The sequence below is a fragment of the Leptosomus discolor genome, chromosome 7 (genome assembly GCF_034619465.1).
Source record: "Leptosomus discolor isolate bLepDis1 chromosome 7, bLepDis1.hap2, whole genome shotgun sequence".
Classification (NCBI taxonomy): Eukaryota; Metazoa; Chordata; class Aves; order Leptosomiformes; family Leptosomidae; genus Leptosomus; species Leptosomus discolor.
Window position 1 is genome coordinate 52,516,436 of NC_141397.1, and position 144,179 is coordinate 52,660,614.

At 45.1% G+C, this 144,179-nt stretch overlaps 1 protein-coding gene across 1 annotated transcript; it reads left to right on the top strand.

Moving 5' to 3' along the window:
• Nucleotides 1-12,633: 12,633 nt before the first annotated feature.
• On the top strand, nucleotides 12,634-119,673 carry FGF12 (fibroblast growth factor 12). Its single transcript, XM_086467870.1, has 5 exons — nucleotides 12,634-12,832; nucleotides 34,910-35,020; nucleotides 43,560-43,663; nucleotides 110,368-110,566; nucleotides 119,555-119,673. The coding sequence occupies exons 1-5, from the start codon at nucleotides 12,634-12,636 to the stop codon at nucleotides 119,671-119,673; spliced, it is 732 nt and encodes a 243-aa protein (XP_086323996.1).
• Nucleotides 119,674-144,179: the final 24,506 nt, after the last annotated feature.

A 144,179-nucleotide genomic window follows, 5' to 3' on the forward strand; every position in this document is an offset into this window, starting at 1 on the left:
TCATGAATGCTCCTTTTTTTTTCCTACAAAATTGAGAAGCTGGGCCAAATTCAAGCTGACAGAGTCTGTGTGAAATGGTTAAATAAATAGCAATAGAAAGAAGGCTTTGCAGGCCTTACATTGTGCGAGGGGTCAAGAAAGAAAAGTGAGGGGATTGTATTAGTTGCTGGAGCCATCCAAGTGCAAATAATAAGGCTGGGTGTAGCATGTAGCCTTTTCTAGAACAAATGCCTGGTGCCTGCCTCCTTATGTCAACTAATTTTTTTGAAAGGGAACTTTGCAGGAGTCAGTCTGGCATGTTTAATTGGGGTGAGTGCTGGTGCATGCTGCACAGGGATCTCGCACACCCCACCTTCAGCACAGAGCATCGGTAGAGCAAAGGGCTGAGGCTGGAGCTTGCAGGGTGAAACCTGCAGCATCAGTGAGACCTAGAAGTCTAGTTCATTTATGTCCATTTTGATAATTTCAGCCCACGTTTTTTGGCTTATGACAGTTAAGACTTGCTGATGAATAAGCAAGGACCTGAACGTTGTTGAAAGTAATGAAGTGTCTATGAAATATGCTCCTTCACAAGGACATGTTTGTGTTGCATATGCTCCTTTTACTGCTACTGTCTTCAAGCTTCTTTGCCTGCATCTTTAATGAGGAGGTAGACACTGCCTTGGTAGCTACAGATCTTCACACTTAATTTCCTAAGTGCCTGAGTTTGTCATGAGGAAGTTGCTGCAGACTTAAAAGTAGCTCTGTTTCTCGGTCACTTCATTGTTAAATCAGTCTTTTCATGTGAGGACACCTTCATGCACCCCACATTTTACAGCATTTGAGGTGGGCTGGAGTGGGTATTAGAAGCACCAGTGTCTAGAAGTATCTTCTATAATGGACTGAAGAAATAATGTATTTGCCTCGATACTGAGAAGGAAGCATGTATTATTGGCATTCTTTAATAAACAGAAAGATCCCCAAAGCCAAGCAAATGGGAGGCAAATCTTGCATAAGGCTTATGGAAACAAGCCAGGGAAGAGAGAGAGCATCCTTGGAGCCAGGTCACAACTAACCTGCCCATGCCACTGACAGGAGGCATAAGCTACTGCTCCTCCAGGCTGCAACTGCCCAACACATTTTGCTTCACTTCCTTTAGGAGGGGAGATTTTCCAGGAATTCAGGGCCTCTGGGGCTGCTGAAGACAGGAACGCCAGCAGGACCCACCTCTGCTGAGGAACAGGGACCTCGGGAGCTAGGTGGCTTCATAAAAATAATTTTTTGCATCCTTTTCCCTGGTGCAGAGGATCTGAGACTGTGAGAGTATCAGGATTTCAGCCCCTCTGTTGCCCTGGCCCTCTTTCAACTCTGAAGGATGCTCCTTGGGCAGAAAATTCCAACAAGCCTCTGCAGCTAATGGATAGCTGGTCATATCTGTGTGGAGTGCTGATGATCTCTGTTGCCATATTGCCACCTGTACCCAGCACAAAGCCATGTTCTCCTTAATTACTGACAAAAAATGTCTCTTCAGAAGCCTCCCAATAATTACTCAAGTACCCACTTAAGTGGCTTTTAATTTAGGCTCCCCACCCTCACACTCATACATTTTCCAATTGCCAAGCATAGCTAGTGTTATGTATAAGCTTCTGCCAAAAGAAAATGCAAATAACTTGCCCCCTGGTTTATACTACCTTGCATAAACTTTGGTGAACCCATAGCATCTCAGAAGATGGTATTTCCAACAGGCTAGAGCAGGAGCATTCAATCATAATGAAAGATGAAAGCTCTTATTGTGAGTTTCCCTATATCTGACAATGCTTGGCAACTCTACAGCACCTTTTCTTGGAGTGCTGCTGGCTGCCTTGCCAGCTCGTCTCATTACCGGAGGCTGCCCCTTGCCTTGTGCTGGGGTAGGAGTGTCGTGTATCAAACAGCTGCTCCAGGAGTGCCCATGGGCTCCTGTAAATGCCGTGGGGCAGGTGGCAAGGATGAGCCATGGCCATCATGCTGGCTGCCACAGGAGGGGCCCTGGGGAGGTGGGGAGGGAACATTCCCAAGTTTGCAGCCTTCTTTGTGGGTATAGAAAGGGAAACTCAGGGAATCCTGTCCTCTCATCCTGAAGGACCCAGATGCCTTCAAAAGGAAAGGCTTTAGGACATGACTTCGATGGGTGAGCAGGGTCTGTTGCCTGTTTCTCCATGCCTGATAGAAGGCATTGCTCTCTCTGCTTATTTCTACTGTTTCACTGGGGTAGTCTCTGGACACTAGATTCAATCAATGACTTGTTTGTAGCAGGCTCCAACAGCCCTTTAACTGAATAATGTTTTTTGTGTGTTATGTGATGGAATAAGACCAATGAGACACTAAGTCTTTACTTGAAGTGGGAGAAGAAACATGCATATGAAGGGGGAGGACAGGCAACCATGTCCAGAGAGAAGGAAAGAAATCACACCGTACAAGTTCCTTGTCCAAGACAGGAGGACCTCTGTAGAAAGGTCATGAATAAAGGATGCAAGGAAACAGGGTTGCCCATGTCCAAAAGCTATGCTTGGAAGGCACCAGAAGAGCCCTACAAATTGGTTAGAGCAGCTATTGCAGCTTCTGCTTTAAGCACTTCTGCAGTTCAGCAGTCTGAGGGCAGAAAAGGCCAAAACTGTAATTTGTGTCAGAGACACCCGTATGAGTAATACAGGTTGGGAGGCTGTGATGGATGCCTGCAGAAGGAGCAGCCAAACAATTGGTAGTGGTGCTTTTTTCCCTTGAAAAATGCCTCTTTGTCAAAACTATGAGAGAGAGAAAGGAAATAGTCATTTCAGAAGAGCCCGTTGCACAGGGCTCCCAGTTTCATGCCGCTGCTCTGCCTAGTACAAAAGCAGAGACTTGAGTCTTGGTCTTGAAAATGGTGAGACCACCAGTTCTACCATAGCAGTGTGCTTTCTTGCTCCTCTGGCATTTCATAATGAGCTCCAAAAGGTTTCATTTTCATTCCTTGTGGGGAAGAAACATAACTTTGAACCCAAGATTTTTTGCGAAGTGGATTTCTGTTGACATTAGCTCTAGCACTGACTGACACTGAGTCAGTCTCAGAGGTCGGGTGGAAGGGGAGTATTTGTGATTGTGCAGTCTGGTCTCCTGCTTCACTCAAGTCAGGACTGCACAGAGCAAGCCGACTAAGTCCTCTGTGGCAGGCATATCAATAGGGCAAGACACTTCTAGATAAGTGGGATTTGGACTAGATGTTAGGAAGAGCCTTTCTCAGCTGAGGGTGGTTCAGAGCTGCATTCCCAAGGGAGCTGTGGGATTTCCACTGCTGCAGGCCCCTAAAGAGGGATTGGACCAACCCTGTCAGCTATGATGAATGTACTGCTGGCACAGTACAGGGGTGACCTCTCCAGGGTTCTTTGTACCCTGTGCACTATGATATCAGCTTATCTATTTTTGAAAGAGGTTGGCTCTTAGGGTGAAATGATAGAGAATCCATCACAACTCTTGCTATAGCATTCTTTTTGCTATTGACAATAAACATGAGCCTTGCCTTGACTTGTAGCCTCCACATCTCATTCGGACTTTGTTGGTTTGAAAGGGCTCTTCCTTTCAAAAATGTCCTTACTCAGGGGTGAGAGCTTTATCAATCAGGGCCAAGCATTCTCTGTCATTCTCTTGGATAGAGAAGATTTCAACCATTTTTTCTTTTGTGGCCAGATTTTCAGCAACAGCAAACTATCAGTGGTCACAATATTAACAGGCTAAATACAGCTGAGTACCAAGAGCATTTTGAAAGGGTGGCTCCATGTGAATCCCATGCAGATGTGCTTATTACTGCAATGAAGAGACTGAACTGCTTGAGTCTCTCACTATGTACACCTCAGACCCTCTTGGAGCTGTATTCTGATCCCTGCCACTTCTGAAGTGTGGCAACCACTTTTGACTTTCATGGTAGCGATGTTTGCTGCACTGAGTAAAGATGTGACAGAGCTTTTCTGCTTCTGCTCCCTATTGCTCCACGCATGCATCCACGGGCTTGGGCTTGGGCCTTCCTCGCTGTGGTTCTGTGGAGAAAGCTCCTGTTCAGCTGTATCTCTCTCATGGTTCCAAATTCCCAGAGTCACTACTTTATGGGGAAAAAAAAAGTGCCCTGTCTTGAAGTAATACAGATTGCACAATTTATCCCCAGAGGTATGATCTGGCTCCGTTAAAATGAAACTTGTTTCTATGAACTCAGTTTCCACGTCCGTTCAGGGTCTCTTCACCAGACCTTCTGCGATCATTAATTACCACTGCACTAGTCTTTGTATCCTTGGCAAACTTAGGTTTGCTTCCAGGCCACTGATATCTATATTGATGTCTCTGGATTGTAATAACTGTGAGAATCTGGGGAGAGAGGACATGGGATTTCATTTTACTGGAGAGATAGAAAAGTTGATTTATTTCTGGGGAGGAAAATAAATTAAAATGCAAATAGCAAGAGGTGTGTTTGGAGGCCAGGTGTAAGTGGGGGAAGTGATGTATTCACCCAGATCCTTTCTCCCCAGCGCTTCAGGTCAGCAGGGGATGAGGGAGTCTTCAAACCTTGTCCTAGCTGAATGACAGCTGTAATCTCATATTTACATTTAGTGTTGAGTATGCCCTTGCAGTATGCGGGAGAAGTAAGCAGGTTTGGTTAAATAAGATGCAATCTGGATGCATGTAACTTCAGAGGCATCCTGAGGGCAGGATTAATGTTCCAGCACTCCTGTTTTGCAGAGCTTGATGGCAGTGGGAGTACCAGGTTTTGTCAGAGTCACCGCGTTTCCTGCGAGCTCTCCGAACTGCAAGGAGCCTTTGCTGAGTGACAGAGCAATGGGCTGCCCCTTTGAAGCATTGCTCTTCTGACCCAGCAGGATCTGAGATATGACCTGGCTCAGGCTGCAAATGCTGGGCTTCTTATGGATTTTGAGGCTGGATGAAGGGTCAAACGAAATTTGGGGTCAAGGAACTTTCCAAAGCCACTTTAAGTCTGGCAGAATCCATTATGTGCAGATAAAGAGATTTATGGGTCTGTAGGGAGTTTGTTACTTCTCCTTGACAGCTTCTCTCCCCTTCTCCCCTCTTGGCCTATGCCGGTGCAACACACGTGCATTAAGGAGGCTGATGTCTCCAATCTCCAAGCCTTGACTTGTTGTTGAGCCAATGGTCCCGCAACCTGGCTGGGGGAACACAATAGGGGTTTCGTTCTCCCTCCCTTCTTTTTATCATTCTCAATCACATAATTGGGCTGTTTTGCCTCAGCCAAGATCTAATCAGGAAGGATCTATTTGACTTTCAGCAAAGTCAGCTTGATGGAAACTTTAAATTGAAAGGCTTTTCTCGACATGCTTGAAAACGGTTTTGGTTGGAATCAGTGCCTGATTACAATGTGAGGAGGTTTCACAGCTTGAGCAGCTTTCGTTCCTCCCAGGGAGGGGCAAAAAGGATGGGCAGCCCTTCAGACCTCCTGAATACAGGGGTTTGGAGGCCCTGGGCCTGAAACTGCACTGTGGGGTCACACTCCCCTCTCCAGCTAGACCACCTCACCTTCAAGCAGGTGAGATGTAAAGCCAGAAACAACCAGGTTCAATATCCATGGGAACTGGGCACCTCTTGTGTTATTGAAACTGTAGACCAAAATGGGCTACAGGCTGTCATCAAATAGATGATCAAAAAGAATCATGGGGATGGCTGACCTGTCCTAGGGAGGGAAAGGTTGTAGGAGTTGTCTTGTTCATGAAAGTGCTGCTACGCTGAGGTCTGAGGGTTAGGTCGCTGCTTCAGACAGGGAAGGGTATGATGTGTGTGCATTCAATCTCGGGCTTACAACTGGGGTTGTTGTGTGGTGGCTATTTTACCTATTTCAGCCTGCTCAGCCTGCAGAGCTTCTGCTCTGCATTGAAAGCATAAGAGATGTGGTCTTTTTGTCTTTCTTGCTTGCTGTGAATGCAGGCATAAGACCTGGGATGAAAACTCAAGCCCACACTCTCCCTCCTTGTCCAGTTCCTTGTGGTTCTGTGGCTTAGGACTGTTAGGTGGGTAGCCATGGGTGAAAAAGTCCCTAAGGGGGCAGATGGAGGGAGCTGCTGGATGCTGGGAGAAGCCCAGCAAGGAAGAGGAGGCGGAGGAAGGAAGGAAGGGAGGCAGCTGTCTGTCCTGTCTTTCAAATTCAGCAGCTATAGTACAGGCAAGTAGATACATGAGTTTTCTTTCTATATGCTTAGGTGGGTGCTTCTAAGCCTGGAGCAGCTGGTTGGCTGTGTGTCCCTTGCTCAGGAAGAAAGGGCTCTCAGCTCTGCCTTGCACAAGGTCATCTGCAAGTAGAGTACCAATCCTTCCATGCTCCTTGATTGGAGACCCTTCAGTGAGGCCTCCTCCCTGCATTGCCTTAACGACTGAAGTGCCATGTGGGAGCTGTCACTGTGCAGGTGTTTGCAGGCCCTTTCCCTTGGACTCCTGCCACTGATGAAGCCACAGCTGAAGCACATCACTGCAAGGACAGCAGTTTTTCATGTCCTGATCCCATTGGGGAAGGTAATGGGAGAATGGTTGATGAACCATACTGTTGGGAAGGAGTGGTAACAGCAGCTTTGAGATGAGCCCATCTTGAACAAGCCCCAGGTCTTGCTCTGGTTTGTGGGACAGGCACTGACCTGTCTGCATGGAGATCTCTCTTCGTATGTGGGAACAGTTTCAGATGCCCTCTGCTACTCGTCCTTTTCAGGCTTTGTTTCGGGGAGGTGACTTTTGCAGCCAGACGTAGGCAGCAGAATCGACCCTAGGCGGTGTACCTTCCTGCTGTTCCCAGCAGGTTCTCCTAGAACCTAGGAGACAAAGTCTATTCAGCCATACAGGAGGCTTCTTGAAGCATGTTCATTTCTAGACAGCCACAGTTGCCTTCAGTGAAGTGAAGCTTTCTTGTGCTCTCCTGCCTCCACCTGATACAGGCAACAAGTAACTAAGGAGGAATAAAACCTTCTATTATGTAGAAATCCTCTCTTAAAAAAGGAAAAAAAAAAAAAAGAACATACAAAATCTGAGTAGAATTATTTCCTTTTCTGGGCTCCAGTTGGTTTTGTTGTGTTCATGCTGCTTGTGGCCCAGTTTTTGCAGCAGTGGTTTCATTCTGCAATCTGTGTAACTGCTTACCTGCCACTTGCTCTAAGACACAGACAAGCCCAACTTCTCCCCAGGCTAAAGCTGTTTCTAAAGGGACTGGGTAGGCTAATGAATACTCCTTGTGATGAGTTGCAAATTTTGTTTTAACTGAATCTTTGAAGCCAAAAAAAGGGGCGAGGGGCCCGATAAATAAATTGTTTTATATAGCAATCAGATGATGCAGGCTCTTCTGTGTTTATTAAAAGGCTCAGTCAGCTCAGAGCTCAGCTGTGCAAGAAAAACCCAGAAAGCCAGCCAGTTTTCGTACTCTGCTGCTGTTCTAGGGCCAGATCTCTCTCCGCAAACAGCATATTTTTAAGTGGCCATGTGAATTCTTATTAGACATCCAAACATAGATATAAAACTATGCATTGTAAACAGAATTACCCTGCACATAAAATGAGCAAAACACTGTCTGTAAGGTCTTTTCTTTATCAGGTTACCCAGGCTTTTTTTTTTTTTTTTTTTTTGAAAAGTCCACCCACGCAGACTGGGGAGTGCCAAAGCTGCATGAATTTTAATTATGCTAGACATGCAACAAGGGGCTACCTTGTAAAGAATAAAGTTAATAAAACATGGATATGGGCTTAATTCTGCTTAATAAGCATCCCTGGCAATGCACATTCTAGATGTAATTTACACAGCATGGAAATTGGGTACAATTCTTAAGAGGTGTCTGCATGCAGACTTTCAAACTCAACAGTGCCTTCCTATTGGAAGAGATTTGTTGCTATGCTGCTGTAAAATGGTGAATTAGGCCATTCATAATTATTGGCCAGGGATGGGCGTCTTTCTTTTCCCCATTCAACTACAGCAATATGCATATACATTTTAAAGTGGTATTAAATTTAAATCTCTTCCTTAACTTTCCTGCATGCATTTTCAGTAGCTATGCAGATAAACCAGCAAAAAACCTGCATACACTTCTCTCTGTAGTTAGCTCTGTGTGTACAGAATTAGTAAAGCAGAGAGATGCCTAATGACTGAATCTACAGAACATAGCCCATGGCTTTTGAAGGCTGTATGAAAAATAAACAGGATATTCTGTTAGCAACTCTGCGGGAATTATTGCACTTCAGTAAGGAAAGATGCCAATAACCTCCGTTTTGACCTAGATAGATCATTCTGTTTAGGAAGGTGAGGGAATGCAATTCTAGATCTCTTCTCTGTTCAAGCCACCAAAGCCCTGAAATTCAGCCAGGCCTTCATTTTAAACCTCAGCACTGAGGACAGAAAAGTTTATTTATCAAGTGAACAAAGCCTCAGAAATGACAGTGTCTTGAAATGTTTATATTGGCCTCCTTCCATAGCGAGTGCCAAACGCATAGGCTCCTGTACGCTTAGGGTGGGGTGGGGATATTTAATAAGCACTGTGAGTCTGATTCTCCAATAGCCATGGGGAGTCTGACCCGCTGCCTGCTCCTGTGTGCAGGATGGGGACTTTCTCCACAAACAGCAGGAGGAGCATTGGCATATCTCTCCAGGGTGACCAAACACTGTCTTGCTTGTTCGTTTTATGAATCAGTGCTATTCTCTCCTTCCCTCTTCATAGTGTGCACTGTGCAGCTTTCCAGACTGGGACTGGAGGTGAGGAGGGAGCCCAGGGGAGAAGAGGCAGGGGAGAAAATTTGCCTTAATAATTGTATAATATAGAGATTATTATATTATATCATATTATATTATGTTATGTTATATTATGATAAATATGTTTTTTAAAAAATTATTTGCCTTAAGGGGAATTTCTGTATTGGCCCAGTTTGGTCAAACAATTCAGCTTCCATTGGTGGCAACGAGGAACGTAGCCCCTCCATTCAGCAGGGGCTAGTTGGTATGGAACAGCTTAGGCTGCACTGCCCTCAAAGAGGAGTGGCTGATACAGATGAAAATGACAGATGTTTTGAGCCCTTGTTTACCCAAATGGAAGTTGAAGGAGAGAACTTCCACTGGCAGGGACCAAAGCACAGGGAGGCTTTTCTGGTTTACTTGGTAGCCCACCAAAGGTAACGTTTCACCTGCAAGAATGACAGTGCAGGAGCGTGATGAGGTTGGCCTCCAATTCTCCAGCTCAGGACCGCTCTGGGCTTGCTTGGTGTTTGCAAAAGCATGGGCTCTTCAGAAAATTCTGTGAAGTTGGGGCGTGATCCAGAGTGGTGCAGAGCAGATGCGCATGCCAGTAATGTCACCAGGAGTTCATGGCACTGTGCCCACGTTCAGAACAAACCCTGTGGACTCCTTGGCCATCTATAAAGACAGACCTGCCTGTTAGCAAATGCAACATTATATTCAGTTTCACAAGCTCTTCTTTAATTCTATCCCTGCAGAAGCAGAGAGACCTGGGAGAAGCATTTCTTCTTAGAGTTGCAGCAGCTCTCTTTACAGATCCACAAATCACCAGAAAAAAAATAAATACTGTGACCAACTTTATCACTGATTAGGATCATTTTAAAGTGCAGAGCTGCTGCTCCTAGTTTACAGCTACACAGGAAAACAAATTAGTCACATGTCAAAATAACTGAAACTTATCTAATATGGGGTGGTGATAAAACAGTTTTCTTTCACCAGAGATTTGAAGACTACAGGCAAAAAAGTATCTTTATATATAGATGGAAAACCTCTTTCTTGGGAAGATATCAGATTTGCTCACATCCTTTGAAGATGAAGCTTTGGATAATTCACTGGCAGTTCAGACAGTGATTCTCCGATTGCAAACAGCTTTCTTTAGGCCATGCCTGTACCTTGTACTGCAACATTCTTTGATGTCAAGTGAAATAATCCAGCAAAGAAAATCAAAATATGAAGTATTTTAGTTACAGGAAAGGGAAGAAAAATCTTTATTGATTGGGACAGTGAAATCTGTTCAGAAAGGTTGGCAGCAGTTAAAAAGAGATCAACAGCCAAACATTTATATCTCCCAAATGGTTTTGAATATCTTCCTCCCCTGTTCTCTCCTGCAGAACCTGATTCCACCTCATTTTGGTATGCACAGGGATTAAGAGTGAAAATCAGGAAGTATTGTCAGAGTTTAGTTAAGCTTTATGGACATAGTGGGTGGTTGTTTCAGTTGCCTTTTTTCCCAATCCATTGAAACAGTTTAGAGATTAAGTTCTTGCAACGAAGTAGTTACAAAGATTATTTTGCTGAAGTTGATAATTCCCAGGGGGTGTCACCAGCTGGTTTAAAGTGCCCTCTTCGGCTGGCTACATGCTTCACCCCTACACATTCAGGACTGGATTAGTCTCATCCTGCTGCTGGTACTCGCCAAAGTCTGGCTGGGGCAGGTCTCCCTCTTCCCAGCCGAGATCCCCACTCCCTCCACCCTGACCGCTGTACATTCCCCCAAGTATCTTGCTCATCACCTCCTGCACATACACTCATTAGTTGTCACTTGAACCTGAAATCTGGAGAGCACCGTTCTTACAGCAGCAACAGCAGTCACTTCTCTGGATAACCAGAGATGCTCTAGGTGAACCTGTTTTAGCAGGGGGGTTGAACTAGATGATCTCCAGAGGTCCCTTCCAACCCCTGCCATTCTGCGATTCTGTATTTCTGCACCTTAAATTTTGTTCGTTGCGATTTTGTGGCTGGAGACACGAGGGAGCCCGCCCAGCAGAGCACCTGCCGACAAACTGGTGGTCTGCCTTGGGACCGCTATAACCACAGGCAGTCTGGTAGTGCCCACCACTGCAGTCGGCTCACACGCTCCCCAGGAGAGGCACCGACACCCCCCCTTGGGGTGCTGGGAGCTGTCGCCCTATCTCTGCTTGCGCGGAGAAGCAGGGAAAGCCATAGAGGTGCTCGGCTGCTGAGGCTGGGTGCTCGGACACCTGCAGCAATGGCCGGGGAGGTGGCAGGGGGGGCTGCCCAAGTCGCGGGCGGCTCCCTCGGAGGGGACGGGCGGGGCTGCGGCTCCGGGGAAGCCCGGTTCTCCGCGGGGGCGGCGGCGGGCCGGCCCGAGGGCTGCCCGGGCGGAGGGGCAGAGCCGCCGCGGAGCTGCAGTTGCTTCGCTCTGCCTGCGCGGTTTTTCTCATCCAAACCTCGATCACGTAGGATTGCGTAGAGGAAGGCGAGCGGGAGCAGCTGCAATTCTCCCCGAGCTCGGAGCCCAGCTCCCGGCCGGCACCGACCCGCCCCGACCTGCCCCGCCCGGCCGCCGCGGGGCTGCGGGGCTCCCCGCCGCCTTGGCAGCAGCCCCGCGCAGCGTGGGCGTCCGGGGGGGCTTCCCCGGCCCCTCCCTCCACTCTCCTCCCCCCGCCTCGCCTCGCCCTCCCTCCCCCCCCTCGGCTCCCGGGCCGGACCGGAGGATGCGGGCGGGCGGCGGGCGCGGCTCGGCTTCTCCTCGCCCACCCGCCGTCGGGCGGCACCGCGGAGCATCCTGAGCCCCGCACGGAGCAGCAGAAGCAGCAGCGGCAGCCGCACCACCCCCCACTCCCCCGCCCTCCACCTCCTCCTCCTCCTCCTCCCCGCCTCGCATCGCTCCTCCCGCCGCGGCAGCCGGGCCCGGGGCCGCCCCGGTGCCGAGCGCTCCGCGGCCTCCTGCCGGGCCGGACGATGTGGGTTGCTGCCGTCGGGGAGAGCCGCTGCCGGGGCAGAGGCGGCGAGCAGGGCTGGAGGAGCTGCGCCAGCCATGGCGCTGTGAGCCCGGGGCGCCGAGCTGCGGCGATGTGAGCCCGCACCCACAGCCGGGGCGCCTCTTTTTTTTTTTTTTTTTTTTTTTTTTTTTTAATTTAATGTTACTGTATCGCCTCTTTTTTATTTGTTTGCTGGTGCTGGTGCTTTTTCCCGTGGCTGCTTTTTCCTTCCCCTCCCGCCCTCCCTGCGAGCGGAGTGGGGAGGGGGGGAAAAGAGGAAGAGGAGGAGTGCAAACAGAAATGCAGCGCGGCTCGCCCTGAGCCCGGCCGCGGGAGCGGAGCGGAGCCGCGTCCATGTGCGCGCCCTGCCGCGCCGCGCCTCGGAGCGACCGCGCTGGGGCCGGGGCTGGCCGCGGGCCGGGGGGGCTCTGACTCATCCCACGGCCCCTCGCCGGAGGGCGGCCGGCGGGAGGAAGCGCCGCCGCCTGCGCCCGGGCGGAGCGGAGCGGCACCGCGCCGCAGGGACCCGCGGATCCTCCGCGCCTCCCACCCCTCTCTGGACACAGCTGCCGGCGGCGGACCATTGCAAGCGGGGCAGCCGCCTCCCGGATTTACAAGGCGCGGGGGCGCTGCCAGTCCGTCCGGGGGTCTCGCCGACGGCCGCCCGCGCCGGGATTTGCGCTCTCCGGGGACAGACCCATGGGCGGCGGGGTCCAGCGGCCAGCCATGGTTGTTAGCCCGGGCGCCCTGCTCCGCCTGGCCGGCTGAGCCCTCCTCGGCGCCGGGACTCGGGGCTGCAGCGCGTTAAGCGGGGCGTCCCTGTCCCCCGTTCCCGCGGGGCGCGGCGGCGGCTCGGCCCTAGCGCGCCCGGGCGGCGCCCCCCGGAGCGGAGCGGAGCGGCGCGGGGGGCCCATGAGCGGCGATGGCAGCGGCTATCGCCAGCTCGTTGATCCGGCAGAAGCGGCAGGCGAGGGAGTCCAACAGCGACCGGGTGTCCGCCTCCAAGCGCCGCTCCAGCCCCAGCAAGGACGGGCGCTCCCTCTGCGAGAGGCACGTCCTGGGGGTCTTCAGCAAAGTGCGCTTCTGCAGCGGCAGGAAACGGCCGGTGAGGAGGAGACCGGGTGAGTACGGCGGGCAGGGGCCGTGAGGGCCCGCTCCGCGGGGTGGGGCAGCCCCGGCCCCGCCGGGATGGCTGCCCCGGGGGGGGCCGCCCGGCCGCGGGGCTCTCCCGGCACCGCCGGGTGCCGTCTGGGGACAGGCTTGCTCCGCGCTCAGCTCTCGCCTGGGTCCTGACGGGTCCCCTTCCCCGGGCCGGTGGGGTGGGTGGACACCGACCTACCGCCAGCATCTCTCCACCGCTGTCCGAAGTGAGCGAAGAGGGTCCTCTAGCAGGAGAGACCCAGGGGCTTCATCTGTGCTGGCTTTACCCAGAATTGTATTTTTCCACCTCCCTTTAGATACGCTTTTTAAACAGTCTCCTCTTATTTTCTCCATAGTGACAAGGAAATCGATAAACTGAGGATCAATTAGAATTGTGGCCATTTGATAACTAGATCCATCAAGTGCTACTTCACGAGCAGAGTTGCACAGGGAATTTCATTAGCTTGGAAAGCTTTCCAGATGGCAGCTGCACGGCTGTTACACCTACTATTGAGCTTGCAAGGATCTAGAAATGCTTTTTAGGGTAGTCTTTTTCTTCTTTCTTTCCTTTGTCTTTTTGTGCATGTGTGTGCTCAGTCTGGGTTCCTTGTGGAAAACTTCAGCCCTAGTGTACATGTTGCTCCCATTTCCACGATGAAGTCCCACCACTCACAGTTTCAGTTCTGACCCATGCTTTGCACTCTCAGTCGTCTTTGGTAGGCGTGAGAACTCAACACCTGGCAAGAATAGGCCTTCCGTGATTTCTCAGTGGAATTATTATTTACTTCTTCCTTTATTTTTTCACTGCTATGAAACACCACTAAGGTAAGAAAACAGAGATTGGTTTGACAAGCTGCTGTTTCTCAGGTGTCCATTAGTATCATGGTCACAAAAGAGTGATAGTCATTTGCTCAGCTCTTTGGGATCTACTATCAACCTGTGTAATCCTCCCATGTTTTCCATATACATTAGTATATTGTTTGTTGATTAGTCTCTTCATGAAGCTCCTTCTCCGTATCTGAAGTCTGTCAGTCATGACTACAGCAAGGTGTCAGAGCTAGCTGAGGGCTTCTCTTCTGCTCTGTAGATTGAGGTATGTGACTTGTACCCAAGTGAGGAACAAAAAGAAATAGGGGGAAAGCCCCTCACCGCAGAAGGCCACTTACTGTTGTCAACAAAGGCGAAAGAATAATTACTCTGGATTGCTGTCAGCACCCCTGATTCACAGGCTGTGGAGCAGGGACTGTATTTAGCTAGCAAAATGCTTCAAGACTTGCAATGCATGGGTTACGCTGTGAAAACCAGACTCTTTAACAGTCTGTTTTAAAGCAGTTGCCAAAAGAGGATGCAAAATATCTGAAAATACAGCATGACTTGAAATATTTGAAGGGAAAAAGTTGCCTTTTTTTTTTTTCTTCTCAAGTTTTGGTGAGTGGTGGCTTGCTGGACCGTCCTATGGATTAGTTAACCTGTGAGCCCAGACTAAAAGATGGCTCTTGTCCAAAAAGTATGGTCATTTTGTCTCAGGAACCACTCTTTGTAGGCTCAAGAGTGGGACCTGGGAGTCTCACTGATGAAATCTTTTCCCATTCTTCTTTCCTCCTCATCTCCATCTGCTATTGAATGACATCCCTCAAGGACTAAAAGGGCTGAGAAGTCTAGACTTGTTACCTAGATTTCAAGATGCTTCATCTGAATGACTTTCACGGCAGGGTGTGGTTGATGAGGCTTTTCGTCGGTCCTACCACAGCACTCCCAGCTGCACAGGTCCAATTCTGTTTCCTTTGGACTCACTAAATGCTTGTGAAGAATTGATGAATTCTAAGAATTCCCTCAACTTGCACGGACTTTCATGCTGAGGAAGGTGTTCAATAACTTACAGACCAGAGCAATTTAAGGAAGACTTTTTATTGATTTAGAAGAAGGATCAATGCTACTCAGTGCTGTAAAAATAGAGCTGTTCAGTCTTTAGAGCTGTCAGTCAATCACGCGTAACCAGTACTGTATTCATTTAATAAAATTAAAGAAGTAGAGGAATTAAGTTGCTTTAAAAATAATCAAATGTCCTTTCCTAGGTTATGGACTGTGTCTGCTTTAGTTCCCTGTAGTCGTCTTTTAAACAGATATTTTACTTCACTGGTACATCCTATGCCTGGACTCAGGTGTGCTGCTCAGACAGCAGCATGCCTCTGGGTTTGCTGCTACTCGGATTGTTTATTCAGGGAGTGTATTGTGCCCAGATAACTTATTCATTGCAGAGTTGCTCTTCTGCATAGAAAATGACATGGGAATAATTGAAACTGGTGTAAAGACATGTGCATGCATTGTGCAGTGACCCACAACCCTAGTGATTATGTGTACTTAATGATACGCTGGCTCAGTAGTTTGCAAGTCAGTGAAAGGAACGTGAGAAACATGAATGTTCAAAAAGGGTACAGTCCCATTTGGAAATGGAACAACACAAGGGAGCTATCTTTTTTAAATGTGACCTTGTTTTATGGCTATGGGGACTAACTGTCAAAATACTTCACGTTTACAGAGTGATTTTCATGTGTAGTACTCAACAAGCTCTACCAAATGGAGAGGATTCTCCCCATTTTACAGAAGGTGAGACCAAGGCACGGAGCAGTTACTTGACACCGAGACCTAATTCCTGATGCTCGTTCCAGCATGCCGTGCTTTGGGCCCCCCACTGCCAGTGAGCGTACGATGCAGCAGTGGTGGAGCTGTAGCAACTTGCAACATCACAGAAATATAACCGATGGTGGTTCACGTTCCCTTTGCCTTTGTAAAAGTAACCGTGTGAGCTTATGTCAATTAAGGGTTTTTAATATGCGACTCAAACAGTGCTGTAACTAAAATATTCAGTAAAGATGTGTGTGAGTGGAGTTACTTTGCAGTGGTTGGCACCTCGTGCTCCACTTCACAGCCTGTGCGAAGCGAGAGTGAAATACTCCTGCTCTTGTATGGGAAGGGAGAATTCGCACACGGTAGCAGTTCAGGCTCGCTTGGCAGTGGGCTTGAATAGTTGCAGGTTTTGGCAAGCTATGGGGAACCAGGTCCATGCAGGGACATCTTGTATAATCAAAGCTATCAGCTCCTAGGGAAAACAGACTGCAGTCTCATTTGTTGGTTGCAATAAGCACCATGTTGTAAAATGCGCACTTGTTTCGTCTGCCTTTTTGATGGGCAAAGGCATCTCTCTCACATGCATGCTCTGTGTTCTTTTATATCTCTTGCATATACTTAGCTCTAAGATGACTTACCATTTTAAGACAGGCCAAATAAGGATGATGAGTGTTGTGGACTAAGCTGAAAATTTGGATGCATGGGCTTAATCCCATTATTGTGAATTAATACAGGTCATTGGCCGCAGTTGTGCAGGTGCCAAGCAAAATATGTGTATGTTGAACAGCACCTCTATGGTTACATGTATAAGGTACAGCTAGAAAAGATTAAACTATATATTTTGCTCTGACCATAGTAACTTGATAGAGGATTCAAAAGAAATTGCTGTATGGCATGGCTTTTTGGTGCAGGTTCAAGAAATGGATCCTTCATCAGAGAATGACAGATCCAAGAGTTGAATGCAGAAGACAGACAAAGCAGCTCTCTTTACCTGACTTCTCTGCCGACAAATGGTTGAACCAAGTAGTTACACCCCCTTCGTGGCTGAATTAGAGCATCTAGGCACGTCCCTTCTTCAGCTGTTTTGTAACAGGCTGGAAACCCTGGGCTGGTGCGTCCAGCTTATTTGTGAAAGCTTCACCAACATCTGGGGCCTATAAGAAGGCAGGGGAAGAACTGTTCCCAAGGGTTTGTAGCGGTTGGATGAGGGGTAATGGTTTTAAGTTGGAAAAGGGTAGATTTAGGCTGGACATCAGGAAAAAGTTCTTTAATATGAGGGTGGTGGATCACTGGAACAGGTTGCCCAGGGAGGTAGTGGAAGCCCCATCCCTGAAGACATTCAAGGTCAGGCTTGATGGGGCTCTGAGCAACCCAACCTAGTTAGAGATGTCCCTATATTATTGTAGGGAGCTTGAACTAGATGACCTTTAGAGGTCCCTTCCAACCCAATGCATTCTGTGATTCTATGATCTTCTCAGGCAGAGTTCACCCCAGAGAGCTGGGGTGGAGGTGGCCTTTCGTCATGCCATGGCCACTGAATGGCAAAGCTGAGGAGTTTGGGGGCCTTGCATGAAAGGAAACAGGCTGGAGCATCAGGCAAAGTATCTGTGGGGCTGGTGGAAATTTTGTCTGAGTGAAGCCCACTGAATGGGTGTTGTTACTTGGGGATATCATATTTGAATTCAGACAGCTTTGGGTCAAGCAGTGCCAGGCACTGTGTAGCATCGTCCTTCCGTCCCTTCAGACATTGCTTCTGTAGATGAGCTTTCAACTCAGAATGTGGGGCTCAGTCTCAAACAGGTTTTTTTTACTCTGGGAAAAAGAAAAAACTTGTCTTGTTTTTTTTTTTTTCCGTTTTTTTTTTTCTCTGTCTTATATATATTTTGTGCTCCTCCAGGGAAAGGATGCTTTTCCTTAAGGAGATCTAACGGCTTCTTCCAAAGTGAAGGAAATAGCTCACATGTAGAGAAAAAGCAGTTACTTAAAACATATTTTCCCTTTGCAGTATTTCTCATTTTGAATAATAAATGGAAATTTGGAATTTAAAATATCTGTACATACATATTTTTGCAGCAGTATAAGTAAAATGTAAGAGCAACTTTAGTTGAAGGACACAGAAGGACTTTGTTCATTCGGAGATTCATTTAAAACATTTGAGAAGTCTGTCATCTCTGCAAGCTGTTAAATTCCCTGAGTTAAATCCTGAAGTCTTTTCTGATTTCATGCAGGGTGAAAATGATGATTGAAGCTCATGGTAAAAACCAACTTTTTAGCTCCCCTGTTAAATTTGCTGTCGTCCTTGCCTGCTTTTATGGAGTGGTTCTCTTCAGAACAGCTGTAATAGCTGCCTAACCTGTGGAATTTGGCCCCTCCGTTGCTACAGTGTCCTGATGCTGGCTACTTTCTCTCGGCGCATAGCTGCTGTCTGCAGTAGGATTCAGGCTGGATCCCGGCACTTTCGTATAGCATGTGTATGTGCTTCTGGATGTGTGCCCAGCCAAGGGGTGTCCACCACATTCTTCTGCCTGCTTCTCTGCAGAATTTGGTGCTGTGCCCCATCTCTAAGGAGTGGCTCGAGGGAATGGAAATGGCTGGAAATCCTGGCATCACCTGGCCAGCAAAAGCTGTTAGAAGTGCTAGCCAAGATGAGGGCACGTATGCCAAGTGGCCAGCCAAACATGAGCCTCACTAACGTCAAGGGGAAGGGGCGCAGCCTTGAGGGAACGTGTCTTCCTTGTTTGGGGCAGTCTGTCATCGGAGAGGTCTGCCGTTGGTGCTGTAAGCTCTTTCTGCACCTGCCAGTGCTAATGCATGCCAGAATAATCAGGAGAGGGGAAAAAGACTGCCTCCTGCTCATGACAGCTCGGCAGACGGGTTTCATTTTATCAAATTGATCCGTGGGGGTGGTACCGCACACATTCGTGACTTGCAGATGTGGTGACTGTCACGGTGTGTGTCTGTGCTCGGTTACTGGGTGGGGAGGGGGGTCAGATAGCAACCCTGAGCTCTCCGGCTCCAAAATCTGAGAAGAACTGCAGGCTCCTGGCTTACTCCAGAGCATGGAAAACTCAGCTGCCAGCCTGCTTCGCGACAGATTGCGGGTGAGCGTGTCAGTCAGTAAACCACTTTGTACTAGTTCTGGACTGGATATGGTTGATGCCAAGAAAATCCATGGAAGTCATCCAAGCTCCTAGAGGGATGGCTATCTTCTCTCCCCATGGCCTCAGGGGTAGCTGTGCTTGTGGGAGCAGTGAAAATCATTAGCCAGCAGAGGAGGTTCGCCATTAGAGCAATACAAATGATTGATTCCTCCGTCACCAGCCAAATGGAAAAGTCAGGGTGAAAAGACGTTCATGAGTGATTATTTTCCTTCCCCATAAAAAAAAAAAATCCATATAAATCTGTTTATCATTGACTGATATAACTGGTTTTTTTGGGGGAAAAAAAAGTGCAATTTCCTTTGGAGGATTTTTATATATGTATTTTTCTTTAACTTTCAGGTATACTTCTAAATTAAATGTTGCTTTGGCATAAAAAACCCAAAAGCTTAGTTCCAAAAATACCAAAATGAAGACAAGATTTTCTTCCTTCCTTCCTTCCTTGCTTTGCTGAATTCAGCATGAATTTAGAATAATTTCAGTAGACCAGATACTGCATATTTTAACAGATATCTATTAGAAAAAAAAATTCAACAGCTTGACTCGGGCAGTGTGGAGAGCAGAGCTGCCACAGGAGCTGAAGAGATTTTAAGAATCTCACTCCTGTGAGAGACAATCATGATCTCAAGTCTCACTATGTTGAGGAGCAAGTGCAAACTCACTTGAGCTTCGCTTCTTTCTTTCCTTCCCCTCCCCAAATGGGCACTCCATGAACTGCCAGATAGCATGGTGGCCAGGTAGGCGTTTGTTCCATCCCTCTGGCATTCGTTCCATTTGATCCACCCCTCTGAACAGTCATGTGTGCATTATTTCTGGGAGTTTCCTACTCCCACACAGTTGAAGCCAAGCTGTGATTTATTATTATTAAAATCAAAGCAAGAATTTTAACAAGTAAAACATGTAAGAGATTAACATCCTTTTCATATTTGCAAGCTTCATGGCTTGGCAGAAGGTGACCAAGAGTACAGAAGAGAGCAGGTCACGGAAAGCAGCTCCAAAGAGCTAACATTTAAATGCACATACCTTTCCATAAGCTCTGTGTGCTGCCTTAGCATCACTGCTATGGCTGTGTTATTGCTGTGCCTTAATCTTGGAAGTCACTTGGGAAGTGACCTGTACCAAAATCATCTACTCTGTACCTGGGCTGCACATACAGCAGCCTGTCAGGGAATGGTACCTTTGTACTCTGTTCTCCTGTTTAATACGTAGTTCATCTTTACACCCTAGCTAACATAGTATTCTTCATATTAATACATTATCCTTTCTGAGCATGAAGCAAACTACTATATCTATTGTTTTACCTTTGCCCTGTTCTCATGTGTAGCAGAATCCTGAAATAACTCGGCCTTTCCAGGGGCTGGTGTTACTTTGCATCTCTATTAAAGCTGTAGTAGAGCCACGGACACACTTAGTGGCCCTCGCTCAGTGAACACCACTAGCAGGGGCTTCTGGAATAAATTATTTTTCAGTGGGGTTTGTGCTTTAAGGGGAGTTAATGTGAACACTGATTTTTTGCAGGATGGTAGCAGGGCTGTAGGGCTACAGCTTCCTGACAGTACTGTCTCTGAAAATAGCAGCTACAACACATTTTTAAAACGGTAAACCAGAAGGCAGCTTTCTAGAGAGCTGTGGAACACGACTATGGTATTCACTGTTCAGGCAGACCACTCTGGCTTTTCCAGCCCCCACACTGCAGCATAGACAAATAACTGTGTGCTTGTTCCAAACACTGGACTGGGGCTCTCTGAAACCCTGATGGAGCTTACAGGGCTGCTGAAAAAATTCAGCTGGATGTGCTCTGACACCTGTCAGACACTTCTGCTGTCCTGTGCTCATTCCAGGATGTGCTGCCTAAAGCCAGGGATAAAGCCACGGGCAGGGTGGTGGCCTGAGCCCTTCGTGTCCTCAGGGATGAGCTGCTGGCTGGTTCCCGGCATGATGGGGAAGGCTGGCTCCGTGCAGCAGCTCCAGGCATTTCTGCTCTTTCCCCATGGAGTGAGCTGGGCTGTGAGATGGGGGTTAATGCTGGAAACAGCATCCTCACTGAATGGGGCTTTGCAGCTCTGTTCCTGTATTTGCTCTGTGGCTTTGGGTTTGCCCTTTTCCCCCAATATCATGGGGAGGTCACTGCGCCACAGTGCCTGGGGTCCCGCTAAGGAGATGGCATATGGGGTTGTGCTGCTCCTGGCAGAGCTCTAGGTCTGGAGGAGTGTCAAGCTCTTGTGCAGACTCTGGCTCGGGTCAGGGCAAGGGGAGAGGTAGCAATAGCAGCTCCTCTTTTCTTGCCACTATGTACATCTGTTGTGCCTCAAGTTGTATGTGACAGGAAGGGAAGATTTTGTCCAAGGGACGCATCCTTCAGAGTCTGACTTGCATCAGTGTCCCCTTCTCCTTCAGTGTTACTGAGCACAAGGATGAGCTTTATTTTGGATGGTCCTTGGCATGTTCCCAAAGAGAAATGCTGAGCTAGGGACCTGTGGCATTTCTCTGGCCAGAAGATGGGCAGCCGTGGTGAAAGGAGGGGAGCGGTTATTCTGCTGCCTACCTGCGCTCCCCGTCTTTCTTTCTGGGGCCTTTTTCAGTGCCATAGCTCACGTTTGGAGTGCTTGGCTCCATTGATAGATGTCAGAAAAGGGGAGATGTGAAATCACTGTTTGTCTCCAATGGCAGGGGCTGGACTTGAGGATGAAGATCCAGGGATAGATACAGCCGCTACGGTGACGGAGAGCACAGAGCTTCTCCCCCATCCCACAGCAGCATCCATGGAGCTTGCTGTGGAGAGCTTTCTCCCCATGGCACTTCTGTCTCACCTTCCCTCCAGCAGTGTGCTCTGTTAAGGGGATGTGTTACATGCAGTGGATGGCTACATGCTGTGAGCTGGCAAAAATATCCACAGAGAGGCAATATAATTCTGTTACTTTTTCCACTTTCCCAGCTAAAAGCTGATTGTGGTCATGATCTTAAAGGTCTTTTCCAACCTAAATGATTCTGTGATTCTATGATAAAGATTAAAAAAAAAAAAAAACCCAAACGTTCCTTTCTTGAAATATTTAAGCATTTTGAATTGAAATGAAGGAATAAAAGAGCCAGGTCTTTGGGTTAATAGAACATGCTCACTTAATTGATGTTTATCTAGAACAGTGTAGTTTGCAGTCACTTCCCCTTACTGGCTGCACAGCTAGTTTCTTTGCTTAGCAGTTGCCACCTATATTGCCCAAACTGCCAAATAAATACATTTCCTTCATTCCCTGATGCAAAACTGTTTGCAGAAGATCAAGCAGTATGGGACTGCTGCAAGTGAAGCCAGGCTGCAAAAAGCCAGTCCACATCTTCCAGAAAATTGAAAAGCAGTAGAAATTAGCAAAAAGGCACACTGGTTTTGGCCTCCAGGGACTGGCTTGGGGTTGGGAAGCACATGGCGGTTGGTGAAGGATGCTCCCTGGGGACTTGGGAGCCACCAGCTGCAGGAGATGTAAGGATCACACTTTGGCAGGTGAGGGGCTTGGACCATCCACTGCTCCCGAGCCAGTCCTTTACCTGGCACAGCTCCTGTAACCAGATCCGAGTCTGAGTTGCTGGCTGCCTGCACCCTCTGCCTCAGTTATCGATCTGCAGCCGTTTGAGCAGGCATCCTCTGTGACCGATATCATGCTCTTGTGGGGATTTTCTGTGGCAGTGGCTAAAAGGGCTGGCAGAGTGTGCAGTATAACCACCAGTTCTCTGCTGGCTTTTTATAATTGGTTTTATGCTCTTCAGTACAGGGTCTGCCTGCTGGCTAACACACAGCATCGTTATCTAAAATTCATAAACATTTATTTTGGCTTTTATTTAATTTCCTTCTGTGCCACTCCTACATTCTCTACTTCCTTAAACATTTCTTCTACTATTTTCCTGTCTGTTTCTTCACAGCTCTGCTTCCCATTAAATAAATTTTGGGTTTTAGAGCTAGAGCCTAGTAGCAGGTCCATAATGATTAGAAACTACCAGGTGAAATTTGAGAGCTCCTTTGCCCTGAGCCCTCAGGTGAGTGGTTCCTGGGCAGCTGGAGGAGCAGGAGCTCTATTCGGAGACCTGTTGGAGAGGCAGATTTTCTGGTTTTGCTCCACCTGCACTGTGTCATCCTGAGCACGTGCATCCCTGGGGAGGGACCTCACTGTTTACAGCTCTCTCCTGAGACAGCAACGGGCTGGCTGGTGAACCTGCCTGTCTTGCTGGAGTCCTCGGGGCCACCCAACATTGGGAATGAGCTGTTCATAGTGAGATAAGAACCATGAAACACCATCCTTATTTAAAACAGAGCTTTAGATGGAGCGAGGCAGATGATGGCTTTCTCACACTGCGAGTGCTTTCATTAGATTGAAGGAATCTTCTGGCTCAGATGGAAAATTAAAATCATTCTGTAAGTGAAAAAAGGTGTATTTTCACAAAGCAAAAGGAGAGAAGAAAGAACTTTGAGTTACATGATGGGTTTTGGCCATTTTTAGCATGATCTTGCCTTTTGGAGTGTAGTGTTTCAAACCAGAGTGTCACAAGCAGCACATTTCTTTATGCATTTGGGTGTTGTGTAAGATTTGTCGAAATTTAATAACATCATAGTTTTGAGTCAAAAAATGCTTGCAAACTGCTACAGGAATGCTTAAGCTGCGTTACTGCAGTGAGCAAAAAAATTCTTATAATACAACCTGGCTGATTGAAGCTTTAATTTTTCCACATCACAGGCTCATTACCTGTTAAATAAAGAAGTCTCCCACCTCTCAGCCCTTCGTAAAATGCTGCGGAAGTGCATGAGGAGTACTGTAGCAAAAGGGGATGTTATTGCCTGGTGTTACTGAACGCTTGCAGAGTGACACTGGGACCCAAATTTTATGCTAAGCTACCATCCAGTGATTACCTCGGGCTTTTCTGTGGGCTGGTGTTGGTAGGACCAGGTACCCTACCCAAGACCGATGGCATCTTAAGTGATTAATTTCTGCTCAGTGCCTGTTGATAGCATGTTCTGTCCATTTTCTATTTTAATGAATTTACTTTTCTAGGCCTGCAGAGTCAGGTGGAAGATTGATGTAGTTGTTTCCGTAGTGCGTTTTGTTTGTGTGAGGGACTTCTCGGTGTTTCTGCAGTATTTCAGGCCTGTTGGATTGATGGGGGAAGCAGAAAGATATAGAGTCTGAGAATAGCACAAATCACAGCGCCGTGGCAGGCGTGAACAGCAGGGATGGCGTCTGCTCTGCTCGTGTGAGGACTATTAGTGATCTGGTGCCTTTCATGGGGCACTTCAAGGTGAGGGGAGCTGGGGACTCTGTCACGGAGCCCTTCAAAAACTCAGGATGCAGAAGTGCAATACCGTCACGAAGTTGTGGCCAGGCTGAAGGGACTCCCAAGGCTGACTATTCCAACCGCAGCCCTGCACTGACACCAGACATACATTCCCCAGACGCATGTTTTTTAACTGGTTTTTTTTTTTTTTTTTTACATCCTCCCATGGAGCAAATTCTAGGTAGAAAGAATTTCCTAATACTCAAACCAAATCTTTGCAGGAAACCGGGAAGAAATCTGCTTCATTGACAGTGAAGAAGTTTTATGTTGCACATTGGAGTCAATAAAACAAAACACAGCCTTTCCAACTGTACAAATGGCAAAGCACTGCCACAAGACCGCTTGGGATTTCTGACACATCAAACAACTCCTTAGGACGTGTCTGGGTGACCCGTGGCCCTGTAGGAAATCCTCTGTATCCCTGTTTGTAGGGTGAGAGGTTCTGCAAGCATGGGGAGAGAGCAGAGCTGTTTTTCTGTTTCTCCCTCTTGCCAGCTCCAGGCAGCAAAGCCCAGCAAGCTCCAGGCATCACCCTCCAAGCCTGCCTTTCCGCCTCCCTTGGAGATGGCATAGCTGTGGCCCCTTCTTTGCTGGTATGAGCTTTGGGCTCAATCATCCCTCAACTCGAAAGCTTTGCAGGGCGGGGGTACACGTTTGCTGTATCTTAGTGCAGCAGTTGAGCTTCCACTGCTGGCCTGGGGAAGGTCTGGATTTTACTCCCAGTGTTTCCCCTTTGTGGGTGCCTGCTTGGGAGCTGGCACAGCCCATGGGGACTAGGGAGAAGCCCCTGTGAAGGGGCACATGCTTGGTTGGTTCATGGAGTCACGTTTGCACCCAAATGAAATGTGCTCTGTGATTGTGGGTTCACACATAATATTTATGCCATCCTCTGTTTTGCTCTGGGTGAATATGCTGTAATTTTGGCTAATTACACAATATGTCAGGAATAATTGCAGGGTGTTCCTCAAAATAAATAATATATCTTGTGTGCTCTGCTGTCCATACTTATGAGCATGCTTTAACCTTCAGTAGCCAAGGCATTGACTGTGCTGGAAAATGACAGCTTAGCAGCTGCAGCTACAACTTCTTTTTTGCGTTAAACTTCTAATTTTTTTAATTCCCTTACCTGAATAAGCTCACCCTGCATGAATTCTGGAACAGCCTTACATCTCTGCTTTATGTTTTCTGTTCCTGTCAGGCTTTGGTTTTATTCTCATTTGAGCTCAAGTCAATACAAGTATAGAAGATTGCTCTTTAAAGGGAAATGTTTTGAAATTTTGACTGCTGGTAAAACACACTGGATCAACAGACCAACACAAACTGTGTCCTGGGGGAGGGAAAGACAAAGCCAGGAGTGTAGCTGTATGAAGAATTGATTTTTTTTGGTTCTCTGGTCAAATAAAAGAGTTTTCTGGGGAGGAGGGGACTCGGATCCAGTGCAATATTTCGTTCTACTTAAAATGAAACTTTGGCTTTCATCTCCAACTCTTTTTAACAACTTTTTTTTTTTTTTCCCATTAAATTTCCAAACAAAACATAGTCTCAAAACAAGAAATCAAACTTGTGCTCTTTTCAGATCTCCTTTTTCTTCCCTGTTAATATGATGGAGTTTGTGTATAGCTTCAGCTGCTCTTACTCTGAATTTTTTAGCGGAATATTTGATTAGGCGGTTTTCCCCAGAGGTAGTCAGCAATTCTGTGCCAAAATAACTGGTGGCAGTTAGACCATCAGACCTCTTACACTTGCCAACCCATTGTTTTCAGCTGCGATGGTCTTTGACGTTCTCTTTTGGCCGAGCAGTGCTGGAGCTGACTCTCTTGTTCTTAGTTTGTGTGTAGAGTGGGTAGCTTATGTGTCATGTACATTCATTTGGCATTTGCCTTCTAGGAAAACACTTTCAAGACTTTAGACTTCTTTATTCTCAAGCCTTGGACTTTAGGTGGCTGTCACAAGGGATCTGGAGCTTGGAGAGCAAGTGGGCTGCAGGGTGACTTCTCTTAAGTCCTAACATCCGTAGGTTCCCAGGAAAAGTGCGGTCTGGGAGAGACATGTAGCAGTGATCCCATGTTGCACCCTACATTTTCGATACTTTATATGACTCCTTTCTCTGCCCCTTACCTCAGCCTTGTATTAACATCTCTGTAAAGCTGATTCCCTGGATACGGGAGGGCCTGCATAAATGCCAGTGCCATGAAACCATGTTCTTTCCACCTCCTTTACAAGTGAGAAATAAGACTTCCTTGGAGGGACTCATCTTTGTAAGAACAAGGCAGGTGTAGTGCAGAGCTTTGCACATGTCTGCTCCTTGGTAGAGGGATGCAGGCAGGCAGCTGTGCTCAGTGCTGGAGGGCTAATTACTATTCCTCCTTGCAGGCACCAGCACAGGAAAGGAAATCACTTCTCTGGATGCTCTTTTTGCCTTCAAGGTGCCATTCTGCTCTAGTGACTCACTGATGGTGACAGGAGGTGATTGCTTTGATGGGTGCTGTCAAGGCTTGAGCCAATCATCCCTCTGAGTTAGGGAAATGTCATTTTCGGAAGCTTGTCCTTCAAATGCAGAGGCTATCCCTCTCAGCACAGCCTGTTATTTCATGTAATGCATCCTGGAAACACCATTTGTCTCTCTGTAGTTATTAGCCCTGGGTGGAGATTTGTACTTGAGATGAGTAAATACACGAGTGTGCCATGCAGCCCTATTGTCCCAGAGTCATTTTCTTCTCAAAATAAATTCCCTGTAATTGGAGGGTGATGCTAACCCTGTAATCATGTTGAACTGGAGCTGGGCATGGCTTCATTCTGCATCATTGGTAAAGGAGCTGGGATCAACTGTTTGGTGCCCCCAGAGTCACAGACCTCAGGAATAAATCTTAGCATTAGTCAGTCAGTCTGTTTACATCTCTGCATCCTACTCACAGGCTGGGTGTTAAGCCGAATGGCTGTATCTAAACTGAAGGCATTCGTGGCAGCTTTGCAAGGTGGGGCTGGATGCCTGGCTTTAGTACAGAGCCTCTCTTAATGCTTGGGCAGCCGCCGTTGCCCACCGTGACATGACCCCTGCGCAGGCAGCCTGAGGAGGCATCCAAATGCAAATGCCCACTGAGCTGCTTACTCCCTCGTCTCTGCAGTACATTTGCCCTCCCTGTGCCTGTTACTTGGGATGCTACAGGCTGCATGGCCCAGTCCATCCAGGCCACCTGCTTGTAGGCTTCCTTGATGCAGAGCGTGTCCTTCTGCTCTGAACGATTTTGCTGAGTTTAGCCACAGAAGCCATGGAAAAAATTTTGTGTGGCTGGGAAACGTCCTCCTTGCCTCTGCCTATGTGCTTTTCTGCACTCAGTGACTCCCGTGGGAGGAGAAAATGCTCAGCACTTTGCAGCAGGATTTCCTACTGTCGCACCCGAGTGACACAGTTGGAGTGTCCTCCAGAATCCCTGTGTGTGGCTCAAGAGGCTTCAGCCTGCTTCGTGCATGACTCACTGCAGATGCAGGCACAGACATCCATGTGCAGCATTTGCTCACGCTCTGCCATGGTCACAGCTTGGAAAAGTTGGGCAAGGCATTTGGCCAGGGGAAATGCAGCCCTGATTTTCAAGGGCAGCAGCTGCTGGTGCAGCTACAAGTGCTGTTATTCCTGAGCTTCCCAGTTTGCGTGGATTCAGTGAATCATTCTAGTGAGTTGAGCTATTAAACTTAGGCTGACAGTGATGCATTTAATTGGAGACAGCCACTTACTTCATCTTAACTCCAAACACCCTGGAGAACTTAACAGCTCCTCGCTGGGAAAAAACCCCAATATTTTTCTCCCTCAGCTTTTCATCTTCTCTTTCTCCCCAAGTTGTATGCTGATGCCTGTCACCATAGCAATCTGCATGGAGCTCACTGTTGCATTTTCGTGCTGAGTTAATACAAGCCTTCATTAATACTGCACTTCTGAAGGAAGGGTTTCGGTGACCTTCTCTGTCTGCATGGGTTTGCAGTATTTGGCTTATCGAGTATTCTGGAACCCATCCTTTTCAGGGGAGGAGAACTGCAGTTTCTGTGGTAGCACTTTAAACATGGAGTTAATCTAAGTAAATTAGGAGCAGTTTACGCTCTGACTTGAATGCTGGTTTTGGTGCGTTAAGGATTTGAGTGCTGGTTGGGTGAGTCATAAATCAACCTCCCATTATGACAGCTGCAGCCTGAATGGGGGAAAATAAGAATAATGGAATGTGTAAATTCCAGGCTAAAATATTTAATTGCAATAAACAAATGTTTAAAGAACATTTAGATGAAATATGCTCCTGAGATGTATTACGGTTCCCGTGTTTGCAGTCACATCCTCAGCAAAACTGTTGCACAGGCACAGAAGACAGTCAGCAGTATGCCCAGCCGTTGTTCAGATCAGGGCTGGAGATGCTTTCTCCCTTTGCCAGACCAATGTCCGTAGCAGGTACCAGAGGGACTGTTTCGGGAGCCTGCCGCTGGCATGTCAGACAGCCTTGCTGTGCTAAGACCAGGCAGAGGTGTTGAGTCAGAGCGTGCCCTGCTGCAGAAAAAGAGAGCAAACAAATGGGCAAGTCTCCTGTCGAAATCACGCAGTAGGTACCTTCCTTCTGCCTTGTTGCAGGTTGCTGAATATAAAATGGCTGATTGCTCTCGAAGTTAGCAGAGTCCTCTGCTGTTTGACAGTTCGTTATGCAGAGAACAGTAACCCCAAGAGCCTCAGGGTTTATGCCATGACCAACATGGAGTACTGCTGGCACCCAGCACAGTAACTTCTGGAGTGGATTTAAAAGCATTTCTACACCAGCAACCTCAAGTGGAGGCCTGCCTGCCAACCAGAGCATCGCCACAAGTTGCAAGAATCCTTGGAGCCAGTGGCTGAAATCCCTGAAAGGTCACAGACTCACAGAATGTTAGGGGTTGGAAGGGACCTTGAAAGATCATCTAGGCCACACCCCCTGCCAGAGCAGGACCATCTAGAGCAGATCAGACAGGAATGTGTCCAGGAGGGTTTTGAATGTCCCTAGAGAAGGAGACTCCACCACCTCTCTGGGCAGCCTGTTCCAGTGCTCTGTCACTCTCACAGTGAAACAGTTTTTCCTTATGTTAATGTGGAACCTCCTTCATCTTTTCAAGAGGTCATTGAAAAGCAGCCCCTCTGAGATCCCTACCATTAACTCGGAGAGTTCAGATTAAGGTGACTTCTGTGAGTAGGGTCTTGTTGAGTCCCTTTAGATTTCCCAGCCCAAGGCAAAGTGGGGTCTGGCTTGCTGAAGCCTCAGGTCATCATATTGCCATAATAAGAGGTGTTCTGTGAGTTGCAAGAAATGAGGCTGTGGCAGACTGCCTTCCATGATGGAGTCTCAGCTGCAAATCAGTGTTGCGCCCTATTCCTTGGTCCTCCAGAGCTCAGGGTTTGGATTGAATTGAGCTACCCTACAGTGCTTGATAGAGTAGGTTCCTCACCCAGGGGTTTATGCTGCTGCATGTGGCCGGATCGTGTTTGTGCTGCTGCTTTGGTGATGGGAATAACCAAGGTTTAGTGCCCTCAGTGGGACTTCGCTAAATGCAGTATTGTGCATAACCTCATAGCTTCTCTCTGCCTTAAGGGGAGTTATTCTAGCTGTGTGTTCTCCATTTTCCAGTTAATGGGGTGAGTTCCTTATTCACCTTAAATAGCAGAATTAAAAGAAAAGGTCATTAAAGGGACAGTGATATTTCTGACAGGAAGCATTTCTCCCAGCATCCCTGCCAGAGCTCTTGCTCTTTTCCTCATAGCACACAGCAGATACCTTCAGCAATGCCTGTGGTGTGAAGGTGAGGGATGTGATTCTGCAGAGCACCTGATTTGGACATGATCCCCTGGCCTTCTTTCTGTGAGTGTGTCCCTGGAGATCAAAGTACGTGTGAGCACCCTGCAACTATCATGTCCTTGGCAAGTCCCAGGAGAGTGAAAGTCGCAGTACAGCTGTACAATAAGACAGGAAGCCCAGCAGCTGATGGTGAACTGATATGACTTTAAGGCTCAGCAGCAGGACAGCTGAAATGAATAATGGCATCATCACATTACGATTTAAGTAGAGACAAGGAGATTAGCAATCAGATCATGATTTAGTTAGCCTCATCTGTGTCAAAGGGCTTGGAAAGTTAAAAGCAGGGCAGGCAGAGCTGGTGAGCTTGGCCTGTGGAAAGGGGAAACAAGCATGATGCCCTTCAGAGGATGTGCCATGAGTTGGTCACTGGATGACTGCTCTAAGAAGGGCCATCAGCTGAGAACTGTGCCTTCACTCTAGGGAAAACCCCTAGCCTGGCAAATGCTGTACACCAGGAACAGAGTCATAGCTTAGCTCTTGCTCCCTGTTACTCTTGTTGGTCTGTTCTGTGCTGTGACTGTGCCTACTGGGGATGATGCTTTCTGGGCATAATCTTCTGGGATTGCTGCATTCGAAGGATTTGAGCTCACTGCATCTGCATAAGAAGAGGGTCCACAGAGCTTTCTCCAGCACCTCTCAGCCCTGAACAGCTGTGTGTGAGCAATCAGAACAGGGTCTTTAAAGTAAGCGTCCTAAAGTATAACAGTATTGCTTATAAAATAAAGGTAAAAATATCCCTTTGCATATTGCATGGGAATCCTGATAGCATGGGGTCTGCACTGGGAATACATACTGTGTGGAAATCTCTTGCATTTAGTCAGTACTTTGGGATCAAGGCAGTCATAACTTTCTTAAATTCATTCTGAAGTACTTGACTTTGTGTTTAGGGAGATGCTAAGTTGGTCCTGAAGTCTTGGCCATGTTAGTTCAGTTCCATTTCTGCAGGGAAAGTTGCCCCTACAGCAGAATAGAAGAGTGTATGGAGGAGCCTGAGCAGGAGGAATAGGTTTATCCCAAGTGTGTAATGCAGTATTACTCCTTTAAAAGTAAGAGGATCTGCGTCCTCCTTGCTATAAAAGGATGAGTTTAGAGAGTAGGTTTGAGTTTTATTCCTAGTAAATTCTGTGAATTATAGAAGGAAAATTCTCATGGTAGGGTTTGTGCTTATCTGTGCTGCATTTTCTTTGTTGTTTTCTTTTTATGGTTTGCTTCTTTCTCTTATTGATTGTAGCCTGGAGCAGTGTCATTGAGGGAACTTTAGACAAATAAAAGTATCAAGATGTGGGCATTTATTTTAATTTTCCCCAAGGGCTCAAATAAGCACTGGGAATATTGCCTGCTGGGAAGAGTTGTTCTCTTTCTTATTGCAAAACTATGAAAAATTCTCAGTCTATTTCATTGTCTTTCTGCTTTCTATTCTGATTTATCAGGGTGTCCCACCATCCTTAATTGACAAGGAGGCCTACTGGTTTTGAGATTTTTTTTTCCTACAAATTCATGTTCTCAGCATGATTGCTGCAGCATAAGGCATAGCAATGCTGGAAGACTGTGATAAAATTGCTCTGTAGATGGAAAGAAGTGGTGCTAAAATATATGATATGATGAAACTAGGGAGTCTCTTGCGTCATGTGCAGAGTTTTTGCCTCTGGGCTAGCAGGAAAAAGCCTTTCCTGTGATTATACAGTTCCCTCTTCAGGTGATAACTCTCTAGTGAGCTTTGGGGAGAAAGACAGGTAAACCCTTGTTCCTTTTTAAAAGCTGCCTTCACCTAAAATTTTGTCTGTAGGCCTCCCAGACACACTTTTGTGTTGTTTGCTGCATGAATGACAAATCCCAATATCCTGCTTTATGCCCAGACATGAGACAGGAGGTTCCCTGGTGGGAAGCAGCCACTCTGCTGGCTGTTGTCACCAGTATAGCTGTTTGTGTGTGATTGCTCCCTTTGCAATCAGTGGACAGATGCAGGTGGTTTCAGGACCCTATGGATCTGACTTGGCTTGCCTGTTGTTTTTTGGGGTGTAAAGGGAGCCCAGTTCAGGTGTGCCAGGTGAGACAAATCACCCATTGCCCGGACAACTCCCTAATCCTCCTGGGCTATGCTCTGTCTTAGAGGAGAGAACTTGGTGCTGGCTGTGCACATCTCTCTGCTGTTTTTGTATTTAGTTTGGGTAGGTACCCAAAGGTGCAGCTGCTCACCAGTGCTTCTCTCCTGTAGAAAGAGACCCAAGGAAATGCAGAAACCAGGGAAGGAGAGATCTGTATGTCTCCAAAGTGCTTTCTGACCCTTTGGCATCTGGAAAAGGCAATTGTTAGCTGGTGCTACAGGGCATCCTAAATAAGTCTGGAGAGCATGGATGCTCCTGCAGAAGAGGATCTGTGCAGTGAGGAGAGACAGGAACACTGCTGCTGTCAGCCTATGTTAGGGCCAGGAAGAATGTGGTGGTTTTGTGTATGGCTGAGAGCTCTCCATTCCATTTGAGTTTTACTTTGAGTTTGAGAGTCAGCCTCAAACTTCAGCAAAACCAGGTCAGGTCAGAAAAAAAAGCATGTGTAAGATAATATTTCTCCTCCAACCTGTCCCTAGGCAGGCACTGACTCAGAAAAGTCTAGCATTATGAAGAAGGCAGTTGGAAAAGCTTGAATCAGACCTGACTGTGTGTCTATGTCAGACGAGTAACAAAAGCGACCCTGGGGCTTTAGCCTGTGTTTTACTATGGTGACACTTACCCTTCTGGCGCAACAGTGTTTGCATCTGTAGCAAATATGCAGGGGGACTCAGAGGATCTTGGGTGCTGTTCTGATAAACTCTAAAAATTACATGAAGCTCCTAATGATGAGCAGATTTGCTCTCTGTTTTACTTAGTAGGCTGTTTAGTAGAAGTGGGAGAGGTTTTCATGTTCCAAAATTATTTTTGTGGTTGAAGTACAATTTGCACCCCAAAGAAGGAAAGGGCATTCTATCCTGTAGAATATCATCTATCAAAATGATCATGCTGTGTCATCTTCCCAAAAAAGGAGAAAAGGTCATGGTTGTTTTATATTCCACTCTTCTTATTCTTGAGGGGCTTTAAGACAAGATCTCCCCCCTTCCCCACCACACAGAAAGCCTTAGGCTGCAGGAGCATCTTAGTCTCTCCTGCTGGGAGCTCTTCCATTTTGTACAGAGTACTTAAATGTTAAAATTTAACCAAAGAGTAAAATTGAGGCTAAGACTCATTCAGGGACTAAAACATAGGTCTCATATCAGAGTGCCTATTAGTGCCTTTACTATTGTGGTATTAGATAAAAGGGAGGAAAGGGACAGGCTCAAGGAGGGTGATGCAGTCATCTGTGCCTGGGAATACAGCTTTTCATTTCCTCTAGCTTTGAAGTGCTTGTTAGAAAAGAAAGTTAAATCAAGCTTTTGCATTCAACAAAATAGGTAATTCATTTTGGTAAGAAGAAAGCAAAACACTTAGCTCAATCCAAGTCTCAATTTGACATATGTTGGCTTGACTGACGTTAGTTCTTAGTAGTTGGACAGTACAATCGTCCTTATTTACTGTCCCAAAGTTGAGTCTTGCTGGGAGAAAGCCTGCCTGCAGTCTACAACAGTCTTGTTGCTATGAAATCACTTTTTTTAAGGCAATATAGAAACCAGCTGGTACTGATTTATTCAGTGGTTTTTCTTGCTATGAAAACTGGCTCTCCCCCTGGCTGGAGGAGGGGTTGCAGAAGCTGAAATCCTTTGCACCTGCAGCCTGTCTGCATCCAGTGTCCCCACTTGCTGTGGGGGGGTTTGCCTGTGCAGAAGCACAGGCTGAGAGTGCCATTCTCAAATGAAAGTTGTACAGTGTGGTGCAAAATCATTAGAGATGGGAGCTCCTAATGGAAACACTTAACACACAACGTGACCGGAGTTATGTAATGACTATGGCTTATTAAACAGCCTCACTAGAGGCATGAAAGACAGAGGCTGATGAGATTTTTGGTATGCTACATTGGATTTTTTCCTGTCTATTGAGTCAGCAATAACTAGGTCTTTTTTATTTACTTTTGGTGGGTGGTCACGCAAAACTACAAACTCCTGTCACACAAGGAAGATCTCTGCCATCCAGCTAGTGTGTCTGTTCATGTGTAGCCAGCTAGCTTGCGTCCCAGAAGCAACGCCCGTGACAAATTGTAAGACTTGTGTGATTAAAACTGAATTTATTTTTGACCATTTAATTTGTGTTTGATCAGTTGGACGGCAGGGAGACAGGCGGTAATGCTGCATCTCTGTCATGTGAAGTTCAAATTGTTTCTGCTTTTTTTTGTTTTCCTCTTCAGCACAGGTATAAAATGTTACGGAGGCGATAGGGAAGCCCCTAACCAGTCCATAGCTGGCTCATGATGTACAGGCGCTGGGAAAGGACCCTACTAGAGACAAAGAGTGATTCTCATCTACCAGAGTGTATGGCACATGTTTTGGGAGGGAGGAACATGAGGTATTTTAAAACAGAGGCAGTTTAAGGTACCCATAAATGCTTCGGAGGTCATTTTTGGAGGTGTCTTGCATCTGTTCCTTTTAAGGATTTTGCTGTTCGAGTCCCACACAGTTGGACTAATGCAGCCTGATTCAGCAGTTGGTTACTTTGGTTTTACACCACTAATACCAGTGACTTAAATAGATTTTCGTTGGCATAAAACAAACTGTATGATACTAAATCAACCATACAGAAAGCAAGGTAGTTGGCTCCACAGGCAGAATAATAAACAATAAGCAAATTCTTTGCAACGCTGCTAGCAAATATTCTTCTGAACGTCTGGCATATTCAGAATACATAAGCTGTCTAAAGACTTTCATTTGGTAGGCAACTTTCAGTGAAGTGATGTTCCATAAATCTGTTTCTTTCTGCTGCACCAACTATGCATTGCATTTTACCTGCTCATCTGATCTCAGTTTTATTTGCCTGTACATCTATGTACATATAAATATTTTACAACCCCGCTTGAAAGGAATCACAGAAAGCTGTCTTATCTGCCAAGCACTTCGACATTTACTCAGGCCTTAATGGGGGCCAAGCAAATTTGGTCTCTTGCTACTTGGTGTATCTAATAATAATTATTATTTTTTTTGCAGAACCCCAGCTGAAAGGAATTGTGACAAGGTTATTCAGCCAGCAGGAATACTTCCTGCAGATGCACCCAGATGGTACAATTGATGGGACCAAGGACGAAAACAGTGACTACAGTAAGAAAAATTAGCCTGTTTTGCAAGCCAATTACAATCAAATGCATCACCTAGTGGGTCTCGCTTGTGCAGCTTTATTTTTGAAAGGATCAAATTAAGAAGCCAGTTGGTTTTTGCACTTTTTTTCTATCTGTCCTTCCCCTTTAAATATTGCCTGTATAATTTCATATGTTTCCTTTCCGATCTTCTTCCCTCCTGCCCCGATTCTGTAACTGCCATCTGGGTGGGGTGGAGAATAAAACCCATGATTTGAATTGCTGCCAGAAGAGAAAGGAGATTATATTTATACACATGCCACGTGGGTAGAGGATATGGGGAATTCTCTCTCCAAGGAGAAGAGGAGAAAATTGTTTTCACTGTTATCCTGAAAAATTCAGCAAGCATTGGGAATTTCTAGGCTGGAGAAAACCAGCTGTTCACTAAAGTCTAGTGCTTTGAGGCTACTGTAAAGGTTGAGGGTATTGAATGACCTTTCCAAAAATCATCTTCCAAAACCCTATCCAACAAAGGACAGCACAGTGCAGCAAAGCCATGCAGGCTTAAAAGTTATGCTCATGTGCAGGAGCCATATTGGTTTAAACAAGTGCAAAGCAGCAGTCAATCTTCATTTTGCAAAAGAAATAGTTTTGTCAATGCCAAGGTCCTCAAAAGGTTAAAAAAGGTGAAGGATATTTTCTACAGCATATACATTTTATAAGTGTCAAATTGATGCTTCTGAGTGGGCAGTAATAAGCTCAGATCCTTGATAGCACAAACTGCATCAACAGAGTAGGACTCAAGTCTTGATTTGTGTCATCTTATGTTGGTTTGAAGCTTACTGTGCCACTGCTGAAGGGACATCGTATCTAGCCTGTCCAGCATGGAAGGTGTCTTCCCAGTCATTACTAGAGATGAAGAGAAGTTCATCTGCGTGGTAGGATTGACGGAAGCAAGCTTCATGTACTTTGTGAAAGGAGGAACCTACTTAATTTGGGGACAAATCTTCTAACTCAAAGAAGCTCCTAGCTGGATTGAAGGTGCTGTTCCTTCAGGAAGGAGGGCCTGGGCTGCGGGTGAGGGGTATTTGCAGTAGTGCAGCACATGTAGCAGGGCACTGACGTTGTCCCATGAAGCTGCGTTTGGACAAGGGTGCAAGGTGGCTGCAGCGCCAAGTCCATGGTGATTGCCGCATCAGGCTGGCAGAGTGCCATGGCAGGAGCATTGTGTATGGTGGGACCGCTTTGCTGCAGCCAGCTCAGGGATGGGGTCCATGCATGAGAGAGGAGTGTTGGGGAGATGGCAACTGAAATTGTGGGAGGCTGGCAAAGCCCTTGTGAAATTACCCGAGGCTGTATTCACCAGAAACTTGGCCTGTAGCAGGTGCAAGTGTCAGGTTTTAGTCCCCTTTTTCACATGCTGGTGTGAACAAATGAAATGCCACAAATTACAATGACACAGCTTCTAATTTGTTAGAGCAGGAGAATCTGTGAACCTACACACACACGCTTTTACTCAGCAAGAGACTGAGCAGGTCTCTTCCTCCAAGAAGAGTCTGGCCTTGTGTTTTTCTCAGGCAGACACCAACACATGGGATGAGTTCAGTGGGTGAGTAATGACCCAGTGTTGGGTTGTATTAGCTGCTTTTTCTTAAAGAAAGAAGATACAGGGTGTTCTCAATCTGCAGAAAATCCCATTGGAGGCCTATTTGTCAATGACATGGGAAGAGCTGCTAGAGATGTCAGGGATTCATTACTCTCATCTATCAGTGAGGACTGAACAACAAAGTAATGGGCTTAAATAGAAGCAGGGATGAATTTAGGTAAACAGCAAAGGAGAATAAAATGTAAGAGCAATTCTGCAATATTTCAGGCTGGCAGGGGAGATGAGGGAAGCTGCTGCTGGCTGCACCTTGGTGGGTGTGGAGGAACCTCCTGCGTCCCCATGACTGAGGCTGGGCCCCAGTTGCTCACACAGCTTTTGCATATCCCATTAGAAATGTTAGAGATCAGTTTGGAAAGGTGCTGAGTGCTTGAGCCACTTCCACCCAGTTGTCTTAATTGGAACTAGATGGGCTGAAGGACATGTCTAGAGTATAATTTTATCTGGTGAGATGGAAACCTTGGCAGATTGGTGGCACAGGAGGCATCTAGCTGAAGTGTGCCAAGCCACTTGCTCAAAGTCATGGGATATGTTGGAAAGTTGAGTGAAGATTTTGAGAGAAGATTGAAGCCAAAGAATTACCCATCCCCTGATCTCAGAGGATATCAAAAGAGGAAAAAATCCAACCTGGTAATATTTGGCTCCTGAAAATTAAATGAAGACTGTGCGTTATTCAGTTTTGTTTAACTTTTTACCACACGCTCTCCTTTATAAATCTTCAGTTTGAGTCAACATTTTATATTATACAAAGCTTTCAGTTATAGCTTCAAAACAAAATCACATTTTTCGCTTTGGAAGTGCCAAAATAAAGCATATTATTTTTTTTTCTGTTCCTCCAAACATCTCAATTTTTGACCAGAAAAAAATTGTCTAAGTGAACTGCTTACAGATTTACTTCACTGATATTTTCTGTTTTAAAATACTTCTCCATAAGATTCCTGACTAGCCAGCTGGAAGTCTGTGCAGTATTTTTGTGTGAGGGCAAAACTCAAAGACTAGATAAATAATACTTTCCTGTCCCTGGAGAATGATTGGTTAACTCACATCCACTGGCAGAGAAGGGCGATCTTGATGGCCACAGCAGGATCCTTCCCACCCTGGATGACCACCTGTTCTCCATGCAGAAGCTATCTTAGCACAATTAAATACATGGTGAACACCATGTTCCATACATTGCTCTGTGTTCTGTAGCCATACGCTGATTATTCAAATTAGCATTATGAAAGGAAGCTTAATTTTCATGGACTACATTAGGTTGGTTTACTCTGGCAAAATAAATGTTTAAAATGAGACACGACATGTCCCTCAGATATGTCTGATGCAATTAAAAGTTCTAATAAAAATCCAGTTATTTATATAGGAAGAACTGCTAATATTTAAGCAATTTTTAAATTAATTATCTGGTGCCCATTTTATGTGTGTTCTTGAGAGGCTGATGGCATTTATTTTCCACCTCCTCTCACTTAAAGAAAAAGAAAACCCCAGAAGCCAAGTTCTAATGGCATTTGAATGGGCATCCAGCCAGCTTCCCGCGAAATAGCACTTGGGACATCTGTTCCTTATACCATGCAGTTAAAGGAATGCCATCTTAATATAAGCAAGAAGACAGATTCTCTGCCTACTTGCATTGGATATATGAAGAATTTTCTTTTAATCGAAGTGCTGTTTCATGGTGTACAAGGTCCTTATTTGTGTTCTTAGTAATGTTATATATGAACTAGAATTTGGGGCAGTATCTTTTCCTTCTAACTCCAGTGATCTCAAATGGTCTTTCAGGACTTACTGTTGCTGTCAGTGCTTGCATCATTATTGCTCTTTCCTGAGTAATGCCCCTTCTTCATGACAGCGGCTGGACTTCTTTGTTTGCCAGCATAATCCTGTTGCGTGCCTGAAAAGCCTTAGTAAATGGACAATACATGAAGGATAGGTCAACTGTACTGACCAGGTGGAAATAGCCCAGCATATCTAGGATATTGTTTGGGTCTTTTCAGCCAGAAATATAGAGTCATAAAATCATTGGGTTGGAAAAGACCTCTAAGATCATCAAGTCCAACTGTCAATCCAACACCACCATGCCCACTAAACCATGTCCCAAAGTGCTACATCTACATGTTTCTTGAACACTTCCAGGGATGGTGACTCCACCACTTCCCTGGGCAGCCTGTTCCAGTGCTTGACCACTCTTTCAGTAAAGAAATTTTTCGTAATGTCTAATCTAAACCTCCCCTGGTGCAACTTGAGGCCATTTCCTCTTGTCCTATTGCTAGTTACTTGGGAGAAGAGACTGACCCCCACCTTACTGCAACCTCCTTTCCAGCAGTTGCAGAGAGCAGTAAGGTCTCCCCTCAGCCTCTTCTTCTCCAGACTAAACAACCCCAGCTCCCTCAGCCGCTCCTCATAAGACCTGTTCTCCAGACCCTTCACCAGGTTCATTGCCCTTCTCTGGACACGGTCCAGCACCTCAATGTCCTTCTTGCAGTGAGGGCCCCAAAACTGCACACAGTATTTGAGGTGCGGCCTCACCAGTGCCGAGCACAGGGGGACGATCACTTCCCTACTCCTGGTGGCCCCAGTATTTCTAATATAAAAAGATTAAGACTGGAGAAACCTCTGGAGGTCTCCAGGCCCACATCCTAATTGGAGCTGGGTTATCTTCAGCTGCACAGAGCCTTGCCTAGTTATTTCAAGTGTCTCCTGGAATGAGCTATTCCATAGCTTCATAACCTCTTTGGTTCCAGTGCTGCACTATTCTCATTTTAATGAATTTTCTCTATATCCAGTCATGCTTATTTCTGAGGCTTTTGTCTAATGCCTCTTGCCCTTTCATTGTGTTCCTCTGGGAAAAGCCAGTCTCTGGCTTTCCCTTCTTTGAGCTAAGCAAACCCAGTTCCCTCAGTTTCTTTTCTCATACGTGTTGCACCACAGCCTCTTGATCATCTTAGCAGCCTTCCTTATTCCCCTCAGGATCTTAAACCTCCCCATCTCATGGTGCACCAAGGCTGCTGTTACCTATTGCATCCTTCATTAGTTCTTCCTTAGTCATGTGCAGCACAAATGTATTGCTCCAGAACAAATCAACTGGTATAAATTAGTTTAGCTCCTCTGACATAGTACTGCTAAAATCAACTAAGCATATGGACGACATCTTATATGACACATCTTGCCTTATTCTTCATTTCTGTAAGTATATGTTCAGATTTAAAAACATGTTATGGAGCTGATAAACTGCCATAACATTAACAGTGAACAATGTACTGTTTAGGACTGGAGCATGCTAAAAGTAGTATCATCAATAAGCAGGGTCAGGTGTAAATACTGATGGTTGAAAATAGTAAGATGTAGTGAAGGAAAATAGGCAGAAATATTAAATGTCTTAATTTTTTTTTTCTTTTCTGCCCATGAAGTACAAGAGCACGTCTATTCCATGCAGTTGCAGATGGCATAGAAAATGTACCTTTTTGCAGTAGAGTTTTGAAAACGTATGTTAAATTTTCTGTCTTTCACATCAGCACATCCTGTGTCCAGTCCTGCTCTACTGCAACTAGTCCTCTTCCCCATCTAAATGTGTTCTTTCATGTTAACCAGATATTTTTTTTTCCTGACAAAAAATGAGACATACTGGTTTTGAGGCTGGTTGAGGGTTCCCCCGCCGCCCCCCGCACACCCCACACTCCCCCCCATTTTTACATTCTTACAATAAAGCTTATAAGCTTTTAAATCTGATCTAAACCAAGATGAAATATTCATTTGGAAGCATGATAACAAAAGGCTTCAACTTCTTTGAAAGTATTCCTAGATTTGAGTGCGGAAACAGCTCTGAGAATTTACAGAGTCTTGATTGATGCAAACCACTCTATTAAAAGAGGAAGACATTTGCTTGCTAAAACTTCTTTGGCTGCCAGTTACCTATGTGAGATGCATGTCCTCCTGCTTCCCTGCCCACTTGATCCCCTGCTCTGCAGCATGTTGCAGGAGATGCTCTGCCATGCCTCCAAGCCATGATTGCAGGTGTTGCTACCATGGTCTGCAGCAGGGTGCCAGGCAGCTTGGAAACTGGCAGTGGCCTTACTGCTGTAACACAAGAGCACAACAGGATTGCTCCTGTACTCCCTTAGCACGTATAGGTGGAAAGAGAGAAATTTGGAGACATGTGAGTGCTTCCAAGTGGAACTTCTCACCCACTAATTCTGGGTATTAACACCTTGCTGCCTAATGAATGCTTTGAATGGTCTGTCACAAGTTTTCTATGGAAGACAAATTGGCTGTAGCGAGTGAATGATGATGCCCATTTTGTTTCATTATTAGCAGTAAAATGCTCCATTTTTCAGTGGGGGGGAAATTAGGGAAGGGGAATTGCTTATAAATATAGACTTGTTAATTGCAGAGTGGTTTAGACCTTCATGGTAGTGAGAAAGTGATAGAAGTATAAGCTTGCTTTGGTTAGTGAGCTTTTCAATGCTAAACTGCACTATAATGCAGCTCTATAATGCTGAGTAGCTACACTGGGGTGTGTTTGTCTTGTCTGGGGACAGTGTCAGAGTAGCACTGGCCTTGACTCCTGTTGTTCACAGACTAATACCTAGGCTGGACTTCATTTGCCATATGCATCTGTGGCATCCTCCCACAAAATCACAAATACAGGCAACTGTTTTTGGTAAGACTTCAGCACATGCTTTGATATTTTACTGAATATGGTGTTTAAAAGCATGAAAAGGGGCTGAAAAGTAGCTTTCTTTTCACCAGACTAGAGGTGCCTCCATTTTAGGCAGCTCACCAATGGGAGTCATCCAGTCTCCTTTGGGAACTGACTGAGAAAAAAGGGCATTCATGAGGAGCTGGCACTCATTAATCCCTTTTTGGAGACAACCCTGAAACCAGCTCAGCCAAGACACCTGTTAGATATCTTGAGCAAAGTGACTTTCTGTCTCCTGTGCTTTTTTCAGGTTTTACTTCTGAAAAGGTATCCCCCTCTGACATTTAAGCAAATCCATCAAGAGTTCAGGTCAAATGTAACCAGTTACGTTTTGCATACCCTTTGGGCTCTACTTTTTCTCTTAGAAATTGTGCAAATCCTGGGACTTTGGTTCAGACTACAAAGTCTGAACTGCAAGGAAAGAATCAAGCCACAGTTTCAGATTTTGTTTTTTCCCTCCTTTCTCTCCATGTTGGCTATAAATGTTTGGTTTTTTCTTTTGGAAAGGAATCCAAACACACTTCTGTCTCCCCCCCTGTGCAGTAATTCACAGGCTGTACATGAGGGAGTTTTTTAGGAATCATCTTGTGGTTGAGTTAAATCCATGCCTGGCACATGCACATCTAACCAGTCACATGGGGTGTTGATGTTGAGCTGGACTTGATTCCCTCCTGTCATACCAGGGTTAACACTAGCCTGGCCTGAGGAGCTATGGCATTTTGAATAGGCCATTTCAGCAAAAACTGCTTTATCCTTCAGGGCTGATGTTGAATCAGCAGATGTCCATCTCCTAGGGAAGGAGAGGCTGGGAGATGGCACAGTGAGGAGGAGGACTGTTTCTCCTACAACTGTTATGCTCCAACACGCTCCAATGTGATGTGTCAGGCATAACGCTTTGTAAACGATCTATAAAATGAATCAGCTAAAGGATGATGTCCTTAACGGTCAGCTGGAAAATGGGAATGCTTCACTGTGGCTCTGACACTCCATCTTTCCTCTGCACTTTGCCCGTTCACAGGTCTCCCCAGGCTAATTTGAACACCTCAAATGTCTTGAGAAGTTTCAAGCAGGCTTTTGCAAATAAGTGAGTGTGTTAAAAAGCCATGGGAAATGCTTCATGAATGTGGAAGGGGCAGTCTGACTTCATGACTAGGGAACCAGAAAAAATATTCTTGTTTCAGGGCAGTTGTGCGGGAAGAGACCTTGAGTGAAGTATTTCCATTGCATTTGTGCTCATGTTTCTGCCCAACCTAGTGCCCATCTTTGCATATCCTGAGGTCCCTGGGACTCTTTGCAAGCTGAAGCACAAGGGATCCTACAACATCTGGATACTCTTGTCCTATAAATCTCAGTGGAAACAAAGCCATGCTAATGCCTCAGTGCGCAGTCTATCAATGCTGACAGTCCTCTCCTGTTTGAGCCCATTCTGTTAGAAACATAGCAAAAGCCTGACAGTACATTAACGTATAGGCTCATGGGAGACGTCTTTAAATGAGATACAGGGTCTACTTGGAATCAAGCAATAAAGTAAGTAATTGGGAGGAACTGGTTGTAACGCTTTAATCAATAAGATTGCAGTAAAATTGAGTATTGAAAGATCTCGTCCTCTTCCATCCTATCTAGTGCTGCTTCTGAGTGAAGAGCAGTGCTCAGGTCCTGGAGTGCAGCACTATCTCTTCCTGAGTTTCTTCATTCCCTTGACAGCAGGGATCACACAGGCAGACACACAGTCAAGTTAACTTGCATCCTTCTGGCTGCGGTCACTGTATACTCTTTCAGCATATGGCAAATGCAAGAAAGTGTGACTAGGCCTAAATCTGTTTCAGGGTGAACTAAAGTAAGTTGTGTTGTTGCATTTGCCACGGACAAAGATGTACTTGTGCAGTTACCGCAGCTCAGCTGGCCCACAGAAAGCCGTTGAGATGCACAGAATGTACGTATGAGCCCTTGGCATTGCAAAGGCAGTGACCAGACCAATGGGTGTGTTAAGGCTTCTGGGAGGCAGCCACATTCAGTACTTTCTAAAATTTCCTTTCAACATTGGCCTCATGGCTGCAGACCTTTCCTGTTGCTGGAAGCAGGACTTTAGATTCTAGTTCAGTATCTTTCGTTAAGAGTCAGGAGTGGGGTGGGCTGGCCCTGGAGCAAAAGCAGCAGTGGCCACGCAGGGTGATCTCTGTAACCTTTGCTTTTCTTTTCCTTCTGCAGCCCTTTTCAATCTAATTCCTGTGGGTCTTCGTGTGGTGGCAATCCAAGGGGTGAAGGCAGGTTTGTACGTTGCCATGAACGCTGAGGGATATCTCTACAGCTCAGTAAGTACTTTGCACTGTTTGGTTCCTGGAATGGTTTGGTTTTGTAGGCAGGAGGGAAGAGACTGCATTGGGACTTGCAGCTTTTTCTGAAAATGGTCACGTATCAGCAAACTTTTAAAAGCAGGAACAGGGGGAGCTGCTGCAAGGCCATGCAATATTCACTTTAAAGTGTCTCCACAGAGATTTGTGGCAGTATTTCCTGACCTGTGAAGATACACTTTGTGTTCCTTTGAGTGGTTACTTAATGTAGGTCACGTTGTAGAGGAGGCTGTGTGGTTGGCTGGTTATATTCTGGTTTCACATTTGTGAAATGGCATGGACTGAAAGGAGTTGCTTCTGAATTGTGCCCACATAACTGATCATAGGTGGTACCCCAATGGGTCATAGTCTGCTTTTGACTTCAGTGTAAATCCACAGCAATACCCTGACTTCACTAAAATGGATCTGGAATATTCTGTTGGCAGAGTGTTTCAGCGGAGCTGAATTTACCTGTATTTGTGTCGTCTTTTTAATGCACATAAAAGATAAGTGAGGCATTTTTTACTGAGTAATTCCCCTATAACTTTCTTAGATGGCATGAAAGGGCATGAGGTTATTCATAAGATTCTCATTTGAAGCAAGTAATTGATTTTCACAGCAAATAATTGATTCAGTGATTTATTAAATATGGCAGCCCTTTGCCAGAATTTTTTATGCTTCAAATAACTTTGCTCTAGTTCTACATAGTAAAAAGTGATAGTTAATAATACACTTCTCATTTCTGTAGTTATGATACCTTTAAAGTGTATAGCTGAGATTCTAATCTCATCTGCCTTTGTGTAAATTTACAGTGCAGCGATTCTGCTCTTGGCTAGGCATTCACTTTTGCTTTAAAAGTGTATGTGAGAATGGTGATGGTACCACTGAAAGGACAACAGTTTGAGTTGCTCCTATGCAATGTTTCCTAACCCTTACCATCCATCTTCATTCCTGGTCAGTTTTAAACAGCTCATGTGGTTGGGATTTCCCCCTTTCCCTCAGGAGGTAACAAAGCTCTGTCTCCCCAGCGGCTCAGGGTAGAAAACAGCAAGTAGATGTGTTAGTATGCCTGGCGAGATAGGTCTCAAAACTGGCTGCTTGTCAAGAAGAGACAGAGAGATCAATCTGGATCTCTGTGGATGCCAGACGCTTCCTGTTCTTTCATAGCCCAGTAAACATAAATGACTGCTTCTAAATAAATTACATCAGTTTACTAACAATGAAAACTTCCTTTTTTTGTAAAGCTATCAGAGTCCTAAAGGTAATACCAAGCATAGTGTGGTACTGCATTACCATGCATGCTTCCCTCTAGGCACATAGGGGGGTCAGGACTGGTGTTTTGCCCTCTTTTTGTGAAGTGATGGGCGTAAAGGGTCCTGGCCTGGCTCTGAGGCAACCTGTACCACCAGTGCCCTGTAAATGAGGACTGCAGGAAAGCAGTGTGTGTCAGAGAGCCACATTCAGCCTGGATGGGGTCTTTTTGGAGGAATTGAGGGGTCAGCATTTTCTGAACAAATAGTGCAAGGGAGGGAAAGATGTGGAGCTCAGGCAACAGAAGAAATGGAGAGTTGGAAACATGATGTTTGACAGCTGAGAGATTAGAGACGATGCAGAGGAAAAGTATCTCTTGCTAGTGATAGTGAGAAGATACAAACGGTGGTGGGCAGCAGGAGGACCATGTGTCCAGGAAACACATCTGCTAGTCACATGAAGTGTCCTAAAAGGCACCAGATCATACACGTACTCAGACGAGTGTGGTTTAATGGGGCCTGCTTATTCCCAGCAAGTGTGCCTGTTTTAAGGTTAATCAGGGAAGGCTAAGGATGCACTGTGATGGCCAGTGGTTAATGAGGTGGACCTCATCACATGCCACAATTTGATGGCATTCAGCTCTGTCTGAACTAGTAAGAGTTAAACCATTCATTTTATCAACATGGTCCAGGGTTTCTGCTTGCAGTAAATGAATGCTACTGGCCCATCTCTACTCCAGGGAGATGGAACTTGCTGGACATTCTTTTCTTGTATTGAGTGGTAGCTCTGTCTTTGTCTTACAGCAGTAAATCAATGAATTCACTGTGCTTTGGAGCAGACCCCAAGGCAAGAAAAAAAAAATTGGGGACAAAGCCTGTTAGGAGCATGGGGCGTGGGTCAAGCCACTCAATAGCATCAAAGACAACAGATGAGACCAGGGTTCTATAAGAGAACTGGATATGGCTGAGAAGAGCTCAGCCTTCTCAAGCAGTCTTTTGGATGGTGCAGCTTTCCTTGTGGGGCCAGGATCCCACTCCAAGCCAACATTTGGCACGGCTGTGTCAGTCTCAGTCTCGAAGACTGTGCTGGGCAATTGCTTTGGCAGGATTTCACAGTCTGTTCCTTTCTGGGGCAGGCAGGGTCTTTGGCTGTGCCGCCTGGACCTGATTGCTGCCCACGCCAAAGGACACATTGTCCCTGTTCCTATGCTTAGCAGACCCTAAACTACAGCTTTTGCTGTGTCTCAGGCCAGTTTCCTTTGGTATTGTGCATGTACCTATTTTTTTCACTAGCCTTTTCTGAGGGATTTCTGAAAAAATGGGTCAATGTTCCCCATAGATAGTGTTCACTCATGCAGATCCACTGATAAATGAACTTTTTCTGCTGCTTGGCTGCCTCTCCTGCTGTCTTTCCCAGGCCTAGCTCTGCTAGGACTTCTTATAACACCCTCAAGCCCAGGACTGTTTTCGGATAAAATGCAATGGTCCAGGCATATGTGGTTTTTTGGTTTTATTTTTTTTCTCCTCTCGAGCCCAGGATTATGGCTGTAACTGAACACATCATCACTGTGGGTTTGTTTTGGTTTTGTTTGGTGGGGGTTTTTTTGGGTGATATTTAATCTGTGTGCGTCAGCTGAGACCTTGGCTGACATCCGCTGCCCTGGATCAAACCAGAGGCTATAATCAGCCTGGCCTCAGAGATGGCTTGTGCCAGCTTCTTCTGAGTTTGGGCCAACAGGCTCTGGAATGAATGGATTTAGAATAACCAGCCCTTGGAAAAAGTCTTCATCATGCTGATCAGTACAAACGCACGGGTGAGTGGAGTCCTCTAAAGCCAGACTTGTTGAGAAGGCTCTTTGCAGAAACATGCAAGACCCTCTATGTGCGCAACCATGTTGATACCTTTAGCAGTGAGTTTCCTCATCTCTTCTGTTCAGTTAGGGATGATAGGGACAGCGTGGGGCTGAGTTGCTGGGTTGAAGCCAACCATAGATCCCTAGCCAGCTTCAGAGGCCTAAATGCGTTAGATGCCAAAGCCTCTTTGCTTGGGAAGCAGCTGTTTGTGATTTTGTGCATTGTTTACTAACACTAGATACCTGGTGTTTTTTTTTTTCCAAACTAGCTTATTGCTACCTCTGAGGTCTGCTGGGGAATTGAGTGCTTAGTAGGCAATAAAATCAGGTCTTGCTCTGAGGCATCTGGCTTTGCAGACAGTAGCATGCAAGACACTGTCTTCATAGCAAGCTTGCGGAGTCATTGGTGTATTGCCATTTGATTTCTTGTAATGCAGAGCAGATGTAGATTCCCAGATGGTGCATGAAGGTTTTCATCAGCACCTGCTCTGGGGACTGACATGACTCTCCCGAGGATCCACTGTTAGCATTTTATGCTGAAGTGAAAATATACAGAATGAATGAAGGGCATGAATTACTTGTATTGTCTTAGCACTTGGGAAGCTGAGACCAAAGGCTCATTGTTGCAGGGGGGAGGGAAACGCAGAATAAAGAGGTACATCCTGCTCCAGTGAGTTTACAGCCTAATTGTAACAGGAAAAGACACAGAACATGCTCTCCTGTCTCTGTCTGGAGTTAATAGTTCCACCACCAAATTAATTCCTACTGCTGTACAGCCTTTCTCTGTGAAGTTTTTCTCCCTGGTGCCCAGCTTTCTCTCCGTTATTGCTGCTGCAACAACTCACAGGGGCATGGGGAAGGGCATGCCTGTGAATTGTTTTGCCTGAGAGGCAAACCTGCTTCTTCTGGAGCAGATGCTCATCATGGGGCTGTAGAGCTTCCACAGGCCCACCCAATCACTCGAAGTACACTGAACTTGCAGCTCTCAATATGATGATATGTATAATTCAGTGGTGTTACAGCTGGGATTGGTTTTGCCCCAAGTGCATAACACTTCTCGTCTAAAATGTACTGCTCTCAGATATTCCTTGTTGTTTAACTCGGAGTTCTAATTATTTTTGAAATGGCAAATCGTGATACATAATTTATTGGAAAGATTGAGAAAACCCTAGCAGAGATACAGAGGAAAAAAAATGGGTCGCTTACGAGAGCTCAATATGATTTTACAGTATAAACCTGTGAGTTTGAAATGCTGAAATTAGAACTTGAATCACTTCAAAGATTCCTGCTAATAAGGCAATGATTATGCACAATAAAAAAAGAATCTAAATAGCATTGAAAAAACCCAAGTCACTTTAAGATCTCAGTGTGTCTTTGCATTCTCTTTTTCTCTGCTTTTTTTTCCTCCTGCTCCATCATTTTGCATAATAAACATGTCTTGCATAATAATAAACAAGCATCTGGGGAAGTGTGTATATTAACTGTATTTCTTAATCTGCTTGCAATGCTGTAACTATTTTGCTACAACTCCTCTAGGGTTGCTGCACTCTTATTTACATCATTTCAAGGTCAGGGGCTGGAATCAATAATGCTGTATTCTTTCCCCTAATAGGCTTGGGGTGATAAACCTGCTCCTGCCAATGCCATGTCTTTAATTCCTATTTGACCTCCAGTGGTGCTAGTTGATTTTGTCAGAAGTACAGGAATGCCAGGCAGGTATCCTGGACATCTCCCTTTAGCAATCTTTGCAAGCAAGCACACTTGCTGGGGTGATTCCCTAGCTTACATGCCTCATTAGGGAGCCAGGTCAGTGGAGAGAGAGAGAAATGTCTCCAAAGGCAAAGCACAGCAGAAGCCAAATGTAATGTGCTTTTAATTTCCCTCCAGAGTATCTGCTCTTCTTCACTGGCTGTTTAAAGGGGCTCGCTGAATGAAGGCATTAACTGGGAGATGTTAAAACTCCTCCTGTACCCTGGCTTATTCATAAATATGAAGGGAACAAAATGGATGCTCAGGGAAGCAGCTGTGCTGAGGAGAGTCAGCCCCTGGGAGCAGATTCCTGCCTTGCATCAAATGTTCCTAAAATACAGCTCCTGGCGAGCACCCTAGCATGCCACCCTTGTAGCATGGAAACTTGTAAACACGGCTGTCAATAGCGAAGTGGTGCCATTTCCCTCTGTGAGGTGCTGCCACCCATGTTGCTCTGCTTGGCTCTCAGGAGCTTTTCAGTGGTCCAGCTTTCCTTTCACCCCAGCAGAGTGAGCTTCTTCCATCCCATGTGTGACTGGTGCAAGTCAGGCAGTACCAGTGCTGGTCCACACTGTCTCAGGGGTTAGTCAGGATGTTGTAAAAGCTAGAACTGGGTACGACCTCGCTTGGCAGGACTGCCTGGACTGCTCATCGGATGAGGAGATCTGGGACAGTGCAATACTGTGGCATTTGGGGGGCAGGTTTCCCATCTGTCATCCTGTTGAGGGACTTGTATTCCCTGAATTTTCTTAGCACAGCACCACCTTCCACTGGGAGGGTACTGCTCTGCACCTAGTATCAGTGTCTGGAATGAGTTAGGTTAGACTTAGCTTTTGCCTGTTCAAGCAAAAGAGAGGGTTCAGAGGACAAAATCAGTAACAACAGGACCTAATCCTGTTTTACTAGCTAGCTGTTCCTTGTCTTGTATGATAGCAATACAAATTACAAAGAATAGGTATGCTTCGATAAGAAGTGCCTTCTCTTAGCCTTAGTTGTGCAAGGTATTTAGGAATGTGCTATGTTCCACCTAATGCCAGCTGGAGGAGCAGGGGTGGGACATTCGCCTTTGTGAGCAGTCGTCTGACAGTGTTGGGATGCATTATGATCTTTTGCTGAAATTTCAATTTGGAAGAAAATTGGGGAAAAAATGCTCTAGTGGTGCTGATTCATCTCATGTTGACACTACCCCAAAGAAACGTTACAGATTCCTATTTTGAAAGAACTTCAGAGTGGTTTATATTGCTTTACATTCCTAATAAAATCAGAACAAAATGTTTAGATTTTGGTTGAGCATTTCAATCCCACTTGATTTCCTTGAACTGTGGAAGGGGGAGGAGGGAAAAACACTGGTGGGGAGGGCTTGCTCTAAATTGCAAGGAAGGCAAGAGTAGAAATCACAGAGATGAATCAGTTGTAGCTGCCATCTTCTGCACAGCATTCCTTCTGCTGATTTTCTTGAGGCCAAATGTACAGGCCTAACCTTAGATGAGCAGGCACTAAGCAGCAGTAGCATTGCATAGAGCTTGCCCCTTTTTCTTCTGTGCATTGTGTGTGATCGGTTAACTGCTGCAGGGGAAATGATGAGGTTAAAGCAAAACAGTCAATGGCAATACAATGTTTGAGTTGGATCTTTGAAGGAAACTCTAGGCAGTGTCTAGCCTGAGGATGGGACAGTGTACAGGGAAGCCCCTAATTAGCAGAAATGACATGCAAGTGGAGCACTCATCCCAGCAAACAAGAACCAAAAGCTGACTGTCACGAAGTTGCTCTGGAGAGGCAGTCACAGCAGAAGTCCCTTTCATTGCCTCCCATTTGCATCCTGCTGGCAGGGGATGCAGGAGTGACCAGTAACTGATCCTCCTCTCTCCTCTCCCTGGGCTAATATTTTGCTTTTCCTCAAACTCTCTAGCCTGCTTTGTGTGTTTTTAATGCGATTTATCCTGTGTCTGTTTTGTCCATAAATAGTGCCATTATTGTCAGTTTCCCTCAAGTGAAACCTAGACAAAACTCCAGAACATCAAGGGTGACAGTGGGACTAACATTTTAGTTTGTAGTGGAGGGAGGACAAATATTGTCCATCCTGGGTCCAGGACTCTGATATGAAAAGAAATGAGGAAAGTTTTGAGTGAGGACATGTTTGGCTGAGGTCAGGTGTGTGTTAATGAAGTGATTCAGATCTCCTTTCTGACAACACCAAACTCAAATATAGAATAGATAAACCTAGTGAATGGTGTGTCTTTGCCAAACAGTGACTAATGGCTCTGGAGGCAAAAGCAGCAGATACGACAGTCATAGGCTAAGAAACCCAAGAAAAAACCTTACTGACTGTGTGCATGTAATTATAACTGGGAGCCAAGTGATAGAAAACTGTAAAAATGAGGATCATTGTTGAACTGTAATGCCGTTTACCAGAGGAAAGGAAGAGAGATTCAAAACACCTGGGCTATTTCAAGCTAGACTGGCTGAATCAGTGGGGAATGTCGTGTACTGTAGTGGAAAGGCTTGGATGGGAGCCTGAACTGTCCCTGCTTTGCTGTGAAAGAGTATTGTTCTGACTAAGCACTTGCAAAGCAAAAGTAATTTTCTTGAAGTCTCTGAATCCCAGGAACTGAGTTCAGGTCCCATAGCTTTATGTCCCAAGATACAGGGCTGGCTTCTGGCATCTGTAGTTACATGGCATGGTGCCTCACAGGAGCCTCCTGAAATTGGTGGAGTAAACATGCTTGGCGGGAGTTACGAACCTGGCCTGCAATGTGCTTATACAAGATTTAGTTCAGCAAAGTCCTGAAATTGTACCTCGATGAAAGGCTGACAGAGCTGGGTCTCCTGGAGGAGACTTGAGGGGTGACCTCATTAATGTTTATAAATACGTAAATGATGAGTTTCAGGAGGATGGAGCCAGGCTCTTCTCAGTGATGTCCAATGATAGGACAAGGGGCAACGGGTGCAAGCTGGAGCACAGGAGGTTCCACATCAACATAAGGAAAAACTTTTTCACTGTGAGGGTGCCAGAGCACTGGAAGGCTGCCCAGAGAGGTGGTGGAGTCTCCTTTTCTGGAGACATTTAAAACACACCTGGACGTGTTCCTGTGTGATCTGCTCTATGTGGTCCTGCTCTGGCAGGGGGATTGGACTAGATGATCTTTCAAGGTCCTTTCCAACCCCTAACATCCTGTGATTGATTCTGTGTGAATCTGTGCTCCCTGGTCTCCCCTGCCACGTGGACACAGGCCCTGGTGATTACCAGCCATTTTCACTTGCCACTTTTGGCATCTTTTCTGAAAGAGCCACTCGTAACTGTAAGGAAAACTCCAAATCTTCCCAACTTTGCTTGCCTTGAGTTCATCTGTGAAACTGAGAGGGGGGTGGAAGGGATCTTGTTCGTGCTACTGGCAGCCAGTGACTGCTGCGATGTGTTACATGCTGACAGTGTGCTCAGCTCTGCAGAGCGCGTGGGATGGCCGGCATGCTGATGCCAAGGAGCCTGCAATCTGTCCATGAGCAGGGAGGAGCGGAGGGGCACCTTGCCAGCAGCATTGCCCACAGGCATGCTGGCAGTAGAGCGGGCAGGACATGGCTTTGGACCCACTCCAGGGCCTCCTGAACCATGCCTGGTCCTTGCATCTGGCCTCATGGTATACCAGATGCACCAAAGAGGTCCTCTGCAAGGTCTGTCTTCTGTATGTGCTGGCCAAGGCTTAGCCAGTTCTGGCCTTGTGACAGTGGGTTAGAGGGCAGCCGAAAAGCAGCGTGCATCAAAGGCGGAGCCCATCCTTCCCACCCACTGTGTCCGCTGACCCAGGGGCTTTGTTTTAAAAATATGCTTGGCCCTCCTGGAAGGCTTAAAACGTGAGCTTTGAAGGGAAATGGTGGAGTGTTTCAGATCTGCTTGTTGTTTATTACTGGGGTATTTAATTATATCGTCCAACTTGTAAATTTTGAATGAAGATCTGCTGTCAAGACCTTTTTGTTTTTCTTACAAGTGTTTTCCCTGGAACAGTACAAGAGGCTTTAGGACGGGGCCCACAGAGTTCTGAGACACTGCCACCCAACGCCAGGGGGACAGGCAGGTTCTTTAGGGATCCTTGGCAGAACCACTGCATGACGGCATCAGCATTACAACAAAAGCTTTATTTTAACCTGGACCCTCTGCAGAGCGGGTCGTTTTACACCTTAACGTGAGCTCAAACGCACACACCAAGCTCCCTCATAGAGGCTGCCACTGTCCTGGACTCCTGTACCAGAAGTCCCGACCGCTCAGTGTTACAAGCAGGGCACCACGTGTGCTTACGCATCCCTCTTTGCAGCATCGGTGATTCTGATTGGCCCGTGCGCCCGGGACCCCTTTAAAGGAGAATTGAGTACGTGACCAACCCGCCCATGCCTAATGGCCACCTGCCCCCCCCAGGATGGCGCAGCACGGGTGGGTGTAGCGGGCACAGCCACTGATGCGGGATTGTGAGAAAGTGGGGGATTTTGAGAATTCCAGTAGTAGAGTCCCAGGCTCTTCTGTGTCGTGACTAGGAGGAGGATATCCTTGCTTTGCTGGAGGCTGAGCCCAGCCGGGATGGTTCAGAGCAGAGTTTGGACTCACGGCCTGGCTGTTATTTTCCAGGCTTAAATGAAACTATCTCAGCTGCACCAGCAGTTGTCTGTAGACTTTTCGTAGGACTAGAAAACCAAGTACTCATGGCTGGAGTGGTGCCCATTAGTCCTTTTACGGTGTGTCATCGCCTTTCCACCTGCAGTTAGGTTACAATCTTGATCTTTTACTTCTGTGGCTCATTTAACTTGCTTGAGATGTTGGTGTTCTTTAGTTATACCTTCCAGCAGCTTCTGCTACTTGGCTTGTTGTTGTCATCCATTTTCCTTTACCTTAACCTTTTTTTATTAATCTCACATCAGTGTGTTTCTGACAACGTACCCAGACCAAGAGATTCATCTTGGTGGGTGGATGCTACGTAGGCTTATGCCTGTGCCCTCCCTGACAGCTTTTGCTTGCTTAAAAAGGGGACCTTCTTCCCTGCACATGAACTGCAGATTGCATCCTTTGTTATGTGGAGGTGGCTGCTTTTCTGTGGAAAAGTCGGGCAAGCCCTGAAACTTTTAAATGACATTAAATTAGTTGTCCCTCTCTGAAATCAATAAATCCCTTGCACGCGCACACAAGTTACAGGTTAATTTGGTGGTTTGACATCACAGCCATCAAGAAGGCAATGAAAAGACTATGAGGGTGTCCTGCCACCTCTGACATACCAGTGGCATCTGAGGTGCAGAGGAGCTGTGCTTTGGGAGCGATGGTGGCCTTCCATGCAGCTCTTTTCTATAAGTTAGCTGAATCCCAGAAAATTGAAAGTATTTTAATATTCACAATGTGCTCTCGAATCCCTCAAATGCATACCGAGGTACCAGCCCCATGCTAAAAGCTTTCTGAAATGTGGACACTCTCTTGACATAAATAAGACATGGCATGACAATGGTAAGTCTTCCTGTCTCCTCTCCACTTTCCTCCTGAGAAGACCGAAGGATTATGAAGAGGTCTTTATAAGAAGCTTTCTTGGTCATCTCCTCTGAAGGCTATGCATCAAATGCATTATTGATAACAGCACTTGGGAGTTGCATGCACACATGCACATGTTACAAACTTGCAGAGGCTGTCTGAAGCACTGCAGAGGAATTACTGTAGCTGGACGAAGATTGTGTACCTCTCTCTAAAGCCTCTGAGACAGAAATCGACATGAATCTCCTGTGTAGCCTTTTCTCTTTCACCACTAAATCACCGTAAGCATGAAACAGAAGAGAGGAAAATAGAACTTCAGGGATTTTGAACAAGGCTGTAAGGGAGGAGGCACTGAGAAAGATAACGTTAAACTTTCTAGGCACGTGCAAATTGAGATGAGGAGCAAAATTTAGCTGAATTCTGACATTCCCACAAGCACAGTGGCTATGCTCATCTGTTGCTTTGCCCAGCAGGAATCACTCCAAAGCAAGCAGGGGTCGAGAAGGGCTGTTCTTAGAATTCCTGCTGCAGCATTCAAAGCCCATGCACTTGTGCCAGACATCATGTGCCTTTTAAAATGGCTTGTTTCCTGCTCCTGGTGGGTTGAGGAGTCACCACATTGTCCCATCTTGCTCTAAGTTGATTCAAATACATGGCAAAGAGGTTCTCTCCTTCCTGTTCCTCATCCTATCAATACAGAGGGTAGTCCTCAATGGCTCAATGTCCAGATGAAGATCAGTGACAAGTGGCATCCCTCAGGGGTTCGTACTGGGGCCAGTGCTGTTCAGTATCTTCATCAGTGACATAGATGGTGGGCTGAGTGCACCTGCAGCAAGTTTGCAGATGACACCAAGCCGAGTGGTGTGATTGGCACACCTGAGGGATGGGATGCCATCCAGAAGGATCTGGACAAGTTTGAGTTATGCGCCTGTGTGAACCTCATGAGGTTAAACAAGGCCAAGTGCAAGGTCCTGCACATGGGTCTGGGCAATCCTCAATATCAATACAGGCTGGGGGCTGAAGGGATAGAGAGCAGCCCTGCCATGAAGGACTTGGGGGTACTGGTGGATGAAGAGCTGGATATGAGCCAGCAATGTGTGTTTGCAGCCCAGAAGGTCAACCATATCCTGAGCTACATCAAAAGAAGCATGGCCAGCAGGTCAAGGGAGGTGATTTCCCCCCCTCTACTCTGCTTTGGTGAGGCCCGACTTGGAGTACTGTGTCCAGCTCTGGAGTCCTCAGCATAAGGAAGACATAGACCTGTTGGAGTGAGTCCAGAGGAGGGCCACAAAAAATGATCAGAGGACCAGAACACCTCTCTACGAGGACAGGCTGAGAGAGCTGGGGTTATTCAGCCTGGAGAAGAGAAGGTTTGGGGTGGACCTTAGAGTGGCCTTCCAATACTTAAAGGGGGCCTACAGGAAAGATGGGGACAGACTTTTTATCAGGGCCTGTTGTGACAGGACAAGGTGTAATGGTTTTAAACTAAAAGAGGGCAGATTTAGACTAGATGTAAGGAAGAAATTTTTTTTACAATGAGGGTGGTGAGACCCTGGAACAGGTTGCCCAGAAAGGTGGTAGAAGCCCAATCCCTGGAAACATTCAAGGCCAGGTTGGACAGGGCTCTGAGCAACCTGATCTCGCTAAAGATGTCCCTGCCCATGGCAGGGGGGCTGAGCTAGGTGACCTTTAACAGTCCCTTCCAACCCAAACTATTCTATGATGCCGTGTTGGTTGTTGCCTTCCTAGTTCTTAGAGGAAAAAGGCTCACAGCTGTTACACTGGCTTGTCCAAAGCAGCTTCCATCTTCTTGCACCTCTTAGTGCTGCTGTGGGTGTTTGGACTAGGCAAAACCCTTCCTTTTCATCGTTGCCTCTCCTGGCATGCTCTGGGTGCTGTAGCTGAACAGCACTGGCCATGCTGTCTTGAGTGATGCTCTGTCTTGTGTCTTTCTTATCTCCTGCCTGACTATCTGCATGTGCACAGAGGCTTAGCAGGATCTTATCCACAGGAGATGTATATGGATGTCCTGTAGACACCTGGTGTGATAGAAAGGCATCTAAAATGCCACTGCCATCCAATGCTTCTCAACTTGTAGACCTGTGTGGGAACTGACATGTCCTTTTTCTGGCTTAGCATGAAAAAACCTTGGGGACCTTGTGTAAGGTCTTCCCTTCTTTCTCCTTGTCCCATTCCTCGAGTGCAATGCAGTGCTCTGCCCTAGAAAGTGGTCTGGAGGCATTGAACCCAAAGGCAGACATGATGTCTCCAGCTGGAGAACGTGGAGGATCACTGCAAGAGTCACATCTATGAGCTTTTGTTTAGGAGGAAAAAATATAAAGCACCTGTAAGAGCATACCATAGCTTGGCCAACCCTGTCATGTTGCTCATGGTTCTATTGCACTCGAGATTGTTTCCCATGTAAACTCTGTCACCTGGTTTATGATCTACATTTAGTGGCTGTAGCAGAATTTCCCTGTGGATGCTGGGGAAACCCACCGTACAATATGGTGAGCAAGAAGGGAATGGGGCAAAGGGACGGACTCTAGAAGTACCTGAGGTGAAATCAGCAGCAGGGTAGTCTGGTGATAACTGCCAGTGTTGGACTAGGAGGAGAAGCGAGAGCTCCTGTTGAACACCAGCTTTTGATGGGAGGGCAGGTCAGAGAGGCACTGTGTCATTTTAATCTCAGATGGGAGCGCTACACAAATACTGTCAACATAGTACAGGACCCAGCCTCTGGCTCTCACGTGTTTGGTAGATAGAAAGCCTTTAAAATGCAGTTCTTTTGCCTAAAGAGGTGTGCTGGTCTGAGGGTGTCTGGGTCATCTGGATCATTGGCAGTGGGAGGAATTAACTTAGCTGGGTCTGCAGAGGCCAGTGGTGTGGGCCCCGAAAAGAATCTGTTATCACTTACCTGTGAGTTGCTCCTGGGCTTTCCCATGCTCTCAGATAATTTTCTACTCATACTGGGAAGCTTCATCACATAGTTACAGAAACTGAGCATAGAGGAGTGATGTGACAAGCCCAGGGTCATGCGTGGAGACTGGATTAGGCATTCTATTCTTCCTGATCCTAATTCTTTGCCTTAATGACAAGCTTTCTTTTGTATCACTGTGATTATTCGTGGAACCAGTGCATCAGCAGCAGCACAACTTGTTTGTGTAGTATCTTGTGTCTGAGCAAATCAGTTTGCTTTGAAGGCTGTGTGCTGTGTAGGCAGGGCTTGCTTCTCCCTCTCTGTTTTCTCATTTCACTTCTTTTCTGGCTCCTCAGCATTTATGTCCCTAGCAATCTTCATTGAGGATAATGGGAGCAGGCAAAAGAACCGCAGGAGAGTTGTACTCTGCCAGCCATCTTCCCTTGCACATCTTAATACCATATGTCAAGTGCAGTTGCTCAGGGCTCCAACGATATCTCTTTTTTCAGCCACCCAAGGAGCTGGGAATTTTTACGGTGTTGGCTTCACAAGATGGCAGGTGGAGAATTGGAAATGGCTCCCAAGAAGTTCGGGATTGCATCAGTGCTCTGGAAAGAAGCACTTCTAATGTGCTGATACCCCCAGGAGCTGAACAGCCATGTCTTGCAAGAAAACCATTTACAGTAATAAAATCAGGCATGGATTTTCAGAGAATTTAAACCTCTACTTTCAGAGGTGTTGGGGACCCAGTACATCTCCTTGCTGTTGCTGATCTGAACATAAGGGTGGCCCTTGTGGGTCCGTTTAACTTGGTGTCCAGCTTCAGTAGGTGCTACTCATAGTGACAGCTAAGAGAAAACAGTAACAGAGATGGTCGCTTAACAAGCTATCTGACCACTGAGAAGACATCTTAGGCTGTGCAGAAATACCTGTTTTTTTCAGAACTAGTTTGGGTATCAGAAACCATCCGGGTTGATTGCTGGGCAGTCTGTCCAGCATTCACGGTGCTTCAGTAGTGCTTTACAGCCCTGATGTGGTGCCATGCTCTGTGTCTTCCTCTCTCCAGAGCATCTTGTGCCACCCAGGCATGACCAAGGACATAATAAGAGCTGTGGGCCAAACTGTGCACTGGCGATTTTGGTTGGATGTAGACTGGGTGCGACTCAACAGAAAATGTTGTTCCATAGGATTTTTTAGTGGTGGAAGCATGGCTGTAAAGCATGACATAACAAGGTAACGGTGGAAGGACCAGTGCAATTCCTGTGGTATTGAGGGGTATTTCCATTTCTGATGTCGCTGCCACTGGGTTATATCTAGAGCAAACCAATTGATGTTCACGTAGTCAGAAAACTGAGAGGGGTGTATTTACCCCAGCATATCTGAGACCATGGTCTGCTCAGTCATTTGGGTAATGTGCAGTGAATATGTGCATGCTCGTACTGCTACATATATAGGAAACCAATTCCTTTCTGAGGCATGGGAATATGAACTTTCAGTGAATTGTCTTTGTTAATAGTGTTTTAGGATTTTAGTGAATAAATGGTAGTTATTAGAAATAGTGCCTGTTTTGGAAATTGGAAATTGTAATGTCTTTCTGTGAAGTCGTAGCAAGACCTGCTTTTCAGAAAACTCAAAGTGGTTTCCAGAAAAAGGAGAGAATTACCCACTTTGTTACACAAGAAAACAGAGGTGTAGAAAAGGGAAGGGTGCGTGTTGGTCACACTTTTCTTTGGTTTGTAACTCCTTAGTTGCAAAAGGGGTCAGAGCAACAAGATTCCCATTGCCTCAGTTTCTTGCATGTCTTAAATGACACTGGCTAGTTTCAAGTGGTTTTTCAAATTTTTCTGGACCCCCATGAAAGTATTTGCCACTGGAATCCAAGTGTGAGTGTCTCAAACTTTTTACTCTGCAACAACCTCTGGTTTTGTAAGGAGCTCTGAGAGACGATTTATTAAAGTATTTTAATTACAGTTTCTTGCGTTTCCAGGAGCTTCTTGCAAAGGAGTTCTTTGTGAAAGTTTATTATTCAAATTTGGAGGGATGGAAGGGAAATCAATTTCCTCCTTCAAAACTACCTTTTTCACCTACTCTATTTACTTATCACTCTCTGCCTTGCCAGGATTATTCTAATCAGATTTCACATATGAAAAATAATAACATAAAAATAATTCTCCTCTTTCAAGTATTTGGGAGGCTTAAGTAAATTAAGACATTGATCAGATTCTGCTCGCTGTTTCAGCTGTGAATACAATGGAGGGTACCTGGTGTGGCTGGGGAAGAAATTGTGTCTGATGTGTGTCTTTTATCTTCGGAGAGAGGCCAGAAGGAAGGATTGAAACCAGCCTCATCTCTGGGGGTTGTTTGGTTAAACCTGTGTTCCTGGGTAGCAGCTGTGTTGTAGACCTGCAAGGCATGTGGACACAGCCCAAACCAACAGGGGCAAATGGCAGAGGAGAGGTGCTTGCGTGGCTGCAGGTTGCACTGCAGGAAGCTGCTCTAGCAACCAGACCTGCCAGGCTGGTGCTTTGCCACCACCTCTTCACTGAGCTGTTTCAAAAGGGAACCAAATGTCCGAATTGCTCGAGTGGTTTTGCAAATCTGTCCTCAGCCTAATGCACCAAAATAACAGCCTGCAGCAAGGCCAGCACAGCTTCTCTGCATACAGCTTATTTCTGATTTGGCAGCTGTTTGAGAACGTTATTTGCTGTACATGTCAAGACTGATAGCTCTCCTATGGGGGCTATGACCTTGTCCATCCTTTCATTCTTCCTCAGTAAGCTCATTACAAGCTTCTAAATCGTCATCAGGGTTTTGCCATAAGCTAAAATGAAAGTGTCTTTCTGTAAATACTGCCACAAGGAGGTAGTTTCACCTTTCAGCATGAGGTCTGGGCTTGTGGACATGGTGGAGGAAGGCCACTCTGATATTGATTCTGGCTCCTTGTATTACAATGTAATTGTTTCTATTGAGTTTGACAGAAGATAACTTCATATTCCATAGGTGGGATCTGCTTGATAGTGGTTGAAAGATGATATGGATGTTTGTTCATGCTCAGCCAGGAAAAAGACAGTACACAGGCTACTGAGAGCAGTAGTTATTTTGGAGGTCCCAGGCATGTGAAACTTGGCTTTAGTAATAAAACAGGCCTGTAGTCAAAACATGAAAAAAAGGTAGTGTCCCTTTTTGCAGATGGAAGGCCATTCTTTTATTTAAGGTGCTAGCAGGGCAGTTTGTAGGGTTCAGCTCCTTGCTGTGCCACAAATGCCTTTCCTTGACTGCAGGATTCAGTTCAGTTGCCTAAACCTAGGCATTCATCTCCCTCTGCAATGTGCCAGCGTATCCTGCCTGGCCTCCAGAAAACCGTGGATCTCTCTTAGGTCCTATGTCCCACCTGCCAGCCCTGTGCATGTCTTGCCCAGGACATCTCAGATGGCACTAGAAACTTACCTTTAGGTAACTAGATCAAGCCCTTAATTTCTCTGCCTCAGCTGCTCATCTATGTGGTGGAGATAAGATTTCTTTCCTGCTCCCACAGAGACAGTGTAGAGATAAGTGCTTTGGTGATTGGCAGGCACTCGGATGCTATGTTGAGGGCACTGTGTAAGAGCTTGAATAGATAAGAGAGTGACTACATGACAGCATGAGGTTTTTTTGCTTTGCTTTTTACCTCAAAAGATTTTCTCCTTCACATGTCCTTTTCCTATCAGGTTGTTAGTACTGTGAAAGAGAGATGAGCTCACATGAGCCTCTTACACCTGCAGCCTTCCCAGGTTGACATTGCTCCAGACCTAGCTGCGTTTCTCTCTGAGTCCAGCCATCCTGGCCCTGTTTGACTTATTTGCCCCATGTTACTCAACCAAAGAAGTGTGCATATAACTCAGCAGCATTTGGAGGCAGCTTCCATTTGGGATATCTCTATTATTCATTTAAAAAAAAAAAAAAAAAAAAAAGAAAAGGCAAAAGGAAGATCTTGGTTTCAAGTCTGCCAAGTTGGAATGGTGCAGGGAAGTAGGGAAATCGCTGTTTGACTTCAAAATTGAATGAATTGACCTGGCACCACCTGAGAGAATAAACCCAGAGCCTAGCTATCTTATTTTTCAGCCTAATCGCTGTTCTGGCACCTAGTTACTTCATTGCTAGTAGTGTTGTAAATACTTGCAGCTCCCTGTGGTTTCAGCGGGATTTCAAAGTAATCACCATCCCTGCAGTTCTTTCCCCTTTTATTTACAGACTTCAAAAGCTCAGTTTTATGCTCCTCATTTAGGACTCTGTTTCCTGATATCCATTTGGAGACTGTCCAGAAAGAAATTTTCTAAAGCCAAGAGATCTTGTCAAAGATTCCTCTAAGGGAACCAAATACTAGAAGTCACTGGCATATAAGAGACCAAACTAGCATAGGTCCTTTAGACAGTCACAGCTATGGACCCCATTGAAATCTAGGTTGGGGTATTAGGTCATCTTCATCCTCAGGTCTCCCCTGAAAAAATCAAACCATTATGCTCTGCAGCAGAGGACAGTTGGGTACATTGAGGGCAGCAAGAGGAAGCTGTGAAGACCTCCATGCTCTGCAGCACGAGCTTCAGCCACACAACTCTCAGAAAAGAAAGTGAGTAACCACGTACATTTTTCCAAAGACCCTGTGAGAGAGTCTGCAGCATGCATTTTTTAGGTCATTGAGTCCTTTTCTTTATCCTCACTTGCACTGTGTCCCCTTTCTTTGTGTCTCTAGTCATCAATCATATGTTCAAATACTTGGGTATAATCTGCTCTCAGTAGTGTCACTTCAGATTGTAAAATTCTTTACAGTTAATGGTTTCTCAGTTTCTGTAAACAATACAGTGCTGTAATTATCAATAACGTATGTACATCCCCTCCTGCAACTCCTGAATCTTGAGTCATTGAAACCTCCAGAAAGTGAGCAAAAGCCAATGAGGCCTTCTGAAGCAGTGATTTGTAAGTCACTGGCATTGCATAATGTCATGGTTTAAGCCCACCCAGCTGGCTACAAAGCACCACGCAGCTGCTTCTTCACCCCTACCAGGAGTGACACAGAGGGGCAGGGAATAGGGGTTGCAGTCAGCTCATCATGCATTGTCTCTACGACTCCTTCCTCCTCAGGGAGAGGGGTCCTATCAGCCCTCCCCTGCTCCAGCATGGCATCCCTCCCACAGGAGACAATCCTTCGCAAACTTCTCCAATGTGAGTCCTTCCCTACAGGGCTGTAGCTCTTCATGAACTGCTGCCGCACGGGTCCCTCCCATGGGCTGCAGTCCTCTCAGTGACAGGCTGCTCCAGCACAGGCTTCCTGCAGAGTCAGCTGGCCTCCTCCAGGCACAGCCACCTACTCCAGAGTGGGGTCCTCTATGGACTGCAGGTGGGCATCTGCTCCACTGTTGATCTCTATGGGCTGCAGCGGATCACCCTGCTGTCTCACCTGCTGCAGAGGAATCTCTGCTCTGGCATACCTCCCCTGCTTCTTCTTCACTGGCCTGGATGTCCACAGGGTTGTTTCTCTCACATCCCCCTCCTCTCCTCCACTCCCAGAGAGACCTGCCCAACAGATTTTCCCCACTTAAGTATATTTATTCGCAGAGGTGCTGATTGGCTTGGCCTTGGCCAGAGGTGGGGTCCAAGTTGGAGCTGGGGGAGCCTCTAGAAGCTTCTTAGAGTAGCCACCTCTGTAGCCCCTCCACTGCTACCAAAACCCCATCAGACTCAAACCCAACATGCACAGATGCTCCATTCACTTTAATTCTATGGATTTTTACTGAAAACATACTTAAAAGGAGACCACCATGGCCATCGCTGCAATTCCTCCCATACATTGTTAGCACTTGGCATTAGGACCCCTTGATGTCCACCCAGTTCTTGCTGGATAATTTTCTAGCTGGTTCAGTGGCCTTATACAGTAACTAAGTCGTCAAGGACATGAGCACATCCTTAATTCAATAGGAAAACCTTGTGTCTCCAGTTACTCCTCTGGTCAAGTACTTGGCTGAACTGAGGTGCTGTTTTCTTCCAGAGGATCCTGGGGGACTAGCTTTTGATCTAGACCTCAGGGCAACTCTTGTGCCCTGCAAAACTTGGCAGCATCTGGTGAAAATAGCCCTCCCTGCATCTTTCTAACTCATCTCTCTGTAGGAGCCATCTGTCTGTCTAATCTTCCCAAGCACTAATGGACGGCTGTGCTTAAGAGTTTGACCATCCAAATAGAGTCCCTTTAATGATGAAGCCAATGATGCAAAGATTGCTAGTGCGTGGTGAGCTCTGTGCAGATTTCCTAAAGCTGCTTGCTTGCTTTCTTTCACCACTCATCTGCAGTGCCATTTTTGAAATTAACATCCCAGTTGCCCCTAATCTTGTGATTATAATGCAAATATTGACCACTTTTCCTTTGAAAAATTTGTGGAGGAAGGAAGGAGAAACGCCTCAGTGGAACTACATTGCCAGCTATACAAAACTAAATCCATATTCACTAGGACAAAGATGAATTTACGTACTCAGAATGGGTAATTGCATAGTGAAGAATACAGTGTGCATGCTAGGTAGGTAAATTATAATACTGTGAGGCTGTTGTAACGACAGTGTTGAGGGGACAAACCAGATTGACATATTTGAAAAAGTGGGCCTACATACAATTCTTGTTCATTTAGATAAATCAGCTAATGTCTTAGCTTAATACATGGCAGAGACAATAGTGTGACTCCTCAAATATATATATTCAGAGAAAAATAAAGATTTAGAAACAATTCTCTCAGTAAATAGGGGGATTATCCACAAATACATAAAAATCTGCAGTTTTTATTTTCCCTGTTACAGTATTTTCTGGCTTGAAAGCATTTGAAATGATGCTATTTCCTGAGTTAGATACCTTTTTAGAATTCCCCATCAGCCATTTTCCTATTATTTTTTTTTGAGCCTTTCCTGGTTTATAGTTAATAAAAGCCGTTGAATAGTTCTTTAGTCTGTGACTCTGAAGTCAGCAGAAAATAACTGTCCAGACTGCAAAGGAGAACTTATTTAACCTGGTCTTTAGATTGCAGTGAGTAAGTGAGAAGGGGGAAGTGTGTTGCTGGATGTTTTCAGCCTTCAACAATTCGATAACCATGCCCTTTTCAACCTCAACTGACTGAAATATACACTCCTAAGGAAGTTCTGCTGTTCAATAGTTTTCATATTTAGATTTTTTTCAGAAGATCTTCATTGCCAAGAGCAATGGCATCTCAGTAACTTTGTCAGTCTGTCCCTTTTCTGCTTAGGACATCCCATCACCTTTGGTGTTGGACTACCTGCAGATTTCTTTGAGAAAGCAGTTGCAAGATAGGGGGTGTGACTGATCCAACCTGTTTGGCTGTCTGTGGAAAGCAAGCTGTGAGGCCTCTGTCAAACTTGGTTGAATCATTTTTACCTGGAGCAATATTTTAATGAAGCGACTGGGCCAGGGCTGGAGGGTTTTCATCCGTCTTTTAAGGACGATGGTGTATGCTGAGTGACTGCTTGTACTTACACAGCAGTTTTGAAAGTACCTGGAAAAGTTAATGTGATGTGACAGAGCAGAGCAATTAGGTGACTAATTAGATGTAGGCACACAGTGGGGCAAAGCAGGTCCTAGAGTCAGTAAAAATGTCATATATATTTGTGTGCAGAAAAGAGAAAGAGAAGAAGGGGAAGAGTTCGAGCCTAGAGGTAAGTCCTTGGAAACACAGCCCTGCTGAGAGTTTCAAAGGAGAGTGATCCTCATCTCTGAGCATCCCTGACAACATTTTCCAGGGGAGCATTAGCAAGTTTAAAACAGAGAAAAAAATGTTTTTCACATAGTATCTCGTGACTGTTAAAGACGAGGGTACCACAGATTGCTGGAGATTCAGGGCTGTTGGTTGTGTTCCTACACTCTTCATCAGTACATCCAGTACTGATCCCTGCCAGCAATAAAGTACTCATCTAGATGGACATCAAGCAGAAGGAAACCTGTGTTCAAGAGGGTCTAGGAGCAAAGCGATAGAAAAGGATGCTCTGGCTGAACCTTTACCTTTCTGTAACCTCGAAGTATCCACTCTAAAACAGCGATGAGGTATCAGCAGAGCTGTCTCTGCCCAAAAAGGCTGATGACTAGGCCCATTTGAAAGCAGGAAAGCAGTTAGAGGAAGTTCATGGAAGTGCACTGTTGCACGCGGGATGCCTATGGAAGACCTGAGTGTTTACTTAGAATCATGACAAAAATTCATCGGTCAGTTGCCTTAACTATTGGACTCTCTTTCCTCTTTAGCTCATCATATTTCATATGGTCTTTTCTCTCAACATCATGTATGCTGAGGGCACTAGCCTGGAGGCCTGGGAAACGGTGGGGTTTTTCAGCTGGCTCCAGGGCTGGAGGCAGTGGGCACAGACTGAAACACAGGAGGTTCTGTCTGAACATCAAGAAACCTTGTTTACTGTGAGGGTGACTGAGCACAGGAACAGCTTGCCCAGGGAGGTTGTGGAGTTTCCCTTCTTGCAGGGATTACCTCCCTCTCTGATTTCTGGCTTCTGTGGTATGCTTTAGTGGTCTGTGGAGATGGTTTGTAAGATTCAGCTGAAGTTCCTTCCTGCCTATGGAAGTTAACCAAAGACCACAGAGTGGAATAAAGCTGTGGAATGTCTTTAATTAGCTTTAAAGTGCAAATGCAAATATGTTGCCAAGATTAGACCTAGTGAAACAAGTGCAGCAGCAGAGCAACCTCCTACAATAAGCTAGGGCATAAATATCCCAGCAGAAAGGTTCAGAGCCATATGCAAAGACCACTAAAATTTACCAAGGAAGCCAGAAATCAAAGCGAGAGGTAATAATCAGTCTTCAATGTCTCAGAAGCATACGGGCCTGTTTCCGCATTATGCTACATGAATGTCATTTGTATTGTAGTATCAGCCTTCAGGTGATAAAAAAAAGAGGGAGGCACAGCAGTTTTAATAGAGAGCTCAGATATAGACTGAAGCTATTAACTTGCTGAAAGTCCTAGTTGTTTTGAAGGAGCAATCTGGTTACCATTAAAAAAACAACAACAACAAAAATCTCCCTCCCCAAAAAATTTTGCATATTTGGATTTGTGTTAATAGGTTCTTTTTTCTGTTCCATAACATGCCTTTTTTCCAAAAATTAAGAAAAAACTGACAGGAAGGACACTTCGACAGGAATGGTAGAGAAGACTTGGGTAAGGGAAGGTGGGTGGTGGCAGAGATTCGTTCTGTGATGCAAAATGTATCACCTCTGTGTCCAGAGTCTTCTCTGTCCGACTCAATACCACCCTAATAAAACTCCCATCTCTTGGCTAATGTCTGTGTCATTAGTCACTGGTGACAATTACTATTAGTCATTATTGCCGGTATAGAAATTGAGTCTGAACAGACTGGCTGGGACGGGAGAAGCTACTCTGTGCTAGGAAATGTTTGCTGCCAGTGATGTGTGGTCTAGGAGCTGGTACAGCTGACTGTTGCCCGACGCTATCCGTGCGGCATTTCCAATTCTTGGATGATACTTGCTGTTCTTGTGTTACCAAGTTTTAGTGACTAATGTGTTCGTATGTATGTTGCTTCCCTTGGTGTGCACCAGCCCTCCTCCCAGAGACTCCAGAAGCTCTGAGATGATCCTACAATCATGGGTAATAAAAATCTTGCCACTTAATTTGCACTTTCATTTCAGAACGAGGAGATAACGTTCCCAATGATCTGCCTTTAAAGGGAGCTCATTTGTTGCTGTTACTCAGCGAGAATCCAGAGAGATTATCTTGATCAGTTTGGAAACTGCAGTGTTAATTAAAAGGTCTCCAGAAACCATCTGTATGTTTTTATTACAATTTGAGATTTGTTCTCACTGATTCCTGTAGTGGGAGGAGGACAGGGGTTACAGGCTGATGGCTTGTAATTGCTTCCACATTTGTGTATTGATCACTGTGGGCACATTCACAGCAGAAGTTATTAAGGTCAGTAGTGCCATCTCACTGGTTTCCCTCTGTGGCATTCCCCCCCCCCCGCGCCCGCCCCATCAGCCAGGTGCTCCCTGCTGTAAGGATGCATTTTCCCCTGGTCACCCAAGTGCTCCCTGTAAGGATGTTTCCTGCCATTATGTATCTGACATTTCTGCAAGTGTGACTTTATTCAGCAAAATTCCTCCAGACATGCTGTTGTGGATTGTTCCAAGCCACAATCCGACAGGACAGAAGGTGCCTGAGTTAACTTCAGCAGTGAAATTATACAGCAGACGGCATTATTAAAAGTGGATCTTTAGTCCAATAAATCCTCCTTTATGAGTCAGAGATTGGAAGGAATTCAGAGAAGGGCAACAGAAACAGTTACAGGACTGAGGGTTGGGTTAGAGGGCGTGTGTTAAGAGAGGGAAAGGTATCAGCATTTGATAAGGGAGAAAATTGAGCGTGTAATATGCTGTACTGACTAAGAATGAGGATGTTTTCAGGAAACCAGCAAAGAACATAAAACTTACATAGGAAGTTCCAACCTGGTGATGGGAATACACTAGTTCAGTGATTTTCACTCCGCAAAATGGAGGTTTCCAAGTGTGTAATGAATATAGATACAGGTATGTGATTTAAAGCACTGCCTTTGCACTGCTAGGGATGTGTCCTTTGACTTGGCCCATAGCAAACGGTGGGAAGGCAGGGGTTACTTGTACTCTCCCTTTTGATACCTGCATGCAAGGGACATTTTTGTTCCAACAGAAGAAAAATCCCTCTCATTTGCAAAAGATAACAAGTAATTTGGGAGCTGAAGAAAGCTTTTCTTTTCCAATGAGTGTGTGTTAATTAACTGTCTGTCTCACAAATGAACTATTAGTAGAAGGTGCTTAAGTAAAATGCCCTGAAGCTGCCACTTCACTTCTTAACCATCTTCTCTGGAAAAAGATGTTGGGATCTGCTGTGAAGCCCAGTCACAGAACTGAGGAGAGCCTGCAGCAATCCTCCTGCAAGAAGGATGCTGGCAGCTTTTCCATCCTAGCTCTGTTAGATCTCTTGGCAGCTTTTCATTTCAGTGATGACAGTATTCTTCTAACCCATCTTTTATACCTGTTGGGTTTTCCTGGGAGCGCTTCCTCTGGTTTTCACTGCATATATTCTAGGCTGCTGGATTTTGGATTCATTGTGCATGTCTAGTATAGGTGCATCTGATCTTAAAAACTACTAGTTAAAGGAGTTTCTAGACTTCTGGGTCTGAGGTGATGCTGATGTTTTCCCAGCCCATTAGGGGAACAGCATGTGCCATCATCTAGACTTTTGACTATTTGGCTCCAGCGTGGCAGGGAGGGGATTGTGGCTGTTTTCCTTTTGCTCTATTTGTGGCTGAAGATTGCGACCATTTTCTTGTGCCCGCTCTGGGTCCTGACTCTGTGGTCTCCATTTATGACTTTGCATTAGGTTTTTTTACTCTTCTCCTCAGTTACTGCTTGCTACTTCCTGTGCCGCTTCTTTTCTCGTGAAAGCATCATGGTGACTGAGGCAGTGGGGACTGCTCTGTGAACACCCTTTGCTTCCCTTTGGGCAACATGACTTTTCTGTTTAGGGCACATGGGAAACCTGAACAAGGCAGCAGGGATGCGGGCAAGGATTTGTCCCAGCTTGTCAGCTACCCATCAGAACAGATGCGAACAGTGCGTTTCAGTCTGGTGCCTCGGCACCTCCTTTCTTCATCTCCCTGGGAAGGCAGAAAGGACAACCCCAGCTCTATTTTCACTAGGGAAAAGTGAGAATTACTCACTGCAGCACTGTGCCAGTCAGTCTGGATTTATATTGATGTGATTGAAGTGGGCTCATAATAACATTGGGGGAGAAGGGGAGTCCAAATTGCTTTGCATAGGGTGGCTGTGTCGTGGAGCAGGCGTCCTTGCCTTGAGCCTCAGAGCAGATTTCCAGCAGCAGGAGGAGCAGACAGGGACTTTTGGCACAGAGCGGGTACCTCTCCTTCTGCTCCTAGCACAACTGTTTGGTTCCCAGTGTAGCAGCTGAAGGCACCAATAATACTACTGCATACAGAATTTTGCTAGGGCACAATGGCTTGCAGAATATAATTATTTTAATTGGAATTAACAGGGAAAATAATTCCCTCTTTCAGCGGGAATAAGCAGGATATGAACTGTCAGAATTTTTTCAGATGAGCTCTCCTGAAGGCAGAGGTGCAGAGATATGTAGTCATCCTGCTTTAATGAGATTTGGCTGTAATTTTGTGATGAAATTATTCTAGGTTAAACTCAATCACAAAAAAAAAATGATTCATTGTATTAAGGCACATTCGAGGCTCTAAAATCTCATTCTTATTATTGGTGAGATAAAAACTATCAGAAATTATGTCATTTTAAGAGATTTTCATTCTCCAAGTAAATGTTGGAGAACAAATACCGCTTTTAATGCTGGGCCCAGATATACCAGGATGTGGTAGATAATTCATGGATTTCTTTTCCAAATAGTTATTAAACTAAGAAAAAGCAATGCAGATTTGCAATATATTGAGATTATTATAGAAGACTTAGACATAGAGAGCAACCTTCAGCTGAGAGATCATGAGTTGTTTCAATTTAAATTAAATGGAAGGCTAAACAGTCAACTGTAACTAAGATTTATTATTTCATAAAACTGAAGGAAACTAGTTATAGAGACAAACTAGGCTGTAGAGCTCAGGACTTGAATGCAAAAGTGGCTTGGATTTTTTTTTTTCTCTGTGAGAGAGGAAGAAAATTATAGAATTAATATACCAGACAAAGGAAAAATCTGCTAGGGAAAGACACTTAATCTAACAGTTTAAAACAAAACAAAACAAAACAAAAAAACCACGAAGAGAGTAAAGGCGGTATTTGATGCAGGCAGGAAGTCCACAAAAATACAAAATGTGATTCAGTGAAGAAAGCTATTGCTCTCTGGTCAGAAAGTATAGGGAAGAAATGAGAATTAGAAATATAAAGAGGAGTTAGACCACAAAAAAAGAGAAGGAAAAAAAAAAGAGTGAGAGGAAAAAGAAAAAAAAAATAGTAAAATGCTGTTTAGCCATTAAAACCAAAGCAAGAAAGAAGAGGTAGACCTGATTTATGGTGAGGAGCCAGCAGAGATTGAAGGTGATTTAAAGGGATCCCCAAATATGTGAACAGAAGGAATAGTACTCTTCATTGCTTAGCAGGGAGGGTATTGCCAGAGAGGATGGAGAAAATGAGTATCTACAAAGAAGAATGAAGCAACTGCATCTAAGAAGGAAATGGTGACGCAGACTGCTGGAGGATCTGATATATCAAATTGTGAATCTGTTTTATGAAGGCTATGTGGAAATGTACTTTATACTGGGGATTGCAGGAATTTTATTTAAGAATCAGTAAAATAAGCACTATGGGCACATACAGGCTCATCATTTTGACTTCAATGTTATCCAAACAGAAAAGAATAATTTAAAACAATGGAGATAATGAGATTAAATGTAATGTGAGTTTAATAAAGGTAGGTTGTGCAGATTACTTTGTTACTGGTCTTTATAAAATGATGGACTTTCTAGATAGTGGGAATGCAGTAAATTTGATTTATCTGGATTTCAGTAGAGCGTGTGCTATAATGTCACAGGTATTACTAGTCCGGTTGGGAAGGGCACGATTAGCAGAAGGGATTGCAAAGGGAGTGAGGATCCCTGCAGTGGAGATAACAACAGATTGTGCTGCAAGGGTGTGTCTGGCCTGGCTGCAAAGCTGCTGAAGTTTTGGTGAAGTAAGTGCATGATGAAGCCAGATCTGGGAGATGCTGTCATTGCAATAGGTAGCTGGAATATTGCGTAGGAAGAACAGGGTAATTCTGGAGGGCTGGAGTTATAGAAACAGCAGTCACGCAAAAGTTGTTATATTAAGCGGGTATTAGAGTATTCAGCCTAATAATAAGAATTTGTGCTCTGAGTTACTAAGTTTGCTGGAAATAACAGCTTAAACCTTGGCTGAATTATTTACATCAGGCAACAATGAACCATTTATGAAATGTAACTCAGAAGATTCTAAATGACAATGCAAGTTGTAATGGGCACAGATTACCTGTAGAGAGCTAAGGGCATACTGGAATGCTAAAAACATCATCACGGCGACCCAGTCTAACTCAATGCATGCATTTCTGATTAATTGTATTGAAAAGGATTGAGCAGAGCACGTTCAGAGAAGGTCTTTTCATACGATTTGCATTCAACTGATTTGTTTAGTCCCCAGCAAAATGGAAGATGAAAATGTATTGTAATTATGTATAAATTAACACCAGGGGGTAAATATCAGCAATGTTTATGCTGAAGGCCAAAGCTGGCACAAGAACAAATGGTCACTGCCTGGCAGTGAATCCAACCCAATAACTCATTTAAAAGTGAAACTTGATGGACTTACGAAAGGGGTGATGAAATATTGCCAGTGATGTGTGAAACAGGAGGGTACTTTCTCTCTAGTAATTTTCCTCTGTCTTGGAACAGCCATTTTTTATAGCTAAAAGTCCATTTATGGCGAGATTGTTTTTTTAAATGGAAGTAATTTCTAAACCACATTGTAGGAGCAACTTATAAATGGCAAAAGCCCTGTAAGTATTGCCTTGGAAAAATGCAAAAGTGCTTATAAATGCATCTTTGCAGGATGCGGCCTATGAATTGGAACAAGCAAAAGGAAGGAAATTATGAAACATGGGTCACGGTACTACCAAAGGACATTGCAATGTAAGCCTGTGTAAATGGCCAAAGTTGTTTTCCTGTCTTATGTATGTATGTTTTTTGTTTGTATCACTGAGGGACTTTCCCCAGCTGTGCCATGGCTGTGTCCCTTGTGCAGGACGCGCCTGGGTGCCCAGCAAGTGCCCATGGCACAGGTTTTGCCAAGAGTGCTGGCCGGTAGTCTCAGTCCATCAGCCCTGTCCATAGCTGTGGGAAAGGGCTTGTGAGTCCTTCTTCAGTCTACCATGTGGGAGAGCTTTCTTCTCCAGAGTGGAGTCCCATGGCCTGATGGGCTCACTTCTAGTACCTGGACCCTGAGCAAGAAACCTGTGGGACGTCGTACATGTGCCAGGCTTTTTATTCCTATAGCAACAAGGTTTTAGAAGGGGAGATGCTCTCAGCTGGGAGCTGCACTGGCAATTCCACCTGAGTGCTATTTTAGAAAACTTAATTTTTCCCATAGCTAAATGAAGTTAATCACCTGCTCATGTCTTTGCATCTTCTGTGGTTCTCTTGCTCTTTGCTGAGAGATACAGATGTTTATGATGTTTTCATCTCACTTGTGGCTCACTGATTAATATTCTGCAAGTTGCTGAGCTTATGGATACCAGCAATTTCCTGCTCTACTTAAGGTACTTAAGTCAGCCTGGTGCAGAAAACATGACATGCTCACCTAGGAGTATTATGCAGTTCAGACCTACGTGTGTTAGAGAAGGGAGTATGTAAGAGGCTGGATGATAAAGTTTACTGTGTCAGAGGAAGCTGCTTCTGGTGATGTTCCCTTGGTACGGTCCTGAATCATGAGCAGGAGTGGTGTGCTCTGTCCTGAGCTGTCCTATTTTCACTGCAAGGAAGGGCAAGCCCTGCGTGGATCGTGCTCTTCCTCCCCAGAAGCATGTATAATGGCTGGGTGTCTTTCTTGAAGGTAAATAGGTATAAATATTAATTTAAAAAATCTGCCCCCCTCTTCCTTAGTATCTATTGGCTGTTCTGAGAATAAGTGGGAATTCAGGCTTTGTTAGTTTACAGGACTTGATTAAAAGAAAAACACTGGAGGAGAAGCATGTGCCAATGCTTCAGTTCTTGTTGGGTAACTCATTATCAGGGTATGGTAGACCCTCGTCTACTGACAGAATTGAGACTTGCATCTCCAAGCAGATCATGTGAAACAGCAGCAGTTGGGAGTGCTGGACCCAGTGCTTTGGTTGCACACTTCCACTTTGTGTAAATAAATATCCAGTGGATCAGGGTTTTGGATAAAGGCCTCAGGACTTGAGGAGGAGTGGTGTAACCACCAGGCAGTATGGTGTATTGAGGCTGCGCTGTTTTGGTGTCTCTTGGGGGAAGTGTTCCAGTTCATAGAAAACATAGTTGGTTGTAGTAAGACAGTCAGTGCTCATCCCTTCCAACCTGGCCCTGCTTTCTTCACAGTCTGATTTCTTTCTTCCTAGCAATCTCCTTGCTAATTCTTCTTTTGTCTTACCCTCTGAGATTGGATAGTCTCAGTAGCTCCCTTTATTGATCCCTGCCCAGTCAGTCCCAGTTTACCTCTTGCCTTCCTCATTTTCTCATGTTTCCCTTTCTCTCTCTTTCTGGTTGCTGGTCCAGCTTTCTCTCATTTGTATGCAAATTGGCCAACTCCTCCATTTTGTCAGGATCCAGCAGAGAAGATAGATGAAAAGAAATCTCTCTGCTGTCAATTCAGAGCAGTCCTGGCACAGCCTGTAACCATCCAGAGTTGAAATTGCCAGGAATTTGTTCACTGGAATGCATTCAGTTTGGACAGAATCAGTAGGAAATAACAGCTCTTGAACTACAGCACATCTCCCCTGTACTCATGTGTGAACTGCTCATTTTCACAGATCATCAGCTTAGCTAAAGCTTGGGTGAATGCTCTTTACTCTGAAGGATGAGGGATTTTTCTGCAAGAAAACTTCATCAGAATTAACGTATTTTTTTCTTACTTTTTTTCCTGGAAATGTATGAGCTGTCATGGCTGAAAGTTTCTAGGTGAATTCATCTTGTAATAGTTTAAATTATCAGTCAAACAGTTAAAACTTGGCAAAGTTATAAGCATCTGAAAACAAGGGGTTATCATGGGATTTGTCAGACAACCTTAATAATAGTTTCACCTACAACAGCAGAATCCGGTAATGCAATGTAATTCTGAGGCATCAGCGCTGCACGGATGAACACCATTAGATAAATGGGACCTAAGAGAGTGCACAACACTGTACCCTGGCACTTAAGGCTGTAGTTCTACTTTTATATTTTTAAGGGTTATATGACCGTAATAACAAAGTGGAAAACAGCTTGTTACTCCTAAAATGCGAGTGTAGCAAAACCCATGCTGCGGGTAGTCGCCAGCACTGTGTCACACCTTAGCCTCGTTGCCTGTCCTACGTTTCCACCTCGCAGCTCAGATTTGAGCAAGATTTGTGGCAGTGCCAAACTGATGAATAGCTATCCCATTTTCTAAAGTGCCCTCCCTGACAGCATAGGCTGTGCCAGCAAATCTAACTGAGAAAGTCCAGGATAGCAACTCCAGGCCATTCATCAATTCAGTTTGAGGCTTGCAAGGTAGAATTTCTTACTTCTCCCAGTGTCAGTACCAGGAGTACAAGATATCCATTCCTGGCAGGCTTCCTCCTTGTGTACCTCTCTCCTCTGCTGAAGTGTAATGAACAGATTAATCCTGGAGCCCATGTGTCAGTTCAGCCTATCTTTGCTGAATAGACAGAAGAGAAAAAGTGTGGGACAAACGGAGTATATGCCTCCTAGTCGTGCTCACCCTCTCTTGCTTAGTTTCTTGACACTTTATTTTGTTGCCCTTGCTCTGTCCTGTTACAGATAACATTGACTTACTATGAGTTCGGTTTCTGCGTTCCAACAGGATGCATCTGAGAACATGAAAGTAGAAAAGTTAAGGTGTCCCTCGCAAAGAAAAGGGACTTTGTGAGGTTTCACCAACTGGGAGCTGCCTGAGGCTGTAGGGAGGACGTTTAAGACTCTTTGCAGATTTGTCAAGTCCAGTTTCTGCTTATGAGCTAACTAAGAAAGACCTGTGGACTACTCAGTGACATTTAGCAAGGTACTATGAAAGTGCTTGGAGCTTTAAGGCATTCTCTAACTGCTAGACACCAGGATGAGACCAAATATAGGGTACTTCCCATTCCGATTGCTGTCAGAGACCTTGGACCTGGCCAGCTCCTGTATTTTCCAAAATGTTCTGCAAGGGGGAAATTCCATGAGTCATCGTGGTCATGGTGATGAGCCAAGCCGAGCCCGCACAGAAGTGTTGGAAGTGCTTTGCTGTGACATTAGCTTATGACTTTCTTCCTGCCGCAGGGAGCCAGCGTTGCAGTGGGATAACATTAGTGGGAAATGCAGAGTTGTTTCCACTTGCTCTTCTCATTAAATGGGCTGAATTGTGCAGCGTGGTTCGGGGAGTTCAGCCAGGCTCTCCTTCAGCCTGACTCCTCTTTAGAAACATTGCTGCCTAGACAACCAGACAGCTTCTGCATATGTCTGATAGTTTGAGCAGGCAGGCAGTTGTCATGGTTATGGATGCTGCATAAGAACCAAAATAGATGTATAGAAAGATGGTGATGGAAGTTGGCACAGATCCTGTCTTTCCTGTACATGAGCTGACAGGATATAGCACGGAGGAACCACCTGTGTCCTGGCTCCCTCCTGGTCCCTCCAAGACCGGGCTAGCCATGTGTTTGGCCTTGACTGCTGCAGATGGCAAAAGAAGCCAAGCTGTCTGAAAAAGGAGGAGTCATCTCAGTGAAAAATTTTGGGGAGAAAATAGACAAGTGAAGATGTTAATTTGTTAGAAAAAATACATTTCATGAGTTTTAGATTGCAGGAAATGGAAACTATCAGGATTTGAGAGTGTCAAGCTTTCTCTTTCCTTCAATTATTTTTCTTCCTCTTGGAGGAAAATATCCAGACATAACTGCCTTTCCTCCTTTCAAACAGTGTGACAAATGCTATTTTATTTGGCATTATCTTTTTTACTGTTTGTCATGATCACAAAACACGGGCAAAACTCAAAGGCATGGGAAGTTCCACTGAAGACACAGTGAGCTGCTCCTCAGCGGATGGTTGCTTCAAGTAGCCAGCTGAGTGCAGAGGGGAAGCAGAGCAGCTCCTTGGCTTCTGCTACAAAGGTCTTTCAAGCCCCTGGAGAAACCTGCCCAGCCTGTGCATCTGCACTACTTTGTGAATTATGTGTAAACCACTGCAAGGCCATGGATCTCAGTCACAAGCCCCTGAGAACTACTGGGCAGAGTGGTTCATCTTTGCAGCAGGCGGGTAGATAAGCAGCCAAGCATCTTCTCCTCTGGGTTTGCAACTGCACCTGGAAGGCAAGAGAAGTCAGAAGACAGAAGGCAAAGGCACTGGGAGGAGGTGGTGGAGAACTTTAGTCAAAGGTGGTGCAGGGTTTTGGATAGCGCCTTGGTTGAACTCTGCACCCAGGTCCTCACAGGATCCCAAACAACAAGAGTTTTGGTTGAATTCAGGCTGCTGTCATCACATCCTGCACTATCATGCCTTACTCTAGTGCTTTTCCTTTGTCCTCTTTCTGCTACAAAGCCTAAAACTACTTGAACATTTGCTTGTCACACCACAGGATAAAGGGTAAAAGCAGAGAGGTTATTCTGAATGCTTTTGAATGCGGTTCTCCCTTTTGAAAGCCTGTTATGCTAGGGTTTTAAATTGGTTTAGGGACAGAGCCTGAATGTGGTAAGATGTTAGTTAACACGATGGGATAATCAAGTCACTTTGGTTTCTCCCCAGGCAAACCTCTCTGCAGTCTATTAAAATGAAATATGATGCCACTGCCATTTCCCTCAGCTGCAGTCAAGGAGATATTTGTTTTAATTCAGCACAAGATTGCCCCACGGGCTCCGATTTCTACTATCCATATTGATGTTTGTAATTTATTGCCCTTTTACAATACACACTAAAAGGTTGTTGTATTTGTCAGGCTGGCTTTTGAGAACTTCATCTCTGAATCAGTCTGTGTAGGATACACTGAAATTGTTCTCTGTCTGTTTTTAATGTACTGTGTCATATGATATTAACACAGGCTCCATTCGTTTTTCAGGCAGCCTTGGGTTTAGTAAGGGACACAAATAGAATATAACATATTCACCGAATATAGTCATATTATCCTGGGTATGATTAAAACAGAGGGGCCCTCTTGTCCCAGCTTGTATAAATGTTCAACATGTTTCTGATTAGCTGGCACTTTGCTTTCAAATACAAACGACCTGAGAAGGTGCAAACATTGTACATGTTACTGTCATGTTTCATCCAGAAGGGATGCAGTTCATTAAAAGGTGTATAATTTATGAGGTATGTTGGGACGAAAGATGCTGCAAAAGTACAAAACCCTGTTTTAAACTCCCAGTTTAAGCAAGACCATGAGAACTGGAACTACCTGAAGTTTGCAGGCACTGATGCCATGTGAAGCCACGCTCGGCATAATCCACAGGTCAGGGTAAATGATGCAGGCAGCTACTTACACTCTTTCATCTAATACATTTTCTAGTTGGTAAATCTGACTTTCATAGAACTAGACTTTTTCAAAGGGAGAATGACAAATTGATGAGATGTTATAATTTTTCAATTAGATGAATTGAAACAAAAAATTCATTTTGGCATTGATATGCCATAACATTATGATTTGACTGAAAATGTCCTTTCCGTTGTGACTGATTCCAGTTTCATTTCTCCCTTTCCTGATTTTTTTTTTTTTTGACTGGTTAATACATCAGTATCTTGTCCTGTGTTGAACCAGGAACATTCCAGACATTCCCAGAAAAAGAAACTTTTTTTAGCAAGGCTGGTGGTTCACTCCAACTGGCATGTACGTGGTTGTTCAGCCTGGGATGTGAGGCCATGCAACCCTGTGCTGTATTATATTCTGGTGGTTACATATCTCACCATTTTGTTTCTTTTCGAGAGCAAAACAGTGGCAAAATTTGGCCCCACCACATCTTTGGAACCAAAGTATTATTGCTACTAAATCTTCTGCAGCGTTTTCTATTCTTAAGCCGAAAGAGTAAAGTAAAAGAATGGTAAAAGCAAAATTGCTGGATGGAAAAAGAGCTGTTAAACTAATTCAGATCAGATTCCTTTGAGACATGTCTAAGGATTTATAGTTGGATCTCATTGTATCTCTGTTTGAGATACTTCAGTGACGCGTTGAGGAGATATATAAAACCCCTTCATCTTTCCTATCCATCTCCTCTTACTCTTTTCCATCTCAAAAGCTGGCTTATTAGAAAAATACAATAAAAGACTAATTGCAAAGAATAAGAGATTTTAATGACTTCATTTACATATAGAGAATTAGACTAAAATCAATATTTGGCTGTCAGAAAGACGAATTAGCTGAATGTTTTTTCTGGGTTTTCATGTCAAGGAAATGTAAGTTTAAGCAATGCAGTTTGGAATACTCTTTGGGATTACTTTCCTCTTTCTTCCCCAGCAGCTCATCCTCATTCATTTCAAGACTCTTTCCCATGAAAATTCAAGTATAAAGGGAACTTTTAATGTGTTCTTTCTACTTGTGGCAAAAAGCTGGCCAGTTTTATCTGCAGATTCAGTTGTTAGATGGTGTCAGAAAGGGATAGTGCTTGTATACTGAGAGCCTTAAGTCAAGGCTGAGAAGGAAACACCGAAAAGTTGACTGTGCTGGAGGAACAAGGTTTTCTTCCTTAGATGTGGCCATTGCTGGTGCCTAGTGAGGCATATAGACACATCCTGTTGGCCTCAATAAAACTATTGTGGTTAATCTTTCATCACCTTGTGAGCAGTACCTGGCTTAAGTTTCCAAGCAGAGCACCAGTGAAATGACCCACCCGTTTGCAAAAGTTACCCATTATTTTAAATTATCTTTCTTTTTTGCAAAAGCTGTTGCAATAGACTTTTCCCTCATCAGCATGGGGCTCTGTCCCCCGCCAGGGTAAAACCAAATGTCAGAGTGAAGTGCTGTCCCAGCTGCAGTACGCTTGCCGTGTCCTGACACGGTAGGCTGGCCATTCCTTTTACACGCAGCAAGCATTGATGAGGGCGTACACCACTCCATTGGTCTCTCTTGCTGAGCCTGGAGGGCAGCCAGCTCCCCTCCCTGCCTTGGTGCAGGATAAACTGTAGTTCAGATCCTGTGTCTCTATACCATGTGTAAAATGCCGTACATGTTAATGCCACTGCCTACGTAACAATAAATTCCTCTTTTTTCCGTAGAGGTCTCAGGAGGCTTTTTACTGCTTCTGCAAGGGGCCGCTAGAGTCCCCATACTTATTGCCAGTGACTGAGCCTCTGGGATGGGATGTGTGTCTGCTCCCTGCTTTGCCGTCTTACCAGCCCCTCTGGTTGCTCCATTCCTCCTCATCCACTGCTAGCTGAGAATCCCAATTCTCCATTAAAACTACTTTCCTATTTAAAATACAAGATTAAAAGGAAGCCATAAAGAGCCTAGAACTCCCAGTTGGTCAGATGCAGTGAAAATGGGAGTTATTTTATGTAAAACATTAAAATGAAGAGACAAAATGGAAAGGAAAAAAGCCTCGGTGACCTTGAGTGGGTAAAAGAAGGCACTTTGGATGATCAGTGATTTGATTTTCTTCCTGAGGCTTGATGCAGCCACTGGATTTAAAGTCTCCTTGTTCAGAGATGTTCAGAGCACAGGGAGTAGATCAAACTGTAATGGACTTTTGGATGAAGATGTGAGCAGCTTGTTTAGTTTAGGTGACATAAGGAAAAAATCTTACCAAGTACCCCAAGCGGACTTAATAAGGCCCCACAACACCTGTCATCCTGCTGTCTCTGCTCAATGCTGGAACTGACTCCACTTGCCCTTCACACTGTCCCCCAGCGTGGTGGTGTGGGGGACGGTGTCTTTTGACACAGTGCTCCGGATGGGAAGAGCCTTCTGACCTCTCCCTACAATGTGAGCTTCACCTGCATTCTGAGAGATGGGAATTCACATTTCCGTGGACCACCCTTCAACACCGTCCAGAACTCAAGCAGCTGGCTTGCATGCATCCACTTGCACTTGGTTCATGCTCCTGAATTTGAAATATACGGGGGCCGGGGGGAAGGGGGTAGAGAGAAGAGGAGTGAAACCTGAGATTTTGGAGAATGCAAAGCCCATTTATAGAGTTGCCATTCCATTATAGTGATACTGATCTAGTCTAAACTGAGAGATGTTGTGATTCTGCATAGCTGTTACTATACAGAGCTTATATTTGTGGAATGTGAACATGGACCCAGATGCTGAACCCCCAGATTTCTGCAGCACTTCAGCCCAGTTGTGCAGTGCATGTTTTTGCAGGTCGCTCTTGCCACCAATGAAGTTCTGTTGATTTGACATGGACAGTGTTGATCTAGATTCATCATGCGTTTCAATAATGTTTTCCAACCGTGATATACTCTGAGTTAAATTAAATTTTAAATTATCCAAGCTTAAAGACATAAAAAAAAGAAAAATGTCTTAAACCCAAGTTGTACCTAAAGAAGAATAGTTTTTCTTCCTGCGTTGATTTCTCCTGATACATACATTATAAAGCTCAGCAAAACAAAACAGTATCTCTTTTCATGTGCACTAAGGCTGATTCATCACTGACATGAACATTGTTCCCCTTCTTGCCAAGAGAGGAGATAGCTCAGTCTTTGATCTTCAGCGTGACTGGAGATGGAAGACCCTCAGAAGTCCATAATCTCTCTTTTTTTTAGCCTTATCTGCATTGAGAGAAGGGTCCTGCAGATTTTTCTGTGTCAAGCTGCCTGTTATGCTTGATCAAATGTTTTGATTTCTGTCCACCTTCTTCTAGAGGTCTTCCTACTCTGTGGTGGATCTACATGTATCCGCACACAGGTGTTGGTGTTCAAGATCAAGATGAAAATTGACACATGTGAAGTCTTCAAGAATGATAACCACAGATCTAAGAACAGTCAGCTGCTTTGCCTTGCGATCTCCTCACCTGGCTTACAATCCTATGGTTGATGGTGGCTATAGATTACCCATTAACCACCATAGTGGTTTAGCCAGGCAGAAGTGAGTGAGACATCTAGAAACAGAGGTATGGCTTATTTCAAAGGTGGAAATACAGACATAAGGTGCTTCAGTATCACCTCTGATGAGGCATCAAAGTCTCCTAGGAACGAATGGAGGGGAAGGGTATACACCACGTTCCTTGTGTCTGCTCTTCTACAATTACAAATAACTACATCATTGACTTTTATTAGATACAGATTCACAGAATATCTACCCTGAGTCGCACAAAATGCTTCTTTAAAAAGATCAGACTTAAAGGACGTAATAGGAAATGCCAAAGGCCACAATAACAGTGTTAATTTTATGATTACAGAGGATAGAAGTGAGACATCACGTTCGAACTTTGCATAAAGAAAGGGTATTTTTATACAAATGCAAACCCAAGCTCCGAACATTTTGACCAGATACTATTTAGTGGCTCTTGTTCTTTCCCAAGCAGGATGTTCGAAACACAGGCAGATCCTTTATCTAGAAGAATGTATCCATCAGAGAATCCACTTGCCCACCTCTTGTGTTCATAAAATAGGTAGTTCCTCAGTCATCATTCATGCATATGCTATTACATTGATTTCCTTGTCCATAGTTGATGAAAATGGTTCCATTCAGGCTAAATTTGAGAGGAGAAACAAGGACAGACATGTGCAAGGAAACAGAACTGAGCTCATATAGTGAGCCATAAACCACGCTAATGCCCGGAATTTTCTAGCACTACACTAAACTGCATAGATGTGGACCAAAATTATGCCAATAGTTTAGTTAATTAAACCATTGTCAGCCTCCTGTTGTTAATAATAAGTATTAATCCTTAATACTAAAATAGCTGAATGTACCCAGACACTGCAAACAACTTTACAAATTGCGAATTAATTATCTCTCAACTCACCCTAGATAGCTAAAGGGCAATTATTGTGTCATCTGTTCTAGATCACCCATGTTCTGAGTCCTGATCCTCTGCACTGTCAGTGAACGGGACACCATTCATTACTTGTTGCCAACAGGTTTATGAATAGAACACGAAAGCGTAAGTTGGTATGTTTTGTACTGGGAAGGCCTCTTAATAGCTATTCACAGCACCTGTTTGCTAAGTGGAAAAAAGAATAAGGAAAAGTAAACAAAAATATCTTCTTAACTAACAGTCTGTGTTGAAGGGGGGCAGTGTGATACATGGAGACAATCCTTTGGGACTAACTGATGTCCAGTGGTTACTCTCACAGTCAGGACTCTTTTCATCTCTCTTTTTCTTGCCTCATCTTCCAGGCAGTAGGTCAGATTAGGTCTTTGCCTAGAGCATCTAACTGTCCAAAATCTCCTCCCTGTTTGGGCTCCTCCTGCCTGTCATCAAGCCACTTTCCAGACTTCAATAAGCAAAGCGGGTGGCTGGAAAATTGTTCTGTCCTGTGGAGCTCATGGTGCCACACAAGCATGAGAACTTGGGAACAGTTTGGGGAGAGCGGATGAGATTGGGGTGCCTACTGTCTGCTGGAGCACCCAAACCCAGGGAGAGCAAGAGGTGCAGACCTCAGACCTCCCACTGGAACTCTGTGCAAGACACAGATATTTTGATTTTGAGGAAGCACTTTTCAATTGAAGAAGTTTTTTTTTAATCTTTGATTTTTTTTTAGGCAATGCTATGCTTTGCTTATTTGTCATTCATTAGCTCCACTAAACAAGCCTGAGAAAATGAGATGTGTGTGTACTCTGGAAGTCCCAAAGTCAGTCATACAGCCCCCTTTCTCAGGCAGGCAGGGGATGGGAGGGTGGGTGCATGGGCATGGAGCATGCTCTGCAGGGGCTTGCCACATACGACCTCTCTCCTTGCCAAGTTAATTCAGCCCTGCAGTCTCCAACCTGGAGAGCACATCTGGGGAGCTGCCTCTTGACCTGTCCTCACCAGCAGATAGAAAGACTGAAAAGAGATGGAAGGTCTTCCTTGCAAAGCCCCAGTGCAACTCTGGTGGGGCTAGAGGTGACGGTTTAGGGCACTGGGAAGGAACAAGGTGCCCTGCCAGCGCATGTGGGTGTTCTCTGGGGAGGATTTGGAAAGATTTTTCCATGGATGACAATGAGCCACCTGTGCAGGCTGCAGTTCTCAAACCTTTCCTATCAGCCCTCAGACAGGAGAGATCACAGACAGTTCATTTGATGTTTGAATCAAATGAGGCTACATTCAATAAAACAAATCCAGGGAGCGTTGCAGGCCCCCTTCTGCTGCTGCTGCTGCCTGTGGGTTTGTTGTCAAGGTTGTTAAACAACCTTGACAAATGTTCTTAATAAGTGACGGGCTGCCTTGGCAGGGTTTCCATGCACATCAAACACGCTGCTTGAGGTTAATCCAGCCATCCCGCTCCTGCTCGGGGGGGGGATGGGAGAAACTCCTCAGGCAGAGCCTCGTGTTTTGCAGAATCCGAGCCACGCTGCAGTGGGAATGTCCATGTGGAGTTGCAGAAGTCATGAACCTGTGGACATGAATGGCAGGTCTGATGGGGCAGTAACATTTCTCTGCTTATTTTCTTTTTTTTTTAATCCTTGCAGCTGCAACTTGTCAGGGCAGACCTGCCAGCGTCATTTTCCGTCCTTGGTCAGTGCGTGACATTTTTTATGATGGCCCTTTATAGGCCACATTATCTTCCCTTCTATTACTTAAAAATCTATTACCTTTTTATGCATCAGTTCAATCTCCTTTTCTGCAGTGAACTGCTTTGTGGTAGTACATGGAGGTTCAAAAATGCTGCAGCTGTGGATTTGGCTTCCTCAGGAGCTGAACTGATGCAATGACTTTTTATTTAAGCCAATCTTTACATTTTGAAGCCACAGAGAAAGTTTTCCTTGAGGCAAGTTATGCCATTACTGCCATGGTGGGAGCACCTGCACACTCTCAGAAGCAGCTTGTGCTGCTCAGAGAAGGTGTGTTTTATTGGACCCCTAGTCTTATCTCATGTGGCAACTCCTACGTATAGTAAGAGAACTTGCATGCAAAAAATCTGTGGCTGGAGTTGTCTGCGTCCAATACAGGTATTAACTGGGACTCACTGATGGCAAATAAAAATGGGGAAATACAGTCTGAGGAAGTCCTTGATGGTTTTGACAGCTTATGCCCTTCTAGACATGAGAAAGATTTCTAGTCTGCCAGGATCAATATTGAGCTGAGCTCTGCACAACTGGTCTCACCGTCGTTCATTAGCACAGCACCCAGAGGCAGTGATTTGAAATTACCATGTCACTAGATTTTTTGTAAGTATTTTTTCCTTCCTCCTCTGCCACTGATTCAGTAACCAATATTCTCTCGGTCTCAGCAGAGGCCAAATATTAGTTGCAGATAATGGCAAAAATCATCAAAAGCTCAAAGGGCATGCTTTTCCTCTGCTCTGCCCTGACAGCCAGTGTCTGACATTAGGCACTGTTGTCCCAGCTGAAGGCTGAGACAGCTGGAGAATGAGAAGCAGGATCGCTGCTCTCCTCTCTTATTGCAGAGCCCTCAGATTGCAGCTCTGCAGTCTTATATGTAATAATATAATTTATCTACTATTTAAGTCTGCAAGACTTACACTGGACAGAGGCATTGTAGTGTGTATTTGCCTGAGCATTTCCATGCACTTAGAAGTTAAATTTTTAGTGGTTGAAGTTCGTGTAATCATTTCATTGGACGTACAGCCCTCATGACTAGTAGATAACTCTCACTGTTTGGGTGCATGTATAGCACATGCGTGTATCCGTGCATGTTTCCCTGGTTTGCACAGAGCCTGTCCACTTGTATGCTATAGAATCATAGAATAGTTTGGGTTGGAAGGGACCTTAAAGACCATCTAGTCCAACCCCCTGCCATGGGCAGGTACACCTTCCACTAGACCAGGTTGCTCAAAGCCCCATCCAGTCTGGCCTTGAACACTCCCAGGGAGAAGGCAGCCACAGCTTCTGGTCAACCTGTTCCAGTGTCTCATCACCCTGACAGTGAAGAATTTCTTCCTAATATCTAATCTAAATCTCCCCTCTTTTGTTATCCCTCATCCTATCCCTACCCTCCCTGATCAAGAGTCCCTCCCCACCTTTCCTGTAGGCCCCGTTTAAGTACTGGAAGGCCGCTATAAGGTCTCCCTGGAGCCTTTTCTTCTCCAGGCTGAGCAACCCCAACTCTCTCAGCCTGTCCTCACAGGGGAGGTGCTCCAGCCCTCTAGTCATCATCTCTGTGGCTGTCCTCTGGACCTGCCCATGCAGGTCCATCTCTGTCTTATGCTGGGGGCCCCAGAGCCGGACACAGCACTGCAGGTGGGGTCTCACCAGAGCAGAGCAGAGGGGCAGAATCCCCTGCCTCGACCTGCTGGCCACACTGCTCTTGGTGCAGCCCAGGATGCAACTGGCTTTCTGGGCTGCGAGCACACATTGCTGGGTCATGTTCAGTTTTTCATCCACCTGCACCCTCAAGTCCTTCTCCCCAGGGCTGCTCTTGATCCAGTCATTGCCCAGCGTGTATCTGTGATTGGGATTGCAGGACCTTGCACTTGGCCTTGTTGAACTCCATGAGGTTCGCACAGGCCCACCTCTTCAGCCTGTCAAGGTCCTTCTGGATGGCATCCCTTCCCTCCAGCGTGTCGACCACACTGCACAGCTTGGTGTCGTCAGCAAAGTTGCTGAGGGTGCACTTGATGCCACTGTCCATGTCACCAAGAAAGATGTTAAACAGCACCAGTCCCAATATCGACCCCTGAGGAATAGGGGAAATAGAAATAGTTCCTATTTCAGTCTGAAACAAGGATTTAGCAGCCGTGGCAGAGCAGCAGTGAGGATTCCTGTTACTGAGAATTAAATTACTTTTCAGAATAAGCTGCAGTGGAACGGTCCCCAGCACCCTGTGAAGCAGTAGCATGCATAATTAAAAACCAAACTACTCATGTCAAGTAAATGAACAGAGCATGTCTTGTCAGCTTCCTCCATTGTCTTTTTATTTTTTGTTATTGGATGTCAACACTTGCTTTGGAGTTCGCAAAACTCAGTCATTTGTGGTGCCTGTCACATCGTTAGTATGGCAAACACAACAAGAATCAGCTTTCTTGTGATAATAAAAAAACAAAGCACAGCGACTGCCAGACTGGGTCAACCCTGTGTTCCCATCTCAGCCTGTAGCTTGCCCATTCAAAGTAGACAAAAAGTAGTCTCCAGCAGATAGGATTGAGATAATCCGCTAGCCCTACCCCATTTGTGTGCTGTCAGGTAATTTAGGTCTCCACTGTGCTCACTGGCCCAGTTTTCCCAGTTATTCACACTGAATGGATAGCAGCTTGCTCACAAGCTCTTCTTTGGAGTGAACAGCCTGGTTTCCCCGGGGCTGTTGGGGTAGCAACCATTCCTCAGGAGGCAGTATGGAGGAGAGAGTAGGACAAGGCTGGTTTCTTCCAGTCCTTGTGCAGTCCTCCAAAATTATGCTGGTAGATCTTGCATCTGTAGATGTACATCTAGCTGTAACCTAGGGCAGGCAATGCTCAGTCTCATGCTCTACAAACATCACCACTGAGCTTCACCATGACCCTCTCATTATTTCAAGATTTTTGACCTGAAGAAACATGCAGCAAATAATGATGGTGTGACGGAGCCACAGGAGCACCTCTTACAGCCCAGACTTGTGAGCCAGGGATCGTGCAGACACAGCAGCATGCCTTTGCAGGGGGTTGCCACAGCAATTTGGACGCGAGCCCATCTCTACAGATCTGGGTGTACTAGGTACATGTGGCATCCTGCCTGTTGCCTGGGCTTGAACGCTCACTGAGATTTCTCTACCACAGCTCTCAAGAACATGACATCTCCTGTCTCTGGTCCTTCTTCTTGCCCCATGTGTGTCTTCAGCCCTGCAAAAAAAGGTGAAACTTGAGCCCAGGAGAGAGAAAAATGCAGATAAAGGAATCTTAGGTGCCGGGTGGGGGAGAATCCAAACAGATCATCAGTCTAGCATGTCCCCTAAAATTGCTCAGAATCTCACAGAAATTTCTCTTATCCTGAAAATCAATAAAAGCCAATTAACTAGAGGTTAGAAAGGGTCCTTGCTGATAAGCCAAATAGACACTTGGCTTCTTCCATTCACCTGCCACGCTCATTAACAGAATCTGAACCAGTTCCAGGGACCTGCTTGCTGCTTCCCCTCAGGGTTTGCCCTTCGTCTCAACCCTCATAGCCCACCTCTGTCAAACGGACCACTTCAGGCAAATCACTTAGCTAGGCAGCTTTCAAACCGTCTCTGAAAGGAGATCTGCATTGGGAAGTTTTACCAGAAGATGGGTTAGGAAAAAAAAAAAAGAGAAAGCAAGGACACAGAGGGACTGTTCCAAGGGGAAGTAGTTACTAAGCAGCTGGAGAACACAGCAAAGAAAGCTCTGTATAAAGAATTAGCTGCATGGAAGTCCATTCACTTTTTATAGACTTACCTTGATTTTTTCACATTCCAGTACCATTATTAACTGCCTTAACCCATATTTCTGAACAGAAGAGATTTGTTTATCTAAAAAGCATATAAGTTTGAAAAACTCAGGCCTTATGCTGCTCTCAGTCCCATTGCATCTACGCAGCAACTGCAGTCAGGATGCAGGGTGACAAGCTCTGCTTGCTTCTTCCAGGACTGTGGTCTTGCATTAATGTAAAGCACAGGAGATGCTACAGCAGATCATTTCAAACCAATGCAACTGCTGCCTTTGGCAGAGCAGCTAACTGACCTAACAGACAAAAGAGAAGGAATGGGGATGTGATGTACTATGATATTAGTAAGCCTTTTGAGAACACTCCACAAGGAACTCCTATCTGGGCAAAAGGGGGCTGGATTAGGTTAATGTAAGGTGGGAGGACACATACTTTAAAAAATCACTGTCTGTGTAGCAGCATGTTGCAGTTAAATGGGGAACAGACTCTGGTTCAAGCCAATGTTTTCGTTAATGATGCATGTGATAGGAGACCCTACTTCTAGAAAAACGTGTGGATTGCACCAAATCGGGATTCACTTTGAAGGATATAGTCAGAATTCACGTATCACCTTGATACATTGGAGAAGTAGTCCAAAATCAATAGAGTACTGTTCAGTAAAGATGAGTTTCTCATGAGTTATGCTTTAGAAAGAAAACTTAAGTGCACAGATAGAGAATGAAAAATATTGAAGACAGCAACGCTGCAGGAAAGAAACAGAAAACTTACAGCGGACTGTAAATTGAACATGAGTCAAGATTGCATGGGAAGCTTATAAAAGAGGCACTTTTCATTCTGGCTCTGAATGGATGCTGTTGGGGAGGAGTGGTTTGTTATTCTGCTCCTCAGGTGGAGGGCTGGAGTCAATTCTGGGCACTGTGCTTAAGAAAACCACAGGAAAACTGGAAAAAAAGAAGGAAAGGAGAAAAAAAAGAGGTCCAGAAGAAAACAGTAAGGTTTTGAGGAAAAAATATCAAGTATTGGGAGGATGGAGTGCATTTATTTCGGTGTTTTTTTTAGAAAAGAGTAGGTGAAGTATGGCACAGAGGCATGAAGGGTGACAGACAGGCATGAAAGCAGCATTCACAGACACAGAAATTGTCCTTAGGATGGTTGTGACCAGTTGTTCTGTTGTGACCACTGTGGGAATGGCAAAAAACAACAGGTTTAACTCTCATCAGCAAGGAAGAACTTCACTAGCTAGGGGAGCACTGGACTAAGTAGTTAGGGATAATATGTACGTTTAAGACCACATTAGGCAAATATCTGTAAGGATTGATTTTGGCATGTTTGCCCCTGCTGCAGAGCAGATAGATTTCAGGTCTCTAGAGATACTTCCTGGCCCTGAAGTCAGTGATTTATATGACAGCAGTATTTTCACATTAAAATGATGCTTGACTGCTTGAGTGTCTTCTAAGCGAAGACATTTGGAATCATATTCTGTCCTCATCTGTACAACTGCAGTTACTGAATTAATTTCTGTATATGCATAGCAAGCTGTAGGCACAGGCACGTCGCTGACCTGGGATGGCAGGCTGCAGATGACAGTCTGTATTTTAATTCTATTCAATTCCTCTTCTTCCACTTTTTGAGACTTGTTTGATTACCAATGGCATGACAAGTCACTGAGCACTGTTAATAACCCCAGTTAATCACAGAAGCACATTTCCCCTTGAAAGAGTTCAAACAGTGAGAGCAAGCACAGCCAAGTTAATGCTTCCACTGCAGTGATGATGTGCTCCTGGCCCTGGGTGCCAGGCTTCGCTGTAGGGCCATCAGGACCAGGAAAAAAAGAGCTGCAAATGCTTAGAGCCTCTGCAAGTTGGCTCTCCTGTAGTCTGTTTGGTTGCTCAGATGAGGATGAAGATTTTCCTATGGTTTTGGACCATGGTAATGATTATGATCCAGTTTTGCACACAGAAATTTGTTTACTGTGTGTTTTTTGTTGCATTAGAATTCAAGCCTTATCCCACATTCTGTTATTATTAATAAGCCCTGTGTATGTAACATATCATAGCCACTTACAAGTCTTTAGTAGCACTAACAGTTAGATTACTCATAGAACTTTATGCATCTTCTACTTCATCTACATTACAACACAGATTTCCGGTAGTATTTGGTTGTGGAAAGATGCTTATGGCAGCTTTGTGGGATTTACAGATGTGCTTAAATGACTTAGGTGCCTAATTCCATTTGACACTCAGTGGGTGCTAGGTGCCAAAGCTGTTTCATAGCCTTAGTAAGTAAACTAACTAACTACATGTCGAAACAGCTAAATATCTGCTTTGGGAGATGGGCACCCAAGCATGTACAGTACTCTGGTACAGTCTGTTTATGACAGTAATTAAAGTAGGAAAGACTGATACTTTTAGGTCTACAAACCTAGGGCCAGATTCCCACTTGTGACCATCCACTGTGATATTACGTATACAGATCTGAAGCCATTAAACCTGGGGCTTATTACTGAACTGATGACAAAATTCAAGGAATCACTCGAAATCAATTAATTTTAATGCCAAGGGCCTCTGTCCCTCAAACCTGAAAACATATCTGGCACAGAAAATGGCATGGATTAGTTCCAGGCCAAAGTTAGTAAGGTATGAGCTGTGAAGCAAAGTAGCTGCGAAGCAAAGGAAAGGAAAATGTTATGTAAAAAATGAGGTGATTAATATTCATGCAGGTGCTAAGGAGTGACATTTTGATTCCCTAACACCAGTATTAGCATTTTACTTTTTGTCAGCAAACCTGAATTGATTTTTGGCTCAGTTTTGCCCTTTGAGGTAAATCCATGGTAATAAAGTTGTACTTTTACAGCTTACTGAGTGTGCATGCATGCGTTAGAAAAAAGTGGCTGTTTCGATTTAAAATGAGAATCTGTATAAAAAGTAATGTGGCAAGAAGCCTTTTAGTAATAGCCATTTCTGTTAGCCACTGCTTTGTATTTTCATCGTAGCTGGATAGCCTGGGGCCAGGAACATGCAGGATAAAGAAAAGTTCATCTTCCCAAATTTGGATGGAAATTCGAACAGGTAGAGGGGACCCTGGAAAGCAGCTAGAAGGACCATCAGGATGCTCGGACAGGCAGCACTGGGCTTCATTACAGCTCTGTCCTGCAGGAAAAGCCAGCTGTAGGGGCTGTGCCTGGAGTGGGGCTATCATAGCACAGAGATCCCTGGAGTAACGACTTGGGAACCACAGTTGTGAGAGGTTATTTGCCCTGCTGTGGAGGTTATTTGTCTGTCTTTAAAGAGCTGCACAGTGAAAATATCGTTATTGGCCAAAGAGCTCAGAAGAACGAGTATCGTGCAGTGCAGTTGAGCGTTCATTGCCTGCTGATGAGTTGCGGGACCTTTACGCTCTGATTAGAAGCTGAGTGTGACATTTTTTGTTTTCGGAAACTCCCAATTTAAATTAATCAAGTACAGGAGCATACTCTGGCTGGCAGGACACTCAGGAAATCAGTGGGGAGCCAGGGTGATATATCCAGCTCTCATCTTGTTTCACTCTTATTGCCATTGCTTGGTGACTCTTGGTTTGAGAAAGCAGAAATGGGCTTGTCACCTGTCCAAATAGCCTGTCTTCAATATTCTGAATGCCTAAAGGATTTTCACTAGGCATAACTGAAGGGTTCATCAATAATATAGAAACATTATTTAAAATACAGAGGAAAGTTTTGTAAAGGGATCTCAAAGTTTTAGCCATCTGTGGGTAGTGTATTTGTCTTCTTTGAAGGTGTAGAAAATTGCAATTAATATTATACCTGTACTGACAGAACAACAGGGACATCCTGCTGTCAGCCACAGCCAGCCACAACCTATCCACTCCCTGGCAGAAGTAGAAGCCTTCCAAGAACAACCTCTGGTGTCTTCACCCAACACAAAAGTGGTCGCAACTTTGCATAGGCACCATCAGACTAAGGTGAATATTCAGAATCTGATGAGGTCCTTGATGCTTCCTTCCAGGATGGAGACAATGCATGTCAGTGTTTTTTCCACTCTCCACAACATTAACAGATTATGCAGCCTTTAGAAATCATTGCCCTAAATACTCCCTTACTTATGGGAGGGATGACTCTGACATCATAAATTCCCTGGAGAGTCTGGCCTCCGTTTTCTGTGCCCCGAATTGATGAGGAGACATATACACTGCAATGAAATCCTCTCAGGCAGACCAAGCTGCAACACCACTGTCGTTCTCTCAACGAGTATATGAATTTGGACAAAATCAAACTTAAAAAGTACAAACCTGCTGGCATCAAACTTGCTGTCTGTGCAGAGAGCCTCTATTAAAAATGTGCCTTTCTTCTGGAGCTGTCAGCTCCCCTGCTTTGTCAGAGAGCCACCCTGTTGTGAAGGGACGTGGAGGCTCTGGCTCTGGCACTGGCAGCCACACTTCTTCCTCTGTTCCCTTTCCATCCATACTAGGCCCTGCCCAGATTATTTTTTAAGATTATTTGATTTGATTTGATTTGATTTTGTGACACATGTCTGTATCAGTTTTAATAAAGAGGACAGATGGAAAGCAAGGACGTGAATGTATCTGCTGGACCCTGAGCTGGGTTAGGAGTTTGCTTTCTCTTGTTTTCTGTCAGCAGTGGCGGTGTTGCCTTTGCTAAGGCCAGGTTCTAGTCTCAGTGTGGTTGTCATGGGAATCAATGAGCGAGAGTTATTATAATTTTCTCTGGTGACCTGCTCTTAACTACAGGGGTGAAGAGAAGAAAGAAGGTGTCTCTGCTTGCAGTGGTCCAGACATGTTTTGCATATCTGTGGTGGTTTTAGGCTAAAAACATGATGAACCCAGCAGCTGGAGGGGATCAGTATATGACAGCAGTTTCCTACTAAGAGAAAAAAATGCATTTGCTACTCCATGTGTGCAGGTGCTGTGGGATAGTGGGTATAAGTCCACACTGCCAAATCAGTGGGATTATCTTTTGGGAGAAGGGAGGGTTGAGATTGCTTTGTGTTTCAATTTCTGATTATCTTTTCCATGTGAAAATGGAGCTGCCCCCAGTGCTTTCCCAGCTCCGGGGTTGCCATCAGTGCATGCTGCAGAGGAGAGCAGCTAGGCCATCAGTGCATGCTGCAGAGGAGAGCAGCCAGGCCACATAGCATGTGAGCTCTGCTTTCCTACTCTTTCATTTTCTCCTAAGAGGGGTGATGGCCTCCTTGCACTGGGGCCATTATGCGCAAACCCCATTCAGTCCTCGCGAAACACTCAGGGTCTGAATTTATGAGTACGGTTGCTCCTGACCATTGATTGCTGCAGGCTGCCTCTAACTCTTTCCTTCCTTGGAAACAGCTTTTTTGTGGAAATTAACCTGTTTGGCCAAAGATTCTCACTGTTGTCGTTTGGATTATTTTCAACAAAGTGAGTTGACAGCAACAGCAATGAACTGTCATGCGTTTGGGTAGGAGCCACATCTCTGCACCACTTACCAGCTGTTGCATGTGGTGTGGAGGAGTTGTGGGGTAGACCCAGGGGTTCCTGGCTGCAGAAGTGTCGCAGCAGTACAGGATGCTCCTTTTTCACACCAAAATTTCCCCCAGGAAGAAGCAGAGTTTGGCCATTGCTGAGGTTTCGTCCAGGGTAGCAGAAATCCCACACAAGCAGCCACTGCACATGTGTAGGCAGCACAATATATATGAGTCAGCCTGATGTATCTGAAATGCAGCATGTGTTGAACTCATCCAGCCTGTGCAGTACTGATGCACTGGGACACACTGAATATATATGTCTGCTGCATGTGTTTCTATTTCCTGCAGGGGAGTGCTGGGAATGGCTAAGCCTTAGCACAGTGCAGCAAGCACTCCCTCACTCCACGAGATGGTAGGGATGGCATAGCTGCAGGGCTGTCCTGCTCGCCTGCAGATGGGCCAGAGCTGTGGAAGATCTCTCAGCAGGGTTCCTGCAGGCTCTCAGTGTGTTTTGAGAAGTGCCGAGCCTGAATATCTGCTTCTTCAGAGGCTCTTTCCCAAAGTCCTACCATTAGCACTAAAAGGAGGTAATGAGGGCTGCTTATGTGCCGTGGACTGCACGTGTGACAACAGGGGGATGAGAAACCCTTATGCCAATCCATGGTGAGCATGAGGTGCCCTGGGCTAAGGCCCAGGCTGGACCAGTTCACAGCTCCTAGCTCCAGTGTTGTCCTGTGTGATTAGGCTGCCAGACAAGGGGGCCTCTCTCTATCACTGCTCTGTGCCGTGATGCAGGATTGCAGCAGAGAGAGGGTAATAGATGTGCTGAAGTCAGTTGCATGAAACTTACTTCACGTGTGCAGCAGTTGGAGATTTCTTGCTGACTGCTGCGGCTGAGGCTCTCTGTGTTGGGACGAGATGTTGACGAGTGATCTTGGTCCTATTCCTTTCTTGCTCCATCATGCCAGTGAAGTTTCCCATGTGAGAACAAGAAGACCCTTTCTCATTACACTTAAAATGCCCTTTTCCTGTTTCATTTCTGTATGATGGAAGTTGCTGAAGGGAAGTTGCTTCTTACAGTCAATTGAAGTTGAAACGGAGTGGGGTTGTGTCTAAATGTTTATAGAGTATGGCACAGTGTGTGTGACCTGTGCCTGAAGGACCCGTTAGAGCAGCTGAATTTCTGGGTGATCTCGTTTGTCTAAAACTGTGGCTTGGGAACAGAAGCTTGCTGTGGTAAAATAAAGTGCCAGGGAATAAATAAGGAGGAATCGGAAGTGGGAAAAAGATAATGTAAGTTAGGAGTTGAAGGAAGGGGAAGAAGTTGGTATGATGTGGCATTGCCCATATGGTAAGACTGAAGAGACAAGTTGTTTGGGGATTTTAGAGCAAATTTTTATCCTGGAAAGCATGGGAGAGAACACATCCCTTTCCCAGTCCAAACAGCCCTAAGAAAAAAAACCCTGCAGGGTCATCCCTGAAAGGGCTATTGTTAGATATGATGAAGATGAAATCACTGTGCTTCCCTGCTGTCCCCAGCACATTTCTCCTGAAAGTGCAGTCAGTGCAGTTGTTCTGCATGACCTGTGAATGCCGACACATCTCCCCAGTGCCCTGTCCCTGAGTGCACACTTTAGCTTTCAAATGGCTTTTGGAGCCGCAGGATTGCTTGCCACACCTCAGGTATCCCCGGCTGCTCTGTGGTCATCAGATTGTCATAAATTGGCTGGTTTCAGAAATTCCCCGTATAAACACTCCTGAGTATTTGGCCACAAATTTTCCTAACCCCATAATATTCTACTCACTGGCTGCACAGATTCATCCTTTGTCCCAGCATTGCATAGGGGTGTGGAGCAGCTAATACAGGGGGAATTTGCTTTGTGAATGATTCATGCTGAGATGACCCTCATCCTGTTCAGTTCAAAATGAACAAGAAACAGCACAATTAGAACTGGGACAAGAAGAGGCCCTTGAAGCACTGTGGCCATCCCACATTGCCTGTCATTGCTTTTTCTAGTTTGTGTCTTCACATGGGATGTTGCAGGAACTCATCTTGGGGCCTTTTGAGGAACCACAGCTTAGAGGGATTGTGCTGGTGAAGCTTTGAGCTGCATCCAGCTCTGTTTTGGCTTTTGATCACTGAGAGATGCGTGTGTCAAAGTGCAGCAGGAAGAATGACAGTGTGCTTCATTCTTTTGCCTACAGGGACAAGAGCCCACTGCTTGAAGCACATGGTGTTCAGGAGCTTGCCACATTGATTAAGGGGAGGCATATCAGGCTTTGACAAGTTACACTGGAGGCTGAACATTGTCAGCTGTAGAGTACATGCTAGCACATACACTGCATACATAAAAAGCTATTTATCTTTGTAAAGGGGGAAGCTGCTGCTGATGATAGGGAATTCATTTCCATGGACCTTTTGGGGCTTTTTGATGTGCACGTGCTTGGCATCGCTGCTGAATGACTCCGTGTTTCCCAAACATTAATGCTACTGCTGCTAAAGTCAGAAAAAAAGAGACAAATGAAGCAATGTTGTACTTCAGTGCTGGTGCCCTTGGACTCAGAAGATGATGCAGAGTGGAGCTTTCCTGCAGACTGGATGTAAAGGGCAGTGTTTTGTGGATGCAGTGGATCTTGCTCTGGCAGGCTCTGTCTGGCACGCCAGTGCCTTCCCGTACTGGCCTGAATGGGGCAGAGAAAAGCTTTTACACTGAAAGCATTGGGCTGGGATTCAGAAAATCCAGCTTCTGACTCTGACACAGCCTTTCTAAGGATCTTATGCAACTGACCTCATTTCTTCATGTTCTGTACCTCCTCACCATGATGGGGCTTTCTCCATCCCTCATAGAACCCATGTAGGAGTGAAGTAAATGAAAATATATAGTTGCTTAGCTGGTAGGCACCATTTGTTTTCCTAAAGAGATAAACCTTACTTGTGGCATTATGGTGTTGATCCTGCTTCTATCCCACCGAGCTGCCTGTGTAAGTGTGAGTCTAGCACGATGCAGGCAAGTATGATGGTCAAAATTGGTTTTGGCAACTTCTTTTCTCCCTAAAATACCACATTTTCTTCTGCCATTTCCTTCCACCCACCTCAAAATCTCAACCCAGGTGAATCCTCCATGAGCCGAGACCCGACAGGGGTGCAGCCTCCCCTGAGCTGGGCAGCGAAATGCAACCCTGGAGCTGCTTTTCCAAGCTGAGCCCCATCAGGAAATCTCCTTCCTGTAAACGTTTCCCTGAAGCCTCTCCTGGCTCAGACCTTCTTGCCTCTCCTTGGGGAGCTACGTCAGCTCCCGCACCTTGCTCTGAACACACAGCGCATGCCACACTTGTGCACTCCCACGGGAATCTGGATGCTTTCTCTGAGCACCAGGACACTTGCCAGATCCAGCAGGCAAAGTTCCCTGCTGCTGGGAGTAAGGAGGAGATTTCCCTACAAGTTTGCCCTGGTTTTACACCATTCCCTCAGTGCTGCTGCTGGCCACTGCCAGACTGCTAGTCTGTCTCAGTACAGCTATTCTTAAGTCAGTTTTAATAAGCATGTCTGAAACAGAAATGATTTGCTGGAGAAGTTGGTGTCCTCAGGAACGCCACCCCGTCGCACAGCATGCCTGTTGTGAGCGTATGTCTGGTGTTGGGATGAAACCCACAGCGCTGGCTGTGAGGCTGCAGCATGGAGAAGATTGCCAGCTGCCTGTGAAAAGCAGCATTATGGATCAGTGTTGCCAGCGGACATTGTCCCCTGCATCATGGGTAGTAATTGGTACATGGGGCTGCACTGTCCTTTTATAATAATCGCTTCTTTTATCGCCCTCTTCAAAGGTGGCTTTGCATACAAGACCAAGAGCAAAACCATAGCTCATTACTTGATTGCATAATTACATTCTGCTACAGTGTAATTTGGTTATGGAGATAATTAAATGGATCAAGGTCAGCAGTAGGGCTCAGGACACCAGTGTGGGAAAAAAAGGCTCAGAATGTTTTAGTGCAGAATACCACCTTGTCAGCATCTTTTGCACCTCAAGTTAGGTTTTTGTGGTCCTGCTGCTTGTCTCTGTAGCCTCACAGGCAAGTTGTGATGCTTTTCATGTGGTTGTGAGGTGGCCAACAGCAGCACCTTGGTCAGCTGGCTGGTGGAGTGCAGGTGGTTGGTTCATTTGAAGACCCCAGTTGCCTTCCTTGCAGAGCCTTTCCACAGGAGTCCCTCGAGACCCCTAAACCTGATGCCTGTGTCACTGGGGGCTTTGGGCTAGGCAAAAGATTTGTAGCACTTGGAGCAGTTGGCTTCCAGAAGAGCTTTGTAGTATGAGTTGTCGGGGAAAAAAAATCAGAGGGTTATAAATGGAGCTTTGTTGAGAACTGGTGTTGTGCCATAGCAAGGACTGGATCAAATCATTCAGGGAGCCGCTTCCACACTGCACACTCTCTGTCCTGCTGCATGGGAGCATGGGCTGTTCCAGCACCATGGCAGCTGCTTGCTGGATATGAATATTACTGGGTGCACAGACCCTTTTTTCCCCATTCACAAAGTAGGGGAAAGATGGAAAAAATGCTTTAGTGTATCTCAAGACTTGTAAAAATTAATGTACACCCCTCAAAACAGTAACTGAAAGTAAGTCATGCAACAAAGTTTATGACACTTGAGCCCTTCAGAACAACCTAGTCTTTCTACAGGCTTCCAGAGCCTGATATGAATAAATAATTTAATGGCTATTAATGTGAACGCTGCTGATTTTGAATCTCAGTTCCTATGGTATTAAACCCTACAGCCAGCTCTGCCCTTAAGGAGCATTCTTTCTGCAAGGGCTTTGTATCCATGCAAATGTTATCTGCACCTTCTGAAGAGGCTAGAGCTACAAAATGGCTTTTGAAAATGTGTAGCACCAGGATTATCACGACTCACTTTTTATCAAATTTGCGCTAACGAAAAAAACAAAAGAACAAAACCCAAGACTTTTCAATATCAAAGTTAAATTTAGAAAGCGGTCTTTTTAAAGCATCCTTGTCAATTGAAAGCTTAGTTTTTTTATGACCAGCTTAAAAAGCAAAATCTCCCAGCTCTCATTATTTTTCTTTTGTGCCTCGCAAGCCTCATATTTTTTTACTGCCCTCTTCTAAGTAAAATGATCCCCACGGTACTCTTACTTTCTGTGCGTTCCTCTAAGAGCACGGGCTTGTTGCGTTTATTTCTGTGTGTATTAGCAGTTTGTTAATATGCTTTGGTTAGGTCAGTAGAGTTGCAATAGCGTAAAACTAGTAAATAAAGTCCAGTGATTTTATAAGCATTCTGCCACTTGCCTGATTGAATTTCTGCTTCACAGGTTTTTGCCTTCTAAATGCTTTCGTGTTGTGAAATACACTGACAGTTGTTCGTGGCTACACTGTCCGTTGCCCTGTGTGACAGATTTGGACAGGGTGGGACACTGTGTGCTTGTTGCTGACCCCAGCACCATAGACTATAGGGGCAGAAGTGACTATTCAGGTCCATTAGTGTGAATACCTCATTAGATAACAGAGTTTTGCTAAATCATTCTACTTGTATGAAGTCCCTGCCTTTGGTTGAGTTAAATCAGATACTTTGGGACAAGTTAAGTTTTTGTCTTTTTCTCCTAGCACCAGAAGTTATGTTCCCACAGGACTGCTAATCTTCTTCATTTCCCTTGTTGCGAAAGTGATCATATCCATTTTAATTGAAACATTCATGAATCAGTGTTTATTCCTTGAACAGAATGTGTAGCCCAGCTTTAGTGATTCTTAGAGGATCCAAGTCTGCTCTTGTTGCTGCACTAATGATTCAGGACTTAGCATCGATGAAAACATATGAAAAACTACAAAATATTGTGGATAGTAAGAAAGGACTGTTATACCCGTGAGCAAACGGTTTCTTTTTTGTGGTTTTTGTTCGTTTGTTTGTTTGTTTTAAAAAGCACAGAAGAAAGCAGTAATGACACATTCCTTCTTCAGTGGTAGAGTCAAGGCAGCCCTGAGGTTTCCTTCCCCTTCTCAACATGTTTGCTAGAACAGACAAACAAGATTTCTTTAAAATTTATCATTCTAAGAAAAAAATTTTGAGACCTCTGAAGGATCCAGCTGTGACACGTAGTAAACTCCAGGCTTTCTACAACCAAGGTACTGAGATTCAAATAGGCAGGCTTAACTGACCTTTTTTGTTATTATTGCTAAAGTAGTTGTTTCTCTTTGTGGATGTTGGTAGTAGGTGCTTTTTGGAAGGCTTCTTTTTCCTATATCCAGTGTGGCTACATTTCAGATCATAAAGGAACAATCTGAAGTGCAAACTCCACACAGCAGGAGAAGAGGACCTTGTGCACACCCACCACCCAGGTTACAGCGTGCTGCCCACATCCTTGCTTTCCAGCGTGTGTTTAGATCAGAGCACACACAGGGCCCTTGGCTCCTTTTAAAGATCTCCAATGTGCAGTAGGTCACTGACATTTCACATCTATCACATGCCTACTTTATTATACCCCATTGCAGCAAGCCAACTATCCCAGCCATCTCTGGGATTAGTGTTTTAGTTCAGACCAGGGCTGCACTTTTGGAGCAATCCATCCAGTCACCCTCACATATAGCTCTTTGATTTGCACCACAGAGTGGTCTTAGGCTGTGCAAACTAGATTCCTTTTGGATGAAGCTAACCTGAAGGGTGCCTGCTGGGAGTGCCCCTAAAGTGCCGGATATGCAGACCATGGGACCAGGTGGCAGCTAGACCAGACTGAACCCATCCTGAAATGTTGGCCCTTGCCGCCAACAGTTTCACTCTACACACTCAATCCTGCATTGTAGACATGGCCTTTGCAAAACAAAATCAAATGTGTACAGATCTGATCGTAAACCCTGGATCTCACTGAGACTGCATGCTGCAATAAGTAGCAAATAAATAGCAAATTTTAACTCTGGATTGCTTTGTTGATGTGTTTTGGGTCATATAATTTAAAGACAGTTGCACAGTCTTCTGTATACTAGTAACACAATAAAATGGTCTCCTGCTTTACTGTGCATTGTGGCCAAATAGGGTTAGTGCATTATATTACTCTCTCTAGAGTAACTATATTATCTTAGATTGGAAGTTGCAGTCATTAGTTGGCTTCTTAACAGGATCGGATGCCAAAGCTAATCTGAGTTCTCTAGCAAAGTGTGCAACAGAGTGAAAAATTTCACTGTAACCACTACTGCAAAATCCCTGATGATATACTTCCATCTGTCTGATTCCTGGGAAGCAAAGCGTCAGCTACGATGGGTCACTTGGCTGCATATGCTGGAACAGTCAGATCTAAGCTGTGGCATAGTTTGGGTCCATTCAAAATGTTTGTGCATTGTCCACGGGTGATTTCACATCAAAAGGAAATTAACAGAAAAAGAACAAATCAGGTTGCCAGCACATACGGATCGTGGAAATCCAGTCAAGGTATAAATAAGCCCAGCCTTTTCTGTGAGTTGTTTTGGGCTATGAGATTTGTTAGCTCTTTCAGGCCACGCAGAGATACTGTGGTCAATGGATGGGACTTCTATCACAGCAGAGTTGACTGATTTTCTGAATTCCCAGAAAATAAAGGAACAGAGGGCTGTCTGCACTTCATACCAAACACTTTTCTCCTTGTCTCCCAAAAATGTTCTGAGGAGCTAGAGGCTCATTCATTCCTCAGGCTGAATATCCCTCTATTATATACAAGCAAAGACAGGCTCTTCATACACAATGAGCAATTTAAAGAAAATTAGATGGGATGCTAGACCAGAGTGTCTGGTTCAAGGACACAGCCTGGAGGAGTCAGGACCAGCAGAGGAGCCCTCTCTCAGGAGTTAAAATCCAATGCCTCAGTTAACATGACAGGTTTTCACCAACAAGCTCTCTCCACTGGCAGTAAATGGTGGTGAGGACCAACAGAAATGTGTCTGCGACCCCACTTCACAGTCTTCCTTTACAGCACGTACACACCTTCACTGGTGGTTGGCATGATGAGCAGGGGAGGTTGAAGTGCTGGGCACGTGGTTTGCTTGGCTGCAATAAAGCAGCCCCCAGCAGAGGTGGGGCAGACACTTCAAGGTCACCCTGGCAGATTTTAAGGAAGCACCATTGACCTTTTTTGCTGTCTTTGTCAGCAGAAATGTTGCTGGGACCCACGCTTTGAGGCACAGGTCTTGGTGGGTTCCCTTTGGCTCTCCCAGTGGACAGCAGAGCTGGCCTCCACTCAAGAATATGCCATGAACCTTTCCTCTTCTCTGTGTAGGCACAGGAGCAGCTGGTACAAGGGGGAGGGAAAAGACACATAAATGGTCACACTGCATAACATTTTATCTTGGTTGTAAGATCCTGCCTGTCCAACACTAGCTCACCCCAGCCTCAGTTGATGCTTTAGACCACAGGGCTTCTTGTTAATTGGCCAATTGTAGCCAAACTGTCAGTAAGATGTCAAAATACTAATAACCTCGCACCACTCATTTTCAGGATGGAAGTTTTAGCAGCAAAGAAATTGAATTTCCAGCCTTGGTCATGACAGCTTTGAAATTGCTTTAATGCAGGAGAGATCTTTCCAGCATTAGGAAAGATAGGGAGGGTGTCAGAGATGGTGTGTTTCCACCAAGTTTCGCAGTTTGAATTTGAGTCAAAGCAAAGAGGCTATCTCAGTAGATCAGCAGCTTATGGTTGTAATAGACCTGATGAGCTACTTGGCCAGTCCTCTTTATCTTCTGCCTACATGATGTATTACTTCAAAAAATTAACTACACAGAAAATTGGGCTAAGGCCATTTTCTTTCTCTGAACCTGTGCTCCATGCAGGACAGTACTGTCGGGTAAGAACAAGCACAGTTTTGTCTGTGTGCTAAGACACCATCCACCAGTGACTCTGCCTTACAAGGACTGGGACTTGCTCACGGTCCCCTTATCCCTGGCACTGTTATAACTGCATTATTTCATTTATATCAGAAAGAAAGGGCATTTGCCTAAGAAACTGAACTGGAACACAGGGGAACTAAGTTTCTCTACTAGCTCTGATACCTCTTTGTTTTACAGAAGACCCAGCAAGCAGGTTGGTCTTTTGGTGCTCAGGATCTCAGCACAAAAATGTAGAAAATAAGAGGTCTTCTCTGTACTCCTGCCATGGCGAGGGCATTTTTATTAAATGCCCAAAGCATTTGTACTCTGGTTTGAGCCTTTGAGGGTAATTTTAATATAAATAATAGCATGATAAATCTAATATTGACTGCTAATTTTCCACTAAGAGGTTTCTTTAGACTGTCAGAAGAAAATAGCGTCATGTTTATAAATGCATAATTATTATTTTCGTTTATACATTGTTATTATTATCAACCCCAGTAAAAATAACAATATCATGAAAGTAATCAAAGGCCCCAAATCAATTTCTTGTGCCCTGTGCTCAGGCTCAAATTGATGCCAAGAAACTCTCTCTGGCCCCATAGAGAGATCACAGGTTCAAAGCATCCCATCTGGCTGTGTCTCTAGGATTCTTACATTATTATTTTTCTTCATAGTTATTTCAGGCTTTAGCAGATGAGGCAGTACGATGCTAAATTAGGAAATCTGTTTTTCTTGTATGCAACTAACATATCTTCATCTTGTCCCATCTTGTCTCATGATCATTATCTCTGAATGCAAAGATGTATTTCTGGACACTGTTTTGGAATAAGGAGAGTTGATAACGTTGTTGCTAATTTCAGGCACTTTGTTAGAAAAACAGAATGTAGAGAAGACAATGGATGAGTTGGGATTCCCAGGTTAGAAATTATCCTGGGGTTTCACCAGCTCCCCAGGCTGCCAGGAATGCAATAGCAGAGACAATGCTGTTAGAAACCCCCCCTTCCTAGGAAGCAGTTGCTTTCCCAGAAGAGTGATGCTGAACTGGATGGGCCAAGTGCCATGTGAATGAGCTATACTGCGATCACTACTCCAGTTCATAACACCTCCAAATTTTAAAAGGCTTTGAAATTCCAGCTTGAAATAAGATCCAAAATTTAAAAACCAAATCAATCAATTAAAATCCATATATAACTTATATTTTAAAAAGAAGGGATGAAAATTTATTCCATCCAACCATTAATTTGAATTTGGAGTCCAACATTAAGAAAAAGTGAAGCAAACAACAAAATATATCACTTGCTCTGTGTCCCATCGGTGAGTTGCTGAATGTGCAGGCTTCCCTGGATTACACTGTGCACAGAGTTTTGCAGTCATTGGTACCCAAATCTTACTCCTGGAGCCTATTCTCTCACCCAGCCTACCCAGGCTCCCTAGGGAGGTGTGGAAGTGAGCAGCCCAGCTTGAAGTGTTGTCCCAAGTTATGTTCTTGTCAGCACTCGTGAAGTTGAAAACTGTGTTCCTATCAGGATTTCATGAGCAGCTGGCCAAAAGCCAATGCAGTGGATTTAGGCATTTTTATCTTTATGAAGTATTTGGTAAAAATGAGCCTGCACAGTGGACAGGCGAGGAGCTACAAGCAGAAGAACACAATACTGAGGTATGGTGGGATGGGCAGGTCTGAATGTGGATCCCCAAAACTCATTAAGTTCATCTGGTTTGTAGCCAAATGTGAGACCGTAGCTTGTGTGGATCTATATGAGCTCGTTTTGATGTAGTAACCAGTTAGCCGGCGCAGAATGGAGCTCAGCACCTGCCACAGGTTTTGGTCAGTGTTCTGCTGTGTGCCCAGGCAGATGTCCTTGCTGCTGCAGGGTTTCCTTGGGCCTGTCCACACTGCAATCACACCTTTGTCTCCAGCATTCACAAAGTTCCTCTGTGGTGATATGGGTAATTTAATCATTCATCGAACACAAAAAGTTGCGTTAGGACAGCTTGTGTCCACATATAAAGATCTGCAGCTTAATTACAGAGGCTCGTCCAGCACTTGATTTTTTTGCCTGTCTAGGAATATTGGGTCATCTCACAAGACTTAGCAGACCCGCACTCCACCTCTTGCTTGGGTGTTTTAAAGTGAAGCCAACTGAACAAATATGTACGTTGAGCACAGAGAGTTCCCAAAAAAGTGGGGGCAGATAGCCCTCTAGTTACACTTTTCAGAGGCAGTGAGTTGGATTGTTTGCTAATGCTGCTTGTCAGCTCCCAGGAATGGGGACCAGACCTGCATGGATGGTGATTTATTTGCAAATGTGTTTCTCCCAGCTCACAGATGGTCCAGGCAGAGTCAGAATACTTGCAGATACCATATTGTCTCATCAACTGAATCTCTGCTCTGCAGCAGGGCTGTACACTCCCATGTAGCAGCTTGTTATTTTAGAACGTATCTGCTCTCTCCTACTTCTAAAAGGCCACCAAGAAGACTTGTCACCAATCTCTTATGGAGCTAGAAGGGGGAGGAAAAGTGGAGTGTGAACAGTAGAATATCACCTGCCATCTGGACAAAGATGTGATGAGATGTAAAGTTTGGATGCACATTTGCGGTTCTTGGTCACATGCCAAGAGAGAGCTCAGCTACAATTATTTTAAAGCATTTCCAGTCAGATGCAACCCTAGGTCATGGAAGAAGCTACATTAAAGCAGGAGGACACTGAACTCCATCTAGCTGTGTGCAAGGCATCATTGCCTGTGGGAGTGCTGCTGTGGTCTGCGCAGGGCTTATTCTGTGAACAGGACCTACATGGTTAAAGACCTGTCCTGGGAATAAGAGTATGCCAGGATCAAGTGCTGTGGGATGAGGTTTGTGGTCACAAATTCTTAGATATTCAAAGACATGTTTAGTCTCTGAACTTTCACAGGTTTGTATGGAAGTTGGGCATTTGCATTTCATCTGGGCGCTCAAATGTCTTTGAGAATCAGGTGTCTTTGTTTATCCACACGGGTCTATGTGCATTGATATCAATGTTGAACTTCTCAGTGCTGTTTGCATCAGAGGGGTGTTGCTTAAACCCTGCTCTGGCTGAGGTCAGTGGGGAATGTAGAATGGGCTTTACTGAGTAAAGAGCACCATAAAGCAGATGCTCTTCTGCATTGCCATCCTTTCCCCTGGGATGGAACAGTGCTTATACATAGTGAACACGATCCAGTCGTTCCATGGTCTGCCTCCGCAAGCACAATGAAATGCCACTGCTGATAGCTGTGCTGATATTTATGGTTTCTACTTAATATGTTTTAAATGACTTGATGAGCACTAAGTATTAACACTAGCATCAGTAAGTATCCTGAGCCAGATTCTCTGGGAGGGAAGCCTTGCTGTGCCATAGACTTTGGTGCTGTTTAGTGCTTTTATCCCATCTGAAAATCTGGCTCAGTAATTGTGCAGAACATAAAAGAGAAACCCATAAGTGCTGTAAACAAAGGAAAACTGTTACTCTGGGAGTGTGTTAGTTAGATATTTCAACACTTATAATTAACATCCCTTTCCTAAACTGTGGCACAAACTACTTACAGAATGGGCTTTTTCTTTTATGGCTGCTAGTTTCAGTGACTAAATTTATTAAGTCATTAGGTTTGCATGTGGATGTGTATATTTGCTATTCTCCTTTGGGTTATAATAAAAGGAGATCTTGAGGAAAAAAAAAAGTATCTTTATTTATCTGGCAATTTTGAGGACATTTGTAGGGAAATGGCAAGTAATACAAACAAGTGACCCAGTCCAAGGGGGACGCTGAGTGAGCAGCTGGGTTTGAATACAACAGCTAGTGACAGTCTTCTACTGGCTTCCTGGCTGTCCCTGAGCATGGCACATGGAAACCTGTCACCATTTCTGCCATGGTCTGGGGACATAAGGGGCTTCTGAGCCAGTCAGAGCTTGACTAAACAAACAAGGGAGCAAATTGCTCACTCTCATGATCAGAACCCAGGAACACCACACTGTTGCTTACTGGGGACTCTTTCTTTGCACCTCCTGGCTGAGAATGCTCAGAGTGCCAGTGGCAGTGATGATCCCAGCCTGGTATGGGCAGGGGCTGGCACTGCTTTCTCTTACTCGGAGCAGCACCAGGGCTGTCCACTGCCCTGGCAGTGCTATGACTGCACCGGGACTATGACACCATTGGATCAGCAGTTTTTGAAGGAGCTGAGATGTCCGAGGCTGTCAGTGCATTCCCTGAGTACCCTGCACATCAGCTCCAGAGGTTTGACAGCAGAGCTTCTCCAGCTTTACAGAAGTGCAAAGGAGAGTCCAATCAAACTTACTATGTTCAAGGCCAAGAGGCTGGGTTAGATTTACCCAACCAGGGCAGGTGAAAGCTGAGGTAGATTAGAAAAAAAAAATCTGTTGGCTCACAAATGACCCCCAGTCTGTACTGCAGGGGCAGGGCAGATGGGGCCAGACGTTCCCAGCACCTCCCTGAAGGAGCAGGCTGCCCCAGGTGATACAGAGAGTGACTTGTGCCTGGAAATCTATCTACAAATGGCAGGAGACACTGCTGGGATCAAGGATAAATGAAACATCTTGTTTTCCTCAACAAGAAATAACTTTTGGGGCAATCCAGGGTACCTTATACCTTCCCTGAGCAGGTCTGACACACTGAATCCCCCCCAAATGCCAGTTGCATCCATTTCTCTCCCTTTGATTCCAAGTGTCGTTGACTGTGGTCTCCCTAATTTTCTGTGTGTTAAGTACTGTTTTATTTTTTTCTAGACTGTGCAATTTCCAATAAAACTAGAGTTAGCATAAACCAGACCTATGTTTGTTTTTCAAAGCAAATCTAATTACTCTTCTTACTGGAATTGCCCTTTGTTCAAGCGATTGGATTGGGATACAGAAAGCAAGTTGCAGGCAGATGCTAATCATTTTGCATGTAAATTACTAACATTTCTTTTACAAATATTTCATGCAGGTTTTTAGTTTAACAATTATAAAAAGATCTGCTTTTTCGAACTGCTTTCAGTAATATCTATAGTCATTTGACAAAATACCTCAGGCTGTAAATCTCCAAACGGTAAACAAATAAACGTATTTATTTACTTTGTATGCAAAAATGATTCAGTCAAAGACACATATTTCTTGAAGACAAAACCAGACAATTTTTTTTTTTTTTTTCTCAAAATCATAAGCATACTCTTTAATGAGGAGAACTGGTGGGTTTTCTGAGTGAGCTGAGTTCATGACAGTGCTGACAGGGGACCAAGAGCTCTATGGATTTTGTGCAGAAAATAGAGTCACGATTTGTTTCTTTGTTTAAAGGCTGAAAAAAAAAAAAAAGTAATTAAAGGATGAAGCCATCTGTCCTCTCACTGTCTTGTACCTGGTCGTGCTATTTCTATCAAGGAGAGAGTAGGGAAAATAATTGAGTGAGGTTCGTTTCAAGCCTGTTTCAAAAAGTCCCTGCACCAAGTAAGAGAGTGAAGTGGATGCTTCTGACCCCAGAGCTTACCTTACCATTACCTCTGGAGGAGGACATCCTTACATCCCATCAGAAGCATGTGGTGGGGAAAGCCTGAGGATCCCTTTGCTGGTTTTACCCACTCTGTGTCTGTGGGATGAAGAAGAAGTATTGGACTCCAGATCTGCCCATCTAGCACATTTCATCAACACTGAATTCATCTTAAAAACCAAAGCAAAACAAAAAAAAAGCTTGCATGCCCCAGAGGACTGGCCAATAGATCAGTGATTTTCCAAAAATACCTTCAGTTATCTCAGATTTCAGTCTGTGCAGCAGTGGCTGCTATGAGTTGCTTTATTAGTGTGAAGCCTGTTATGCTCACCTGCACTTTCCTCTTTCTTTCCAGCTCTCCTCAGCCCAAGACAACTGAAACAGCAGTTCCCATGTGACTCAACATAATTGCGACAATTAGTTTTGACACTAAATCTTGTAGAGAGGTTCTGCCATTAATATCCCAATAGCGTTTTGTTATTGGTAGCCTCAAAGCCATCATCAGCAAAAGGCACGTAGAGAAACTAAGTGGCACGATGTAGCTGAAGGCTTGGTATTGGCCACCAAGAAGATACTAATGAAGAAAAACATACAGATTTGCATGTTAAATAGAATCAGAAGACACTCCACATCTCCCCAGGCAGTGCTTGGGAGGGTGGCCTGTGTCCTGTTCGTCTGTCCTGTCTCCTTTCTGGTCAACTGTTTTTTCCTTCTCCATCCTCTTGCTCATTGTGTCACATCTGCACATGGTAGTGCCCACACCAAAGATTTCTGGGGCTCAAACCTGTGAATACCCTGCAGCATGTCAGTTCGGTGGTGGGATGAATTGCATCCCAGTGTGCGTTTATCCCTACATGGCACAGTGGGACACTAGCTGTTGCTGAGGAGTTGATACACATGAGAAGAAGGATAATAATAATGAATAAAAATGGCTAGAACTATTTAGCTAGAACTAAGCTGCCAAATCTGTGGGTTTTCTAAACTGACGAGTGGACAGAGCTGGGATGTTTCTCAGTTGTGTTGCCATGGTTAGTGTCCTGAAGTGCTATTTCAACTGAATAGTGGGGGATGAGGAATCAACCAGCCAACTCACAAAAACAATGGGACAACTTTGTTTGCTTGTGGGGGAGCTTAAATGTTTAGAAGAAATCACTATTTTTTCTTTATTTTTCTTATATCTTCACTAGGTTGATGTCTTTAAATACATTTGCTTTAAAATAATATAATAATTTTGCTGCTTTATTGGTATAAGTGGATATACAATACAGCATCTGCTTTTATGAGCTACTGCTGCATGTCCTAAAATACTATACTGTGGTAGTTTTAAAATAGATATTTATCTGAAAACTTTATTTACAATAACATTTAAATAAAATCTAGAATTCTTTTTCTTTCCGAGACAATGTTTTGAAAATGCATTAGCATTTATATTTCTTCTTAATTAAAAAAAAATTGGGCTTTGTCCCATGCTGAAATTAAAACAGACATTGAAAATACAGGTATCTCATGCACAATAAATTCCATGTTTTGGTCAAGTTGGTAGCTATCCTTCACGGCCTACCAAACCAAGGTTTTTAATGATGTGATAATGAAGGCATGGGGCAGGGGATTAAGTGGTCCAGTTTAGTTTTAGAGATCCTCTCCATTGCAGGACTTGCTCCCTGGCTGAGTCTGATGCCAAAGAGAGCCCCCAAGCCAGCCAGTTGCAGGCATCCACTGCAAAGTGCCCGGCTCCTGGGTGAGCTGCATCTTCCAAGGCAAGACAAAGCCTGGAGATAAAGAGCAGATTTAAGCAGTGCTTAAACACTGATCTTTTGGGAAGCTACTTCAAACACTGTTTTATAGTGCTCTAAGTCATCTACATCTGTCTTAACTTGTTTCACTCTCTTTTTAAAATATTTATTTCTCCAGCAAGGAAGACTCCCTCAGATAGGGCAAAGTGACCTGTTGCATTGACAGTGTTTTTATCTGTGTGGTGCTAATGATTGATGCAGACTTCACATGTGCAGCACAGCTCCGCGCTTCCTGCTGCTCTTTATCTACTGTGGCTTCAAGCCTGCCTGGCTCCATAGGTCTGTTGGACGCTGGATTTATTGTCAGACAAGCAACACTTTATATAACCCCCAAAGCGCTTGGGAACAGGTACCCGAGTGTTGCTGAATGTTCAAAATGTTCACTTTTAAGTGAGGTCTGCAGTAGATACATGGCATTACTCCAGACGCTTTGTTCAGATGTTGGTCATGGGTTTTCCATTAGCAAGGTTGGAGAAGCTCCCAAAGACTGCTGCATGGCAAGGGTTTGGGAGAGAGCATTGCTCACCTGTAGCATCACCTGCCTTCACTTATGGGGCTTTGAGTTACCTTTTCTGGGTCCTACAAGAAGGGATTTTGTTGTTAAAACAGTTTTTCTTCAGAAAATGCATATTCATTGTGGCTTGAGCTTTTTTTTTTTCCAAGACTGTCATAGTTTTAAGGAACCCAGTGGGAGAATTTGTTTGGCCAGGATGAATTTTCTGCTCAAAATCAAAGTGTGGGAAAAAAAAGCAACCCACCAACAACCACATCTGACTCAGTGAAGATTTGGGAGCCCACTGCTACAGAGGCCTCTGGCCAGCCAGCTCTTTTAAAAGAGGTTTAATATTTCCCTGTTGTTAAAATCTTTAAAGATTACTGGGTCATGACAAGTTTTGGTTCATTGCTGAGTGTATTTTCCTCCTTGACACTTTATGCAAAGCCAGCACAAGCGGCAAAGGCACAGCCAGCACAGGCTCAGGGGATGTCTCAGACAGACCTATGTGTCCTCTGTTCCTGGGTGGGTGTGGGACCAGTTCTCAGTATCTGAAGAAATACTTCCATCAGAAATCTTTAAAATTACTTCTTTCTCTTTATCAAAAGATTTCCAGGCTTTGTGCCAGCATTTCCTCCTGTCGCTTTTGAAAATAAGTAAATTGTTTACTTGCTTTTGTACTCTCATTTCATTGAATCCACTTAAATGCCCCTGATAAACTACCTTTTACCTATAAGAATTTGAAGAAGCCTCAATACTTTAGACAATGGCCATTACACATTTCTTGCCCATGACAGGGAAGGTAAGAGGAAAGCCAGGAGAAGGCATTGGGAGCAGCAGATGAGCAGCAAGGCTGTCTCTGCTTCTCAGCTCTCTTTTATTAATTTTGCTTAGTACTTAAGTCTAAATCCTGGCAAATTCCTAACTTTTCTTGCACGTTTTTAATGTTTGTTCACTGTAGGCTGTTTTGCAAGCCACAGCTCTGCCAGAGAAGGAAAGCCTTTTGTTTTTCTAGATGTGTGTTGTTGCTGGGGCTGGTATTGCTGATGCCTGTTGTTTTCTGTTGTTGAACTAACAGCAATGCATGACCATCATGTACCATTCAGCGATGCTTAATTTAGGAGATCAGTGATTAATTCCTTCCATTGCTTTTTCTTCTCTCTCTCTCTCTCACTGCAGGATGTTTTCACACCAGAGTGCAAATTTAAGGAATCCGTCTTTGAAAACTACTACGTTATTTATTCTTCCACGCTGTACCGGCAGCAAGAATCTGGACGAGCGTGGTTCCTGGGACTCAATAAAGAAGGTCAAATTATGAAGGGAAACCGAGTGAAAAAAACCAAACCCTCATCACATTTTGTACCCAAACCCATTGAAGGTATGGAATCTGCCCACTCACTCCATCAGTGGGGTATGGGGAGGTGGAGTTTGCAATTTCAGATCTGGGACTTCCTGGATGGGGGTGTTGGACTGCAAGACCAGAAAGCAATGACAATATTTGTAATATTTCAGAAAGGTGCTGGGCTGCACTGTTAGCATTTCATCTGCTTTCCTTCCCATATAATAAACTTTGCACTTTGTCCCAAAGGTGTTTCTCAGCTTTGGGGTGCTAAAGGATGAATTTAAAAGCCCAGTAACATGAGAAGTTGCTGTGAAAGGAAAGCAGCCCTCAAGTGGCCAGCAGTTCAAAAGGAATCTGATCTAGCAGTGACCGTAATGTTGGGTTCTCTGTGAGAATTTTCTGAACATCATTCGGTGGGTTTCCAGTCCCATGTAGAATCAGTAGAGATAGGATTTATCTCACCTGGTTTTAGATTTTGACACTCTGTTTAAAGTTTTATGGGCTGGCCCCTGATAAATGGAGAGATGTAGTATGATCAGCCTAGTACTTAACAGGTACTAACTTGATTCTGGAAACAAGATCTCTTTTTTTCTGTTGCTTGGAAAAAGCACTACTTTTCAATCCCCGAACTAGGTACGCCTTTCTGTCCCTGTCTCAGACCTGCCAATGACCACCTTGGGGACACAGCAGGCTGGGACTGGCCTTGAGTGCACAGCTCTGTGCTCCCTCTTGCTAGCCCCATGTTGGCTGTGGTGTCAGGACTAGACAGGGGGAGAGAAGGAATGAATTCATGCTTTCCTGAGAGGTACCACTCACAGGTGGTGGAGGCCACATCTAAGTCCATGCACTAGTAGCTGTTTTAACAGCTTCCCAGCTAAGGCGCAGGGGCATACGAGTGTGCATGTGTGAGTGAAAGGCCAGTTCAGGAAGGCAGGATGAAATCATCTGTTGGAGCACTGAAGCAAAGCATGATGAGAGAAATTCAACTCAGCATTCCCAGAGTATCTGTGGTCTTTGCACGGGAGATGGAGATATTGAAAGAGCAGAGAATGGCCTGGAGCCTCTTGTCCTGTGCTTGTTTTCAACAGCTTTTTTGCAGCCAGGAGTCTTTTCTTGTTTATCTGAGGCATTAGTGGGATTGGTGCCCTAAACCCTCATTGAGTTTTGCTAAGGAACAGGGCCTGCTTCAGGCATCGGGTCAGTCACCAGCTTCTCTTCTGTCTCCTCCTCTCCTGCCTTCGCTGGGAGGAGAGTCTTTTGGAAGCGCTAGCTTTCACAACTGGGTTTCCAGCACCTTCTAGTATTTCTTTGCTGCCTGACTGGGTGTTGGCACTGATCAGTGCATTCTTTTGAATCCAGGCTTCTTCTTTGATGTAGTGTGCATGGCATCTGCTGAATGGCTCAATAGTTGTCTTCTGCATGCATTAAACTAGGCCATTCCTGTGTCTGTCCTTGTGGAAAGCCTTGCCTTAATAGAGTGCCTGACCCACAGCGGAGTTCTCATTGCAGCAAATGCTGCTCTGGCTTTCATTTTGAACAACCCAGCCGAGCCCGAGAGCTTCCCTTTCCTGCAGTTGCATCCTCCTACGCTTACTTCAGTCACAGCTGTCACGTAACCTCCCGATCGAGTGAGCGCTTTGGAAGTTGGCAGCCAAATTAAGGGCTCCTCCACCCCTTCCCTCCTCCACATGCTTTGCAGTCAGCCTCTGTGAGCGTTGCTGCATCAAAGAGCTGGCAGTCTCCCAAGGCAAGGCACGTGTCAGCTTCCCAAAGCATTCAGCTGTCTGGGACTGTGACTCCAGACAGAGGACTCTGTTCCCAAGCCTAAGATTCATTGTAGGTAGCTGAGGCTTGTGGGGAGGGTTGGAGTAAAACACGCTGAGCTCCACTTGACTTCTCTGTGTTGCATCCATCAAAGTCTCCATGAGCAGAGTTTGCAAGCAGAGATGTTACAGAAAAGGGGCAATTCCTACCCTGTTTTAACAGCTTCTTTCTCTTTGTCATGACTCTACCAAAGCATTCAAAGCACTCCACTGCTGTATTTGCATGTCCCTTCTGCTAAATGCTGTGGCATGCCCCAGCATGTTGGGCTTTGCTACTTATTCAGGACAGTACTTTGCAGCTTCCATCTGCAGTAACACACCCAGGTTTCCTTTTGCTGTGGTACCACCAGAATTAGCCTTGCCACATGATGACTGACACAATAATGTATGCAAGGAGGAATCTGGTCCCCTGGGAAGAAGAGGTGTTACATACATTGCTAGGAATCACTTCACCCACCACTTCAGTGGCAATTATCTCTTGAGATGAAACTTCCCAGTTGTTTTCCATGTGCAGGAAAATTATGCAGCAGCTTAGTGAAGAGAGCGTTCACAGGGAAAGGGAACACAAGAAAGCCCAGATTCTTCCCGGACCTCATTTGACTCCTGTTGCTTCATACTGCTTTCTGAATTCGGAAGTTGAAAATGGGCAGTAAACTAATAAATAAATATGAAATATCATCCCAGATAATTTCTAAGGACTACATATGTGTACATGTGCATATCTGTACGGTGGTATCTGTGTCTGTATGTGTGTTAGCTATGGCTTTTAGCAGCTACAGCTTTATGCTCTGCTAATCCCACAGAGTGTTTGACTCCTGTGGATTGTCAGGATGCTGGAGGTCTTCCGTGTGGAAGTCACTAGATACTGACTGAAAAAGTTTCGGGGTTTGGTTGGTAGGAGGATTTTTTTGATTTAGAGTAGGTAGGATTTGTTTGTTTTTGGAAATAGCATTAAGCTTAATCAATATGAAAGCACAAAAAACTTACTAAGTAATAACAGGGGAAATGTTAAGTTCCTCTCCCATCTGTGCGCAGGCAAAGCCAAGGCAAACAGCCTGGCAGGCAGCAGTTAATGTACTGTGTGGTGCCAGTTTTGGTTAAAAACACACATACGCAACACATTTCTTTTGATATTTTTATTTGTGATGACTGATTGTTCAAGTTAAATGAGCCCTTAAAGTGCAGACATAGAGATTGAACCAGACTGCACAAGAAATTACCTTGAGTATAATTGTACTTGGACACCAAGCAATCTTTTAAAGCAATTTCAGTCTCTTTAAGTGTCTGTAGTGATTAGTACTGGATGAACACTACCATCCACAGTGCCCCTTGTTCTTTTAAATATCCAAACCCATCTGAAACAATGGGAGACTTTTCCCGTCACTTAAGTGAGAATTTTATCAAATGCCTGTTGTGAATGTGCTGTTATTTATATTTCCTTCTCTGTGAAGACATCATTTCCAGATTTCTCTCCCAAAAGAGATACATTTCAGCTCTCACCTGGCCCAAGCCAGAATGCATTTGGGGTGGCAAATCTGACCGCAGAAAGTTGAAGACAACTCTTCCTCCATCTGAGGCAGCAGAGCTGTCCCTAACTCCAAACTCATGCTGTTTCAGCCCTCATAATGTGAACACATCTCAGATATGAAGGTGACCTGTTAATGACTAGCCTGATCCATTTGTTACCACTGTCTGTGTGTGAATATCCATGTGCAAGGAACAGCTGCCAGATCTTTCCCAGTTTTCCCAGGGATACAGCATCCCAGTTTTCTTAAAGCAGAGTCCTCAAATGGGATGTTGCAAAGATATACAAGACACTTTGAGTAGGAAGATGTGGTAGGCCTAGTGGAAATGCTTCAAAGGTATCACCCTAATTCACAAAACATCCTAACAGGGATTCTTTAAAAAAAAAAAACAACCCAACAACAAAACCCCAAACTCTTCATCAGTCTTCATTAGCACAGCTCCTCTTTTGGTTCTGACTTTAAAGTGGGAAGGCTTTGGTATGTTTTATATCCCACACTAACTCACTTGTTCAGCTATCAAACTCTAATCATTTCATTAGATGGCAAATGCAATGCATTTTAACCATGCTTTTGCTTGGATTTTTGTCATCCTGTACTGTGTTTCTTACCTGAACAAACTGTGATTCCATCTGGCAGCATCCTGCACGTTTAGCCGCCAGATAGACATGAGCTCAAATGCCTCTGAAATGCATCAGCTGGGACTGGGTTTAGAACACAGTAATTAGAGGCAGAAAACGAAGGTGCATAATCACTTACTCCCTCCTGCCCCTAGCTGCTGCTCAGACAATTAATTCTCTTCACTGAAGCATTAGCTAATGCAGCCACTACTGCAGATACCAACACCCGGAGCTGTGGCATCTGTCAAGGGAAAGAGCCCGTCTCCCAGGCTGCCTGCCAGAGGGTACGTGCCCAGCCCTGTCCAGACACTGGCCTAGGCTGCCACCGGGACGTGTGGCGGTCCTGCAGGGCTAATGACCTGTCTACCTGCTAAATGGCAACTTGGGAAAAATTTGATTCTTCCTAACTGGCTAGGGTCTGGGGCAGGGAGAGCCAGGAGTGAAGCTGGATGGGATATATCTAAGGTCCTTTAATAAGCTTTTCCCTGTATTTTAGAGAAAGGAAATGGAGTTTGTTGCATCCCCTGAACTTCCTCCACTTGGAGCGATGCCAAGTGAGAAATACTAGCATCAGGAACAAAATAGTGTGTGCTTCCCAAATTCAGACAGTCCTTAATGGCCAGGGAAGCAGCACGGGGTGATTTTGGTTTCCCCATGTGGGTGGTGCGCTAGTACCATCCTGGGAAGCAGAAATGAGGCTGGGATCCTGTGCCAGCGCATAGGTGAGAGATAGAGCTCTTCCTTGGTGACAGGCAGACCCCCTCCATGCCTTTGCCTGTTGGAAAGATGCTCCCTGCCACCTGCTTTCCCCTTGCTTATACCCTCAGTCTGTTTCCTGCCTAATTTGTGAGTTGTTTCTTGGTCAAAAATTGTTTCTTTGTGCATGGGAATGGCTGCCACTGCTGGTTAGCAGGGAATCCGAAGCCGCAAGAATCAGACATAGGCACAGCTCCACTGCCGCTCACCCCCTTCCATTTACTCCTGTGGCTCTTCAGCAGATCAAGCTACCAGCACTTTCCAATTAAAGCATGAATATGGATGTGTTGATTAGAATCTGGGACATAGGAGCTGATTATCTGATTGAAGCTCCAAAGCATTAGCTTAGTTTCCAGACATTAAGGGCTGTATTTGGCTTAGTGTGTGGGTGTGGGTGGGTGGGAGAAGCAAGGCAAAGCAGGGAGGCGACACTTGTTCTCGCCAAATTGCTCATCCTTCCAAAGCTGCCTTGTGCTATGTGCACCAGCAGACCTCCCAAGTGTCTGGGCATGCCAACTGCCACACTGCTGCTAGTTTACCTTGATGCAATGACAGGGGCGGTGTGTCTTCACACACATACACAGGGACCCCAAACAGACCTGTCAGTGAGTGCTGCTAGTCTTGAACCACAAAGATGTACTTTGAAGCTGGGAAGATCTGGGCACTCACAACAGTCCATTTACAAACTCCAACTCCCCCCACCCCCCCACCGGGTCCATGACTAACATCTCTGTGTGTGAGTCACTCAAGCTTCCTCAGTACAAGGAGTAACAAACTGCAATCCAAGAGCCAGTGTTGCACAGTATGTCACAGTGTCCTTAAAACCCTACACCCGTGTGGCTGTGTGCACACACCCCTGTGTGTCATGGTGCACACAGGTTTGCAGCCGCCGCTGAACGATGGCCATAGCTCAGCATACGTGCACAAGCGTCTTGTGTAGGAGAATATCCAGGCACTATCTTTTGCACGGTGCCATATAAATACTGCATACACTTGATACTTTAAGTGTATCTAAATACTGAAAATACGCTTGTCCCATGCTGCTACAGATTTTCTGGCATGGTCTGTTGGCACAGCCTGTCTGGTACAGAGGCTTTGACAGCTCTGTCTGAAAAGCACAATGTAAGCATCCTCCAGCCATGCCCCATGTCAGTACTTGTATCATGCACTAGACTGGAAGAGAGACTTGTAATTCCTGCCCTATTTGCTTGCTAGGTACAGGTTTTCCTTAATTTTTAGCTGCAAATGTTGTTTGCTTCAGTAGCCTGATTTTTATTCATTACTCTTGTGCCTTGTTAGCAACTCAACGTTTTTGCACAAAGGTCATGGTGATAGGCAGGACGCTGACAAAAGTCAACGTGCCATGGTGCTGCTGCTCCTGTGGGCTTTGCTTGGGCTCAGCCCTTGTGGTTAAGCATCTGGCCCAGCACAGTGAGGTACTGGGGGTAGATGCAGGTGAGTTGAGCTTAGTACCTTCTGCCTGGGGGAGGAGCTCATGGGAGTCCCTCCAGCTCCAGCTTGGGACCAGAGAGGTCAGGATGAAGACAACACTGGACTTGAGGCAGAACTTTGTGTATGGAATGTCAGGGGCACTGGGGCAACACCAGAACGAATCATAGAATCATAGGTTGGTTTGGGTTGGAAGGGACCTTAAAGACCATCTAGTCCAACCCCCTGCCATGGGCAGGAACACCTCCCACTAGACCAAGTTACTCAAGGCTCCATCCAGCCTGGCCTTGAACACTGCCCAGGAGGGGGCTGCCACAGCTTCTGGACAACCTGCTCCAGTGTCTCACCACCCTCACAGTAAAGAACTTCTTCCTAATATCTAATGTAAACCTCTCCTCTTTCAGTTTGAAGCTGATACCCCTCGTCCTATCACTACCCTTCCTGATGAAGAGTCCCTCCCCACCTTTTCTCTCGGCCCCTGCAACGGGTCTGCGTGGCAAGGTTTTGGTAGCGGGGGGGTTACAGGGGTGGCTTCTGTACAAAGCTGCTAGAAGTTTCCCCTTTAAGTACTGGAAGGCTGATATAAGGTCTCCCTGGAGCCTTCTCTTCTTCAGGCTGAACAACCCCAACTCTCTCAGCGTGTCCTCATAGGAGAGGTGCTCCAGCCCCTCATCATCTTCGTGGCCTCCTCTGGACCTGCTCAAGCAGGTCCATGTCTTTCTTACGCTGGGGACCCCAGAGCTGGACACAGCACTGCAGGTGGGGTCTCAAGAGAGCAGAGTCATGGGGAGAATCACCTCCCTCAACCTGTTGGCCACACTTCTTTTGATGCAGCCCAGGAATTATTTGCTTTCTGGGCTGTGAATGCACATTGTTTGCTTATATTCAGTGATGTGCATGCTTAGTGTCATCAAAAGGCTCTGCAACTCAGGCTAAGAAATGACAAGGGCACAGGTTTTCCTCAGTTGTTAACTTTTTCATACTGTTCTTTAAGATTTTATTAGGTACTTTGCCACAACAGGCAAATTCACCATCACCAGATTGCTGAGTGACACTCACTAAGGTATGAGAGGCAGCTCAGCAGCTGAAAGGGGGTGCAAGAGCCCTTTTCCTTCTGTTGCCACTATGCTACACATTTTCCTTGCAGCATGCAAACAGCGTTGATAGTCTAGGCAGCTGATGGGCCGTCCTGGCATTGCTCATCCTGGCCCAGACTCATGGGACAAGTAATTAATTTCCTTTTTTTTTTCTCATTTTCAACAAAAAATGGCTCCAGTAGTAGTAACAGTTTGCAGAGCAGTACCTGCCTTGCAGCCACACTGGGAGGCCCAGCTACTGTGTGTGTTTAAACTGCTTTGAAAGCCTTGCATGAAAAATGCTCGATGGGAAAAGTAATATTTTTTCACTGCTCATATATTCAATGGAATATCCCTCCTATTAATACACAGTTGACTGCACTTTATCTCTGTCCTGTATTGTTGCACACTGCTACAACTGTGTATCTAGCTAGGAGTAAAATGCAGAGCAGTAAAGTCATTTACAGCCTGCCTTTAATTGCCAGGATTTATTTGCACATCAGGCAAGGTTAGAAATATAAGAGCTTACATTGCCTTTTTATACATGGGGTATTTTTTTCATTTCTTGAGATAATTTTTGAAATTTTGTTCGTGTTGATTACCCGGAACCAAAACCTGGTGGGCTCTATTCCCTGTGATTGAGCTCTGTGCCATTGTTTGTGACCCTACAGCTTTACAAAATGAAGCAGTACATGATCATTCCTTTCTATACTAATTTTTGCAAAGATCCAGGCATGACATTTGCAGTCTGGACCTACCTTAAGTTCTCAACTCCAATGTGGCTGCCCTTCAGATGCTTCACTGTTTCAATCACATCTACACCCCACCATATTTGCGATGAACTCTTCAGAGGTGCTCCCTTTGATGTGAGACACAGCCGCTTGGCATGTGCCCCTGCTCTCGCACACCTCACACGGCATGAGGACAGCCATGAGGACTTAGTCCACATGGTGAGCTGGATAAATGCTTTATGCTGCACAGGACATGGGGATGGGCCATGCCTTGGGCAGATGTTGCCTTCTCAAGGCTGTCCAGCCTCCAGCAAATAAATTTTATAGGAAAAACATTGCTTAGCTAGAGTCTGGAGAGAAGGTGCCCTCCATCCACCCTGTTCTTAGGTGCTGCCAGGTGACCATGCAGAGCTGGGGTGGCTCCTGGCTTGCTGTCACTGAACTCATCCCCATGTCTGCTCACGGCCTTGGCTGTCTGTATTGATTTACAGGGGGAAAAATAAGGAGCGTTGAGAGCAGACCTCGGCTTTTGGCAAAGGAGCCAAGCGGGCTTGAGTCACCACTTCCAGATCCCAAGCTTAACACCCAGGCAGCTTGGATGGCTCAGATGCAAGTGTAGTTTTGATTCAAGACTCTCAAGGGCTTCTTGTTGGACTGGGCAATTCTTGGACCTGTTATTAGATGATCATCATCTCGAGACAATACGTGGTGCTGTGAACTGCAATGTTTATTTTATATATGTGAAAATAACATGAAAAAAATAGTAAAGCACAGAAACCCAAGAAACGCTTAATCTGTGAGAAATCCCCTATTTCTATCTGTGCCTTTGGAAGAATCCACAGACAGAAGGAGGATCTAACTGGCAGCTAGGGCAGGTAACAGATCCTGCTTGGTAACAGGATCTGCTGCTGGGTCACTGAGGTTTTCTGGAAGTGTGTGTTTGTATTGGGGCTAGAATTTCAGCCTCATAGACAAAGAAATAATTCATTATAGTCACTAATGTCTGTGACTTCAGGGTTGTTAATGGATGTCTTTTCTGTTTGCAGTGTGCATGTACAGAGAGCCATCGCTGCATGAAATTGGAGAAAAGCAAGGACGCTCAAGAAAAAGTTCAGGGACACCAACCATGAATGGAGGCAAAGTTGTTAACCAAGACTCGACATAGCTGACAAATACCCTCCCTTCTTTCAACTCCTCCCCTCCCACCCACCTACCCACCCCACCTGGCGAAACCACACTGAGACGACGACAACTGAGCAAGGCAGGACCTACCGGTAGTGGCTAGGAGTCTGAACTCCAGAGTCTTTCTTTGTGTAGGACGAGGAAGTCGAATCCCAGATCCTGCCTGCTGCAACGTTTTAAAAAACAAAAACAAACAAACAAAAAAGTGAAGAAAAAAAATGTTTTAAATCAGGACTCCATTAACATTTTCAAAAGCAAACTGTTTGCTCTGTGATCAAAGGGGGAAAAAAAATCTCATCTCTGCATAATAATAATAATAATAACAACTAATAAATACAATAATAATAATAAAGATGTTACCTTTAAAAATAAAACAAAGCTTTTGGAAAATTGAACTTAGCATATGATGTGCGAGAAACACATGGGAAACACAGCCTGGGACTGTGCTTTCTGTCTTATACCTTCACCTCACGTTCACACCACTGTTTTTTCTATCCCTGCTTCCCTGGGGATGGATGGGATTTTTCATAAAGCAGGAACGGTAGGGATGGATTATGACTGTGTTTGCTCTGCTATCAATAAAATATGGCCTGTCCAAATTAGGAGTCTGACAGTTATGAGCAACAAACTAGCTACTCGGTATTCAGCTTCTTCCATCTACATTCAAACACGGTGCAGTTATTTGTTGCTAGTGTCACTGTGCGAGTGTGTTTGACCCAAGTCTGGCATTTTATGCCTTTTTATCATAATTATTTATATTTATAGGCTTGTTTTACTGTATTAGTTGCCAGGGGAATTTCAGAAATGGGTTTTCAGGTCTCACAGGATGAAGTGATCATATTTATTAGGGGAGAGTTAGAAGATAAAGGGAAGGAGGGATGGCTGCTTAGTTTGAAATACAAAAACGGAGCAAGAAACGCTACTGAAATCCTTGCTATCGGATGGAAACAATGAGGCATGTGCTGTGTCAGAGGGTGGCAGGGATTTCAGCAATGGGAAGAGGGGCGTGTGGTGGGAGTAGGTGGGGTGTGCAGAGGAGGGGCCAGCTACAGGGGAACATGGGTGGTTGTGCGTGTCCAGCTGTGCCAGGGAGAGGATGTGCTGCCGTTGCCTTTTAGCAGCCAGGCTCTCCCTAAATGTTAAGGCTCCACACCTACCTCATTTTACACGTGTTCAAAGCCAAGACTACAAACCCCTCTAATCCAAAGCCTTACCACAGCCAAGCCTGTTATGAGATGCGAACCCCTGAGATGCTGCAGCAACCTGGGTGTGGGTACATGTCTCACAGGTGCCAGGGCTGCAGATGCTGGAGAACCACTGGAGAGGTAAGGAATTCATAGACAGGGCAAGACAAGGAAGAGGGTGATGGGGTGAGGGATGCTCAGTGCTGAGCCCACCTGCAGTGACTAGGGCATTAGTGGGGATTTGCACTGGCACTTTCTCTCCTTGTAGTCTGGGGGGTTAATGGTGAACTATACACCCTCACCTCCATGGGCGGTACTGAAACAGGGCAATATGGGTAGATGCCTTTTCTTTGCTGATACACATTAGCTTCACTGTCTGACATCTTCCAGCACCCAGGGTCTGCAGGCAGGAGCAGCAAATTGTAGCTACAATACAATTACTATTACAAAAAACAGGCACTGTCCTGGCTGAGGCACCTGGGAAGTTCTTGCTGCTCAGGCCATTGTTATAAAACTCTTGTGAAAGGTGAAAAGCAAAATGAATAAGCAAATGTCCAAGGGCCTGGAGTGTGTAACAGGTCAGAATGGCTCATTTATATGAGGGGAAACAGCCCAAAGCCTTGCTGTTACAAGCCAGGTGGGAGTGTTTGTGTCGTTCTTAAATTATGAGCATACATGAAGTACCAAATACCATCTTAATTCTTGGGACTTCTTTGATATCACAGCCAATGTCTCAGCCAGCTGGCAGCTACACGCTGCAAAGCTGCTGTGGCTACAGGAGACAGGGAGTGCCTGGGCTCGCCATCGTGCTCCCTGCTAAGTGACTGCTGACCCAGGCACCTCCGGCCCTGCGGCATGTGCTGGCACCAGTGTGCGGCAGGGCTCAGTGAGCAGCTCTGTACAGGCACAGAGCAAGCGGGCAAAGCTAAGGAGAGAGTGCCAAATTTCAAGGTTATGGAAGGCTCCCAGGATCAGCATGAAGGAATGAATTTCAAGCATGTCCTTCCGTGTTTAGAAAATCTGAAACCTTGAAATAAAGAGCCTCTTACCATGGCTCTCCTGCCTAATGCACCTACGGGCAGCCCCTCCATGCTGTAGGGACACAGAGGGCACCAGTGCCTGTGTGCCAACAGCGAGTAGCAGCGGGGTTTATCTGAGGCTCCTAGTTGTGTCTGAGTGACTCCTGCCACCTTCAGAGCCTCCAGTCAGTAGCACTGGGGCAAGGTCAGTAATACATGTTCAGTTTGGGATCATATCCCATGCCTCATCTGATACAATCCATTGCCTACCTTACAGCTCCCTCACAAAAACTAAAGAGCGCCTCAAATTAACAGGTGCAGGGGAGCTGCTTACTCACTGGAGAGATGCATATTCAAAGAAAGAGAGCCTCAAGACCAACATGTTGAGCTACCGGGTCTCTGAACTAACCAAGCCACCAAATACCCAGGCCATGGTTTGGTGCTGAGCCTCAGCCTTTCTCAGCTGCCCTTCTGGAGGGAAAGCACAGCACCCACCACAGAAGAAAGCATCCATGGCATATCTTGATACTGCAAGCCTCTTCTGGCCCCAGCCATGGGCAACTTGCCAAGGTCACTGATGTTATCAAAAGCAGATCCAGCAGGAGAGACCAAAAATTGCTGTGACCTTGTGTGCCAGATCCTTTGCCTAATGCCCCAGAAAGTTATAAGCCATATCAGAGCCAGTCATGCCATGAGCTAATTTTCCATTCTGTGGCTCACTTATCACTTCCCACACTGGGCTTTTGCCATGGTAATTTTCTTTGGCCAAATCATTGCAAGAGTCCCTGGAAATGCCACATTCAGGCCTAAATGTCAAAATAATCTGCTCCTTTGGTCCATTGTGTTTGAGCTAATAACCTTCATGTGACACTCACTGAGCTGGCCCATAATGAGAGCTAATTAATCCTGCTCACACCCAGGGTCTGCACTACCTCAGAGCAGGTCTTCTGCCATGTGTTGTAAGTGCGTCCTGGCTTTCCTTGCTGCCTGCTTAGCCCTGGCAAACTGTGAGCCACATATGGTGGCATAAACCATGATAAAACCCTCCCACATACCTTAGGAAATACTGTGTGCTTCTTGACCGCTAAAGAAGCCACAAAAATCAGCTTGTGGTGTAATGCAGGGACTCCTGCCATCAAGGTAGCCCAAAAACCAGTGAGGCTGCACAGCCCAGCTCCACCGTGTCTGCCTGCACCGGTGCCTGACTGGGAGCTGCTTGGCTCTAGGTGCCCCAATGCTCTCCAGATACCTGGGATAGCCCAGGGACAGCCACAGCTTGCAGGTACCACATAGGGCGTCATGCATTTTTTTTTTTTTGTTAAGTGCCTTGCAGGCTTTCTCTCAAGCCTTATCTAAAGGAGATGCTGTGGGTTTTGTTGATTATCCATCTGCCTCTTCCCAATCTGCAGGGAAAAGGCAAGTCCGCAGAGCTTTTTTCCTGCTTTGAAGTTCCTACAGTCTCTTCATTGCTTCTTGCTGTTATTGCTCAGTTTCAAAGTCCTGATTTGTTTTGTTTCTTTTGTTTCTTTCTTTAGCCACACATGTCACAACCATTTAGGGAGCTTTGTGACTCAGTTTAATGCTTTAGTGACTACAAGCCTTGTCTAGCTTACCTGTGATACTAGCAGGACAAATTCCATTCCTAGCTATGTTGCCATGGCATTGTGCAAATATCTAGCACAGAAAATGTCCAAGAAAAGGAAACAATAAAAAAGAAGGATGTTTTCATTTCACCTGGCCCATGGTAATTGTTATCACTGCTACATCTGCAACAAACTTTTGCCCTCTGAATAAAACAGATGCTGCTATAGAACTTGGACCTTAGAAGTCCAGCAGCAGAAAACACTTGACAGCACAGAAATATGGGTACATTTAAAACATTACTTTTTTTCACCCTAGTTTGGCTTTTAATTCTGATGTCAGCTCTGTTCTGGCAGTACATGCTATGCAACACAGCTCCTCTCACCTATTCATCAAGGGCAAAACCTGATAACATGGCTCCAGTTTGGCATCAGGAATTTACTAGGGGGAAAAAAAAATGCATAAAAAGATAGCAGCACGACAAGCATGCCATACTATCCAGCAAGTTATGCCACAAGTGTCAGCACTGGCATGTGACAATGTGCTATAAAGCAAAGTTGACACTCAACAAAGCAATTTATGAAAGTTGTCTGTCAACAACATTTTTTTTGTTTGCGCTCAGATAGGGTCTGGCTGATAGAGCCCCACGCAATCCTTCAAGCTGTCAAGGGCCTCACTTTACACCTTTATGTCTTAAACTGCACTGACTGCACCATATGTGTTACCACCCCAGAAAGACATCATTGCCACACTCTGAGCAAAGCTGAGGCAAGTGGTGGTGTAAGTTCCCCAGGCTGATTAGGGCTCGCAGGGAATGAAGTGTGCCATCCCTCCTGGTTTCACGCCAGCAAAGCTCCGGCATATATGTATGGTAGACATGAAAAAACTGTCTTTTTGAGAACTACAATTTCTAAAAAAAAGAAAGCACAGAATTCTCATTAGTTACAGCAAACAATACCGACCTTTGTTAAGGTGCATAAACTAAAATACAGTACTTTTAACTTTGGGGTGGATGTTGTCCCCAAAACATGTCCAACACTAGACCTCTATTAATTGTGGCATACCTTAGACCTGGTCCTAGATAGCAGAGCTCAGATTGTATGTCATTTTGCGTCAAGAGGGAGAAACAAAAAAAAAAAAAAGGAAGGAAAAAGACCACAAGAAAAGAAAAAAACCAAATGCCTTCAGGGACAGATTTCTCTCAAAACCAGAACAAAATCTTCAGTGGCTGCTGTGGGATGACCAACTGCACAACACCAAGAAGTAAAATCAAAAGAAACACCACTGCACTTTCTCAGTGAAGCAGAGAGGTTTCCATGTCATTCGTGTCTTCCCTTTCCAACCACCAACGCTTCAGCCTTCAGGGTGATTGAAGGCTGTTTCCATGGAGTAAAAGGCAGCAAGGCTTACATCCTCCTCATCAGCATGGAGTAAAGCTTGACTGCTCTGCTTCAACTCCTGAGCAACAATCATGGCATCAACCAATTTCTCCATGTTCTGCTTAGACACAAAGGGAAAAAAAAAAGGACCAAAAAAACGCCCCATAGCCAGACTGATACATTTTTAACATCACATTTAAGCATATCAACATCTCAAAACTACTCAAACCATTTCTTTTCATGATACTTGCGTAACTACCTGCTGCATACACAGAAACTTGGACATCTTCCCAGCCTGCCTCCATCTTGGACTTCAGGCACCTTCTCTTTGGCAAAGGAGGTCTAGGTCAGCATAGCTGCTGGGCTTATCTCACCAGTGCAAACACTAGGGATCGTTGTGATGGTGCAAGAAGCTCACACAGGCTCCAGAGCATTCCACCTGAGGCAACTGGAGGACCAGTGCAGAAAGATTTGACCTTTTATGGCCTTCTGGAAAGGACAGGATCTCCGGTCAAACAACTGCTTGAAAAGAGAGAAAGGGAGAGGAAGTTTGTTTCATTCAAACCACACTCTGGTGTAGGGATGGGGATAATTCTTCTTTGAGATTAATGTTTACTGAGCAATACAAATGGATCTGAGCTCTCCAAAGGGAAAAAACACATTAACAATTATTAAAAAAAAAGTGTCTGGGTTCAGGATCTGAGGAGAAGCAGAGGATAACCCTCCCAAGAGTCTATTAAGAATGGGTTATATATTGTTCCATTTTCCATGCTCATTACAATCACTGCCCCAATAATAGCTGCATGCTGTGCCTTTTTCTATTCTAGCTCAATTTTCCCCATGGGAACTAAATATCTCAGTTTAAATACTGAGCAGAGCTGGTAGAAGAAAGCAGTATGCTTCTGCTGTGCTAACCTTGTGTGTAATCTGCATCTTAGGTGGCTGGTTACTACCCTTCCTTCTCATTGCTTGATATAAAAAGGAAGGGGCGGCACAGGGGAGGAGGATAATGCTGGTCAGTCAAACTGAATGACATTGTGAGGGTCAAAGTATGTCAGACTTCATGTCTTTCAGAAAGTAAGATTTTGGTGAATTTTAATTCCTTGAGCTCTGAGAAAAATTGCAGGGAGAAAAGCAATTAGTGGCTCCATCTTAGTGCCAGTCCCTAACTAGGACTTTGGTGATGTTTAAGTCTCTGTATCCAGCTCCTGGCTTGGCTCCTACATGAAGTGATGCATTCCTTTCTCAGGGATCTGAGTTTCCCTAGGAGATCATCCTCGCTGAGTCCTTGGGGCATCCTGGTTGAAACAAGGTAGAACAGTTCCTGCTTGGGCAGCAGTGGGATCCCAAGCCCATTACCCTGCTCAGGCCTTCAGCTGATGGCCGGAGCCAGAGGGGCCTCTCACAGAGCCCTCCCTAGGGCGCTACACACCTCCTCCAGATGTGCCAGGAAAGACAAGAAAACAAGTCTCAATGTCTTGGGCAATTCTGCTTCCAAGGACCCTGATTTGTGCAGACGCCATAGTGAGAACCCCAAAGTCTGAGATACAGAGATGTCAGCCCTCCTGTTATGCTGTTCCTAGTCTGTGCTCATGGTGCCAGAACTCTCCACCCGCTAGCAAGCAGCCCTGCTGCAGGGATGTTGTGAGGATCACAACGTTTCGGCTTATGAAGTGGTCTGATCATATGACAACAGAACCGTGCAAAGGCAAAGAGCTTCCAATTCGACTGTGCCTCGAAGGGGTCACTTACACGCTGTGACTCTGACACTATCTCTTATTAATTTTGTTTTCCAACTTACTGCACAAGCTGGCAAGTGAAATAGTTTCACTCAATTCACTGTTAAACAAAAAGGAAAGCCAGGGCATAGAACACAAGCTTTGCTTGACATTAACTCAATTTGAAGATGAAAAAGAGGTGTGTTTAGCTTTGCGTTATCTTCATTTTTAATTTCCACTATTTTCTGTACTTCCTGCTGTCATACAGAATGTAAAGCAGAACTAACAGGGGAAACGCTGACTTTTGGTGTGGAAGTAGGAAACATTATCTCACAAATAGATGGATATTCTGTTGATTCCCAGCTCTGTCATACATCTGCAAAAGTTCCTCTGGGCTTCAGATGGGTAGTTTTCAAGTGAGTATGTAATGAACTTTCAGGGGTCACATTCAGGGCACTGCAAGGCTTGCCCTTCACCAGCAAGTTCAAGTGATTCTCCCAGCAAGATCAATGGGCTGCAATGTAGGACCTAACTCTGAATTCAAACTGTGCAGTTAGTGTGTGGAACCAGAGCTTCCCAGGAAAAGCTCCCCATGGGGACTCAGAGACCTAAATTTGCCATGGAAGAGAGTCTAGTTCAAATTCACCATCTTTGGGTTCTCCTTCCATATTCTTCTCTATAAAACCAAACCCAGCTTCTAAATCCTATGCTCACCTCTGTTTTCTTGAATCTCCAAACACAAACACTGGACTATTTCAGAATTTTATTCCATCTGTAGGACTGAATAGACCTTTTGTAAAGTTGTAGCATTTAAAACAAGAAGAAATTTAAGTATCAGACGTATCTGATTACCAAGGAGCATGATAACCTAGTTGTAGACATGCCCAAACGTTGGAGGCCACATCCATGTAGAAATTTACCTTTGACTGCTGCAGCTTGAGCGCATCTATTATTAATTCAGTAAAACCATTTTTCTGAAATACTTTCCTTGGGGGAAGCTCTGCAGACACACCAGCAGGTGGTGGCTTCAGAGAGAGACCAAATGGATGCAATCCTGAGTCAAAGCTGGGAGTACTCTAACTAGAAAGACAGGTTCATCAATGAAATGAAATCTTTCCAAAGGCAGCAAGAGCTGGTTTCAGGTGAAGGCTTTACCTTTTTGTGTAAAATAGTTGCCTGCTCCTACAGATCTGCAGGAATAAATTTTACATCATGGTAGCTTATACTAAAACAATTGGCAGAAAAAGAAACAAAAAAGCCCCATCAGTTCCATACTGCCGCCCACTTGGATTTTGTTTTATTTTGGAAACTTTAAGGAGTTGAGAATCAAACTCACCCTCAGGGCAACTCCAGTGAAATCAGTGTGCAACCCTGAGAATTAATATGGCCCAAGCCTCATTTTCTCTTTAACTGCAGGAGCCAAGGTCGTTTTCCCATCTGGATTTTGCAGATGCTGCTGCACATACTGATGAGTTACACCTTTTATCAAACCTTGACCATCATTTTCAGGGCTAGAAAATAATTGCACAGTGTCAGAGGATCACAGGAAAGAAGACTCTTGGTGTTAAAATCCAGACCTCATATTTGCTATGTGCCACTTTTCCTGTGTCCCCAAAGCCATATACAATATCTTTCCACAGGGCAGCGCAGGGCACCTTTGACTACAAAATCTCTCCCTTAATGCCAGATGACACCACTCATCCTCTGTCTTAAGGGAAGCTCCTCTTTTCCACATCTGAGGATTTTACCTTACGGCGTAACCGGTATTTTTCTGCTGCTTGAAGGACTGAGCATAACTTTTTCTTTTTGGAGGAAGAGTGTGTCTGTCTGTCTGTCGATCTATCTATGCCTATAGCCTTGTTCCCTTCCTACCTCCTCAGTAAAACCCCTTGTACCAGTACATGTGATGTCTGGATGCATCTGACCCTGTAGGAACCTCTGATGACAACAGAGCATCTTGCAATCAGGCTGCGTTAGGCCTTGTCTTGGTCAGCACCTTGAAGACTGCTTTTGAGTAGTTGAGGGCAAAGACTAGTGCAAGCATGCAATTAGGACCATTATTCCAAGGTCCAAAAAAATAAATGGGTCAAAAAATGCAGCAAGGACTGGCTGCAAACATCTTCTCCATCACAAGGTAATCTGTGTCAGACATGCTGGCCAAGGCTCCATCTGATACATACAGCCTCATTACAGTGAAGAAGACATGCCATTCAAACATGGCAGTGACTATCATTCCATATATTGGTGACAAAGGTCTGCAAAAGCAACTCCTGCCTGAAAGCAGACTGCAGAAGGCTATTTGTGCCTCCCTTTTACGCTAGGCTTAGTATGAGCATGTCACCTCCTCAGTCTCTACAACTGGGGTGCTAAAAGACACAGATGCCAGTTACAAAGTAATAACACTGCGAAATTTGTGGTTTCTGATATTTTAATATCCTGAGCAGAGGATTATTTGCTGTTTGGGGCGCTTTAAAATGTTCTGCTTCTGCACAATTGATAGCTTTACTGTTCCTGGACAGAATAAGAAACAGCTGTGCTGTTAAAATAAAAAGAGATCCTTTAAATCACAGAATGGTTTGAGTTGGAAGGGACCTTAAAGATCATCTAGTTCCAACCCCCCTGCTGTGGGCAGGGACACCTTGCACTAGACCAGATTGCTCAAAGCCTCGTCCAGCATGGCTTTGAACACTGCCGGGGAGAGGCATCCACAGCTTCTCTGGGCAACATGTTCCAGTGCCTCACTGTCTTCACAGTAAAGAAATTCTTCCTAATATCTAATCTACGCCTCCCCTCTTTCAGTTTGAAACTGTTACGCCTCATCCTATCCCCACCCTCACTGATGAAGAGTCCATCTCCACCTTTCCTGCAGGCCCCCTTTAAGTACTGTAGGGCCTCTATGAGGTCTCCTCGGAGCCTTCTCTTCTTCAGGCTGAACAACTCCAACTCTCTCAGCATGTCCTCATAGGAGAGGTGCTCCAGCCCCTCATCATCTTCGTGGCTGTCCTCTGGGCCCACTCAAGCAGGTCCATGTCTGTCTTATGCTGGGGACCCCAGAGCTGGACACAGCACTGCAGGTGGGGTCTCAGAGTGAAGTAGAGGGGGAGAATCACCTCCCTCGACCTGCTGGCCACACTTCTTTTGATGCAGCACAGGATGCGATTGCCTTTCTGGGCTGCAAGCGCGCATTGCTGGGTCATATTCAGTTTTTCATCCACCACCACCCCCAAGTCCTTCTCTGCAGGGCTGCTCTCAATTCACTCATTGCCCAGCCTATATCTGTGCTTGGGATTGCCACTTCATCTGCTAGTTCCCAAAGGACCCATGGATGCATCTTATCAGGTCCTATGGACTTGTGCAACTTCAGGTTCCTTAGATGATCTTGAATCTGATCTTCTCCTACATTGGGCAATTCTTCATTCTCCCAGTGCCTGCCTTTGCCTTCTGCGACTTGAGCAGCGTGGCTGGAGCCCTTGCCGGTGAAGACTGAGGCAAAAAAGTGAGTAACTCAGACTTCTCCGTATCCCAGGTAAGCACGTCTCCTGTTTCCTTCCAGAGAGGGCCCACATTTTCCCTAGTCTTCCTTTTATCACCGATAGAAGCTTTTCTTGTTGCCCTCGACATCCCTGGCCAGATTTAGTTCTATCAGGACTTTGGCTCTCCTAACCTTATCCCTGGCTGCTTGAACAATTTCTCTGTATTCCTGCCAGGCTACCTGTCCATGCTTCCACCCTCTACAGGCTTTGTATCATCTCAGAGCAGCATCTTGGCAGTCTTGGAACCGCAGTCACTTGTGGAAAGGGTGAGTGGTTGTGGGGCAGGTGCAGGCACTTGCAGCTGCTTAGAGGTCATGTAAAATAAGATCTCATCACAGATCATTAAAAGCAGAAAGTACAGTTGTAAATCATAGAGTCTTATCGCATGTGTAGCAGTCACTAGCAACTTAGGACCAGAAGTCATATATGAGCTTGAGAGGTACCCAGCTGGGTGATGGAAATGCTGCTCTCATGTGCTGGAATTTCTCATGCCAATGTGTTGTATTTCCATGATGCAGCAGAGAGTTCACCCAGAGGCTGGAGTCCAGGTAATCAGATTCTATACAGGTTTACTTCTCGATTATTAATTCAATAAGGATCACATAAAAAACCCACTGGAGGCAGTAAGAGACTCCTGTTGACTTCGCAGCAGTCTGAATCACACCTGAAGCATTCAGAGTTTTAATTTGCACAACTGGAACTTAGTAGTGATGCTTCCAAAGATCTGTATCAAATTATGAGCTCCCTTTGGAGTAATGTGTTCATCACACATCTATGCCTGCCTGAGGGTAACCTCTTATAACCTGTTCCAAATAGCTGTCCTGCCTGGATTGACACTTCCTCAGAAGAGCTATGAACCAGAATCACCTACTAACCTCCTTTCATGCAAAAATGGTTTCTTGGCGCAGCTGAAGGAAAGCATGGCTGGCAAGGCAGACACAAAAGATGGAGCCACAGCTCAAGAGAGTTGGGAGCAATTGAGACAGAGCTGTAGAAAGCTCTTCAAATAGCTTTATGTGAAGTTTCAGCTAATGTTACCTGGTCCCTCTCTTCTGTTTCCCCTTCAAGACAGGACACCACAGGCACTCCTTCCTCCCTTTCTCCTGCACTCCCATTCACCTCTGGCAATACCCGAACGCTATCTTTTGTCACAGATGCTGGAGTCCCTGCAGCGCACAACAGAGCAGAGAAACAGCTCATATTGGTGAGTTCTGGGTTAAAATCTTTCTGGATCCAGCTCCACACAGGCCGAATAAAGATGCAAGCCCTGTAGCTGGCAACCCTTGCTATGTGTAAAAGCACCAAAGGGAATGATCTGTCAATGTTTGGACATGTCAGATGTGGAGCCAGAACTCGTTATATTGTCTATTGACCACTTTATAATGAAGATATTTTGCCCAGTCTATAGAAGATTGAAAATCTAGGTAGTATTTTTTGGTGTAACGCTATTCTTCCAATAAGAAGAAATACAGTCTCTGATTTGTATTCCTCTGACTTGAAATCATTCATTTTAAATAACTGTTTGTTCTGCTAATTTAGACTCAGGGCAGGCATGGAAACAATTTATTTTGGTTTGTGAAAGGAGCTGAGCTGGAGTTTGTTAAGCACATGCATACTTGGTTGCTTTGGGGCACAATGCAACAATCTGCTAGAATAAGATTTCTTCAGTGGCAGGAGCTCCATAGTGAGCTCTGTGATCATACAACTGAGGGGAGGGACCTGTTCTTCACCTTCCCTGGGCTTTGGAGCAGACCCAGTGATAGTTGGGTTAATGTGGCATGCCTTCAAGGAACAGCTCCACATACCCTTTGTGGAAGGTGTGATGGCAGGATTGGGCACTACAGCTCACCCACAGCACCTCAGGGCATCTGATGAGGTGACATGCTCTGACTAAAAGCATATGGCCATGGTCTTCTGGCTGCCACAGCGCATGGACAAGTGTGGTATCACGTGTTCTAAATGTGTTGGCCAGATGCAACAGTGCAGGCGTGGAAATTGCTTTGTCCTCTCCCTCCCTGACATTTGCACAGCATGTGGGCCCCACCAGCTCCTGAGGTGTCACATTTTGCTCTCACTCCTCCTCAAATGGAAGAATCAGTTGGTGTTCAGTCAGAGGCTTCTTGCTGCAGGCTGTTCCCTGCAGGCTCAAGGCCTGCAATGAAGCCAAAGGCGCTTCAAAGCACTTCACCCACCTTCCAACTTCCTCATTAATGTGCCAGAGGAAGACAGGTTGAACGTCAGATATGTTGCACCTTGCCTTGTCTCCTTGACGAGTTATTTTCTAAAATTCACTTAGTGAACTAAACCTTTCACGGCCATTCGTACATGATGCAACCCAGACAGTGGATTAATGGTCACACAGGAGCCCAGTCCAACGTGGACCTTCTGGCTGAACTCCTCAAACAAGGACCATTCAGCTCCAAATCCTGATGTGAGCCCTCTTCCCCACTGCAATGGAGATGCCCTTGTCCTTCTTACAGCCTCCTTGCTTCTGGAAACATGGAAACTTATTCAAAAAGCCTGCTCCTGTGGATGCAGATAAAATAGGATTTTGACATCTCTAACAATGCTACTATTTGAGTAAATAAATTATCAGCATTCACTTATAATTACTTTTGTTATAGTTGTGCCTGCCTCACAGCAAATTTCCCAAGACAGAGTTCTGATGTCCGTTAACTTTATTTTCCATAATGTCTAAGCAAAATCCATTTTTTGAAAAATGCTTCTTATTATTTGAAGCAGAAAAGTAATTGGTATTGAACAAAAGCTGGATAATATTGTCTTTCATGATATGCTGAGCAATGACTTGGACTACAGCAACGTTACATGAAGCAAGGATCTTTCATTCTGGTTTGCCACTAAACCTCAGTACTAGTACATTAAATACATGTATTTCAGTATGCCAGCACAGACATTTTGTTCTGTAACTCGGAACGTTTCATCTTATTGCTCTGAGGATTCTTGCCAGTTGGCAGCTTTGCACACGTGCTAAATCGCTAAATTTTTAACATTTACTTACTTATCTAGTTTGACACAGCATGCCTGCATGAGGCAGAGGGATTTGGGTCTGGGAGTACGGGCACTGCACTTTCAGGGTTGCAGACACTTAAATTGGCACTCTGTAGTTAGATAGCATGGCAGTGGGCCCCTTGCAATTAAACTGATAAACAGCAAAATATGTTAGAAGCTAGATGAATTGAAACCGTATCCACCTAACAGCAGAACAATTTGGTAGAGAGTCTGCACTATCAGGAAGAGTCATAAGCAAAACCTGCCTGATTTACTGGAGACAGCTCATCCCCTTTAAAACCAAAGAGTGAATTCATGCTATATCTTCACACCAGCCACCCATGGGTTTGAAGTCAGCTTTGGTCCAAAACCAGAAAATAGTTTGTCTCCATGTCCTATTTTCAGCTAAACTGGTGTGGCAATTTGCTGCCAAAACAGGGCTGGAGCTGTCCCTCATGCTGCCTCTCAGCTGACCCCAGCTCAGAGCTAGTCCAAAGCACTGAACAAAAATAAAATGTTTTTCTGGTTAAGCCCCTGTATGAACTCACCCCAGGGACACACAAGAGCTAGTGCTGGCAGAAGGGACAGGGTGGGAGCATGTGGCTGACAGTGAGGGTGACAACTGGCAGCAGGTCTGCTGCTCTGGGGAGCAGATAGCCCTTCCATCATCTTATCCATAGTGTCAAGCCATGTCCTCAGTGCCTGCTGTCTTCACCGCAGACAGAACACCAGGATCAGGAGACTGTGGAAGATTTCTAGCCACTGTCAGATTAATGAAAGACTCACAGTCCTAGGTTGGCTTTTGCTCTGAACCAGAGACTTTCCTTCCTCTGTTGACTGGTATCAGGAATGAAAATTAACAACAACCCATGAACACAAGCACATTAAAGCTGTGCAGCTACTATGAATACACAGAGACAGGGTCATCTCACCACAGATGGTTGCTTTGATATTTCTAACACTGTTGCTAACTAACCCTACCAGAGACAGCTGGGACTACAGCAGACCCCAAGATCCCCCAGCCTTGTGTCCACAGGTAGTCTGCAGAAAGAAATGCATGATGGCAGCCTGCTGACAGCATGCCTGGTCTTCATGACAGCAAACAAACTGCCTGAAGTTCATAGCAGCATTGTGCCAAGCTGCCAGCTGTGCTCAGCTCTGTTCTGGGTGTACCAGGGACCCTGTCCCAACTGTGCCCATCCTGCCAGGTTGGTGTCAGAGCAGGGAGCAAGTTGGGTCAGAGAGTGGCCCTGAGTATCCAATGCAGGTAGCACAGACTCAGGTGTCTTGCCAGAAAGGAAAGTTGCCTTCTATAGAGCCCCTTGCAAATAAAAATAAATAACTACATCTCTCTATTCAAAAGTGAGAGAGGCTTGTGGCCAAAATTTCACATTTTGCAGTATTTCAGAGAGCTCCAGTCTTTGTTCTGGACTGAAACTCCAGCCCAGTTGGCACAAACCTGTGGGTTTCAGGGCAGCTCTGATTTCATTCTCTAACCTACACTGCCTAAAGCACTGGCTTATGAAAAGTGAGCAGCTTCTAAGAAATGGGCTAGAGCCAGACCTGGCCTTCCCTTATCACTGTTTCCCAGGGGTTTTAGTGCTAGTGACAGGCAGCTAGCTAGAGATGAAAAGCATCCACAGTAACAGCAGAATCCCAAGGACTGTTTGAGGCAAAAACTCCAACCCATCTCCTAGGACAGCCCTGTCTGGTATGCAAAATAACATCACAGTAAGACTGCCCATAAGACGCTTTTTAGGGAAGAGGTCGAACTCCGCCTCTTCTAGTGAGTTCTTCACCTTTGCAGTAATCCAAGATAATGAGTTTCAAAGAACTAGTTATCCTCCATGCAAAATGACATTGCCATTTTTCCCCATGGTAAATAACAGCGTATTAATGACATCAAATGAAATACCAGTTCTTCTGCTGTTTCAAGCACCTGGGCTGTACAAGGGAAAGAAAAAAACATTGCAAACAAATCTGTTGTTCTGAATCTCCCCAGCCTTCAAGGGTTTGAATACTGGAATAAATGTCACCTGGGTCTGGGAGCCTGCTTCTACCAGCAGTGCCAGGTCTGCCTGCCCTCACCCTCCACTCCCCACCCACCCTTAGGGGAGTGATTTGGTCTAGTGCCTTCCGTGCTGGCCTCAGACCAAGGCAAGCTGGGCTCTATTCCCAGATGTCCCTCTGCTTCCTGATGCTGTGCAGCTCAGATCCCTCCTCTGAGTCTCAGTCTCTCCATCTGTAACAAAAGAGTGAGCCATTGGTTTGTTTTCCAAGTAAGCAATGCAACAGCAGAAAGAGGGAAGGACCGGGACTATCCAAGCTGCTACTCTGTATGCAATGGCCTGAGCTCAAGAGGTGATGAGAACTGGGCTCCAGCTATCTCCAGCTCTGATTTTGGAAGTAAACACCCTCATTGCTGAAGATGTGCAAATCCAAATCTTCCTGCTGCACTCCTGCCTGTTTTTCTGTGGTGCCTGTGAAAATTACAGTTTTGTCATTTGAAAACAAAAGTGCTTAGCTGGCAAGAAAGGCTCCATAAAGAAGGCAATGGAAGCTGTCACATCTGTACTGTCTGAACACCATCTGTCTCCCAAGTTTACTCTGAATAAAAACAAATCCCATCCAGTTCTCTGGCTATATATCAGTAAAATGCTTAGCAGTAGCACTTGGAAAAGGAATGAACACATTTCAATTAGACAATGGCATCATAAAACACCAACTCAGTAAATAAAACCTGGAAGTTAACATTTGCAGAGATTAAGTAGTCTGTTAAGTAAAGTTTACCATGGCATGTTAGGGTTTTTGTAATACGTATTTGTATACATGTAGCATCCAAAACAGGCTCCTCAGCTTACTTTTCAGGCTGTTATTTTTGCTTTAAGCATATGTGATTTCTTCTCAGGAGGTACCTGAGAACCAGAGCCTAGTTTGGAGATGTAGACACCTGCAGAAACAGGTGTATCACTTTTGGCAGAGAAAGGAAGGACAGCAAGTGTGATGGAGAGGGAAAGCAGAATCACAGAATGGTTTGGGTTGGAAGGGACCTTTTAAACTTCAAACAGGCAAATCTTATCTTTGCTTAAGGGGCTGGTGACAAATGCTGGAAACAGAAGGTAACTGCTGCAAGTGGGCTAGTTATCATTCAGAAAAACATAATTGCCAGGTTAGATGGAATTGAATTCCGGGATAACACCTTGCTGAGAGCCCTAAAGTATGTGTGTCACCACTAATTTCCAAGACTCTGCAACTACTATGGTTATGAGATTACAATTTACTGCTTTCCCCTTTGTAAATCTTAAAATATCTTTGCAGATGTTTGGTCCTGAAAGGGTGGAGTGACAACTGTATCCCCTGCAAGCCTAAGCTAAGAGGAAAATTCACTGTTTCTTGACTGGTTTTGCAGACAGCCTTTGCATCCAAAGCAGAGTAAACCTGGTCAGACTTCAACTTCTTCCAAACTCAGATAAATGTTTCTGATTAAGGTAAAGCAGTAGAAATACCTAAGAAAGGCTGCTCCTGCAGAGTGCTCCTGAGGTTGCAGGTCCCTGTGTACACAGGCAGGTCTCACAGTGCTTTTTGGAGGAGTAGTGTCCTCTGCCTGCTTCAGAAAGTGGCTGCTCAGAGCCATTGACTTTATGAACAATGCTTGGGACAGAATTTGTTCAAAGCACCTCAGGAATCCTCAGTTCTAATGTCATCAGCACATTTGCACTGCAGCGAATTGGGCCTCACAAAGAGTCAAAAACATTGGTCCCTTCTTATATATGGGGAAACGAGTCTCACACAAACGCAGCCTGTGACAATGTACCTTCTGCTGCACTCAAGTAACAACCAGGCCAGATCCACCTGGTGCACATACTCCAAAGAGCTGCTGAAACCTACTGGCTGCTGAAACGTCCCTGCAGTACAGCAGTCTCACTGCTGTGCTGCCAGTGCTCCTTCCTTTTCTCTTCCCCCCTTGCTTCAGCATCTTTCCCCCCCACCCCCACGAGCTGAGAGATTATCTCAATTATTCCAGCTGTTCTGCTACATCACACTGAACATAATCAAAGCTAACAAAGCACGCTTCGCTGGCTCCATTGTCATCTGGCACTGAAAACTGAAGATCCTAAATGAACAATACTTAAGCTGATGTCATACCAGAGGGAGTTTGGCAGGGGAGAGGGGATGGAGGGAGAGAAAAAAGAAATAGGGCTGTGGATTTTACACAGCTGGTTATTTTATTATCATTAGAAAACTTCAGAGAAGCATTGATAGGGTGGGATGGGACAAAGCTGTGATTCTGGGGGTGTGCCAGTCTCGATATCTTTTGAAATGCAGCCTTCTTAGACAGATATCCCTAGGAATACCTTGGATTATGAATGCAGATTTACCTGGGACTGTGCTCATGCAAAGTCCTGGACAGCCCTGCAAATTCATTCACTTATGCTGCTACAGGCAAGATACAGTCTTCCACTTTAAACATTATGATTAACACATCTGCATCTTCAAGGCATCCATCTGAAATAAAATGAAAAGAAAAAGAAAGAAAAGACAGTGAAGTAGAGCCCACATCATATGTACTTCCAGCTCATTTCCCTAAGCAGAGAACTTCAGACTCACCAGCACTGGGGTGGGTGATAAATAAGGGCTACAGCCTTAGGCAAAAAGAAGTCCATCTGCTCACGCTGCTCCACACAAGTTTGCAGACGTCAGTGCACCAAGGTGCTTCAAGTGAAAAGAGGAATGCAAATAATTTGCCCAACTCTCGGTAGTTCCTAATCCAGTGCCCAAATGGTGAGAACAAGCACTGGTTAAGCAGGAGCAGCAGCTGAAGATATTCTTGCTCTGGGACTTGCCCTGGCCCTGCTTACCTAATCGGGCATACCCTCATGAGCCTCTGCCAGAGGGTTACAGGTGTGTGATCCCAGTCCACTTCTACATTTTTGTCTGCTAAGTCACATTAAAAAACAACTGAAAATACACCACATGCCCGTGAAACAGCATTCCCCTTCCATGGTTGTTTTTTTTAGGTGCTAATGGGGTCCACTTCACACCAGCTGAAAGCAGCTCTCTAAGTGAGACACTCTAAAAGGCTGGCACCTTGGGGACCCTAAGTACATCTCCAAGGAGTGAGAGCAACAATTTCCAAAACACAAATGATCAAAACTCTTCATGTCATGGTCCCACTCTTACAGACTTCTAAGATGTTTAGTCCTTTTCAAAAATTAATAGTGACATTCCCAGATCTGCTCCCAGATGCTGGGAAGGCCAGAGACTTTGCAAGTTTTCATGTGATGCCATTTCAGGAGGCTGAGAAGCATTTCTTGGCTTCTCAGTTTATGTGAACCACAGCAAATTCTTCTCCATTATCATCCTCTAGTATTGCACCCAGGGATGTACATTTCAGGGGCATTCAGAGCTTCATGGCAAGCATAGAATAATCTCCAAAACTCTAGGCTCATGTTGCTAAGAACAAAAGCAGAGACCCCTTGAGTATTGTAAAGCTATGGCACACAATTGAAGAGGCCAATCTCCATCTCATACAGAGCAGCATTAAACATATACAGAGCAAGTTTTGTGGAAAATTTGTACACAAGACATCATGCAAAGGTGATACCCACATACACACGCAGAGCTCTAACAGCCAGTACCTGAAGTGTTAACACAGCACAGCAGAAACGAGGTAATCTCTGAAATGAGGACAGAGCTCCAAGAGCAGATCGATCCAGGGTTGTCCTTCAATTCCCAGTTGCTGACAGACAGCAAATTGATCACAGTGTGGTTTGAATTTCTCTCCTGACAATTCAAGCAGGCGAGGGCGAGGAGCTCTGTAATGCATAATCTGTGCTTGGCACTTGCTTGCTATGTACTAAACAACGATAAAACCTTTGGAGGAAGCTGTTTCTCCTCCAGTCGGATAACATTTGCATCCAGCTGAACTCCTGGGGTGATAAGTACAGCAGACCTCCTCCTCTGAGGCAGATAAGTAAAACATACTGTAAAGAAAAGTACAGGGTATTGGCACATCTCTCCTAAAGGGGCTGTCAGCAGTTGAGTGCTGCAGTCCCCGTGAATGCAAGGAAGGAGAGGTGTTTTTTTTTCCAGGAAGCCTTTGCTCTCTCTCTGCCTTCCTCACTAGTAACTGAACCATTTTTTCATTTCTGTTTCCCCCTGGCTTGGTGTGCATAGAGCCTTGCCCTGACACAGGCCACAGCAGCATCTTTGCTAATTCTCAAAGTGCCACCTACAGTTTGTGCGAGTGCATGTGTATGAGTACACACATTCATAGGCAGAGATGCTATATATGTGTGTGCGCGTGTGTATATATATATATGAGTACTGAGACATGACCAAACCAGCCCATAGCTCAACACGTGAGAGGACAGAAATAAGCCTGGAAGTGCTTCTGTTCTGGACAGCAGGTCCTCTGCCTACAGGGGAAATCAGGCATTGAGGACACATTCTGCAGGAGCACAGGGAATGAAACAGGGTCATTCTGACTGCACCTCATGTGCTTTGGAGTTGACCTTAGTCCCTAGCTCAGAAGTGGTACAAGCACAGAAAAGGGATCTGATATCTCTTTTCCTCCCTGATCAAATACGCCAGGGGATCTGGCAGTACCAGCTCCCCAGAGGTGCCACAAAAATGATGGTAAGTGGGAGCAAGTGCGAGAGTAGAGCAGTGCAGCAGCTGCAACAGTTGCAGTGATTTAGCAATCGCCACAACCACCTCCAGCCCATCCCCTAGTAGAAGGGCCCTGCACAGTGGAGAAGCATTTTTTAGACAGCAGGGCATGCAAACAGGGCAAAGGATGGGAATGCAACAGCTGAGAGGCCTGGGATTTAAGTAGAACTGGCTTTCTACTGCTTGCTTGCTGTCTTTCTTCACTTATTTTAAAGGGAAAATGTCCATGTCTATAGAAAATATAGAAGGTTTTAAAAAAACCACAAACTCTATTCTTTGCTCCCTCTGTATGATTGAAATAGAAAAAGTGTTGACGGTTTTTTAAAAATAATTTTCTTGCAGAGACATTTTAAAATAAATAAAAGAGTACTTCACTGGTCATATACTGTCCTATAGCAGCCAGGTTAGCCGGGGTGCTCACAAAAGGCCATCCCTAGATCCATGTGAAAAACAACGGCCAAACGCTCTTAGGTAGAAGCTTTCCTTGGAGGTTTGCCTCCCTCACCTAGGTATTTCTACAGCTCTGTGCAATGGCTTTGTCTTTTCCTTGGGTTTCATCCAATCCTCAGAAGGCCATGGTGAACTGACACCATCAAAGGATTACACTGATCAGATTTCAATCAGAGTATGTGCAGACCTCAAACAAGCCCCCCATTTTCACTGAAGTGCCTGGTCCTGACAGGAAAAACCACCTTCAGTCTTGAGCAGATATTTGCAGGAGAAGACGTGGAAAGGCTTGAGTGGTCTGCTCTGGAGCTACTCATTCTTTCTGCTCCCTGCCCCAACCAACCCCAGAGAACCCATATCTGGACATGGGCACACTTAAAATAGTTCTTTACAATTATTTCACTCAGACTGACAAGAAAAGAGGAACACAGAATGGTTTTTAAATGCACGCTGTGGCTAAAAGCCCAAAAGCAGCAGCTTGTTTCTTTATTTTTTTTTAAATGTTTCTTTGCTGAAAGTTTAAGCCTTTTGTGGGAAAGAGAAGATGGAAGAAACTTTTCTTCCTTTCTTTTCATGAGAAACGCTTTTCTTCATGTTAAGTGATTTCCTGGCTTCTGAAGAAGTAAACAAAATGTTAAAAATTCAAAATCAAAGATGAAATATTGAAGTTGTCCTGACTTCTTTCTTTTACAGATCTGCCATCCACCATTTGAGATTTTAATTTCTACTCCAAAACAGCAAGCAGGAAAATCATTTACAAATTCTTCAAAACTCCCACAGAAATTGGAAAAACATTCCCACTTCGCCATCTGGACAACTTCTGTGTCTGCTCCAGCTCATGATTGTTGATGGTCAGACCCCAGCCTCCTCATCAGTAAGGGTGGGAGTCAGCTCCATCCTGCAGGTGATGGGACCACACTGACTCCTCCAGTGAGAGGTCCAGTTCCCACAGGGGAGGTGGCTGTGGTGCCATGTGGCTTGTCCTGCATCATCCCATGCTGACACAGGACAGAAGTCACTGAAGGCTGACCCAACACCACCAGGAATGGCATGGAAAGATCCTTCAGGGTGGGCCTGGCAGGATTTGGGTTTGGGTAAGTATTTAAATAGCTGCTTCTGGGACAGGCTCTCAGTGATCTTGAACAATATAAGAATAACTAAAATGGCCTTTTTTTATTTTTTTATTTAATCTGCAGAGGTCACTTATCTGGCAGAACTTTGCCAGGCACACTACTCCCCTGGTCTTTGTCTGCTAGAGAGACATTTGGAGGGGGTGGAGAGAAGGAAACTGAAAATGAAAAAGGAAAATTTGACCAGACTACTCCCACTCTTTGAAAACCCAAAATACATGCATGCATGAGCTGGCTACATGCATGAGTGAGCTGGCTAGATGAGAGCTTGAATCCCAGATGTAGGTAGAGTCACCCAGTGATGCCCTTATCTATACCCTCCCTTCTTCCTTCCATCTAATTCTGTTAATTTAGAGCCTTGCAGTGGGTTCATAAGAGCCCCAGAGAAAATGGGGAACCCTTGGTCAGGGAATTGGCTGGGGATGGTCCCGCAGACTCACAGCCACACACGTCTGAAGGAACCTGCTGTCACTAGGTTTCAGAAACTACACCAGCCTGTCCTGGGAGGTGCTGCAGATGAAGACAAGCACATGAAGATGAAAGTCCCCTGAGGACTTAATTACAAACAGGTAGAGAGGCTTTGCTCAATCTGGTTGTTGCTGGAGGGCTCAAAGGCAGAAAGAGAGCCCTGTGGCAAGCCTAGCTACCCTCTTCCTGAGGAAAACACAGCTTTGGCAAACTTACTACAATCCTGTACCCTTCTGCCAGTACCTTGCTTCAACTGAGTCTGTTGGGAGTGGCAGAGGATGGGAGGGTAAGGGAGTTTCTATTGTTTTTCTGAAATGAAGTATCTGGGTACAAGAGACCACAAAAGCCACAAAAACAGTGGACAGACTACAGAAGCATCAACAAAGGCACACTGGGAGAGCCAACAACTAGAGCCAGAGTTGGATATTTTTTTTCCCTTAGAGACCAGAGACAGCCAGCTGTGGCAAACAAGCCCATAGGAAGCTAGACTTCATTAATTTGAACTCTCACACAGGGACTGCCAACATGTTACACTTTATGATAGGACTGAGACACCTCAGCAAAAGAGCAGGTTCAGGGGTTGAGAAGGTATGCTGAAGCTCAAGAATAAGGCATGGGACCATCGCAACAGCTTGATCAAAAGGAGAGCAGTGGTCCAGTGAGTCCAATGACCTGTATTCAGACCCTTGCTTGGCCATGGACGTGATGTGTCATTTTGCACAGAGCGTCTTCCTCCAGTCTGCCAGTTCAGACCATCAGCTCTTAACTGACAGGGATGCAGTTTGCTATCTGCTCACACAGTGCCTTGCACAAGAGACTCCTCTTAAGAGATGCCATCAAAAAGCTGCTGCAACAGAAATAAAACAGGGCAACAAGGTAGTAGTTAAAGGGGCACATTTAGCACCAGAGGCAGCAGTCTTCATTCACTGCCTTCTCAGCATTGCTGGGCCATCTAAGCTGGCTTTGTTTAGCTGAGATGAGTCTCTTGATCTGCCTCACTTGTGGCAAGCTCTCTGTGCATGCACATCCAAGCAGCTGGCAGGATCAGGACCTTCTTCCCTACCTCATAAGGCAGCCACTGAACATGCACTGGGAAGCTGTACAGATACATTTTGACATATTGTTTATGTGAGGAGTGTGCAAGACTGAATACACAGGGGAAAAGAAAGAACATGAGAAACCAGACATCTAAAAAAGGAGGAAAAGTGATCAGGCAAAGCAGTGAGATGAGAGAGTCGTTATTAGAGGCAAAAAGTGAGAAGAGGCAAATCAAACACTGGTTCAAACCAGAATAAAAATAGCACAGGAGGAAAAGGAAAAAGAAAATAACTGCAAAGGAACACAACCGATGTCTTTCAGGAGGTGCTATCACACTCACATGTTTGCTCTGCCAGCTTTGCAGGGGAGCGCACCCTGAAATTAACTGCAGGGCAGCAGGGTGTCCCAGGGAATAGCTCTGGCTGTACCCCACCCTGCTGAGCCCCAACACTCTCCTGGTAAATCAAGTGAGATAAACTTGGGGACTGATGCTGGGTCACTGCGCTTAGTTGTTTGCATCAAGTGTTGAACAGTCACCACAAAAAGACTTAGCAAATGAGCTCTTCGGCTACTTTTTGAGACTTTATCTCCCTCTAGCCACAGAAGAAAATGCAGCCTGGGCCACTGGAGCTAAATACAACTAAAAGCAAAAGTTAAATCCAGATACACAATTAATTGGTGCAGAATTCTTCACATAGCAGTGTCAAGCAGGAGCATCTCTATTAAGATATCTCAGAAAGTCAAGACAGACTAAAGTCCATACATTTATATTTGATTTCCAGCCTGGTCACAAACTTAAAGCTAGGAATGAGAGGAAGACCAAAACTTGATCTTGGGACGTGATATCCCACATCTGCCCCATACCTATCTAGCTTCAGAACAACAAGCTGCATTAACCCCTGAAAGAAAACTGAGAACAAAATGAAGCAGGAATTTACGTGTAAGAACAAATCATATGGTACAAGGTGCAAAGCAATGATAATGTGCCTACATTTAGCCTGTACCCAGGACTAAACTATAACAGTTGCTCTATCACCTGACAACCCCTCACCAGCCAGGGAGGGGAAATCACAGAAAAGGAGAGTCAGACCCATGTGTGTAAGTGAGAATAGGTTTTAGTAAGATAACACCCATACCAACAGAAATATGCAGACATATACTCAGCCAAATGACTATCCAGTCATCACAATCAACTGAGAGCAGTCCTCAGGAGAAGCCAGAAGAGCCACCAGAGAAACCCCACAGCAGCTCTCCTTCCTTAGTAAACCTTCCCCCTTTATAATGACCATGACATTATGGGATGGGCTACAC

Excerpts from the sequence above, each read along its gene's own strand:
- FGF12 (XM_086467870.1), top strand. The coding sequence starts at position 12,634 with ATGGCAGCGGCTATCGCCAGCTCGTTGATCCGGCAGAAGCGGCAGGCG. Across the intron at positions 35,021-43,559 it reads GGACGAAAACAGTGACTACA|CCCTTTTCAATCTAATTCCT; the intron begins GTAAGAAAAATT and ends TTCCTTCTGCAG. Across the intron at positions 110,567-119,554 it reads TGTACCCAAACCCATTGAAG|TGTGCATGTACAGAGAGCCA; the intron begins GTATGGAATCTG and ends TTCTGTTTGCAG.